The sequence below is a fragment of the Lepisma saccharinum genome, chromosome 20 (genome assembly GCF_977018435.1).
Source record: "Lepisma saccharinum chromosome 20, izLepSacc3.1, whole genome shotgun sequence".
Lineage (NCBI taxonomy): Eukaryota > Metazoa > Arthropoda > Insecta > Zygentoma > Lepismatidae > Lepisma > Lepisma saccharinum.
Genome location: NC_139248.1, coordinates 40,288,267 through 40,421,083, shown reverse-complemented (window position 1 = coordinate 40,421,083; position 132,817 = coordinate 40,288,267). Strand labels below are relative to the sequence as shown.

Here is a 132,817-nt window from a genome sequence, read left to right as displayed (position 1 = left end):
TGTTTGGCTTATATGCTGACACAGAGCTTGACGGTAGCATCATACATAGAATTGGCAATTTCAGAGTAACATTTATGGGGGATGATCTGATTGTTTATTCAGAATCTCGTCTCGGAGAAAAAGGTGGTTTTGTTAAGTATCCCGGAACACCTGGATTGTGGGAACTGATGACTAGGAAAAGGCCTGGCAGCTATACAGATCAAGATTATGATTATTACAAAGAAATATTAATAAAATCAGATGCTCTATACCAGAACAATGATCCCACACAAAAAAGAGTCAAGTCTAGCAGTGGGGCAAAATACAATAATTTAATCAAGCCCATATGGTCACAGATCAAGACTGGCAGTGGAATCAAACAATACAACACCCTGCCCAAAGAATTTGTGTGGGTTGATGATGTCAGGAAACTTGTAGACAGGTTATTGGTGATAGCTGGGGAGGAAAATGCTGGCAACAACAATTTTTACAATGAAAAGGTTGGAATTATGGACATGATAAGCACAAAATTGTCTAATTTTATAGTGAATGACCCTAAGGGGATTGGATATCTCATAAAAATTATTAATACTCTACCACCTAAATTTTGGAATATTTCTGAGGGTCGGGGCCTGGTTAATGACATTATAAACAAGTTGCCATTTGAACTACACATTCCAGGCTATCAGTATTGTGGTCCAGGCACAAAATTGGACCATAGATTAAACAGAGGGGATCCTGGTGTTAATCCTCTAGATGCTGCTTGTAGAGACCATGACATAGCATACAACACACATTCTGATCTTGACAAGAGACATGTTGCAGACAAGAAATTAGAAGAGGCTGCATTTGGTAGATTTGTAAGCAAAGATGCTTCTTTGAGTGAAAAAATAGCAGCATTGGGAACCACCATAGCTATGAGCACCAAACAAAAACTGGGGTGGGGGTTGTGAATATGTATATAATAAACCTACAATGAAGGCCAAGGGTGTTATGTATCAAATACCTTATGCAGGTCTTAAATCTCTTAAAACTATTGATAGTCTTTTAACCAAAAAGCAGCGCAAGAAAAAAAGCTCTTGTATTGCCAAGGGCCATGGTATGAAATTGTTGCTTAGTACCCCCCAATTAAAAAAATTACAGCAATCCAGGAAAAAATTGCATACAGGGGGTTTCATATTTACTATCCCTGCCATCTTAGCAGCACCTGGGGCTGTGGGGAGCTTGGCCGGGGGATCAGCTGCCATAGCAAAAACAGTAATAGATGCCAAGAAAAATAGGGCAGAATTAGATGAGCAGAGGCGCCATAACCTGGCCATGGAGAAAAAAGGCAAAGGTGTTAAGAGAGCCATGAATAAGTTTAAAAAAAACAAGAGCCGCTTACAAACCAAGATATTGAAGCTTTAATCAAGCCACTGGGCATCAAAAATTTTAGGGGTGTGTACATGTCTGATTCTTTACCAGAACAACCACTCAACAAAGAGTGTGGCATTGTTAATTTGGATGAGTACAAAAATCAGGGCACTCACTGGATTTGTTATCTTAAATATTTAAACGATGAGGCATTTGTGTTTGATTCATTTGGAGGTGTTCCACCTGAAAATTTAGTAAAATATCTAAAATCAACTAATCTTTATTACAATAAAGCCCGTGTTCAAAATTTCAAAGATGTTAATTGCGGACATTTGTGTTTATCTGTTCTCAGATATATGTCTCAAATAAATAAACCATCAATTGAAAATTTTCAAAAAGCCTTGTGGTATCTGAAACATCATGGGGGTATTCCATCTCACCAGCCAAAATTCAATATTGAAACTCAAATTGCATGATGACATAGTGTATCCCAAAACAATAGCTCTCAGAGCATTTTACGGCATGTACTTGATACCTAATATTACGCACCACAACAATACAATTGCAGTAGGGGATCAAAAAATTGTCATCACTCCAGGGCAGTATAATCTGTCCACTCTAAATGCTCAATTACCCAGAGGTATAGTGCTAAGTCAAAATTCTGTCACTCACAGAGTAGAGATTGTATCTGCTACAGAAACAGTGTATCTGGGTACTATAGGAGAGCTGTTAGGCTTTGAGAACAACACAAAACTTGAACCGGCCATAAAACACACTGCTATGAATATACCTAAATTCTTAGCCATAGAGACTCTGAATATTCACTGTAATGTGGCCGAGGGTATGATCACCAAATCAAATGGCATAGGCACTCACAAACAAACCGGCATCATTGCAACATTCAAACCTAATTCTGAATTTATGGAGCCCATCATCTACAATCCATCCCCAACATTATATTTTCCTGTGTGCCATAATAGAATAGATTACATTGAATTGATGGTCACTAATGAAAAAGAAGAATTAGTTGATTTTGCTGGAGCCACAACAACTGCTATCATAGAGATTAATATTTAAATAAAAATACATACAATGGAAAATATTGAGAGTTATGAGCTACAGTCATTCCCCCCAAACAGGAGGACATTTGCAAATTTAAATCAACCCAACACAGAAATTGAGGTTGATCTTGATGTAGGGGATGGATTTATACACCCTCACAGAGCAGATCTATACATCAAATTTGATGTTGTAAAGCTCGATGGAACAGATTATCCGGCAAATTCAAATATAAGATTGGTGGACAATTTTGTGCCGCATCTATTCTCTGAAATTGAGATCAGAAAGCATGGCGTTGTTATAAACAGAATAGATTATCCCGGCATTACCTCCACAGCTTTGGCCACACTAAAATTATCCAAAACCGAGGCTTCATACTACCAAATTGGTGGATTTGAGGCTGGTGATAAGATATTATCCAAGAGCCACACAGTGCTGTTCCCCATGCGCCTGTTGCCAGGATTCTTCTCAGATTACAAAGATATTATGTGGAAGGGTGGTTTAAGAATTACATTTAGAAGAGCTGCCAATGATAATAATGCTTTGATGAGGTACAGCACATTAAACCCTACAGGAGAAGCTCTGCCCAATACCCTACCTGATGAAGGCAAATGCATTATTCAGACTATGGAGCTAAGAATCCCGGTTGTTGAATATGAGGCCAGTTATGCTCTTAAATACAAAGCTGATATAATAAAAAATCCACAGGTTCCTTTACAATTTTATACATATCAATGTGTACAGAAGCCTGCCGCTGGTACTTATTATGAGTTTGATGCTACAAACTCATTCTCCAGCATACAATATGACATGCCGGATTTTGTGGTGGTACTGTTTCAGACTGGAAGACACAATAATCAGGAAAAAAATTCAAGTAGATTTGATAACTGCAACATCAAGAACATTTATCTTAAAAATGGCAGAAATGAGGTATTTCCTAGAGAAAATTATAATTTAGACATTTCCAAGGATGATTTCCTCAAATTATATGAGGCATTTTCGGCTTTCAAACGTGTTACTACAGGCAATACTGACATGTATTACACACCAGATGAATTCAAAGCACAGAGACCCATGTTTGTAATCAACACTTCAAAAAGAAAACAAGTTGTGGTGAATGACAGGACAAACATTAAAATTATCTGTGAATTCCATGAGGCATTACCTGAAGACACTATTTGTAGTGTTATTCTCATAGGTGAAAAATCATATGTTTATGATGTAAGAAATGAGAGAGTCACGGAGCAATTCTAGAAGAATTGCATTATTTTAATATTAAATATGCAAGTTGAGCCTGGTATCCAATTGAACTTAAACCAGAAGTAAATATGTATGGGTGTGTGTGTAGGTGGCTCTTATAAGCAGCTTGGTCTAGTTTTAAGTGTGGCCAAGAGGGGCATATTTTTGACAGGTTTATGGACAACAATCTCACAGAAGTGCCTTTTGTAAGTATAAACAAATCAATCTGAGGAGGGTCATACTTTCTGAGAAATTCCCGAGGGCATTTTTACAAAAATCTTGGATTAGGCAGGGTTCCACACTAGAGCAAAAAGCTCATATGGCCATGTTGAGCTTGTTTTAAGTGTAAGCAAAGCTGCTGGAGGGGGGTTCATACTTTCCGGTCCTGTCCCTATCATCAATACAACTACTTTTGTCAAAGTACGTATGGACTGCGTTCAGATTTAAGAGCATTCCTTAAACTCAGAACGTTACTAGGTAATTTGAAGGTCTTCGTACTTCTTAAGGAGGTAATCGACACACCAGTGAAGCGTATAAAGTATGAAATATGAATTGTAAAAAAACTGCTAATAGTCTCAATTCCCTCAAACCAGCATTACATGCTACTGTTCTGAAAATAGATTAGATACGACGACAATGCTTTCTGAAAATGTTGTCTGTATTAGGATAACGAAATTGAAGCACACTTAATTAAGTATTCATGAAGTAAGTTAATTTGTGCTTAGCAGGCAGCAACATTGGATGTTTATGGCCCACTGTTATTTTCGCCTTGTGGAGCCTCCCTCCTAAGTAGTGTAAAAGGCCCTACTATAAACCCGATAAATAAAGAGGTCTTCGACTGAATAGAAATATTTAAAACTAAGGCAAAATGTCTATAAAATTTTATTGTTACTGTGTAAAACCTACGATTTTTGTAAAGAAAAGCTTCCGAGAAAAGATGACCCCCTCAAATTGATGTGGCTAAACTTGAATCTGCTAAAATTGCTGTTTATAAATTTGTTAAAAATATGGCTTTTCTCAATATTGTTTTAACTACACTTAAAACTAGGCTAAGATGCTCTTAAGAGTTTTTTGATTATAGTGTGCTATTTTGTCTAATCCAAGATTTTTGTAAAAAAGCCTTCGGGAAATTCCCGTAAAAAGTATAATTCTTCTGGAATTTCCCGTAAAAACAAAATTCTCGGGAATTTCCCGTAAAAAATATAATCCCACGGGAATTTCCCGTAAAAACAAAATTCTCGGGAATTTCCCGTTTTTTTTTCTCAGACCGAGTTTAGCTACATCTATAAAAAGCTGGATCTAACTATAATAGTTAATATTGTGAGAATAGTTGAAGAGTACAGACGTGTTGTTCCAGTGCTCCTCATATTATAGCTCTGTTTGGTTTGATATACTGAGTTTTTCTTGTATGTACGCATTGCTTGCATGATAGAATTATTTTCCTGTAGTTTACGGTTATTACAAGCATAAGAAAACAGTTTTTTCTTTGTGACGTTTCAGGAGAACACACGCTCCTTTCATCAGACATTTATTTTCATTTTGACTAAAGATACAGTTATAACAATGGTTAGTAATTTTTAAACAAAAAGAATCCGTTATATAATGGATGTTGTCAATGTTACATTGTTGTAATATAGCAACTGATATACTGAATTTCTTATTATTTATATTAAACATATTTCTAATATATTGAACAAGAATCTTATATTTTATATAAAAGGGTTTGATATTTGATACTTATAGTTGTAATTAGTTTATATTTAGAGTTTTGGCTTGTCGCTGTTGCAATCTGTTTCTGTGTGTTATACAAGATCAATACACATTAGGTCATTGCCAGTGCTGACATGCAATTGTGGTAGGTCAGTGCTTCTGAAGATCAATATTTATTCTACCTTCGTGCACGTAAGCCATTGCCATTACAATTTGTCATAGTTTTATTAAGCATAGAATTTTGATTTAAACCCCAAGGTATCTGATATAATAAACCTAGGATAAAAATTAATAATATTAACATATTAAATATAACAATAATTATATAAAGTACACTGCTGAACCCAATTCATATTTTATATTAAATATAGAGTTTAATTTAAACCCCAAGAAATCTTTTAACTAATAACAAAAATGCCAAATCAAAAATATTGTGATCAATGCAATATGAATATTTCTAGCTCTAATTAGGCTAGGCACCAAAAGAATTGTAATCCAGACAAATATAGAACTCCCACAAAAATTTGCCCAAAATGTCATAGAAAATATAGTCTGGAATATGTCTTATATAAACATAAAAATAATTGTTCTGCACAGTTTTCTACATCTTCATCTGGTCTAAAAAGAAAACTTGAAACACCTATTAATTATAAACCAGCAAAGCAGCCACGCTATGCACCTATTCATAGTAGTTTTAATGGTCAACTAAGTGATTACCGTTTTATATCAGACCCAAAATGTGATATTAAGAATTTTTTGAAGAATATAAATTCTGATGTGCAGGATATTCTAAATAAACAAAATAGCTCTTATAAATTATCTTTCAAATTATTTACACAATATAAGAAACCGAATGGAACAAAATTTACACACCCCCACATAACAGAAACTGTAGCTGTTTATTCAAATAGAAATTTAAACAAAATAATACGCAGTTTGATAGAGCAATTAATTATTAAACAATCTGAATTTGCTGCAAAAGAATCCGGATGGAGTTTATGTGGAAGTCCACACAAGTTATATATTAATATTTCTAAATTTAACCCACTACAAGGTTCGACATATGTGCCATTACCTGCTAATATTAAAAACAAAAGAGCCGTGGTTAACATAGAAAATAATGATCAGAAATGTTTTTTGTGGTGTATTTTAGCTGCTTTGTATCCAGTTTTAAGGCATCCTGAGAGAATAACTTATTATAAACAATATGAACACAATTTTGATGATGCTATGGAGGGCTTAGAATATCCAATGTATGTTCAGAATATTGATAAATTTGAAAAAAAGGCCAGAGATATCAATGGTAAACCATTATCTATTAATGTATTTATTTGTTCCACTGGTGCTGGGAATTGTTTGATAGAACCTCTCAGAATTAGTACAGTTGATGATGATTTTGCTGTTCCGATTGATTTGCTTTTAATTGAGGGGGATGGCACATACCATTACACTTTGATACATAATCTTGAAGCTTTAGTAAGAAAACAAATAAATAAATCTAAAACAATATACAAGTTGTGCCGAAGATGTTTAACTGTATTTGATGGTAGAAAAATAATAAATGGTGTTCGTGAAAAAAATGCAGAAATTGCTAAAAACAAATTAGTTGAACATTTAAATTATTGTGGGAACTATAAACCTGTTCATATGGTGATGCCTAATCCAAGTGAAAATGCCAAATTTAAAAAATTTGAAGCTTTGTTGGAACACCCAGCATATATAGTTTATGATTTTGAATCAAACCTCAAACCCCTTGCATTCTGCAACCCAGATCCTGATGAATCTTCAATTACATCATACCAGTTACATGAACCTTCTAGTTTTTGTTATATAGTTATACGGGATGGTGTTGCTAGTGAACCACAATTATACATGGGACCAAATGCTATCAAAGAGTTTGCACATAGAATAGAAAATGAGTGCCATGATATAGCATCTAATATTTTATTAAAATCAAGGCCTATGATGTCTTTAACAGAAGAACAAATTGAAAATTTTAAAAATGCAAAAAAATGTCTGGTATGTAATTGTGAATTTTCAGATACAAATATCAAGGTGAAACACCATTCCCATACAAGTGGTAAATTTTTAATGGCTCTGTGTAATAACTGTAATATTAAGATCCAGAGACCAAAATTTGTCCCGATATTTTGCCATGGTGCATCTAATTATGATTTTCATCATCTGATCAGGTACGAGGGGTTTGACAAGCAGAATTTAAATATTTTAGCAGAAAATGATGAGAAATATATAGCTATTAGCAAAATAATTAAAGTTAATGGTGTTCCTATTCACTTAAGATTTCTTGATTCATACAGAATTTTGTCGGCTAGCTTGGCTACTCTGGCCAGTCAATTATCTGATGATCAATTTATAATTACTTGTGCCATGTTTCCAAATCAGGACTTGAAAGTAATTAGGCGAAAAGGTGTATATCCATATGATTATGTTACTGATTTTTCTAAATTTGATGAGTGTTCTCTGCCACCACAAAAAGCATTCTATAGTAAACTCAGGGCATCCGAAATCACTGATGAAGATTATCACCATGCTCAGTTGATGTGGACCAATTTAAAATGCCAGACATTTTGTGATTATCATATGGCATATTTAAAACTTGATGTAACTCTTTTAGCCGATATACTTCAGGCATTTAGAAAATCTTCAATAGAAAATTATAAGGTAGATCAAATTTATTTTTATAGTGCTCCAGGTCTAGCATGGTCTGCAATGTTTTTAAACACTAAAATGGAGTTAAATTTAATCCAAGAACAAGATATGTACTTGTTTATGGAGCAATGTATAAGAGGACGCATGGTGCAATGTTCTCAGAGATATGACAGAGCTAATAATAAATGTATTTCTGATTATGATCCAGAATTGCCATCAAATTATATACTTTATGTGGATGCTAACAATTTATATGGGTATGCTATGATGGATAAATTGCCATATGCAGGGCTTGAGTGGGTTGAAAATTTTAGTATTGAAAATCTTCAGGATTTTGATGACAGTTATTATGGCTTGTTCTTAGAGGTTGATCTGACAATTCCAGATAATTTACACAACAAGTTTTCTGATTTGCCCCCAATTTCTGAGGTTGAGTGTTCACCTAATTCTAAACAAAAAAAGCTAATGATGACTCTGGATCCAAAACAGGATTATGTAATATATTACAAAAACTTGCAGTTTCTGATGCGTCATGGTGTTAAAGTAACTAAGGTTGGCAAAGTTTTGAGGTTCAGGCACTCAAGATGGTTGAAACCATATATTGATACGAATACCGAGCTTCGAACATCTGCAGTAAGCCAATTTGATAAAACTTTGTTTAAATTAATGGTAAATTCAGTATATGGCAAAACAATAGAAAATGTTAGAAAGCATAGTGATGTTAAATTAGTTACCGACCCCAGCCGGAGCAAAAAATTAGTGGCAAAGCCGAATTTTAATTATAGAAGAATTTATGATGACAATATGGCACTTTTTAATATGAAAAAAACAAAAATTAATTTTGATAAACCTATTTATGTAGGGGCGGTGATATTAGAATTAGCCAAATTACATATGTTAAAACTTTATTATGATGTGTTGAAACCTTTTTATGGTGATTGTGTAAAACTAATGTACATGGACACAGATAGTTTTATTCTTGATATTCAAACAAAAGATGTTTATAAAAATATATCACATCCTGAATTAATTAAATATTTTGATACTAGTGAACATTCAAAAATTCAACCCCACAACAAAAAGGTGCCTGGCAAGTTAAAAGATGAGACATTTGGCGATGTTATTGTAGGATTTGCTGGGTTAAGAGCTAAAATGTATAGTTTTAAAACAAGTAGTGGTGCTGTTGCCAAAAAAGCTAAGGGAATTGGTAGAGATACTGTAGACAAAGAGCTTGAATCTGAAGATTATAAAAATTGTCTCAAGTCACAGAGGTTAATCAAAACATCAGAAAATAGAATTCAGAGTAAAGATCACTTGTTAACTAGCAATATTGTAAGAAAAGTAGCTCTAGACCCACATGACGATAAGAGATGTATTTTATCATGTGGCATACATACTTTACCGTGGGGTCATTGTGACTTGAGAAGTGGTAATCAATGCCCAATTACAGAGCATGATTTGAAATAAATAAAACATGCCGATGAATTTATTTGGGTTAAAAAAAAAAGCTATTATGGACCTGCCGACACCAGCACCTTCTCCTGATATAATATCTAAACTAAGTGGTTTGTTAATTATTCATCTGAATAGCATACTTACAGATGTTGATGATAAAACAGGTAAAACATTATACATATTTAACAATAACTTAAACCACTACCAATTACCTATAGGTGGTCAATTACAATTTATTACAACTCCCGAGGGTGATGTCAAAATTTCAGTAGGGCGAAATATTTATAGAATTAAGCACTCAAACATGATTTCTGGCACTGTATATACCGTCTCTGCCGGTGACTGCTTATATATTGAGGTCCCAGGATATTATGACAAGCTTATACCTTTTTTATAGAATTAAGAATTAGATATTTTATAATAAATAACCACTAAATCAAAAAATAAAAATGCCTAATGATATATTTGGCCATACAAGACATGAAGATCATAGTGATGAGATTCTGATGCTTGATGTCAGAGTTAAAAAATTAAGAAGTGATTTACAAGCTTTACAAACCACACTCAATGCTAGTCTTCAACTAGAAATTACAAATTTACAATCACAATGCATGGACCCTCTTCTTAAAAATGATTCAGAACTTAAATTATTGCTTCAAAAATATACTGATTTGGCAACATTGGATAATTTTAAAAATTTAGAGGAAGCTGTAGCAACGCTTCAAGCCAAATTAAAAACTCAAACTACCAACTCTGAACAATTGAAACAACAACTAGAAGAGCAGATTAGTAGTGTCCAGACACAACTCCAAACAATTGTCAAAAGCATAAAGTCACAAGAAGATTTTGATCTAGTAATTTCTACTCTAAAAGAACAAATTCAATCACTACAAATACCTAATCTGGACCCCTTAAAGAATGCCATAGCCGAGGTTAAAGAAAAAATTGAGACACTTGAAAATTTTATGAACAACTTACCATCTTCTGATGCTCTGAGTGCTATAACTCGCAGTGTTGCCAACATCAAGCTGCAACTTGAAACATATGAAGTTTTTGGAAAAATTCAGAGTACCATAACCCACCTTGAGAGTACCATAGCAGCAGTACAAAGTGATCTGACAAATGTACAAGAAACTCTAGAATCCCGCTTGCCTGGTATTGTAGACACTCTGTCAGTGTCCAGCAACAGATCACCAAACTTGAAAACCTCAACACCGAATCTGAACTATCTCATTTTCATCACTTGATCGATGATATCCAAACAAAACTTGAAATTTTACAACAATCGACACGTACTCAGGCAGACATAACTCTGCTCCAAGATGCTATGCGTAGTGTGGCTGACGCTTCTGAATTAAATGATGTGAAATTGGCACTTGAATCTTTGCAGAATACTGTATCAAATCTGCCTACATCTTAGGAACTTAAAAATATTAAGAGATCAGTTAATCGCATACTGAAATCAGAAGATATCAAGAATATCCAGACAGAAATCAAACAGCTTACTCAGACAGTGGCCACTCTACCAACCAATCAACATATTAATGAACTTTATGCTTTGTTTGAGGATATCAGAAAACAAGTCCATGATCTTACTGCCCAAAATTCTAAATTAGCTATTGTTGAAAATCTACAGCAAATTGTAGCCAACATCAAGCAACAACTAGGGACCATGGAATACAACCAAGCAAATGCTCTGTCTGTTTTTGCCACCCAGCTTCAAGAGATTGTCCAACAATACAAGAAACTTGCTGTGGACATAAGAATCAAACCAGGCCACGATGAGATGGTTAGAAATATCAACGAGCACCTTGAAACTGTAACAAGTAGATTGCTTACAGCAGAAAAAGAAATAACTGGCCTAATCGAGAATCCTAAGCATACAGTAATACTTGAATTAAACAGTATCCCTAACAAAGAATATGATTCACCATTTACAGCAGGTGGCAAACAGTATAAGCTGTCCCCTGCACAATTTTATTACCAGTTTTTTATTGGAGGCACACTTAGACCAATTAAGATCAAATATTGGTTACAACCACAAGCACACCACTACCCTACCTTATCAATAACAAATGCTGACAACAAACTAATGGTCACCAGTGTAGAGTTAGAGGAGTTTACAGATCCAAATACATTAGAAACATCTTATGTTGAAGATGATTGTTCTCTTGAATTTAAAATACAAATAGGAGACAAATTATATTTAGAAAATCCTGTAGTATCAGCTGCTGAACACCCTATAGTTGCAATATTCTTGTTTACATACTATGTCTAGACAAATTATTGTTGATAAATTACACAAACCAGCCAGACATAACTATAAGCGACTACCAGTAGTCACAAAAGGCATAGATGATTTATGGCAGTCTGACTTGGTGGAAATGGCACCACATGGGGGACAGTTGAAAAACTTACACAAGGTCAACAAAGGATACAAGTATATACTTACTGTTATAGATACATTTTCAAAATTTGCCTGGGCTATGTCGCTCAAATCTAAGACTGGAAAATGTGTTACAGAAGCTTTCAGGACAATTATTAATCAGAGTGGAAGATCACCACGATATCTACAAACAGATAATGGCAAAGAATTCTATAATTTGGTGTTCCAACAATTTATTAAAAGCCATTCAATAAAACATTACTCGAGTTACAGTGATCTCAAGGCCTCTATTGTAGAAAGATTCAACAGAACTCTAAAAAATCATATGTATAAACAATTTACCCTTCAAGGTAATTATAAATGGCTTACTATCCTACCAGAACTTCTAGATAAATATAATAATTCAGTTCACACCACAATCAACATGAAACCTACTGAGGTAACTTCATCTGATGAGCAGAAATTGATCAGTACTGTTTACTATCCTAGATACCAACCAACAACAAAAAAACCTAAATACAAAGTTGGTGATCAAGTAAGAATTAGTAAATATAAGCACTTATTGAAAAGAGGTTTTACAAGAAATTGGAGTACAGAATTATTTACAGTGGATCAAGTTAAACCTGGGGCTCGTAATACATATATAATAAAAGATCACCGAGGAGAAATTCTCAAAGGCAGGTTTTATGAAGAAGAACTCAACAAAACTAAACAGCCTGACACATATCTCATAGAAAAAATCATCCGCAGAAAAGGCAACAAGTTATTTGTCAAATGGCTAGGACTTCCAGAACACAGCTGGATCGATGCAGACAAAGTGATAATATGAGCACCTGGGATGTTATAAAAAGGCTGCCAGAACCTGAACAGCAGATTAAGAGAAATGGCAAGTTGCTGCCTGATAATATTAGATGTCTTATTGTTGGGCCATCAGCTTGTGGTAAAACTACACTAATGATTGATAATTTTTTATTGGCACCCAATTGGTTAGACTGGAAAAACAGGCACTTGTATGTCTTCTCTAAGAGCTTGGAACAATTAAAATATCAGCAGCTGATGAAGCTATATGATGGATTGGATATAGCCACTTTTGAACCAGATGTTAAGCCACTCCATGAATGTTTTGATAATTCTGTTGTTGTGTTTGATGACATTATACTGGATAATCAAAACAAGGTTAGAAATTTTTTTACACAGGGCCGACACAAAAACATTGATTGCTTCTACCTGGCACAGACATTTTCTAAAATACCAAAAAACTAATAAGAGACAACAGCAATTTTATATGTGTGTTTCATCAAGATCATACTAACCTCAAACACATACATGATCAATATGTAGGTGGTGACTTGAGCTACAATAATTTTTCCAAGTTTTGCAGTAGGTGCTGGAACCAGGATAGTTATGGGTTTGTCACAATTGATATGACAAGAAAACCTAATAGTGGTAAAAATAGAAATAAAATTAACAATTTTCTAGACATTGAAACATATATAAATAACCATGAAAAGACAATTATTGATGATCTTAAATTAAGAGACTATCTTGTAAAAAGATTTAAGGGATGGAAAGTAGAGAACCGAGGTATCTATGAACAACACAAGCGCACAGAACAACCGATTATTATTGATGCTATAAGTGAACTAGGTAAAAATATTAAAACTGTTACAGAGCAAAATCAAAATTTGATTACAGAGCTTGTACCTGTAGCTGCTAGGAACATATTAGATTATCCAATCACCCCCACTTTCTAGTATTCATACTCCTAGTCCTGTTGCTCCTCGAAGAATTGAAGCTACTCAGGATCCTATTGAATTGGGTCTTCTTGCTCAGAAATATTTAAGCACACCTAAAGACAACAAAGATGAGGTTTTTGGTTTATATGCCGACACAGAGGTTGATGGTAGCATCATACGTAGAATTGGCAATTTTAGGGTAACATTTATGGGAGATGATCTAATAGTATATTCAGAATCTCATCTTGGAGAAAGAGGTGGTTTTGTTAAGTATCCTGGAACACCTGGATTGTGGGAATTGATGACTAGGAAGAGACCTGGCAACTATACAGATCAAGATTATTAGCATTACAAAGAAATATTAATAAAATCAGATGCTCTATACCAGAACAATGATCCCACACAAAAAAGAGTCAAGTCTAGCAGTGGAGCAAAATACAACAACTTAATCAAGCCCATATTGTCACAGATCAAGACAGGTAGTGGGATCAAACAATACAACACCTTGCCTAAAGAATTTGTTTGGGTTGACGATGTCAGGAAACTTGTAGATAGATTGCTGGTGATAGCTGGTGAAGAAAATGCTGGTAACCACAATTTTTACAATGAAAAGGTTGGAATTATGGACATGATCAGCACCAAATTGTCTAATTTTATAGTGAATGACACTAAGGGCATTGGATATATTATAAAAATTATTAATACTCTACCACCTAAATTTTGGAATATCTCTGAGGGTCGGGGGCTGGTTAATGACATTATAAACAAGTTGCCATTTGAGCTACACATACCAGGCTATCAGTATTGTGGTCCAGGTACCAAACTAGACCATCGATTAAACAGAGGAGACCCTGGTGTTAATCCTCTAGATGCTGCTTGTAGAGACCATGACATAGCATACAACACACATACCCACCTTGACAAGCGACATGTGGCAGACAAAAATTAGAAGAAGCTGCTTTTGGTAGATTTGTAAGCAAAAATGCTTCTTCGGGTGAGAGAATAGCAGCATTGGGGACTACCATAGCTATGAACACCAAACAAAAATTGGGGTGGGGGTTGTAATAAATTAACTAAATTAGCTACAATTTAATTGTGATAGTTAATCCCAGAATATGTATATAATAAACCAAAAATGAAGGCCAAGGGTGTTATGTATCAGATACCTTATGCAGGTCTTAAATCTCTTAAAACTATTGATAGTCTTCTAACCAAAAAGCAGCGCAAGAAAAAAAGCTCTTGTCTTGCCAAAGGACATGGTATGAAATTGTTACTTAGTACTCCACAATTATAAAAATTACAGCAATCTAGAAAAAAATCACATATAGGTGGATTCATATTTAGTATCCCAGCTATTTTAGCAGCTCTCGGCGCAGTTGGCAGCTTGGCGGGGGGATCAGCTGCCATAGCAAAAACAGTAATAGATGCCAAGAAGAATAAGGCAGAATTAGATGAACAAAAGCGAGATAATCTGGCTATGGAAAAACAAGGCAAAGGTGTTAAGAAAGTTATGAATAAGTTAAAAAAAAACAAGAGCCGCTTACCAACCAAGATATTGAAGCTTTAATAAATCCACTAGGCATCAAAAATTTTAGAGGAGTATACATGACTGATTCTTTACCAGAACAACCACTCAAAAAAGAGTGTGGCATAGTTAATTTGGATAAGTACAAAAATCAGGGCACTCACTGGATTTGTTATCTTAAATATTTAAACAATGAGGCATTTGTGTTTGATTCATTTGGAGGTGTTCCACCTGAGAATTTAGTAAAATATCTAAAATCAACTAATCGTTATTATAATAATACCCGTATTCAAAATTTCAGAGATATTAATTGTGGACATCTATGTTTATCTATTCTTAGATATCTGTCTCAAATAAATAAACCATCAATTGAAAATTTTCAAAAAGCTTTGTGGTATCTAAAACATCATGGGAGTATTCCATCTCACCAGCCAAAATTCAAAATTGAAACTTAAACTACATGATGATATAGTATATCCCAAAACAATAGCTCTTAGAGCATTCTATGGCATGTACTTGATACCTAATATTACACACCACAAGAACACAAGCACAGTTGGTGACCAAAAAATTGTCATTACTCCAGGCCAGTATAATTTGTCTATTTTAAATGCTCAGTTACCTAGAGGTATATTGTTAACTCAAAATTCTGTTACTCACAGAGTAGAAATTGTATCTGCTACAGAAACAATAGATCTGGATACTATAGGAGAGCTATTAGGATTCGAAAACAACACAAAACTTGAACCAACCATTAAACACACTGCTATTAATATACCTAAATTCTTAGCCATAGAAACTTTGAATATTCACTATAATGTAGCCGAGGGTATGATCACCAAATCAAATAGCATAGGCACTCACAAACAAACTGGTATTATTGCAACATTCAAACCTAACTCTGAATTTATGGAACCGATCATCTACACTCCATCTAACTAACTAACTCTCTAGCCTTCTTAAACCCGAAGGTTCATGGCTGCAGCAACACAGGCCTTCCATCTGTTCCTATCTTGAGCAAGTTCTATATACTCTTTTCCATCCCTACCGATTTCCTTTAGGTCCATCTCAACGTTGTCCCTCCATCTTCGTCTTGGCCTTCCTACAGGTCTCTTACCATCTGGTTTCCCAACAAGAATCCTGTAAACTCCTCTTTCCTCTCCCATTCGTGCCACATGTCCTGCCCACCTAAGTCTTCTTGATTTAATTATTCTAATAATATCTGGACATGAATACAAATGATGTAGTTCTAAATTATGTAACCTTCTCCACTCACCTGTCTCCTCATCCCTTTTAGGTCCAAAGATTTTCCTAAGGATTTTATTTTCAAATACTCTCAATTTATGTTCCTCTTTCAATGTAAGGGACCAAGTTTCACACCCATATAATACTACAGGCAAAATTACTGTTTTGTATATTTTAACTTTTAGTTTCTTAGATATTAAACGAGAAGACAAAAGTTTATGAAGAGAGAAGTAACATGCATTTCCTGAATTAAGCCTACTTTTTATTTCCTCTTTAATATAATTTTCATTTGTTAATATTACTCCTAAGTATTTGAATTTGGAAACTGGTTCAAACGAGTTGTTATCAATAATTAGATTTTGATTATTACCTAACACTTGGTTTCGGCCTGTAAGCATATATTTAGTTTTCTCTTTGTTAACTTCCAAACCTATCTCTTTAGCAGTTTTGAAAAATATTTTAGCATTATTCTTAATTGTATTCACATCATCCCCCAGTAAGTCTACATCATCTGCATATGCTAACAACTGAGTCACACCATTTAATTTTAGTCCTTCTTTAGTTTATTTTACCTTCCTTACAGCATATTCTAAGGCAAAATTAAAGAGCAATGGAGATAATGCATCTCCTTGTTTTAACCCATCATTAATTGTAAATTTGTCAGACATATTATTACTCACACGAATTTTAATTTCTGTTTCACTGGTGCATATTTTTATCATACTAACAAGCTTCTTAGGTATTCCAAACTCTACTAATATATTATATAATTTATCTCTTTTGACCGAATCATATGCTTTTTTGAAATCAATGAATAGCTGATGGACATTTTGATTATATTCCCACTTTTTTTCAAGTGTCTGTCTGATGTGAAAAATTTGATCTGTAGTTGATCTGTTACGTTTAAATCCACATTGATAATCACCTATAATTTCATTAGCATATGGGGTTAGTCTTGTTAAAATAATGTTAGACAATATTTTGTATGTTGTTGAGAGTAGAGAAATTCCACGGTAATTATTGCAGTTCATTTTATCACCTTTTTTAAACACAGGAACAATTATGGATTCTTTCCACTGTTGAGGGATTTCTTCTTTATTCCATATTAGACAAATTAATTTATGAATTTGACATATTAATGAATTTCCACCATATTTAATTAACTCAGCTGGTATTAAATCAATGCCAGGTGCTTTGTTATTCTTTAGCCTTTTAATAGCATCTTTAACTTCCGTCAAGTTAGGTTCTGGAACTAAAGGTTCTGCTGTGTGGACTTCATTTACTTCTGATTTATCTCCTACATGGACATTTAAAAGGTCATTAAAGTAGTTCTTCCATCTATTTAGAATATCGCATGGGTCAGCTAGAAAATCACCGTCTTTATCTTTTATCAAGTTTACTTTAGGTTGCCACCCCTTTCTAAATTCATTTACACCTTTATATAAATCTTTGATATTTTACTTTTTGCTGTTTGTTTCAATTTCGTTAATTTTGCTTTTCAAGTAATCTCTTTTTTTACTTCTAAACGTGCGGTTAACTTCTCGCTTTATTCTATTATAATTGCTTAGATTTGTATCATCCGAGTTATTTAACCATCTAAGTCTAGCCTGATTTCTTATTTCTATTAGATTATGACATTCATTATCAAACCACGGCTTACTTTTTCTTGGTTTATGGTATCCTATACTTTCTTTAGCTGCTGATTCTATTGCATTACGTATGTGCTCCCAATTCTTATTTACGTCTGTTTCATTTATATTTTCATCATCATTTAAATCCTGCAAAACATCAAATCTATTTGACAGTTTAATTTGGTAATCTTTCTTAATTCTTTCATCAACAAACTTTCCTGTATCAAATTTTATAACTTTGAGATTTTGTTGCTTATGATTTATCACTGAGAGTCTTTCTTTTAATTTAGCAATTACTAAATAATGGTCACTGGCACAGTCAGCACCTCTATGTGTACGAACGTCAATTATACTAGTATGCCTTCTCTTATCAATGAGAATATGATCTATCTGATTATGAGTTTTACCATCTGGAGAAGACCAGGTATATTTATGGATATCTTTATGTTTAAAAGTGGTACTTTTCACAATTAAATTCTTTGAGGTTGCAAAAGTAATCAATCTTATACCATTATCATTACTTAATTCATGAAGACTTTCTTTACCAATCGTGGGTTTAAATGTCTCTTCTTTGCCAATCTGTGCATTACAGTCACCTAACAGAATTTTCATATCATACTGAGAAAATTTATCAAAGACCTGTTCTAACTCTGTATAAAAATCATCTTTAGTATTATCATCTTTATCTTCCGTTGGTGCATGTATGTTTATTAAAATAATTTTACACCACCTACCCTGTAAAACTGCATATGATATCCTATCATTAATAAATTCTACTGTTTTAAGAGCCGACATAATTCTATTATTTATGAAAAAGCCTGTTCCAAAATTATGATTTTCAGTACCACCATAGAAAAAAGTATAATTTTTAGTTTTACAATTCCCTTCTCCTGGCCACCTAACTTCCTGGACAGCTACTACATCTAATTTATACTTAACTATCTCATTCACTGTACACTGAAATGCCCCAGGCCGGTAAAGGCTCAGAACATTCCAGGTGCCTAATTTAATATCCTTATTCCTAATGAAGATCTTATCCTTAGTCCAGGGACCTCCCAAAGTAGTCCCCACCCGGAGATCCGAACGGGGGACTATTTTACCTCCGGAATATTTTACCTTGGGAACATCCATGGCCTTATATTTCTGTTTCTTGACATGTCTTTTTACAGTGCAGAGTTGTCAGCTCTACGCCTAACCCCCAATATGAATGGAGGAACTACTACACAAGACAAACACAAACACAAACATATTAGACAGCACAATTACTACAATTACTACACAAGACGAACACAAACACATCAGACAGCATAACTACTACACAAGACACACACAAACACACAACAACTATAACACAATATAAACATACACACACCACAACTACTACGCAATATAAACAAACAAACACAAACACAAACACAAACACACACACACACACACACACACACACATACACACACATCACCAACATTATATTTTCCTATGTACCATAATAGAATAGATTATATTGAGTTGATGATCACTAATGAAAAATAAGAATTAGTTGATTTTGCTGGAACCACAACAACTGCTATCATAGAAATTAATATTTAAATAAAAATACATACAAAAATAAATAAATAAATAAATAAAATGGAAAATATTGAGAGCTATGAATTACAATCATTCCCCACAAACCGGGGGACCTTTGCAAATTTAAATCAAGCCAACACAGAGATTGAGGTTGACCTTGATATAGGAGATGGATTTATACACCCTCACAGAGCAGACCTTTATATTAAATTTGATGTTGTAAAACTCGATGGTACAGATTATCCAGCTAACACAAATATAAGATTGGTAGACAATTTTGTGCCACATCTGTTCTCTGAAATTGAGATTAGAAAACATGGTGTTGTTATAAACAGAGTAGATTACCCTGGTATTACCTCTACCGTTTTGGCCACACTAAAATTATCCAAGACCGAGGCCTCATACTACAAAATAGGTGGATTTGAAGCTGGTGATAAAATAATATCTAAGAGTCACAAAGTATTATTTCCTATGCGCCTATTGCCAGGATTCTTCTCAGATTACAAAGATATTATGTGGAAGGGTGGTTTAAGAATTACATTTAGAAGAGCTGCCAATGATAATAATGCTTTGATGAGGTACAGTTCATTAAACTCTACAGGGGCAGCTCTGTGTAATACTCTACCTGATGAAGGCAAATGCCTTATTCAGACTATGGAGCTAAGAATTCCAGTAGTTGAATATGAAGCCAGTTATGCTCTTATATACAAAGCAGATATACTAAAAATCCACAGGTGCCTTAACAATTTTATACATATCAATGTGTGCAGAAGCCTGCCACTGGTAGCTATTATGAATTTGATGCTACAAACTCATTCTCCAGTATACGATATGACATGCCAGATTTTGTGGTGGTACTGTTTCAAACTGGAAAACACAATAATCAAGAAAAAAATTCAAGTAAATTTGATAACTGCAACATCAAGAACATATATCTTAAAAATGGCAGAAATGACGTGTTCCCTAGAGAAAGTTATAATTTAAACATGTCCAAGGATGATTTCCTCAAATTATATGAAGCATTTACAGCATTCAAAAGGGTTACAATTGGGAATACTGACATGTATTACTCACCAGATGAATTCAAAGCACAGAGACCCATGTTTGTCATCAACACCTCAAAAAGAAAACAAGTTGTGGTTAATGACAGGACAAACATTAAAATTATCTGTGAATTCCATGATACACTTCCTGATGACACCATATGTAGTGTTATTCTTATAGGTGAAAAATCATATGTTTATGATGTAAGAAATGAGAGAGTCACAGAGCAATTCTAGAAGAGTTTTGCATATTACATTGTGTTAGTATTAGATAAACAAGTTGTACCTGGTCTTGAATTAAAATAATTAGAATGTTACAAGTCAACATATTAATTCTCTGAACTTAAACCGGAAGTTGACCGGAAGTGGACCGGAAGTAGACCGGAAGTGGACCGGAAGTAAATATGAGTAGGTATAGGTGTGTGTGTGTGGGTAGGTGTGTGTGGGTGTGTGTGGGTAGGTGTGTGTGGGTGTGTGTGGGTGTAGTTCTTAAGAGCATCTTAGCCTAGTTTTAAGTGTAGTTAAAACAATATTGAGAAAAGCCATATTTTTAACAAATTTATAAACAGCAATTTTAGCAGATTCAAGTTTAGCCACATCAGTTTGAGGGGGTCATCTTTTCTCGGAAGCTTTTTTTTACAAAAATCGTAGGTTTTACACAGTAACAATAAAATTTTATAGACATTTTGCCTTAGTTTTAAATATTTCTATTCAGTCGAAGACCTCTTCATTTATCGGGTTTATAGTAGGGCCTTTTACACTACTCTCCTACACGAATGATACCTGCCTCATCAAAAAAGGTTGCCAAGCACAATAATCTGCTCTTTGTTGGCAGAGAAGTTAAGGTTTGTAACCAATATAATTCTAATCTGAACTCACTTTTCTGAACTTGTTTTAATAGAGAGGTCGTTGCAGTAATAAGCTCTTTAGTAGTCAATGCCCCTTGTCTTCTCTGGTTCACTGACTGACGTACATCAAACACAAATCTTTAGATTCATGCCATGATTATCTGTACTTTAGAAAAGCATGAATATCTACTGATCAATTATTCTTCTATTGTAGTGTACATAACTGTAATTGCAGTTTTCTTTTCTTCTTTCGTTACTTCTTTCAAAATTCCGTTGCTTGTTTCTTGATGATCACACATTGTCAATGAAGGTGCTGGTAAGAACTGTCTGTGGTCCTGCCCACTATAACTCACTCTGTGCTAAGGCTGAAGCACTGATACCTCTTGTAGCAAGATCTGCTGGATTTGATTTTCCCATGATGTGAGACCATTGTTCACGACGAAGACTCTCCTGCACTTCTTCCACTCGATTTGCCACAAATGTTTTCCGCCTGCTTGGTGTCGAAGATAACTAAGCAAGCATAATGCTGGAATCAGTCCAATCGAACTTGTAGGACAATGCATTGGAGATGACTACGACAATCGTAGCCTCCCCGATGGCAGAGTGGTAGCGACATCGCCTTGTAATCAAGGGGTCCCGGGTTCGATATCCAGTGGGGGCACACAGTGGTTCGGAATCGGATCCAACTTGAAAAGTATACCCAGTCCCGATTAGCCTTACTGTGCATAAAGTGGGCTCAAAATACCAACGCAATCAATCAATCTATCAAAGGAACAATCGTGTCAATAGTACTGCCGCTGATAGTTCTAGCCTTGGTAGAGACATTTGCTTAATTGGAGCCACCTTAGTATTTGCCCCTACAACAGTATAACCATCATTATAAACTGAGCGAAGGTACATTACATCACAGTATGCTTGTTGTGATGCATCACAGAAACCTACTAAGGTAACTGGGGGGGGGAATAACACCATGCTAAGCTTCTTCGATTTTTCCTGGCAATGTAAAAACTGGATAAGGCAATAGATGCATTTTTTCGCTAGCAATAAAAAAAATACCTTATCTTTATTTCAAATAGTAAATCGTGGGAGAGCTTTTTTGTAACAAGGTGCATTTTGGCGTTATTACCCACATATCTGGGTAATAACGCCATACTATAAAAGTTTCTTAATAAAATAGATAAATGGTATTACTTATTGTATACACACTTGAAGCATTATTCATTTTACTACTAGGTAGAATACAGTTCCCGGCTGTTTTGTGCCTAGAGAAGTGGGCAAATCATTCTACGAAAATTTCACACGTCATGCTTCCTTTTATTCTTTCACATAATTCATCCTCAAGTTCAGGAGACAAAGTACAACTTCTACCTAGTTTTGACGTTAACGTACCTTTAACAATATGATCTCTTAATGTCTTCTTGGTATATTAAATCTTTTTGCTCCACTGCAATAGCAAATAGCATTAGCAAACTTGGCGTTGTTACCCAAATTGAAGTTGGCGCTATTACCCCTAATACGCATGTTCCTCTTTCGGAATGCATTTTACTTCTTCTTCAAAACAAAGGAAATTCGTTAGTAGTATGTTTGGAAAACATAAGCACCCAGATTTAAAAATAATACAGAGTGCGAACTTCTAACGTGAACAACAAACTTCAGCACACTAAGAATTTACATTCTAAATTTTACATCAGCGCTTCACCACTAACAGCACACTGACAGTGGGAAGAATGGCGCGCAGTGTTCAAAAACCCAGCACGTTGTTTACTTGCTAGTAATGCACACACTGCATATGTCATCTAGCGAATTCACTTTAAAATATAGCAACCTGGCGTTATGTCCTCAATTGGCGTTATTCCCCCGAGTTACCTTAGTTGAAACCTAACAGCCTTTGGAGAAACAATAGCACACTTGATTTGTAACTGTTGCAATTCAGGAAGTGCACTACAAAAATGTTTCAACAGTTCACATATTTCCACAGATAACGCCTCATCCCAGCCCAGCATATCTTTCCACAATTCTTGAATTAGTATTTTTGCTTGCATGATGGTTGGGGATAAAAAACCAAGAAGGTCAAACAATTTGGCAATGTCAGATAACAATAGTCTCTTAGTCAATGTGTGACGCTTTGGTGGTAACGTCACAACAAAAGTGAACTGGTCAGCACCAGGATACCACCGAAAACCTTACGTTTGAACAAGTTCAATGGAATGGATATCTAAAACATTTCATCAATAGCTAATTGTAGTAGACAATTTGTTGCAAGATATGGGGCATTGGAAGCCCCAAACGTCACGGTGAGTAGCCTAGAGTCCCTTATTAATTCTTGAGGATTGTCTCGCCTCACTAATCGCTAAAATTCTGTATCTGATTTTACCTGTATATACATTTTTAAAATGTCAGCACACAAATGAATTTGATGCTTCCTGAACCTACGTAACAGCGGAAAGATATCACTTTGCAATTTTGGTCCAACTAGAAGTTTTTCGTTGAGACCATTTTAGAAAAGATCATTTTTAGTACATAGGTTTGTACATGTTTCTAGATGTCAAAACCAATGTTCAAAAAAATATATTGTCTTTAGTTCTCCTGGGGCAGCCATTTTTCCATCATGGCGTATGGCTTTTTTTGCTCATGCAGCAGTATACAGAAAACTTAATATCTCAGAAACCATTAAAGCTAGAGACCTGAAACAAAATTCATTTTGTACCTAATGAAATATACTTCCTATGATATTCAAGTATGTGTTGCTTAAAATTGCATCGTAAGTACGAAAATTATGGTGGAAAATGGGGTAATAATAGTTAAAAAATTCGATTTTAAGCCCAATTTTTTTTATGAAGGGGTTTAGTCTAAGGCTTGATTTTTTTTCATGTGTAGACCTACCTGCAGGTTGTCTCTAAATAAAATAACAGTGCTTAGAAATGCATCCCCTTTTTACAGCATGGGCTCAAATATGGCCGTTGATTGAATTTTGACAGTATTTGGGGTTAAATATCTGAGATGGGTCTCCTTTAAAAATTCTGAAATTTGGCACAAAGGAAGCCCTGCATGAACCTAACTGACAGTAAAAATCTCAACTTTTAGATTCAACTCGTTTTGGTCAATATGAGGTAACGTATGTCACCTAATTTCTGACGTTGCAAATTAAGGTTAAAATACATCCCATACTTAGAATAATGAAGTCTATTCTTTTTCTTTTTTAAATTTGGGTTAAATAAAGCGTCAGAAAATATAGTAACATAAGGTTTTCATACTTGACTTAGCAAAAAAAAATCAAGCCTTAGACTATTCCCCTTCATTAAAAAAAATGGGCTTAAAAATTGAATTTTTTAACTATTGTTACCCCATTTTCCACCATAATTTTCGTACTTACGATGCAATTTTAAGCAACACATACTTGAATATCATAGGAAGTATACTTCATTAGCTACAAAATGAATTTTGTTTCAGGTCTCTAGCTTTAATGGTTTCTGAGATATTAAGTTTTCTGTATACTGCTGCATGAGCAAAAAAGCCATACGCCATGTTGGAAAAATGGCTGCCCCAGGAAAACTAAAGACAATATATTTTTTTGAACATTCTTTTTTATATCTAGAAACATGTGCAAACCTATGTACTAAAAATGAAATTTTTCTATAATGGTCATGCAACCAAATATTTTAAATTGATTGATTTGACATGGAATGACCCTGGATTGATCACAGCATGGTGCGGTAAATAGAAACTATAACATGTTTTCTTTTTCACTTCACTTGGAGGAATAAGGTCTATATGTACCAAGCCTAAATATTCGTGCATGAATTCTGAATACTTTTGATGAAAGACAGGGGACTTCGCAAACTTCCGTTCCATTTGCTGTAATGTCACCATTGTTGTGTCACGAAAGAACCCTGAAGAAGGACAGTCTTTTTTAATGGAAGGTTCACACTGAAAATATTGTTTTTTTCTCACATGTGTCGTTGAAAGTGCTCTTCACATTGTATCTCTTATAATGTCAGATACATTTGCCTTGGGACCTTTTCTAACTCCCAGAACGGGCAAAGTACACTATCAAGACTACAGTCACGGACACTACCGGCTTGTAATGAATACATTGACTTTCAATGGAATTGTTACAAGCCGGCAGTGTCCGTGACTGTATAAGATACATGAAATGATGCCACTGACCTTACCTTGGGAAAGTTCACACTGCCACACAGAATCCAACCAAGATAAGTATGTAGTGTAGTTTGTGTCCCCTTTGACCTAACATGTTTGTCACTTTGAATAAGAAAATGAAAAAAATATCTGCTTCAAGTAAAATGTCCACTGGTCCCATCACATAAAGTTTGGATCTGCTATGTTCAGTCCTTGAATGTGTGACCACTTCCTGAAGTCTGGGAATGTTTCATGTGATTTTAGGAAATACAAATGCCCTTGTGGTGAATGTCTTCCTTCTGCTACTGGGTTGGAATTGTAGATCCACTACTGAGTAACACTTGCTTTACTACCTTGTCTGCTTCTCCAGCCACATGAGAAGAAACTTCTTGGTAGGAAGTTGATGTTTCACTCGAGTCATTCTGCTTATAATAGTGTAGCAACGTAATGTGCTTTTTGTTGAAAACACGGCACCCCCCTGACCCACATACGGTTGCTATATAACCACCTTGAAAATAGATATAACACAAACCTTTTTCTCTAACAAATCTCATCCTGTCCATCACTGAAAGGCTTTCCAAGTCTTTACACTTGTGTAGCACATGATGCAATTTACATTTTACACAGGTATCATCAAACACTGTATGATACACACCATTGAACTGGGAGCTATTGTGAGTCGACTGATTCAATTTGCGAGATGATTTCCTGAACAATTTATACATTTAGGAACAACAGTACAAAAGCCATCGTGTTCATATTATCTACGTCTTGGACATGCGACTTTGAATTTGTCGACGTCTTTTGTATGAGCGAAACGGTAACAATTCCTACATTGTACGTATTACTCCGTTTACTTAAGGTTGAATGTGAAATATGTTAATAAGTAATTTAACATGTGAGGGTAATCTTTCTGATTAAAACGTAACGCTGATCAATTAGGTATTCCCCATTCCCCATTGTCTTCTCTTTACTCATTGTTTCCATTTTGATTATTGGAATGTTTCTTTCAGCTTCTGCTTCATCTTGTATTTCTTCTTAACTAATATCTAATGATAGCTCATATACCAATCCCATTCTTTGCAATATATTTTTCGGAACCATTGCATTTACGTACTTATATTTCATCTGAAATTCCTTGTTGACGTCAAAATTATTTGCCTCTTTGTATGGTAAAGAATATACGTTTGCACGATTAGAACCTGATGCTTTTACATAATCAACTTTAATTTTTGCATCCTTTAAATGACTACCTAACGTAATGGCACTGAATCTACCAACTTTGTGTTCCACACCTTCCACCAGAACAATATATGGTCCTTCGTGCCCAGGATAGTGAAAGCCTTTTTTATTCACATTGTCTTTTGATTCCATAGTTCACTCTAAGGCATTTGCTTTAAATATTTTTGGCATATTTATGGATTCGTCTTTTCCATTAAATATTGCTCGACTTCGTTTCGTATTATGGGTTTTTGGTTGATTAGTAACCGATTCAACATCAATATTTTCACTACCTTTATTTGTAGACATATCCTTCCACAATTTCGGTCATTTCCATTTGCAGCAACTCTTCTCTATTTTGATGAATATGTTCTTGGGTAGACACATTTTCGACACTTTTACACAATTTGTCGAAATTGGTACCCACATAAAAAAAATCTATCTGGATGGCCGCTAACCATCACTTGAATTGAGTTTTATCTTCTTAAAGCACACGTTTTATTTACTTACGTTTTAATCAATTCAGTCTCTTATATTTAAGAAGAAACACTTATGTATTGAAAGCAATTCTCTGTTTCGAAATTAAAGCTTGATTTTGTCTGCAATATATATTACACAACTGTTTAATATTTTCACCATAGGTAACTTATTCATTCATTCATTCCTTTATTTGGAACCTAACAGCTTTTATGCCGTTTTTTGTCCATAACAATACACACACAATTGTTTTACAATAAAATTATCAGTCCATCCCCCCTATTTTACAGATATTAGATTTTTTTAAAGAACATTTTGCCTTTTACAATTGTATGTTACACTTCCTTAAAAATGATAACAAACTATAACCAATTCTCACATCTGGATTAACAACTAAATTTACAAATTTGTTGGAAACTGAACCTTTAGATTATTTAAATTCTTATACAAGATATTTCTCTCTCTATTATATTTTGAGCATTCCAGTATTATATGTTGCGCATCTGCACTTTCCCAGCCACATTCACATTTCTTATTGTTCGTTATTCCAATTTTGGATAAATGTTGCCTAGTACACAAATGGCCCGTTCTCAGTCTATTAATTAATACAATTACATTTCTTGCAGCACTTACATGATGAAACCATGGTTTTTGTGTTTTGAATTCAGCAAATGGTCTGTATGATTCTCCAACTGTTGTAAGTTCATTTCGACACCAATGAAACCCTTCATTCAGAATGTTCTTCTTTACTCTAGGGAGAAGATCCGTATAGTATAATGATAAGTTCGTAATATTTGGAAGGCGCACTGCTTTCTTTGCACATTCATCTACATGAGAATTACCTGTAATATTGCTATGAGCTTTAACCCAAGAAAACTCAATGGTTTTTCCAGATTTTTGTATTGTTTGAACTAATTGTATGCAATTTATAATATAAGGGGATAATTTGTAAAGACTCTTGTAAGAAGATTTAAGAGCCTGTAATACACTTTGTGAGTCAGTAAGTATTAAGAACTTTCGTAAATTTAATTTTTGGACATATCTTAAAGCTTGGTAAATTGCGTAAGATTCTGCTGTAAATATTGAACAGTCTTGTAGAAGCCGAAATAATAGGTCTGTTTTATGTTGTGGATCGTACACTGCACATCCAACTCCTGACTCACTTTTAGATCCATCTGTGTATATGAAATAAAAACTTGGCCATTGAGTAAAATATTCCGATATGTGCGAATAACGAGGGAAATAAATATTATCCAGCGACTGTTGAGGATAATCTAATGAAAAAACAGGCCGTGAACGCATCTGTAGAACATCCTGATATTCTTGACAAAACGAATTATACAATTCTATCCACATAGCAGATTTTCTGTTTGTTATTTTTCCTGTTTCATGTAAGTGTATCATATTTGTTAGCACATTGTTGAAAGGATGCTCACGATATGATTTCACTTTGAAGAGCATATTTGCTGCTAACATCTTCTGTCTACATGAAATGGAACATTCACCCGTTTCCATGTATACTACTACGTTTGGAGTGCTGTTCATAACGCCTAAACATCTTCTCAAGAATTTCCTCTGCATGACATCAATGGAATTCAATTTTCCTTCTGTCAAGTTACACATTGCCAATAGAGAATAATCTATCATAGGCCGAAAATAATTCTTGTAAAATAAAAGCATAACTCGAGGATGACATCCCCACTGAGTATTTGCTATTGCTTTGAACACTTTTTCTGATTTGAGTTGTATTGCTTTAATTTGGTCCTTCCAAGTTAGTTTTTCATCCAAGATGACACCTAAATATTTTACTCTGGATGTAATGGGAATTCTTGTTTTTCGAGACATTGAGTGAACTATTGGAGGTGTTCCCTTTTTACTAAAAATTGTAATATTAGATTTTTCCATTGAAATGGAGAGTTTTTTACTTTCAAGCCACTTTTGCACTTCCAATATTAGTTCCTCTAAAACAGGAAAATCAATATTAATTTGTGTCGTGGACATATAGATACAGATATCATCTGCATATTGAAGATAATTGACTGTTGGAATTAATTTCCTTTTCATCCCGATCATATATATGTTGAATAACAAAGGACTTAAAGGACTTCCTTGAGGTAACCCTTTGCAGGCTGAATACGGTCCTCTACTTTCACTGAAAAAGTGGAAATATACAGATCTTTTACTGAGTAACTTCCATAATAACAAAACATAGTTGTGAGGTATTTTTAGCTGTTGTATTGTTTGGATTAGGATATTAATATCTACATTATCATAAGCTGCGCTTACATCTAAGAATGCAGCTACATTGTAATACAATTCTGTTTCTTTTCAGTGAGTCGAAAATATACGAGGAAAGAGTGACTAATCCATCTTGGCATCCTAATCCCTTTCGAAATCCTATTTTTTTCGAACTGAAATATATTTTTTGGCTTTCTAAAAACCATTCTATTCCTTTTTGTATCAGTTTCTCAAATATCTTTCCTATAACTGACGTCAAATCTATAGGTCTATATGATTTACCTACTTGAGGGTCCTTGCCTGTTTTTAAAATTGGAATAATCAACTGTTTGGACCAATCTTCTGGTACTTTTCCATTATTTAAGAATTTATTAAAAATTGTGCACATCGCCGTTAACGCTACATCTGGAAGGTGATTAATCATAGAATAAGTAATTCCATCCATCCCTGGAGCAGATTCTTTACTGTTGCCGATGATTTCATAGATTTCCTCTTTTGAAATTGGAGTTGCAAAACCTTTCGCCGAACGTAGTTTTGATGTGTAACTACATGATTCATTTGGTGTTTCAATTACTCCGTCTGACACTGTAGGTATGAGTTTCTGAATAAATTCAGTCTTCCAATTTGATTTCAAAGGGACCACATTTGCTGTACGAGGATTTTTGAGCGACCTAAACTTATTCCACACGTATCCTATAATTTCATGCTTGGGTGTCAATTTTCACAAAATAATTTCCATGATTTTCTTTTTGCTTTTATGCATAATCTCCTTGATTTGGCCACAGAGCGTCTGAATGCTATCCAGTTCTCCGGATTTGGTTGACGTGAGTATATTCTTGCTAATTCGATTCTATGTAGTTTTGCTTCAGCACACTCTTCTGTCCACCAGTATATCTTTGGGAAATGTTGCTGACTACTTTTTATCAGCCTGGGACAGCTCAAGTCCATCGCAGCCGAAATGATTTTTACAAACTCCTCGTATGTAATATTATCAGGTTTTAATCCATCATCCTCTGAGAAATAAATATTTAAAAGTTTAGTATAATTAGACCAATTAGCTTTGAATACTTTCCATTTGCGAATAGTTAATATTCTTTCATTTGTTGCATGGCAATAAGCCAGATGAAAATAACATGGATAATGATCGCTTGTTCTCAAGTTCACATCGGCTTCCCATGTAAAGTCTGCACAATACTTTTCTGATATTAATGTTAAGTCTATAGATGACGGATTACTTCCATTTTTAGGCATATGAGTAGGTGAACCATCATTTATTATAGTTAACTGTTCCGCCTCCATCCATTCAACAACAGTTCGACCCAACTTATCTGCTGCCTGTCGACCCCACAATGGGTGGTGGCAATTGAAATCTCCAGTTATGATTAATGGAGTCTTGAATGAACTAATCATAGACCTTAAATGTTTCACTGCAATTTTTTTGCGATGTATAGGAAGATGGTATATAGATCGAGATAACAGTAAATATTTTATTCAAAATTTGCACTTGTATTCCCACCACTTCCACCCGATATTCTCGAAGAATCACTAAATTTGGATTAAATGATATGGGTTGGAATGCCAGACTTTCATGTACAAATATACCCAATGCTTTTCCGCCTTTTTGATTAATTACTGCGTGATAATTTTTTATTTCAATTGAAACTCTTCCATCCCCCCTTACTTCACACACACATATAATAAGAGGATGATGCTCTTCTATCAGTTTCATGAGTTCAAGTTTTCTTGAAGTAAACGAGCATAAATTCCATTGCACCAACTAAAACATATTTTGCATGTGATAACTTACTGATTATTATTTAATGTTGAGCATCTTCATATGATTCAAGCTCTTCAATAAGTTTCAATAACTGTGAAGTAATATTTCCACAATCGACTAGAATATTTTTAATTCTCTGAAGATTATCGCCCACAGTTATGTTCGACGTTAGTTTTGCCATAACTTGTAACAAACTAATCATTATTTGCTTTTGAGAGTCATATTGTGGGATGCTAGTTCTTAATTCTCGTTTTTCCGTTGTTGTCACTGACGTTGAACTGCTTTGGGAATTTAGTAATACATAATCTGGTCTTTCCTGTTCGTTTTGGGTTTGAGGATTGTCACACGACTTTAGATTTTGTATACCTTTATTTTTCATAACTTCTTTACTTTTAAATATCTTCCTAAGTCTTCGATCAGCATAACTATTGTTCATGTTGTAAAGATGAGGTTGAGAAGATTTCCACGAATGTAAGTTTCTTGATGTCCCTGATTCCTCATCTCTTAGAGTGGCCAGCACCCCATATCTGTTACCTGTTGTAATTGCTGAACTTGGAGCTTGTACAGTGTCTCTCAAAAGTTTTAGGACAACGACATTTTAAACTAGGCAACCCAATTTACACAAGGCGTTGGTGGGTTGCGTGTAGAGTTAGGCTCAATTTCAGGATTGCCACATGCACAATAGATATTTATAAAAGACGCGAAAGAAATATAAACAATTATTATTCTATAAAATTATTAAAATTATCACTATTATATCGCAAGTGACAAAATACTTTCTGAAAGAAGAAAAGTAGGTTTCCTAGTATTTCATCGCTAATGAGTCTACAGAAAGGAAAAAAGGTGAGAGAAAACGAAAGGTGACAAAGGAGAGGAGAAGGAGAAAGCGAAAGGAGAAGAAGAAAAGTAGAGGAGAGAAGAAAGAGAGGACAGACGAAGAGAGGAGATGTAGTGAGGAGAAATGAAAAATATTCTAGGAGAGATGAGGAAGATGGAGCAAAGAAGAGAGAAGAGGAGACGAGAAGAGGGGAGTGGAAAGTAAAGTAAAGGAGAGAAAAAGAGAAGAACGAAAAGAAGAGGAGAAGAGTGCAGTGGAGTCGGAAATCTAAGACAGGAGAGGAGATACGAGGAGTGGAGATGAGTGGGATGGAGATAAGATGCGAGAAAAGTAGGGAAGGCGATATGAGATAAAAGCAGAGCGAGCAGAAGGAGGGGAGAGGAGAAGGAGAAGAAAGAACAGAAGGGACTGTAGAGAAGAGGTAGTTTCAGAAAATATCGTCTCAGCGTCAAGAATTGATGTATTGGTCAAATTATCGACATGAAACATTTAATAACATTTTGAAATGTATTGGAGAATGTATTAGATCGGTTCGAAATGCCTTTTGGCTTAGTTCAGAGCAAGGTAAAATCTTCCATGTAAGATCTTTGATTTTACCTGCGATTATACCACTAAAAACATGAATGTAATTTAAATATTTATAAGAATTATCCAATTTTTGTTCACTTCTCGGTTCGTTGAAATGGAGATTTTGCAATTTAATATCTCCCCTCCCCCATCGTTAATTCCAAACTGAATCATTCCGTTTCACACGGTGTGGACAATGAACACAATGGGATAGGTCTAAAACTTACGAAAATTTTCTGCCACCGGAAGGGTTTGAACCTACGATCATCAGATTGACAGTCCTGAACGGTAAACACTAGCCTACAAGCTTTCGCTCCTGAAAGTAGGTAGAAGGAGCTGACCAATGTGAAATGTAGATGCAACTCTTTTCCTACATATAATGTGCAAAGAATACTTGTTTGTAACAAAGAAAACGAAGGTAGTACGACTCGGCGAAAATATTTAATGGAGAATTGCACATGATGAAAACTTTTCATTGGATATTTGCGGAGGTATCCTTGCATTGAACTCGAGTGGGAAAAGGGGTAAAATTAGTATGTCCTGAATTGCCACAAATATAAATAGTTATTTCATTAATATTTGTCAATGTGATGCTGATCACATCACCCCCACTCATGACCGGATCAAGAAAGTGTTGGGCGTTACCCCCACACTCCCTATATGCCTTCATGGCGTGGTGCTAAGCACAGGGGAGCACTTTACTTTTTACTTCTTTGAAGCAGTACACAATTATCGTTAGAGTATCATAATTCACGATCTTATACATGAAAATATCCCTTTGAATGTGTGTCAATTCATTTATTTGTTTATTTTTTATAAATTGCATATGCAGAACAATGTAGCCACTATACACTGCTATTACAAATAATGTTACCATGCTCTTGTTTATAACAAAAGGAGAATTAAAAATAGAACACATTGTATGGAGGATCGAACTTGGGACCGCAATCAATGCTTTCAAGAACTCTAACCAATACACTACTTTTTAATTATTCTGTCGCGTGAATATTGTAAATGTTATCCTGCAAGAAGAAGTTCAATTCTCTGATATAGCTCTGTACTTCTTGAATTACTCTATACACATGCATTTGAAATTTAACTTCGTTGTTAGTATATCTAAGCTTGTGAATATACTTTATTTGTAATTTTATAACGGTTACATGAACATCTACGAAATAGTTCCTTATAATAACCTCCGGTTGACCAATTTGCCAATATAAACAAATGGAATACAGATTGTCTTCGAGCTTACTTTGTTAAAAAGGAGCGGATACACGTATCACTATCCCAATACTTATTCAATAAGATATCTTGTTTGTCAGAAATTATGACTTACACTTTTGCATGTTGAGCTAGTGCCCACCTAGCCGCCTCAGATGAAATCTATCATTCTTCAGATTCTCTTTCAAATTCGTCTCGGGTTACTTGTAACTTGCTGTGTGCAGATACTGTGCATCGACGCACAGTGTTTTGCGATAAGAAGCGGCCTTGAATAGCGTGAGTGAGTCACTTTGAACGCGAGCAAGCTACGCTACCAAGCTTGTCTGTTTTTGAAAATCAAGTCATTTTTCTTTCACCGTTTCCGAACGCGATTGCTATTGTAGAAGTCTATATTCTCTCAAAAGAGCACGAAAGGAAATTTGACCAATATTCTCCCGTCGTTTAAAACCAAATATTATCTATTAAACGAAAAGTTCACGATTGTCAATAAACCTATCTGAGCATAAGGTGGATGTAAATAATAAATTTAATAGAAAGATTCTCCAAAATTTCTCTCCCACTGTCTACGTCAGGCCAGTACCCGGGGGGGGGGGGTGCATGGGAGCCATGCCACTCCCTCGAACCCTGAAAAAATATTTAAATGTGAACCTATCAATAACTACGAAAATAACATCGTCGATATTAGAAACGTGTAAAAATTTCAAATTTGTTCTTACATAAATGAATCTGTTTCTTGCTCAAAAGGCTTCAGACTGCAATATTGGGTATTTTTAGTTTTATAATCATTGATGAAAGGCTACCAGACGTCCGATTCAGCGATTTAGTCAGGACAGTGCGTTACTTTCAATCCCTGTCATGACTTTTTAGAACTGCAATCGTGATGCGAGAATGTCTATTTATTTTTGCTTTTTCTTAACTCACAATTAGACATGTTCTTTATTGTAATAATAATTCCTAGTACCCAACATTTAATTTATAAATATATAATATTATTTTCTAAACATAGAATTATCATGACTTTTCAATGACGTTCGCACTATTTGAACTATTTTGTAATATCTCTCTCTCTCTCTCTCTCTCTCTCCCTCTCTCTCATATATATATATATATATATATATATATATATATATATATATATATATATATATATATATACACACTTGGGTCTGGTCCCTCCTTCAAAGAAATCCTGCGTATGGGCCTGGTCTACGTCAATGATAGAAATGCAAGCAATATTTTTATTTATTTTTAACGCAATTAAAGGAATGTGGAAGAATTTAAAAGAAATAAGAAAGAGCAGAACGACTGTTACTCTACTTTAAAAATTGTTGTTCTTCGAGGAAGAAAATAAGAAGTATTTACTCCAGCACCTTAACACAGTGTCCCACGAGTCTCTCTTCACTAATACTGTCAAATGTGAAGTGTTTTATGAATAAAATGTTCCGCCTGTTTACGTCTAACGTTTGGTATTTCGCAAACGGTGTAATTATTTCGTGTTACCTTACGCAACAGCAACTACATTTCATAAGACTGTTCTGAACACGACACTTGCGTCAGTAAACAAACATTTCGTCTGTTGCAATATCGCAGGAAAAGAATATCGTCCTGCAATGTTCAAGCCTCTAGATATTTTCCATTAATAATGTCTAATCACAATAATAAGTTAGAAGAAATAACTCGCATTTTCGAAACTACCAATATTCTCGTTTTTCTTCATCACTTCGAAAATTATTTCTCGAAGATATCTGTTATACTACAAGAAAGCAATTCAAAATTAATTTAAAAGTTCAACTACATGTATACCCAACGACATTTACAATATTGGAGGGACAGAATACTTAAAAATCGTTGTTTCAATCGAAGGTAAGGGGGTGGTGTAGTGGATAGAGTTCTCGATTGGGCTGCTAAAGGTCCAGGTTCGATCCTCCATACTAGGTGCGGAGAGCATGGTAACATTATTAGTAATAGCAGTGTATAGTGGCTACATTGTTCTGCATATGGAATTTATAAAAAGATAAATGAATTGACACACATTCAAAGGGATATTTTCATGTATAAGATCGTGAATTATGATACTCTAACGATAATTGTGTACTGCTTCAAAGACATTGACAAATATTAATGAAATAACTATTTATATTTGTGGCAATTCAGGACATACTAATTTTACCCCTTTTCCCACTCGAGTTCAATGCAAGGATACCTCCGCAAATATCCAATGAAAAGTTTTCATCATGTGCAATTCTCCATTAAATGTTTTCACCGAGTCGAACTACCTTCGTTTTCTTTGTTACAAACAAGTATTCTTTGCACATTATATGTAGGAAAAAGAGTTGCATCTACATTTCACATTGGTCACCTCCTTCTACTTACTTTCAGGAGCGAAAGCTTGTAGGCTAGTGTCTACCGTTCAGGACTGTCAATCTGATGATCGTAGGTTCAAACCCTTCCGGTGGCAGAAAATTTTCGTAAGTTTTAGACCTATCCCATTGTGTTCATTGTCCACGCCGTGTGAAACGGAATGATTCAGTTTGGAATTAACGATGGGGGGAGGGGAGATATTAAATTGCAAAATCTCCATTTCAACGAACCGAGAAGTGGACAAAAATAGGATAATTCTTATAAATATTCAAATTACATTCATGTTTTCAGTAGTATAATCGCAGGTAAAATCAAAGATCTTGCATGGAAGATTTTACCTTGCTCTGAACTAAGCCAAAAGGCATTTCGAACCGATCTAATACATTCTCCAATACATTTCAAAATGTTATTGAATGTTTCATGTCGATAATTTTACCAATGCATCAATTCTTGACGCTGAGACGATATTTTCTGAAACTACTTCTTCTCTACAGTCCCTTCTGTTCTTCTCTTCTCCTTCTCCTTCTTCTCTCCCCTCCTTCTGCTCGCTCTGCTTTTATCTCATATCGCCTTCCCTACTTTTCTCGCATCTTATCTCCATCCCACTCATCTCCACTCCTCGTATCTCCTCTCCTGTCTTAGATTTCCGACTCCACTGCACTCTTCTCCTCTTCTTTTCGTTCTTCTCTTTTTCTCTCCTTTACTTTACTTTCCACTCCCCTCTTCTCGTCTCCTCTTCTCTCTTCTTTGCTCAATCTTCCTCATCTCTCCTAGAATATTTTTCATTTCTCCTCACTACATCTCCTCTCTTCGTCTGTCCTCTCTTTCTTCTCTCCTCTACTTTTCTTCTTCTCCTTTCGCTTTCTCCTTCTCTTCTCCTTTGTCACCTTTCGTTTTCTCTCACCTTTTTTCCTTTCTGTAGACTCATCAGCAATGAAATACTAGGAAACCTACTTTTCTTCTTTCAGAAAGTATTTTGTCACTTGCGATATAATAGTGATATTTTTAATAATTTTATAGAATAATAATTGTTTATATTTCTTTCGCGTCTTTTATAAATATCTATTGTGCATGTGGCAACCCTGAAATTGAGCCTAACTCTACACGCAACCCACCAACGCCTTGTGTAAATTGGGTTGCCTAGTTTAAAATGTAGTTGTCCTAAAACGTTTGAGAGACACTGTACAAAGAAAGACTCTGCTTTAGTTGTTTTTAACTCTGGGAAATCTTGTAGTATGTTTGCATAAGAATAATAGTCTCTTTCGGTCATAAATGAACTACTAGAACTAACTTTTCTCTTTGCTTCTTGATATGAACAGCCCTCATATGCTATCACCTTCTGAATTTCCCTTTCCTCTTCCCACTTACTGCACGACCTCTCAGTTGCAAGATGATTTCCTGAGCAATTTATGCATTTAGGTACTGAAGCATATATATCATCATGTTCATAATCACCGCACCTTGGACATCATAGGTAACTTAACCATCACACCAATATTTCAAATATCAACAAGTAACCGTAACTGAAATTTTAAGGTTAGTTAATATTGGAACAGTACAAATTTGCGTCATACTATGGCACAAGTATTTCTTTTTTCATTTAACATATTAAACACAACATTTCAAATTAAATTGGGGAGTAACATACAATTATATATTTGTTCATTTAATGCACTCACGAAGTACTATTATTATTATCCTAGAGTGGTAAAATCTAAAATGAGATATCTGTCTTTCGTGGGAGCCAAACAATCGAAATGCAGCAATCAATATATCTCGAAAGACTGATACCTCTTATAAAGTAGAGATACAAACATGAAATTTATAAAATGTATGCTACTACTTTTTCATTCAAAAGAATGTTTTAGATGTATCTTTTCTCTTTGGGGTTCGAATAAACGACGGAACAATTGAGGCGTTGCGGATACGAAGGGCGAACTCAACAAACGTGTATTTTGAGGGACATGCGTTTCAAGTTGTCAAGCACAGTGGGAACTCCAGAAAAACTTTGGAAATCACTCATGAAACATTCCGATCTACTGCTACCAAATTTTTGTGGATTTGCATTTCCCTCACAATGTACGTTTGTTGAGCTCGCCCTTCGTATCAGCAACGCCTCAATTCTATACCTGCACTGAGTCTTGAAGCTATCCTGGCGACGAATAATGAATAGGTTCTCTCGGGCTATGGGCCAGGGCAGTTCTGGAAAGGTTTCCAACCTTCTAGAGCTGCCGCCACTGTCATTTTCTACCCTGAAGATGAGAGTGACATTAACTCTCGAAAGCATGGACACCTTTCCAGAACTCACTTGGTTGATAGTCGGAGAGAATCTGTTTGCAATTGTGTGCCTGTTTCAGAAAACAGAACACATAAAAATATAAATACTTGTAGTTATAACTTGATGTGTAAAGAATTTCTTGTGACAGCATTGTGCTGATCACTTAAGGATATAATAAAAACGCGTTAACATTGCCTGTGCTTACAGGTGGAGTTGATACAACTGCCCTCATGTTCACCTTGTCTTCGGAACTGCTTTTTAATTTGTGTGTAGAGTCAGAGAAAGTAGTTTATGCAGCACGTGAACTACGATATCGTAACATATTAAAGCCTGTTGTCTATGCAACCCAAATATTAAAGTTATCGCTTAGGATTGCCTGGTGAACCTGACTTCTCGGGAACGATTGAGTATTGACAGCAGCGTGAGTCATACCAACAGGACCAGCTATAACAAACAACACCTGGGTGCCGTGAGACCTCCAGGAAAGTTTCAGGAATTGGTTTAATAACAACAACTACTCGTAAGGAAATTTTCTCTTTACTGATATTCAAGTCATTGTCGAGAAAGTTCACTAAAATGGTGGATTTCATCAAATCATCATCGCGCAACACACATGCTGTCAACCCAGAACTCCTTGAAAAATATTGAAGTTAAAGACAACTACTTGACAAATCATAAAACGAATTGATATTCATTAGTCCTAACTAAGAATGTTGTGTAAGGCATGGATCATCATGTCCTATCATTCAATTCATAACTTCATTAATCATCCTCATCGCCTTTGTTGACGCAAGTGCTAGAAAAGCAAAATAAAATAAGCAAAGTTAAGAAATTAATAAATGACATTTTTAGCGATTTCACGCAGCGACTGAGTTGCATGTAAAAAGAGTTGTTCTTTTAATTGAGATCCAAGGGCACCCCTCGTTCTGCTTCAACGTCATTTTCCCTCCACTTTGCCTGCCGCAATTAACCTGATGTTGATTAATGCAACATTAATTAAAATAACCAACCAACGAAACAATCCACAAAGTGCACCAAAGCGGGGCATATTATGAATAGGTAAACTATCTGACATTATGCTAATTTAGAATTTAGTAATAAAATGGGAATTCTGGGGGTCCAGTTAAGTGACTGCACATCCATTATGTAATCGCGATATCATCAAATTGTACTAAGCGTGTCTACACCTACGTAAAGTGCCAGTCCCCGTGATGGAATATGTAGCGCAATGCCATGGCTTTAAGATCGAATTTGATTTGTTATTGTTTTTATTAGTAATTACCTCAGTTTTCTTCCTCTGAAGTTAAATTATTCACGACGACGATTTATGATTACATTAAACACATGAATGAACATACACAATGAACCCATTTTGGTCGGAATTCGAATTCGGAACCTTATTCGGCAAGAAATACAAATATCCATAAGGCATGAGTGTTTCATTGGAGATGTTCCTCTACTTCCGTCATTTTATCACTAATATATTTCTTTAATATACAATAATAAATCACAACTACCTAAAAATAAATATTATATTGCATTTTCACATGCATATGTTCTTTTAATGTTAGAGTGTGAACTGGCACCTATTTATTTACGTGATTGTCCTTTTTGTTTCGTGTGTAGTTAAAGATAGGACAAATGCTTATGGAACGATTAGGGCTATGAGAATTCCGTCCGTGGCGAAGTGATTAGCACAGTGCGCTACCATGTCTGATGTCCTGGGTTCGAATCCCGTCTTGGGTGGGTATGTTCTTTGTGAGTGCTTCATAAATTTCATCATATCACTCATCCTCGTCGTCGCGATTAGCAAAAGGTGAAAGAAAGACGACGCTAAATTAGAAAATAAAATAAGTTATAAGAAGCATTCTTATTTCCGGACGTGTACTAGATTTTAGAGTTGCGTCTGGCCTCCGGAAGGAACGTGAAAAATGTGAGGGAAGTCTGAGATAACGTGGTTCCTTGGAGAAGTATGCTTAAATCAAAGAGTGTGCATGGTTGCTACTGGATCTTTGAAAACAATAATACAATCCCAGCTCAGAAATTACTTCCCGATTTTCTAGATCCGGAAAAGTCCGGATATACGTATGTATAAAAATGCTTACTTTGTGAAATGTTATCGATACTATAAGTGTTGGTAATTTGTTCGAAGTAACAAGTTTCATTCCGGAAATTACATAAACAATCCTTATTGTAGAAATAAGACACACAATTCTGGTTTTTCCCAATGTATAGTAGTCTTTTACATTTCAATAAACAAGAACTTTCAGATTTTGTTTACGAAATTGTGAACTATTTCCTTCCCGAATTCATGGATTGTCTTACCTTCCTGGCCCCGTCTCGACGGAAAACGTTCCGTCTTGCATACACAAGTTGATATCACATACGGCAGTGCTATTAATTAGCAGTTGAGAAATTTTGAACTCAATCGTTCACTTCAACTTTAATTTTTGAGCTGAAGATGTGTCATATTCTCGTTATATGCTAAGATGTCCTAGTAACTTATTAAATTAGGTTTGTACATTTTTAATAGCATATTTTGCAACACAATCACTAGGCTCTTTAACTGCACTGATGTTTGTAAAATAATATAAATTCACTAAATGACAGTGTTGAAAATTTCTGAATATATCTAGTAGAAAAAAAATCAAATTGCGTAGAAATTACACACACACAAAATGTTCATAAATGTTACAAACAACTACACGTCATCTATAACAAGAGACATCTGTCAAAAGGTACAATGTTCTTAAACTCATCAATAACTTCATTTACATCAATAGACTAAGCTTTTTCCTGTTCCACAAATAGCAAGAGCAGCAGCATCCAATCTATTCTGCTTCTGAGTTACTCTTAATTTAGTTTTAACTTGGGAAAGCTTGAAGAAAGAAGCTGTCTCTCACACGTGCAGCTTGCAACAGGTATATAAGAAAGGCGATGCAGTACAGAGTAGAATGCAGTAAATATCTTCTTTCTCCAATGACATCAAAATATCGAAAAACTATAGACACTCGTTTCATCAGCGATAATGCACACGTTTGTACCAAGTAATGACATTTTCAACTTCTTACAAACTGCCGCTTATTTTCTCTCTTATTGAAATATCTGTCTTTAAGTTTCTTTGATAAAGCAGCCTATTAGGGTGTGCCTAGGCACACCCGGCACACCCCGTAGCTACGCCTATGGCCGTTGGTGCTTGCTTGCTACAAGCAGGGGCCTTATCTCTGCTCATATGTAAATCTGTAAATCTCTTTTGTGACCTACGATGAACTTATGTTAAAGTTTCATTGACATGTGAAAGCGAAAATTTATAGATCCTTCTTCCTTACGATTTCTAAATAACCGAAGAGTGTGGTGAACGTGAAACTACTTATTGTTCGCAACAACGATATGTATTATACAAATTGTCTTCAATCAAAATTCCTATTACATCACGGGAAGTGATTTTTAAGACAATTCTACCACGTATGCAACGTCACCAATATTCAGATTGATTCCAAGCTTCTATTTGGGTTATATTGTGACGCATTTTTACCTCTTGCGACAATCACGACGATGAAGATGATGGGTAATGATACGAATGCAATGCTACATCTAAGCCTCAAGAGGTTTCGAACCTGGATGCTCTGGCTTTGTAGAGAGTTACGGTGATTTTGATTTTTATTTTCATTGGTATTTTAAGTCCACTTTGTGCTCAGTAAGGCTAATCGGAACTGCATTTACAGTTTAAAGTAGGATCCTAACCACTGTGTGACTCCACCGGGTATCGAACCCGGGATTATTTGATTATAAGGCGACTCCGCTACAACTGCGCCATCGGGAAGGCTAAGAGAGAGAGAGAAAGAGAGTTACAGTGACTACGCTAATGAAGAATGGAAAGTAGCAGAACGACTAACTATTATTTAGTCAATATTGAGATTGTTAATGAATATTATGAATGTCAGTTCAAAATGGAAAAAAAAGGAATTTCCAGAGTGCCGTTACAAATCGTTAATTTTTCTCTTTCCACACATTACTTTGCTACTAGATATTTGCATGCTAAGATGTAGAAAGTCTTACATTTTCATTGTGTGGAATTGAGATTTTTTCTGAGAATGGAGTAGTGGGAAAAGGATCATCTCACATATTTGGATTATACCCCCCCCCCACACACACACGCTTACAAAGAATATTGCTTCTGTTGTTCTTATAAGGAAATATAACATGTATGAATTGTGTTAAGAAAAATTGGATCCTATTCACATCCCTATGGAACTTGGAAGAAAGCCCACGTAGAGATTGGGAAGTTCTGTTCCGTCAAAATCGGGATATATATAGTAAATTAAAAAGCAAAGTGCTTCCTTGTGCTTTGCAGCAAGCCATGAAGGCGTATAGGGGGTTGTGGAGATAAGGCCCCAAGCTTTCTGAATCAGGCAGAAAGTGAGGATGGTGTGATCAGCACCACGCCCCTGACCGCCTTATTCCCCCTCAGAGTTTCTTCCAGGTACACACTTTATACGACGTTGAGTGGGCACCAGAGCCGCTTGAACAGGTTGACAAAATCCCGATTCTCCCCCGTCGGTGATCGAACCCAGATCTCTCGCATGATAATAAAACACCCTAACGACTGAGCTACTGCGGCACATATAGTAGTATAGTAGACTATGTCATTAAGGCAAGAATTATTTTAGCGTTTCGTTCAACGTTTTTAGGCGAATCATTTTCGAAGATATAACGTGTAGCTTTTGTCGGTTCTGCGACCTGGCTTGAGAAAAGGCGATTTTCTGACGAACAACATTCCACCTGACAAGTCACGTGACTTTCCTACATTTCCTGTGTCTGTTGGCTATTGCATGAAAGACGAGTTGCTCGTGAGACAGACAGAATCACCCGATCACCTAAAAGTACAATGTGTGTTGCCTACCCTTCCGGCATTATTTACTGCCATTAAAGTCTTGTGGGTAAGAACTTTTTTCCACCACTGTACGTTCTCACAAGAGTGAGCGAATCCTCTTGAATGTATGTTTTTCAAAGGTCATGTGAAGGCAAATCTACGCATGAGATATACTGTATATCTAGTGAAATTGATAAAACTAAATATATATATATATATATATATATATATATATATATATATATATATATATATATATATATATATATATATATTCCATGTGACTCCATGTAATCGCGTTCGTTGAATAACTAGGAAACATCTAGAATGTCTACGTTGGGGATTCATATTAACTAGAATCGACAAAGAGTGGCATCTCTCCTATACAAATAGAAGTGGAGTATTTTGTTTGAGAGCCGCGAAAGGGAAAACATCTTCCAGAAAGAAGACGATAGAAAAAACTAGAAATTTGTGGACTCTATTCTATGCTAAAGTAACGAGAAGTAAGCTTACCTACCTTACCATTTACTACAAAACCTGGAAGGGTTCAATGAATTCCATTAGTATCTCCCCGCAAACAGCCTCAGGGCATTACCTTCTCAATATGAAAGCCTCATGGCTTGCTTCGGTCACGTGACTAAACGTCATCAACTGGAGGCGAGATAGCCGCCATGTTCGATTTGCTTCTTCAGAATCAATGTTGGACCTTTTTAGTGAATATGGAATTGTAATGCAAATTTAGGAACTGTAATCGAGTTTACATGACGTGTAAATATGCTTAAATGTTGAAGAGGTATGGTGTAAGTGCTCAATTGCAGAGGAAATTATGATGCAAAAGGTGAGAGTATAGTTCACATTTCTTCAACATGTTCCTGAAAATGAGAAATGTTTAGGGCAATTCTATGTCATTCGGTCCCTACGAAAAGATACAAGTTAAGTAACAAAGGTTTTATACTCACAAATAAATAAGAGTAATAGTTCATGATGTAAACATTTCATGTGTACAGAATAGGCATCTAATATGCTCTTAAATGTGGTCATGTTTTATCTCTTGTCAACATTTTTTTTTTTTTTTTAGAAATATCAAATAATTTACCCTGAATTATTACAAACGTTGGTTAACGTTAAAATTATTGTTTATGACTGCAAATTAATTTGTTTCAAGATTTAGCCAACGTTTAAAATATTACGTTCGTGTCTACTAAAGCAATTTAGTGTAAATTTTATGTAAGCATTCGATAAAATTTTCATATTAATTAGCCTACACAAATTTTCAGTTTCAAAATGTTATTAATGGAAGAAAGCTATACAACGGAGCAAAGTTGATACATGTGTACATTTACATTCTTATTTTATCTCGCTTTATGCTTCTTTATGCTAATCGGAGGCTAATGGAAGATACGTTGTGCATTCAAATACAAGGGTAACAAGAACTTCGATGAAATATTCGTGTGTAATACTATCCAAGAATATATTACTTACGTTTCAAATACAAATGTTTTCACATACAAAGAATTTTGTTACCTAGCTATGTTAATATGAACTACAAATGTGTTAAATTTCATAAAACTGTTTCATATGAACTGCTTTTTATTTTTTGTCTTTGTGAAGCTTCAATTTTCGTAACTTTGATTATTAAATCAGTGATTTATATCATAATTTATTAACATTCTTCACGATGTTATTAACAGAATGTAAAAACAGTGTAAGGAAATATTCCAAATGTTTATATCCCAAGTGAACGCTAAGATCGAAATATTAGTCTGCATTTTTTCAATAAAACTCTTAAGTTATTGTTGCAGATCTTACTAACGACAATGAAAAGATTCAATTTGTTTATTATCTTTCGTTCAATACAGTCAATAGGATCGAAATTATAATATGACAAATGATTTAGGTTTAGTCTTTATTCACATAAATGTTACATTGCCTTTGTACCAATTGTTTCGCTTTTGCTGCAAGGATATAGAAATTAAGCTTTTGTATTGTGATTATATAGCTAAGCAGAATATCTGCATTATCTGCTTGATTAATTTTGGGTAAAGGTAAAGACAATTTAATTGATTAGGTAACTTGGAAAGATTACGGTCAACCCAACATGTTTTTATTTTATTTAATCAATTGATTTTACATACAAAAGTTAGTATAAAAGCGGTTATGAGTTTTACTGTAGCTGACAAATATTCCTGATAATATTTTTCAAAGATATACAATGTTCAAAGTTTTCCGACAGGAAGTTTCTAACGGTTTCATTGTGCTATGGTAGGAATTTTTGTGGTGGATTGAATGAAGATTTTGGTGCAAATATTCAATATTGTACATTTTTCTTCTATATTCGTCGGGAGGGTAAATGTTAAAATTTAACTTCATAAAAGAAATAAATATACCTTAATTATCTACGGTAAAATTACGACAAGGGGTTTTAGAGCGTTAAGACGATCGCCTCCAGATGACGACGTCTTGACTGAGCGCTGTGGCCTGAACCTCAAGATGGTCTTGCTCAGGGGCGATTGCAAATTATCCGCGCAAAGTGATTAACGTCAATTATATTTGTTCCTTAATAGTCAGTTCATGAAAAATCTGAACCAATGAAATGCGAAATTGCTGATGATCTTATTATTGACAATACAGCAGTTAACCAAGCTCCAACTTGACCTAATTACTTGCTTTGTTCTACTGCGATCACTCACCCTCGAATGGAAACCAATTTTAAGAAAGGTTTATGATGACAAATGATGGTTTGTATGGTGTAATGGTGTTTTGAAAGTTGATCATTCGTTACGTTGTAAAATTTATTATCCTTGACCGACATGAGAAATATAGTAGAATAGATATTCACATACTTCACACCAAATTATTGAACCACCAGTGGTTTATCTGTTTCTCATCGAAGTCTCGCAAAAGCTTCTTGTTGTTTGGAAACTAAACACAAGTACTGTTTACCCTGTTGATGTAACAAGTTACATCCCACGGCACATTCTAGCTCAGTAGACTTATTTCCAAATATCCATGAAGAAATTCGAATACACTTTCTTGTATAGACATGTTACGGAGGACAGTAAGTGAAATTGTAGACTTACAAACCTGTGGACATTCCTGACAAAACTAGAAATTTAATCCTAAGTTTTAACAAATCATGTGATACTTTCCAATATTCCTTCATTAACATTCACAAATTAAAAATCTTGACAAGGTTGTGTAATAATGCAAATATTTAAAATAGATTTGTTAAAATGCAGATATGAATTCGAGTAGTTATTAAATGAGGAAAGATATTCACATAAGAAAAGTAATCCCTATGCTTCATTAGTCTAGTGACTGAATGCTGCAAGGTATAAAATTGAGACTGATATGAAGATAGATAGAAATACATAGTAACGGAAATTAACACAAATGTTAAGAAGTGTGCCAAAGCATACATTAAATAATGAATAACGAAAAAGGACATGATCACGTTGTGCCTATTATTTGTAACCCCTATCATACGCTGGGTAGAGGGGAGGGCTGGAGCTCCAGCTCTCCAGAAATTTAGAAAAAATCAAAATTTTCAGATGATAGCAGTAACTTAAATGCAGGTATCTCTAGAAACTATTACAATATTTGTCTTTCAACAACTTTTAAAACGCAGTTAAGTAATGCTCCTTCGAAAAAATTACGACTGTTTGTAACGATAATACAGGTCATGAAACAATTCAAGATATAATTGTAAATTTAACTGTACATCAGTTTGATGCCCAGTTTCTTCATTGTTACAGAATCACATGCAATATAATTGCATATTGAAACATGAAAATAAACGACATATCTGCAAAACATAAGCATCATTAAAAAAGGTCAATGAAAACAAGTAAATCAAATTCCAACCAATACTGGCACAAATTTAAATTTAAATATATGACAATTTACATAAAATTCAAACCATTTACAGTGACCCTTTCTCAAGACACTCAAATGGCAACCTTACTTCCAGTTAGGACACTTTGGACTATATTTTGCAGATTAACAAGGCTCTGGCGTATGACCCATGGCCACCTCTATGGACTTCTGTTATGCATGGTCCACATGTGTCTGTCATGGTTCGTACATCTATTTCATCTTGTCACCATTCATTCTCATCTTCGCAATTAGCCAAAAGTAGCAGAAATGTGAAGTAAAATAAATCAATTCATCCATTAATTACATTTTATTAGTTTATATTCATTTAACAAAATACTTTAATTCAAATACAGTATTCATTATATTATTTCACATTTCTAAGTATAAATAAAAATTCTAAAGCAAGAATGAAGTGTGATCCTCCCGGATGGCGCAATGGTAACATCGTCGCCTTGTAATGAAGGGGTCCGGGGTTCTATACCCGATAGAAGCACATATTGGTTCGGACTCCTACTTTAAACTGTAGGTTCAGTCCCGATTATCCTTACTGCGCACGAAGTGGACTTAAAACACCAACTGAGTCAATCAAATGAAGAACGAAGTGGAAGTTCCCTCAAATATGACCACGATTTAAGGATATTGTGAGATGGAACTATCCATGAGAAAAAATAAATCCAAGCTACACAAAGGAGAAATATCTAAGGCGAATACAAGATGTCTGTTAATCTGTATATTTAGATTCCTTTGACATCAACGCTCAGTATAATTATAATCAATTGAACCATTTGTTGCAATTGTACTATGGTTAAACAGAGTGTCCAAAAAGTCACGCAACAAGGTGTTTACGACTGTATAACGGAATAGCGAAACGGAATGAGAAGACACTCTTTCTGCCAAGAGAATGCCCTGTATATTGGGAAAATTTAGAGAGACAATCATATGTAAGAACATGCATGTTTTAATAACAAATAAGCAAAGTATGTGTATTGATGCACAGAACTCACTGAGTCGATGTTTTCACAATATTACGAGGGACACTGGCAACACTGTTGCTGTCACGTGTCATTAACAGACGTGTTTCACCTCAGGCTCTAACACAAAGCACTTTTAACGACAAAGGAGAAAGTTGGTTATTCTCTAACATATGCAATAAATTACATACACCTTGCAACCCTGAAATGTGGGTATCCCTACAAATTAAAGCAAATGTTCGAAGTGTCCACCATTTTCTTGGATACATAAGTTGGATCGCTTGATCATGTTCTCAGATACCTTCCTGAGGGTTGCAGCACCGATATTATCAATTTCCTGTGTAATGTTTCGTTTAATCTAATCCAATGTTTTGGGTCTCGTTTGGTATACGTTCCCCTTTAAGTAACCCCACAGAAAAAATCTGCAGATGTTAAATCGGGCGAGCGACTGGGCCATAAATCCTTAAATATTAGACGATCACCAAAATATTCTCTCAGCATACGAAGAGATTCCTTAGATGTATGGCAAGTTGCTCCATTTTGTTGTAGCCAAGCATCACGTTCGTCTTCTTCCAGGAGAGCAACGAATTGCATTATGAGTACCCCGTACACAACTGTATCCACTGTTGTCTCAAAGAATAACGGTCCCAAAATACGACGTCGCGATATTCCACACCACACACCAATTTTCGGAGAGTGCAAGGGTAGTTCATGCAACGCACCCGTGTCGGGACATCCACCGCTTTCAATTCATGAACAACACGAACTCTATACGGGTAAAATTTCAATTTCCTTATAACCTTGTGAGCAGTTCACTTGCGTAAGTCCAATTCTGAGACGAGCTTCCGAACAGGCTTTGGTGGCGACGTCACTATTCTTTGTTCAACAGGCTGCAGAACATCAGCTCCTAACACAGAAGGGCGTCCTGAACGTTGCCTGTCATGTACTGACCCAGTTTGGCGAAACCTTTGCACAAGACGAAAAATTGACGACTTATCAGAGAGGGACTAGTCGGAAACTTGGCACTAAATGCTTCTCTTACGCCAGAATATGACGATGTTCGGATATATTCTTCAACAATAAACACTCTTTCCTGTGTAGAATATGGCATTTTGAAAACACACACACGACGTCAGCATAAGTAGACACAATCTGGAATACCGTTCGCGGCAAACAGCAATCACCTAAGGCACAGAAAACATAACAATTGATACACGTTCTTCTGTACCCACATTACAGGGTTGCAAGGTGTATGTAATTTATTGCATATGTTCGAGAATAACCAACTTTACCCTTTGTAGTTAAAAGTACCTTAGTGTGATAGCCTGAGGTGAAACACGTCTGTTAGTGACACGTGACAGTAACAGTGTTGCCAGTGTCCCTCGTAATATTGTGAAAACATTGATTTTTGGAACAGCCCATTTATTCCTTTTTGCAATGTTTTTGAAACTTCGTCAAAGTTCTTTTTCTGTCAAATTCAATAGATGGCCATCAAAGTTGTTCGTTGGTATTGTGAAATGTTGCAATAATTTACCTCAGTGAGTTCTGTGCATCAATACACACGATTTGCAAATAACAATTTCCGCCTTTGGCAAACACTTTGCTTATTTGTTATTAAAACATGCAGGTTCTTACATATGTTTGTCTCGTTAAATTTTCCCAATATACAGGGCATTCATTCTCTTGGCAGAAAGCGTTTCTTCTCATTCCGTTTCTCTATTCCATTATACGGTCGTCAACACCAGGTTGCGTGACTTTTCGGACACTCTGTAGAACATCAAATTTCGTTAATTATACTGTTAGAAATAAACGATTTGATGTACCTCGGAAGATAATGACGTAAATTTAAAATGTTGAAAAAAAAGAACAACCTGATGTTTTCAAATATACTAAATGAAATATTGTTTTGTTTGGGGAGCAATGAAAAGAACATAAAAGTTACAACGTGTCTCTGGAAACTACAAATATTCTCCCAGCGGCAAGACAATACATCTTTATAGCCACTTCAATACCTCACGGATGGAGTCTTCTCTGTACAATGTTGCTATGTTACCCTTTCGGCTCATGTTTATTGATGCAATAAACATGCGGTGTCGTTTCTACCTTACAAAAGCAACAAGGTAAGAAATATGCCCAAAGAGACGGTAGTTATCGCAAAGAAAGTACTTGCAACCAATATCCTTGCAAATAAGTAACACCGTAATCATTTATGTAGCCATTTCTGGTGGCGGAAACCGAGGTATAAGTGATTCATCTTATGACATTCACTGTCTCCCTTATCTTATAGTCCATAGTTTAGTAACACTGTTACCTATCCTATACGAAAGCATCAAAGCTCATCCTTCTGCCATGCAGAACATTTGCATGTCATTGTACGCGACCAGCGCGCGCAGCCGATTAGGATCTAATCTCTGCCGTGGCATTAGAAACGGCCATCAAACACATAATGGCTGTTTCTGCTCTCGTAATTGTTCATTGGAAGGGGACATCTCAAGCAGAACAATTAGCGATTCAGAAGCCTGGTGTAACTGCATTATCGACTTCTATAAACACTTTTAGGTTGTTTCTTAATCATGGTCAGACGCAGCTTTCATTGCCTTTCATGACTCTATTTGTTCGCTGTATAGAGCTTCGTGCATGGTGCGATGTCCAAGCTATTTATGCTTGCAGTTGTAGTTGTGAACACGTTGTTGTGTATGTGCACTCATTATGTAGAAGGTAACAAGGTAAGACGTATGATCACGGATGATCTTGTTATTTCTTGTAAAATTTATACACTATTGTGACAGTTATAACCAATAAATATTGCGATGTGATTAGGAACAAACTAAGAATTTGATTAGAGAGACGTGGTATACAAGTAACAATATATTTACTTTACTTACAGTAACTAAACTGTTTCTTGTATGTCACAGTTAATGATAAATCTTGTGATATCTAGTCGAGTTGACTCGCTTAAACATTCATAATCATATTCAACATGTTCAACCTGACATCATCATACAGTACCATTTTAGAATTGATCGATGTTCTTTATCTTACTTCACTTTTGTCTAATTTGAGGAGATGGGGACGAGTGATGATATGATGAAGTTGATGAATGGACACTCACAAACATCCATGCCCAGGCAGGGATTCAAATCCGGGAGCCCTGGCGTCGTACCCCGATGTGCTAACCACTCCACCACGGGAGCCGGCAGGCAATTTTAGAAGAACCAGTTGAATACGTATGATGGGACGCGGGAAACAGATAAAGGAAATCAATTCTGCACATAAAAGTGTATTCTAACTAGTAAAATTATGTAAGCATTCACCATTTACCTTTATATTATGTTCTAAGTCGATAGGTACATATTTGGTGCAACGGGTGTGCGTTATCATTGGAATAAGCAGTAACATAATTTCACATTTTCCTGAACCGCCGAACTAATAAGTACCATAAGTACCGGGCGTTAAACAACATTCCGAATGATAAAATAAGCAGTGTGTGAATTAACAGGGAGGAGCCGGGGATTACCCATATAAAAAATGTATCCCCGGTGGAAGAAGAAAATATTCATCCCTGCCAGGGATGTCTTTATCCCCACCACATATACGTAATATACCATTTCTTAACAATGGAACAAACACCACTGAAAAATCATTCGGGAAAACAGTTAACCTTTAACACAATTGAATCCTGCTTTGCGAATCAAGTTTTCTGTCCCTTGCCAAACAAAGTACAAAAGCCTACCGCCATGGCAAGAAGAGTTGATTTCGTCAGCCTTATTCGTTGGAGGTACGTGGATCACATTCTTCCGCCGCACGCCGTCATTGAGTTTAACGGGCAATAGATATTTGGTCACGTTTTCTCGGTGTTACTAGTACAGTCAACGGCAAAGGCAAAGGTAATGGTAGGCAAATTGTCCACAGCTATTTTCATCCCTTTTTTTGTTCTGCATCCTGTGTTGTTTTAAAGAATGAGACTACGTTGATTCGAAGCAGGCATTGTAATCTGCTTATTGAAGTCATTATTTCAATTCATTGTCACCGTATTGTGTACTTCAGACCGAATGAAAATGGTGGTGGACAATTCGTCTACTATTTCTTTCGCCGTTGGGCGTACAATAGCTCTTTTTTGTGTATGGGTTTAGTTTTCTTAGAATGCAAATATACTGGGGGGTTTCTAAATTACGTCTAAATGTTATCATAAGATTTAATGTCCTAAATACTTAGAAATTGCATGCAACAGTAGGGTTTACAAACTGGTAACATTCAAATTCGCATACCTTAAAAAAATTACCCCCCACCCTCATTCCCGGGAATGGAAATCACAAATACGACTGATTGGGGGCATCTTCCCATAGCGAAAAGCTTAATTCGGACACTGAAAATAAGTATTATACCGGTAAAGTGAAACAATATTACGTTAAAGGAATAATAATCTCTTTTGCCTGTTCACTAGAATACCAAACTGATGTAAACAAAAATAATGATTTCGAAAGATGCAATGATTGACCAAATTATTTATCCGCCGTGCATAGGATCTGTTTTCCGGAAATATGGCGGCGAGCGTGATTTATAGCAAATAATTGTGGTAGAAACTATTCAATGAATATAATCCATTCTAATTGACAACTAGGTTGCATGCTATACATTTGTTTTAAAAATGTAAAGTTATTTGAACCCCTTCCATTAGGAAAGTAGTTAATTAACATTCAATCTAAAAACATTCTTACTAGCTTATTGTATTTAACATATTGTACCGGGCGTTAAACAACATTCCGAATGATAAAATAAGCAGTGTGTGAATTAAGAGGGAGGAGCCGGGGCTATATAATGAATGAATCAATTATAGCTTCATATGTTCCGTCATTGATAAATTAATTAAGATGTAACAAAAAAGTTGACAAACGTGTTAAAAACATACGGAACTGAATCGGATTATCTGGCACCAGAATTAATGGTTTCTAAACAGGGAAGCAGAAACAGGACAAGATAACATCTTATGCTAAGAATACATTCCTTCGCGTAAATCTCCAAAACAACAGGAGAAAATTGATAAAATTTCAAGGATCATAACATAAGCATATTACATTTCAGTGCTTCATTAAACCTTTTTAGCTATTTTTGTAACGTGTCCGGGCAAGCAGTGTTTGTTGGACGCTGCATTGTTTTAAATGGATCTTACACTTCTAATGCAAGATTTTTATGTTTCATCGCTGTGGAAACAAGCTAGTAACATGGTATTTAACCTAATCATCATTGTTATGTCCATAATTCTTGAATTCTTCATCATCATCATCGTAATCGCAATTTTTTGCAGCATAGTATATGAAACATGTTAGGCCGGAAGGTAGTGTGAGGAAATTGTTTTATTTGCTCATATATTTTTCATTTTTTTATTATAGTGTTAATAATATTTTTATGATATCTTATTAAATACTTTATTTTTATTAAACATTTGTTAATACGTATGCAAGTAATATTACAACTTTTGTTTAGTATATGTTTACAAACTTCGAATAAAAATATTGCTGCAATAATTATCTGTATGATAGATACATTACGTACATACATGGATACATTACATACTTGATGCATAAACATTAAAAAACACTTGTTGTCTTTACATGTAGTAACTTATGCTGTTGTACACTTTTTACATAGGCGAGTTACTTCACTGTGTTCATTGCACACAGACAGGTTGCATTTACTGCAACCCTGTTTCTGTACGGCTTTTCCCATAAGAGCACAAATTATATCTCCTTTTTTTAGATGAACAAGCAGCATTAGAAGCATTTGAACTAAGTGTCTGCTTCGAAAACTGTTGCATGGACATAAGTGTGCTTTTATGAAATCCTTTTTTTATCTCCTCTGAATGTGAGGAAGAACAAGCTACATATATCTTGCAGGAAGAGGTGGCACGCATTATGCTTATTTGCATTCCATGTTGGATGAAGCTTCTTCCACATGACAAATGCTGCAACTCCAGCTACCTCTAAGCAATTCATGAAATATTCAAATGACCATCGGTTTGTTCTTCTTTGTTCCAACCAATGTTACACGATTCGTCAAAAGACTGTCCGTAAGTTCCTTATCTGTGAAATAATTATCATAAGTGATGTTTCGGTGTGATCTCTGATAAGGCTCAGTCAGGTTTTCCACCACCAGTCTCCTTAGACCTTGAGGTTATATGGATGGCCATCCCCCCTCAAGGCCAATGGGCCATCCCCCCAAATAATCCGTCATGCGTCCCCCCAAATCATGTCATAATCCTATAAAGTATTTAATTACGACAGCGTGTCTACTGAAAGGAACGTTTATAAAGCTTTATTGAACGCTAAACTTGATCTGCCCCTCCGCAAAAATAGTTTGGATGAATACGTAGTATTTTTTTGCTATTTGAATACCTGTTATATTGCCCATGTAAAACAGTGTTTGTGGGTGGAGCATTAGATTTTAAAGACCCAGAATTGTGGTATTTAACACAAATTGTTACACAACTTAAGATTGAAAATTCAATCTGGGCAAACCAAATAACTTGCTTCCGTTGTCGGTTAACCAAACACTGACTTGTTCATGTGACCGATTCAATTATTGTTTCACGAGACGTACTCGTATACAGATGCCTAGTTAGACGACACGAAAATATAATAATGAAAATAAGGTGTCTCCTTCAAAGAACTTACCCCCACTGCAGTGCACTGCTTGGCTTGATTATAATTATTTTAGTAATGCACAGCAACATTTACATGGATTTTACCTTAAGTGTAAATTTACTTGCTATAGTAAAATTAGACTGCGACAATATATTAGGAATGCGAATTTGACATAATATTTCTGTTTTATTGGCTGTTTTGGGGGTATAGACAACTGCTTCAATTTCAAGTTTCGTTACAAAATTGTATATTTGTAAATAATTGTTAATGTTGTTTCCGTGTTCAATTTCAAAAATCTCAGTTGCAAGAGTAAATACAAGAAACTTTTCTTCGAACAAAGAAAAAACTGTTGGACTTTTGCGTCTCTTCTGTTGTCGCCGCTCGCCGTGTGAGGTTTTGATTTCAAAGCATTTGTGACATCTATCCCGGCTCGTGCTGATATGCAAGTTTCAAACAATAGGTAAGAATATGCGAGACTTGATTTGAGTTCCATGACATCAGAATTTAGAAATAAACAGTCCTTTTTAACTGCTTTACTCTTAGTTGTAACGTGGTAGTGGAGAAGTGAAGTTCTATGGATCAACGATTTGATGTACCATGCCGAAACGCAAATGTGTTTTTTATAAGAATGGTTTCCCGACATTACGTATGGAAACTACTCCGAGGCAGAATGTCTTATCTGTCCACCAGGCATTTTCGTTTCAGTTGCTAATAAAGGTATTTCAGTGTTGTGTAAATACAATCCCATTATCTGTCTAACTCATTGGCATTCAGGAACCCGAATGTTCATCACTCCACCAGCACGAACTTTCCATTTGTTCCTATCTTGGTGAAGCACAATCCAATCTTCATTATCTTTATCAATCTCTTTCAAATCTACTCTAATATTATCTTATAATGAATGTTAGTGGACAATTTAATTATGTCCTTTTTTATATAAAAATGTTCTCTGGTAACCCTAACCGATTCTCTTTCTCTTCCTTTATCACCACAAATCGCGCTCATGTTGTTTTGTGCCACGCATGAATTGTAATAACTAATAATGTATTAGAGAGAAATTCAACCACTCACTACTGCAGAAGTTTGCTACGTCCCGCGAAGCAGTGCACTACACAAGTACACTTACCTTATAAGCTCAGCAGAGCATGCTGGATAATCCCAGGGATCGGGTTGAGATACTGCGTTCCTTCCCCTTGGATCCACAGGTGAAGTCCAATGACAACCCACGAGGTTGTCCTCCTGATGCAGGTATCCACAAGTACGAAATACACTTTCGAAATAAAGAAAAACCGCAATATATTCAACTTTACGTTTATTATAGACACGCACGTAAGTAGATAGTAAATATGCCTTTGAGCACAGCTTTGATTTCTTGACCAAACGACCGCAAAAAGTTGAAAAACTCACTTTCTCTCCCTGTTCCGGGCCTCATTTATTGCGCTAACGATGTTTCACGGGCGCAAAAAGGCAGTGATGAGTGAAAGATGAGCTCTCATCCTCTCATCCTTCTCATCCCTCTCATTCTTCTCATTCTCCTCTCATCCTCTTTTTATCCTCCTCTCATCCTCTCATCTTCCTCTCATCCTCTCATCTTCTTATTTTCTCATTTTCTTATTTTTTGAAAGATGAGTGTACCTTATCGTAATTTTCCAAGTCTGGGACCAAATGTTTATATATCGTGACCTTCGTAAACCTCTCCTCTCATCCTCTCATCCTCTCATCTTCTTATTTTTTGAAGGATGAGTGCACCTTATCGTAATTTTCCAAGTCTGGGACCAAATGTTTATATATCGTGATCTTCGTAAACCTCTCCTCTCATCCTCTCATCCTCTTATTCTCTCATCCTCTTATTCTCTCAATCTCTCATTCTCTCATTCTCTCATTCTCTCATCCTCTCATCCTCTCATCCTCTCTACTTTTAGAATATTGTCGTCAATATTAGAGATGAAGTTGGAGTGCTGGAATCAACGGGGCCAAATGTTTATATATCGTGATCTTCGTAAACCTCTCCTCTCATCCTCTCATCCTCTCTACCTTCAGAACATTGTCGTCAACATTAGAGATGAAGTTGGAGTGCTGGAATCAACGGGACCAAATGTTTATATATCGTGACCTTCGTAAACCTCTCATCCTCTCATCCTCTCATCCTCTCATCCTCTCTACCTTCAGAACATTGTCGTCAACATCAGAGATGAAGTTGGAGTGCTGGAATTAACGGGACCAAATGTTTATATATCGTGACCTTCGTAAACCTCTCTCTTGGGGGAACGATGTGGCATATACACACGCGCGTGCTCTCATCCTCTCAACCTCTCTACCTTCAGAACATTGTCGTCAACATCAGAGATGAAGTTGGAGTGCTGGAATCAACGGGACCAAATGTTTATATATCGTGACCTTCGTAAACCTCTCTCTCGGGGAGGGAACGATGTGGCATATACACACGCGCGTGCTCTCATCCTCTCATCCTCTTATCCTCTCATCCTCTCATTCTCTTATTCTCTCATCCTCTTATTCTCTCATCCTCTCATCTTTTGAAAAATAAGTGCACCTTATCATAATTTTCCAAGTCCGGGACCAAATGTTTATATATCGTGACCTTCGTAAACCTCTCTTTTGGGGGGAACGATGTGCCACACACACACACGTACGCGCGCGCGTATGCCTCTCATTATTTTCCGTATTGTGACGCAAAACAAACCTTTCATCCTCTCATCCTCTCATTTTCTTATTTTTTGAAAGATGAGTGCACCTTATCGTAATTTTCCAAGTCCAGGACCAAATGTTTATATATCGTAACCTTTGTAAACCTCTCTCTCGGGGGAACGATGTGCCACACACACACGCGCGCGCGCGTATGCCTCTCATTATTTTCTGTATTGTGACGCAAGCAAACTAACAAATAATAATTGTTGTTTTTTTAGGATCCCTGGCCCCTATAACCTCGCCAGCGGTGCGTGGTGCCCAACCAAAAAAGTAAAAGGTTTTCTAACGGCTGCGGTTATAGATTACCGCACCTCTATAGAGTTTCACGTGTTTGTTTTTTTTTCTCTCAAACTTCCATGAAACTCTACAGAGGACCTCCGTAATGCATGCAACATGTACTAACGACTCTAGTGTTATTTTGATGTTGTAATATTTTTGGATATAGAGTTTTATTGTGAGATATAGATAAAAATAATTATGTTTATTATTAATATTTTCTTGATGAAGATGGAGAATGTATGTGTGTGTGTTACAAATAAAGTTGCATGCTTTTTTTCTAGTGTGTGTGTATGTGTATATGTGTTTTGATGTTCGACAGCATCTGAAACGATAAAAAAAAAAAAGAAATTTTATTGTTAATTTTCACGTGTAAAAACAACAGCAAATTTTGTGCAAATTTTCTGATTGTCTCGTGCTATAGTGATGAAAAAGATATTGTAACTGATAACTAATGAAATTGACATTGTAACTGATCTGAACTAGTGAAATTCGTATTGTGCCATTCTAACTGATTGTGCTAGTACTAAAAATTTCTTATTGTGCAAGAAAATAGATGTTAAAAACCTGTTAAAACTGCTCTGTGACCCTCTCGTTCTTCACGTCGTAGGCGAAGAACTTCTCTGCAATCAGGATGACACTGCATAGGGTATCCTCGGGCAAGGCATCGTGGAACTCGCAGACGACCTTGATGTTGGTTCGATCGTTGACCACCACCTGCTTTCTTTTTGTGGTATTGATGACGGTCATGGGTCTCCGTGCTTTGAACTCGCTGGGCGTGTAGTACATGTCCACACTTCCCTCGGTCACGCGTTTGTAAGCCGAAAACGCTTCGTAAAGTTTGAGATAATCGTTTTTGGTCACGTCGAGGTTGTAATTCTCGCGCGGGAACACTTCGTTCCTGCCGTTCTTGTGATAAACGTTCTTGATCTTGCAGTCGTCGAATTTGCTGGAATCTTTTTCCTGATTCTTGTCCCTCCCGGTCTGAAAGAGCACTACGACGAAATCTGGCATGTCGAACTGTATGTTGTTGAACTGCGTCGTCACGTCGAATTCCATGTGACTTCCGGACGCCATCTTTTGCACGCACTGGTAACCGTGAAAGTGAATCGGCACCTGCGGACTTTTCAAGATCTCTGCTTTGTATTTGAGGGCGTAGTTCGTTTCGTATTCCACCACCGGCATTCTCAATTCCATGCTTCGGATGACGCACTTGGCTGCTTCGGGTAAAGTGTTGGGCAGTGGCGTGGTGCCGTCCGGACCCAAAGTAGCGTATCGCATCAGTGCGTTGTTGTCGTTGGCCGCTCTTCGAAACGTGACTCTCAGTCCTCCCTTCCACATGATCTCCTTGTAGTCCGAGAAGAATCCTGGAAGCAGACGCATGGGAAAGAGCACTGTGTGACTTCTCGTCGATATTTTGGTCCCGGCTTCGAATCCCCCGGCCTGGTAGTACGCTGCGTCCGTTTTGGATAATTTCAAAGTTCCCACTGCCGTCGACGTGATGCCTGGATAATCTATTCTGTCGATGACGGTGTTGTGTTTCCTCACCTCCACCTGCGAGAATAGGTGAGGCACGAAGTTGTCCACGAGTATCAAGTTTGCTGCTGCAGGAAACGCGTCTCCGCTTTCTTTCTTCACCACGTCGAATTGAAGGTAGAGGTCCGCTCTGTGAGGATGAATGAACCCGTCGCCTACGTCCACGTCGTATTCGATCTCCCTGTTCGCTTCGTTCAGATTGGCAAACGTGCGACGGTTGGGAGGGAAAGATTGCAATTCGTAACTTTCGATTTGCTCCATTTTACATGTATGGTTATTTATTATACGTTGATCTCCACGATGGCAGTAGTTGTTGCACCTGCGAAATCCACCACGTCTCCTTTCTCGTTCGTCACCACCAACTCTATGTCGTCTATGCGGTTGCGACATACTGGAAAATAGATCGGCGAAGAGGGCGTGTAGATGATCGGTTCCATGAATTCGGAACTTGGTTTGAAAGTGGCTATGATTCCCGTCTGCTTGTGACTTCCTAATCCGTCCGAGGATTTCGTGATCATACCTTCCGCCACGTTGCAGTGTACGTTCAGAGTCTCTATGGCCAAAAATTTAGGAATGTTTGTTGCCGTGTGCTTGATGCCAGCTTCGAGTTTTGTGTTGTTCTCGAAACCTAAAAGTTCTCCTATGGTGCCCAGGTCCACGGTCTCCGTCGCCGACAGGATTTCCACTCTGTGCGTGACCGAATTTTGAGAAAGGTACGTGCCTTTGGGTAACTGAGCTTGCAAAGTGGAAAGATTGTATTGTCCTGGCGTGACGACGATGTGTTCGCTTCCGACGCTAATTTTGTTGTTGTGCTGCGTAACATTAGGTATGAGGTACATGCTGTAGAATGCGCGCAGAGCCACGGATTTAGGATAGACGATGTCGTCGTGCAGCGTGAGTTTCAAGATTGAAGATTCGCTCGTGAGATGGAACACGCCCATCCTAGTGATGCTGTTTTAGGTTCCACAGTGCTTTCTGGAAATCCTCGATCGTAGGGTTATTTATTTTAGAGAGAAACGCGATCACGGAGAGGCAGAGATGACCGCAGTTCACGTCTCCGAAATCTTGAATGCGTTCGTCGTTGTAGTATATAGAGGTTTTGTTCGTCTTCAGATAATGAATTAAATTTGTAGGTGGAACACCTCCGAAAGAATCGAAAACAAATGCTTTATCATCATTTTTGTGGTAACATATCCAATGCGTGCCTGGATTTTCTTGACCGTCCAAGTTGACTACTCCACATTCTCTTCTTTTCACGCTTGAAGGTAACGAGTCGGACATAAAAATTCCTCTGAAGTGTTTGATTTGTAACTGTTCGATCAGAGATTCAATGTCTCGGTTGGTGAGTGCTTCTGTTTCTTTTTTTTAAACTTCTTCATCACGCCCTTTCCTCCTTTCTTCTCCATGGCCAGGTTGTGACGTTTCTGTTCTTCCAATTCCGCTTTGTTCTTCTTCGAGTCGATGACGGTTTTCGCGATGGCGGCACTTCCGCCAGCCAAACTTCCAACGGCCCCCAATGCTGCTAGGATGGCCGGGATGCTGAATATGAAACCTCCGATCTTTTGCTGTTTCCGCGAACGCTGCAACCGTCTCAATTAAGGTGTGCTGAGCAGTAATTTCATTCCATGTCCTTTCGACAAGCAAGAACGTTTCTTCTCGCGTTGTTTCTTGGTGAGTAACCCATCGAGGGCACCTAGATTTTTAAGATTGGAGTATGGTATCTGGTACACGACACCCTTGGGCTTCATGTTGATGCTCTATGTGTTATTTTCATGGTATGTTATTTATATATATATTCTGATATTTTTTCTTGTGTAGTTTTTTACGGTATGTTATTTATATATAAATATTCTGAGATTTTTTTTTCACGGCCCCCGCAGTCGTTACACAAATTCTATTACGTGCTTTGTTTTCTTGCCAAGAAGTTCCTTTGTCCCCTTGTACACGATTCGAGTTTTGTTCTCGATTAAAATAGATAGCTTCTCGTCGGATAACATGTTAGCCTATCGATCTGGTAAAAATAGACTGTATTGTGCGTTGAGCAACAGGCGTACCTTGGGACCATACTGAGTAGAAACGATTGAACCGGAAGTTATCGTGTAAGGTTTGTCGACTTCCAATTCCCGAATTTTTACATACTCGACTGACAAATTTAGCATTTGTTTTAATGCTTGGAGGTCACTCATTTTTTCAGTTGTCATATCGAAGAAGAGAAAATTTTCAGTGTGTGTGTGTTAGAGAAATTTAATTTTTTTTTTTCACGATGTGTGTTATTTATATATACCGAAGATTTTTTTAACAGAGGAAGAAAGTCCGTGCTTCGGAGAACGCGATGATGTGCGTGATGATTTCTTCAGTTTCCTGTTTGGACTTACGCCAATCATCAGTATACCGTCTTCTTCCCTGCCTCGCCTCGTGCAGTTCATCCAACCTCTCGTTCAATTTCTCCCCCGCGGCCGAAAGCAGAATGTTGAGATCACCACACCTCAGGCCGCTGATCTCCCGAAGATGGTCCTTGAGAACCATTTCACAAGGGATGCGAAATTCCGGCGTTGTTCTTGCTATGATTACAAGTTTCCCTACATCTCTGTTTACTACTTTTTTGAATATTTTAGATAGTAGTTCGTACGGCAAATCAGTTATGCAAGACATGTTGTTTTTTTCACTCTATGTTATTTATATACCCCACCCCAATTTTTGTTTCGTGTTCATGGCGATGGTGGTACCCAGTGCGGCGACCCGTTCACCCAGCGATGCGTCTCTGCTCACAAACCTTTCGAAAGCTGCGTGCTCTAACTTTCTGTCTGCTTCGTGACGTGCATCCAGATCCGTCTGCGTGGTGTTGTAAGCGATGTCGTGATCTTTGCATGCGGCGTCCAACGGATTCACACCCTTGTCTCCTCTCTCCAATCTTTTCTCGAGTTTGGTACCCGGTCCGCAGTACTGGTAGCCAGGTAGATGCATCTCGAAAGGTAACTTGTTGATGATGTCGTTCACAAGCCCCTTTCCTTCGGCCACGTTCCAAAATTTAGGAGGCAGCGTGTTGATGATTTTGATGAGGTAACCTATGCCCTTGTCGTCGTTCACGATGAAGTTGGAAAGTTTCGTGCTGATCATGTCCACGATGCCAACCTTCTCGTTGTAGAAATTACGGTTGCCTGCATTCTCTTCGCCGGCTATCACCAACAATCGGTCCACGAGCTTCCTCACGTCGTCCACCCAAACGAATTCTTTGGGTAACGTGTTGTAGCGTTAGACCCCGCTGCCTGTTTTGACCTGGTTCCAAATCGGTTTGATGAGATTCCTGTACTTCTCGCCGCTGCTCGATTTCACCCTATTCTGCGAGGCGTCGTTGTTCTGGTACAAGGCATCCGTCATGATCAGAATTTCCTTGTAACTCTGGTAATCTTCGTCGGTGTAATCTTTCGGCTGCTTTTTGGCGACGAGTTCCCACAGTCCCACCGTACCCGGATACCTGGTCCAACTATCCTTGTCGCCTAAATTGACTTTAATGTCGTTACCTTCGAAGGTCACCTTCGATTTCCCAATCTTCCACACCACACCGCCACCTTCGTTGGTTTCCATGCTGGGATACAATCCGAACACTTCATCCTTGTCGAATTTCCCCGTGCTCAGGTAGTCTCGTGCCAAAGGTCCCAACTCGATTTTATCCGAAGACGTGCTGCCTATGGCTCGACGTCCTGCCGGTGCATCCTTCAGTTCGAACGGCGTCGAAGGAATGCTTGAAATGGGCGTGGGTACGGCGTAACTTTTAGCTGCAAGCGGTACGAGTTCGTTGATCAAATTTTTATTTTGTTCCGTGACACTTTTAATTTCTTTACCTAGACCGCTGATGGCATCGATCACAGGTTGATCCTGACGTTTCTTCTCTTCGTAGAATCCACGATTCTCGGATTTCCAACCTTTGAAGCGTTTCGCGAGGTAATCGCGAAGCTTGAGATTTTCGTCTTCGATTTTTCGTTTCGTCATGACGTTTATTTATATACGTCGTTTCTCACAACGTTGCAACGTTTAGAAAGTCGTTGATTTTGTTTCTGTATTTTCCGTTGTTGGGTTTCCTCGTCATGTCGATCGTCGCGAATCCGAAATCGTCACCGTTCCAGCAAGTAGAGCAGCAGCGTTCCGAAAATTGATTGTAGTTCATGTCTCCGCCTACGTAGTCATCGTACGCGTGCTTGAGGTTGGTGTGATCTTGACGAAACAAACATATGAAATTAGCGTTGTCGCGTACTAACTGTTTTGGAATTTTGGAAAACGTTTGAGCTAGGTAAAAGCAATCCATTTCTTTGTGACGACCTTGCGTGAAAAAGTTGCGAATTTCATTTTGATTTTCCAGGATGGCGTCGTCGAACACAACGACTGAATTTTCACGACAATCGTCGAGTGGTTTTATTTCCGAGGCGAACGTTGCAATGTCCAGACCATCGTACAGTTTCAACAGTTGCTGGTATTTGGATTGCTCCAAACTTTTCGAGAACACGTACAGGTGCCTGTTCTTCCAATCTAACCAATTCGGTGCGAGGAGAAAATTGTCCACGAGCAGTGTCGTTTTTCCACACCCCGAAGGACCTACGATCAGACAGCGGATGCTGTCGGGAAGCAATTCGCCGTTCTTTTTTTTTCTCGTTTGACTTTCCGAATTAGGTAAACGTTTCACAACATTCCACGTACTCATAGAATCACTTCGTTTGAATCGATCCAACTTGTTTCCGGAAGTCCCAGCCATTTCACCAAAAGTTTGTTGCCTCTCTTGCGCAAAACTTTTTCAATAAGGTAGGTGTCGGGGTATTTCGTTTTAGAGAGTTCCTCTTCGTAGAAGCGCCCCAATAAAATTTCACCGCCACTGTCTTTTATTATATACGTGTGACGGTTCCCGGGTAGAACTCGAACCACGGTAAAAAGTTCAGTGCTCCAGTTTCGTGTGAAACCCCTGTCGAACGTTCGCTTCAATTTACTGACCCTCACCTGTTCTCCAATTTTGTATTTAGCTTTTTTTGTCGTGGGCGTGTACTTTGGACAGTAAACGCTAGAAATTAAACGTTGCTCGTCAGACTTGTTAACGTCAGCTGGCTTCATGCCTATCGTTCCGTGCCGTGTGTGATTATAGTCGTTAACAAGTTCCGGAAGAATAGTGACCCACTTGTAGCTTCCCTGAAGCGTGAAGCGTGACCACATGCGTGATTTCAGAGTGCGATTGAATCTTTCCACGATGCTGGCCTTGACGTCACTGAAGGTCGAATAATGTCGAACGTCATGTTTTTGAATAAACTTTTGGAATACGGCATTGTAAAATTCCTTCCCTTTATCCGTGTGCAGAAACCGAGGTCGTCTACCGCCGCTTTCGCAAAAAATTGTCTTGAATGCTTCCGTGACGCACGTCCCCGTTTTCGCCTTCAAAGGTAGAGCCCATGCGAATTTCGAAAATGTGTCTATGACGGTAAGGAGGTACTTGTTGCCCTTGTTCAATTTATGTACATTTTTTAACTTGCCGCTACTCATCTCCACGAGGTCACTTTCCCAGAGGTCGTCGATTCCCTTGGTTACCACAGCCAAACGTTTGTAGTTGCGGCGTGCAGGTTTATGCAATTCTTGGACGATGGCCTGCCTAGACATTTTTATTATTTTTAGAGATTACGTTTGAAGAGAAGCACCAGCGTGATGGGATTCAAAGAGGGTGGCACTTCGCTCGTGTTTTGAATGATCAGCTTATCGCCGGCACTCACGTCGAAAACAGTAAGATCTTCGTCTTCGTGTATTTCATATATGTTGCGCGTTTCGTTCCAACGTGCCAGAGGAATGTTTCCTGCTTTCTGGACACCACGATTCGATCTACACGCTTGGTGTTGCCGAAAATGTCGTTAGGCATTTTTAGTTAACGGTTATTTATAATGGGATAGACGATTCGTAATTCTACGAAGAGAGGAACGAGTTTGTCGTAATCTCCGAGGAGTTCCACGTAAAGATAATCTCCTGCAGAAACATCGTACGCAATATTAGAAAGCATCTTGTCGTGCTTGATTCGAAAAATATTCTTGCCGGTAGAAATTTTGATTTCGCCTGCGTTTTCCGGATTCACGGTGATTTGAAGTTTCCCGTCGATCGGAATTTCGTAGAAATGTAAATTGTTATTAAAAACATAAAACATCTTGCCCACATCGTCATTCAGTTTCGTCCAAATGCTGTTGAGATGAACGATCAGTAAACCATTGAGTTTAGATAACACGAAAGGTAAGAGGTTATTGGAATTTGGTTGTGTAGTGTCCATGATGCCTTGTTTACGGAAACCAAAAAGATTCATTGTCCCTGTTATTTAAATTAAATTTCTACATGAGCTGTCTTTTGTCATTCTTCAAAAACAGACGGAGGAAAAGAGGAGCCCTCAGGCGATGAAATTCAAAAGGCTCGAGAACATGTAATTATCTGATTACATCACGATGAAGAAGAAAAAAAGTAAGAGTTGAATTTAATGAGCCTCGTGTTTAGAGCGAGCCTTAACAACATAATAACGAGTTTCAACTTTTCATCGCCTGAGGGCCCCTCTTTTCCTCCGTCTGTTTTTGAAGAGGAAAAGACACAGCGGACTTCATGGCTATGGGGTTACAGTTAACACACGTCACATTTATCGCTTCCATTGCAGTGGCCCCACTCTCTCGTGTGGATTTTACAATCGAGAACACGTAACTTGTTGTCTGTTGCATCCAATGCTACTTTGGTTACGCGCGTCGTGTACAAATCATGCAATTTACTTGCAATGCGATGATCGGCGCTGAGTTGCCTTTTACTATGAAAAAGGCATTCCTTGTAGTCTTGCATGCTAAATTTGCTGGTACTTATTTTTCCCACACCCTTCGCTTTCTTGATCTCTTTTTCTTCTGCAATCTTTACACAGTACATTTTGGCACGAAGCCCCGCAAATTCGCTGATGTACTTCCCGCCAACTTCATCTTTGAATTTTCCTATGGTCATTTTGTTTTCTGCCGAATGCAAGTGATGGCCTGATGGTAAGTTGCTAAAATCAAACAGATGCTTCATCCTAGTCAGATCACGTTCGAGGTTTGGTGTGTTTTGGATTAGAAAAATAAAGCTATCCGTGTCAATATAACATATTTGGATGTTATCTCCATAAAAAGGTTGAAACTGATCGTAGTACGATTGGTACATGTGCAATTTTGATAGTTCAAGGACGGTGGCACCTATGGCAATCGGCTTGTTGAGCATCACTTGCTTCTTGTTCCTCTCAACGAATACTAGATTCTCATCGAAAATAGTGAAGTTTTTGAAGTAGGGGGACGCGACGATCTTCCCAAATTTCTTTTCCTCCGTGACCAACGTTGCGTCGATGTAATTACGCACGTTCTCCATCGTCTTGCCGTAGATGGCGTTATTGAACAGTTTGTACAGATCCTTGTCTGCAGGCGATGTCGATTGCGCTCTGCGGCGCGTGTTCTCGGCTATGAAGGGTTCCAGCCACTTGCTCTGTCGGAACTTTAATCCTCTATGAACTTTCTTCAACTGCAAGCCGTGACTTATGTAAAATTGGAGGAGTCGGTAGTGCAGAATATAATTCTGCTTGTTCTCCATGTTTAGTATGAGTTTTGGCTCCGATGATTCTCCAGGTGGCTTCTCTTTGGTGGGGGCCAGGGCCAATCCGTGATGTTTCTCGTGAAGCCTTTCGGGATAATCGAGATCGACTTCCAAGAAACAGCCCCATTCATTATCTTCGCTCCAGTTGAGAAAATCTTCGCAGGAGAGTTCCTCTTCGGTCATCCACGCGTAGTCGCTGATGGGAAGACACTGGGACATGGAGTGGCCGTACAGGTTGTTGACATCCCAGTAGACAATATAGGAGTCGGGCTTCGATGCATCGTAACCAGGCGTATGAGGATTGTTTGCCTGAGCATGGTGTCGGGGGCATTGGACGATGCCACCGCGTATCGCACTCTCCATGAAGGCATACTGTTCCTTCTCTGCGATGAGTCCCAGTTCCACGTTGGTATATTTCATCATCGATTCCCAAGTCAACCCCGGCGTCGTGAAGAAATACGCAGGATCCAACTTGTATATCGCGATGCATCTCTTACGAAACGATTCGAAAATGTCCATGAGGAGAGTCACGTCCAATTTCAGATAGAGATCGTGATAATCGCGAAAAGTTTGGCAATTAAATGCCGTCCATACACTACGAGCGTGTTCGTAGTCCTCTTCGGAACAGACGTCCTCCGTGAGATGAGAATAAAATGCCTCCCGGGGTGGAAGTTCCGTCTCGTCAAATTTGTCGAAATCGTTGACGTACTCGTAGGGGTAGACACCCTTGCGACGCAACAGATTCAAATTCTCATCTCTCCCCGAAAAACACATTTGCTTGGTGGCCACAAGATCTTCGTCGCCAAGTTGAGATGCAAGGGTGGCCAGGCTGGAGGACAGGAAATTGTAAGAGTCCAGGATTCGCACTTCCACGCTTCGCCCTTCTTGGAGAGGGATCCACACTCTCACCGCGATGTACTTCTCGCTCGTTCTCGGAATAATGCTGATTCGAGAAGTTATGTTGTAGAGCTCTTTAACGAAGAGATGCGTATCGTACTTCTCCGTGTAGTGCAGAAACACGGCAACAAAATGCGACTCCTTAATCTTGAGATTGCACGAATTACAGATGGTGCTTAGGAATAATCCATTCTGGTGGTCATGGTGGACGACCTTGTAATTTTCGGCGGTGAAAGCCTGGTTACACTCCGCGCATCTTGTCGCCGCGTCATGTCCCCGTTGTTGTTCCGTCGTGAGAGCAGGTGGAGAAACGTAAGAGCCTTTCAGGCTGGGTGCAAGTTCTCTCGCGCATTCCGCTATCTTCTTAACAAAATGTTTTGCCGCATCGGGTCCGCAATACAAGATGACATCATTCAATTTTTCTCCGTAGATGGAGAAACTGCAAGGCTTGTGGTGAAAAATTTGGATCGTGCTTGAGGTAGAGGGATCAGGGTTGCAAGACGTCATGGGAACTTGGAAGCTTTCAAAGTCGGCATAAAGGACAGCGGGATGGTGGAGAAGAGCCTGGTGTTTCTGAAATTTCATCTTGGTTCCGGGTTCCGGCATGACATCTTCGGGTTCTGCATTCACGGAGCCAAAACACTTGTGCTGTTCTTTCATCTTCTTTCCCTCGCGAAAAATTCTCAAGCATCGATCGCAAATTTCGATCTTATCGTGATCCTTGCTGATCTGTCTTCCTACTAATCGTGAGAAATTCCGTATCAAACTATAACAGCCATCTACAAGCAAGAGTCGAATTACATTATTCTGGCTTCTAGCAGGTCTTAACACACGAATGTTGTCCCAATCGTCAACCCCAAACACAGAAATATCGATATCTTCTCCTTTTTCCTCTCTATAGTTTTTTTTCAAATTGATTGATCTTATTCAGGGGCACAGGATAGGAAATTCCTCTCATCATATTCTCGTATCTCCCCTCGTATCCTCTGTAATTGGACAGACGTTGGGGGTTATTATTAGCTGGATGTAATGCGGCGATGACAGACCATAGGAAACTCTTCGCATCATTACTTTGTATGTTCAACACTGCAGTTTGCTTTTTTTTAATGTCTCGTGCAACATTTTTTTGTTTTTGTTTTTTTTGAGCGCTGCGTAATGGTTTGAAATTGCAGACTCGAAGTTCTAACATGTGGCTGCGACCGCAAAGACTCCATCCACTTCCTCTACCTTCAAACTCTTCTTGTTTTTGTGTCAGGTGATCAAATAGCCGTGTCACTATCTCGTCAAGATCCTCGTTATTGTCATCGTGTAAGCCTTCACACCCTACGTAAAAGCTAAAAGTGCTTGACTCGGACGAGACAACTTTCTCATACAGCAGGGTCAAGACGAGATGAATTTTAATTGCAACATTGACGAGGCAATCACGTAATTTATCGACTACCTGAGATTTCACATTGTTGAGGAAGATGCTCGAGTCACACTTTTCATTGCTTCCAGATTTATACGTCATGATGCGTGCGCTTTTATTCAAAGCACCGCCTTCATGCGCATGAAGGCGAGATTTTTTTGCCGGCGGGACTACGTCATCATGATCCGGTAGACGACATTTTTTCAAATGCCTAGCAATATTAGCTTTAGAAATCAACTTCCCACAGTTGCGACATGCCACTTTCCCGCAAAAACCGGAGGGACCTGGTTGCGGTTCCATTTTTTCTCTCTGTTATTTATATATATATATATATACAGAGAATTTTTTTGGGGGGGGGGGGTTGTAGTGGTGGTAGTGGAAAGCGCACTGAAACAGAAGAAAAAAAATTGAAAAAAATGCTAGACATTTTTTCCTTCCACAAATATATTAGACGCGAACAGTATGTATGTATGTATGTATGTGTGCACTGTTGTAGGAGGTTAAAAATATACGACATGTAAGTGTGTGTCAATTTTTATGACTCCTCTGAATATGTGTGTGTCAGACGCAAAACAAAAAATATTAATATATCATGAAAAAATAAAAACTTACCTTTCAAGAGAGATAGAGAGAGAGAGAGACTTCAAAATAAAAACTTGTAGCTCACTAAAACTTCCACGATGATATATATGTATACTGCCAGATAAACAATTAAGAATACTGAACTGCCACGATTGACGTTCACCTTTCAAGAGAGATAGAGAGACTTCAAAATAAAACTTGTAGCTCACTAAAACTTCCACAATGATATATATGTATACTGCCAGACAAACAAATTAAAAAAATACTGAACTGCCGCAATTGACGTTCACTATGATAATGACGTACAAAAAAACTGGTAGGTTATATAGGAACTCCTCTCCTTTTTCTCCTTCTCTCCTTCCTACTCCACGCGACTCTCTTTGGTGAAAACACAATAAGCGCTATAGTCAATGTCCTAGCAAATAAAAACCCTTGTTGACTGATTTACTCATGTTATATTTTTTTTCAACAAAAGATTTTTGTGATGCGCACAATATCCTGTGGGGAACAAATAACAATAAACAGGACGTTGATAGTTCCACCCATGTATGTATTGTCGATCATTTCCCCCCCTCGGCCTCTATTCCACGCCCCGTCAGGGTGTGGTGTGTGAAACGGACGATTCCCAGTATAAAACTCAAAAAGCGGAAGATGCTGCTGTGTTTGCTTCCGCCGCATCCGCCTCTGATTCTATTGTTATCGGGGATGTGATGGATTCTTCATTCAGAACCGTGGGAAAGCTGAAATAAAATAGAATCTCTTCGGGTGAAAGAGGATGCAAGATGAATGGGTTTGGGGAGGGGTTGCTGTGGATAGTTTGGTCCGTGATGAAAATGTTACATTGAGCGACGAAACACAATTTCTCCACAGGGACAGGAAAAATTCTACCTAGCGTCGCTATCCACGCAAACATTAGAAATTGCCTGAATGCCTTGGGGGCTTGGCATAGGATTATCGATTTTCGTTTTTAGAGAATAATCTATGTAAGATTCTAGCATCGAGAATAAACAACATTGATTGAATTTTTGACAACATTCGCAGTACAAATCTAAACTCGTGATGATTTCGCCGTTACCACGCACCCCTGGCGAGGTTATATAGGGGCCAGGGATCCTAAAAAACAACAATTATTATTTGTTTGCTTGCGTCACAATACGGAAAATAATGAGAGGCATACGCGCGCATGTGTGTGTGTGTGTGTGTGTGTGTGTGTGTGTGTGTGTGTGTGTGTGTGTGTGTGTGTGTGTGTGTGTGTGTGTGTGGTACATCGTTGCCTCCCCCGAGAGAGAGGTTTACGAAGGTCACGATATATAAACATTTGGGTCCCGGACTTGGAAAATTACAATAAGGTGCACTCATCTTTCAAAAGATGAGAGGATGAGAGGATGAAAAAATAAGAAAATAAGAGGATGAGAAGATGAGAGGAGAGGTTTACGAAGATCACAATATATAAACATTTGGTCCCGAACTTGGAAAATTACGATAAGGCGCACTCATCCTTCAAAAGATGAGAGGATGAGAGGATGAGAGGAGAGGTTTACGAAGGTCACGATATATAAACATTTGGTCCCGGACTTGGAAAATTACGATAAGGTGCACTCATCCTTCAAAAGATGAGAGGATGAGAGGATGAGAGGATGAGAGGAGAGGTTTACGAAGATCACGATATATAAACATTTGGCCCCGTTGATTCCAGCACTCCAACTTCATCTCTAATATTGACGACAATATTCTAAAAGTAGAGAGGATGAGAGGATGAGAGGATGAGAGAATGAGAGAATGAGAGAATGAGAGATTGAGAGAATAAGAGGATGAGAGAATAAGAGGATGAGAGGATGAGAGGAGAGGTTTACGAAGATCACGATATATAAACATTTGGTCCCAGACTTGGAAAATTACGATAAGGTGCACTCATCCTTCAAAAAATAAGAAGATGAGAGGATGAGAGGATGAGAGGAGAGGTTTACGAAGGTCACGATATATAAACATTTGGTCCCAGACTTGGAAAATTACGATAAGGTACACTCATCTTTCAAAAAATAAGAAAATGAGAAAATAAGAAGATGAGAGGATGAGAGGAAGATGAGAGGATGAGAGGAGGATAAAAAGAGGATGAGAGGAGAATGAGAAGAATGAGAGGGATGAGAAGGATGAGAGGATGAGAGCTCATCTTTCACTCATCACTGCCTTTTTGCGCCCGTGAAACATCGTTAGCGCAATAAATGAGGCCCGGAACAGGGAGAGAAAGTGAGTTTTTCAACTTTTTGCGGTCGTTTGGTCAAGAAATCAAAGCTGTGCTCAAAGGCATATTTACTATCTACTCACGTATATCATGTAAGACTAAAAATTACAATTCAAATACTTTTGAACGGTACACCACGAGATGCGAAAGCCTATCTTTTCCGTAACGCGAAGCACCTCTTGCTACTTCAAATCTCTCACCGCGACGACTAACCGTTTTTCTGGAAGGCCAAAACACCTCCTCAGTTACACAGTGTTACCAGACACAATAACCTTTTAATACTAGGAAGTTCGATAAAAGCCAACAGTAATATTGGAAATGTACAGTAATCTGGCACAGTGAATTTAGATATGTGGTGGCAACAATGCAATGAAAAGCATGTGATCTTCTCACACCACAAGAGTTTAAATAAATCAACAATGGCTTTCAAAATATAAGAGAAACGAACGGCGTTTGCCAGAAACATGAAACAACAAATAGATATAAGGAATTTAACTCAGAAATTATTAACTCCGGCTTCAATTCACTGATCAAAATGAAACTTATAACACTCCTTAGAACATTTAAAAGCAAATGAAACGATTAATGTTGAAACTATGTAAATTGCTTAAATTTGCCGCTATTCATACTTGTAGATATGTGTATAATTTTGATTATAAAGGCGGTCATATTAGAAAATTGGTTGAAGGCATTAATATATTTATGAATATATATATGAATCATCAACTGTATAATACTAATAATAATAATATAAAACCACGAAGTAATGGCAATCTCGGGGTCATTACAAGTTCCTAAGACCACAAAAAATCAGCCACAAAATTACTGCCAACTGATACATTGTTTAATTTATGTTATGTGGTAATTCTTCCTTTCTTACCAATAGTATATACAATTCTAAACACGTTACTGTTTGATTCTATGTCCATTTGATTGAGTCTGTTCATTGATTCCTCTACGTATATGTGGTTCAATTTTGAACTTTTTGGTACATGATCAGCACAATTATTGCCTTTCTCGTGACGTATGATCGACAAGGAGTGCTAGGGCGTGGATGGAGGGTGGGGGAAGAGTGTAGAGTGCTTAAGGTACTACCAAAACGTGCAAGAAAAAGAGAGAAAGAGAGAGAGAGAAAAGAATGTGCATTTTTGGCCATTGCGTTGCTACAGATCAACTACAGATCAAATTTTTCACATCAGACAGACACTTGAAAAAAAGTGGGAATATAATCAAAATGTCCATCAGCTATTCATTGATTTCAAAAAAGCATATGATTCGGTCAAAAGAGATAAATTATATAATATATTAGTAGAGTTTGGAATACCTAAGAAGCTTGTTAGTATGATAAAAATATGCACCAGTGAAACAGAAAGTAAAATTCGTGTGGGTAATAATATGACTGACAAATTTATAATTCATGATGGGTTAAAACAAGGAGATGCATTATCTCCATTGCTCTTTAATTTTGCCTTAGAATATGCTGTAAGGAAGGTAAAAGAAACTAAAGAAGGACTAAAATTAAATGGTGTGACTCAGTTGTTAGCATATGCAGATGATGTAGACTTACTGGGGGATGATATAAATACGATTAAGAATAATGCTAAAATATTTTTCAAAACTGCTAAAGACATAGGTTTGGAAGTTAACAAAGAGAAAACTAAATATATGCTTACAGGCCGAAACCAAGTGTTAGGTAATAATCAAAATCTAATTATTGATAACAACTCGTTTGAGCCAGTTTCCAAATTCAAATACTTAGGAGTAATATTAACAAATGAAAATGATATTAAAGAGGAAATAAAAAGTAGGCTTAATTCAGGAAATGCATGTTACTTCTCTCTTCATAAACTTTTGTCCCCTCGTTTAATATCTAAGAAACTAAAAGTTAAAATATACAAAACAGTAATTTTGCCTGTAGTATTATATGGGTGTGAAACTTTGTCTCTTACATTGAAAGAAGAACTTAAATTGAGAGTATTTGTAAATAAGATCCTTAGGAAAATATTTGGACCTAAAAGGGATGAGGAGACAGGTGAGTGGAGAAGGTTACATAATTTAGAACTACATAATTTGTATTCATGTCCAGACATTATTAGAATAATTAAATCAAGAAGGCTTAGGTGGGCAGGCCATGTGGCACGAATGGGAGAGGAAAGAGGAGTTTACAAGGTTCTTGTTGGGAAACCTGATGGTAAGAGACCTGTAGGAAGGCCAAGACGAAGATGGAGCGACAACGTTGAGATGGACCTAAAGGAAATCGGTAGGGATGGAAAAGAGTATATAGATCTTGCTCAAGATAGGGACAGATGGAAGGCCTGTGTTGCTGCAGCCATGAACCTTCGGGTTTAAGAAGGCTAGAGAGTTAGTTAGTTAGTTAGTTGCTACTTGTACGTACGATCTGCTCCAATAAATAAGTACCAATTTTAAAACTTTACTGCCGGTATGCTTTCCTGCATTTTAATTTACTACCGGTATGCCATACCTGCCCAATTCTATCACTGCCTTTATTGGATTTTTATATCACACAGAGGTATTTGCTTTGTTCCGTGACGGAAAAATTCAATCACTAACATACTCTCATACTCTGCGTATATTTCTCCCTCCAAGCCCCTAAAAACTTTTTCAAAGTTATCTCGCCACCGTTACCTCCACAGTCAAAAGTGCAAATTTCTGATCTGTGTTGTCTTGCTCACTTTCTTATCATTTCGGTACTTTGTGGCATTCATGCCTTGCGAACTTACCGTATGTTTCAGCGCTCAAATTTACACCATTGAACAAAATTGGTAAACATCTCCAGTTTTGGAGATTAGAAACCAGATTTCTCAACATTTTTAAGGAACAATCGTACATATAATCTAATATATAAAAATGTATGTATGTATGTGTGTAGGGGCCTCCCGATGGCGCAGTGGTAGCGTCGTTGCCTTGTAATCAAGGGGTTCCGGGTTCGATACCCGGTGGAGGCACAAGTGGTTCGGATCCCACTTTAAACTGTAGGTCCAGTCCCGATTAGCCTTTCTGTGCATAAAGTGGACTTAAAGCAACAAATCAATCAATCAATGTATGTGTGTATGTTTGTACCGGCATTACTCTCGAGCACCTGGAGCGATTTCAACCAAACTTGGGACGCGCATCACTTGCAATCTGGAAAGAAATACTGTGGGGGTAAGACACCACTGGCACCCCTACGGGTGCGGGTGGGAGGGGGTAACATGCAAAAATAATCGAAAACGACCGATATTAGTATGGAATCAATAGTTTTCGGGGTCGCTAAGATTAATAGTGATACTCTCAATGCCGTTCAACTCAAAGTGGATCACCCATCGGGATGGGGGGTGAGAGGGGTGAAGAATAAAATGTCAAAAATGACCTAGATTAGTGTTGAATCCATAGTTTTCGGAGTCTCTAAGCTAATTGGTGACATTCACGACAACCAAACTTGGTACACATATGACTTACAATCTGGAAATAAATAATGTGCGAGCAAGACACCACCGGCACTCCTAGGGGCGGGGATGGGAAGGGGGTGATATGTAAAAATATTCGAAAACAACCGATATTAGAGTGGAATCCACAGTTGTCGGGGCCGCTAAGATGAATAGTGACACTCCCAATGTCTTTCAACTCCAAGATACCCCTGGCACCCTAGGGGTGGGAGTGGGAAAGGGGTGACATATCAAAATAATCGAAAACGACCGATATTAGTGTGGAATCAATAGTTTTCAGGGTCGTTAAAATGAATAGTGACACTCCCAATGCCGTTCAACTCCAAGAAACCCCTGGCACCCCTAGGGGTGGGGGTGGGAAAGGGGTGACATGTTAAAGGACCGATATTAGTGTGGAATACATAGTTTTCTGAGACGCTATGATGAATAGTGGCACTCCCAATGCCGTTAAACTCCAAGACACCCCTGGCACCCTGGGTGTGGGGGTGGGAAGGTGTGACATGTAAAACGACGGATATTATTGTGGAATACATAGTTTTCGGGGTCGGTAAGATTAATTGTGACACTCTCAATGCCGTTCAACTCCAAGACACCTCTAGCACCCCTAGGGGTGGGGGTGGGAAAGGGGTGACATGCAAAACGACCGATATTAGTGTGGAATCCATAGTTGTCGGGGTCGCTAAGGTGAATAGTGACAGTCCCAATGGCGTTCATTTATTTATTTTTGCTCCTGGAGGTGGAACTAAAAATGTTGTTCATAATGAAGTCTTGACTTAAATTTATATTATAGTGAATTTGTAAAAGTTTAAACTTTATAATTTGTATACTGTACTTATACTTTTAAATACCAGTAAAAAAAATTAGTTACATTTTACGCTATTGTTAGAAGTCATTAAGCTCCCGGGCAACCCCGGGTAATCAGCTGGTATTTAATAAAAATGGCATTTTGGGAGGAGAAGGGCTCAACTTAGAAACAAGTCACCAATATTGTGTGCACAACAACTGCAGCAAATTTAGAGTTCTGAAGCTAGGTACCCAAAAAACATGTTTAAAGTTCAAAGTAGCTCTGAAACCCTACAACTGCATAGTCTTGTTTTCATGTTGAACAATGCACTCAAAATGCTGACAAATGCATTGTAAAATTACAAACTATAAGTGTAATATACTTTAAAAGTAACGTTTCAACCCTCTAACAGGATCTTCATCAGACAAAGATTCACACTAAATATCATGATTTTTTTTACTAATTTTAGGTAGCAAAATAACATTAATATATTCTCACTTGCAATCGTGTTCTGTTGTTAGGCAAAACATGAAACAATCTTCTTTTTTCAGTTGTCAGCAAAACTTAAATATATGTACATTGTACAGGGTGTCCATAAAGTCTCTTTACAACTTCAAGCTTTTATTTCAAACACGTATGAAGAGATAATTAAATGAAATTTGGCACATAGTAGCAGTGTATATTGAAGTTTTTTTCATAACTTAATAAACCTCAATATGGGCACCATTGGTTACACGAAGGACATAAGGCGAAAATCGATTTCGCGCCATGTCTGCTCTAGCATAGCCTCATCAATGGGGTCAATGGCATCAGTGATCCTTTGCTTGAGGTCAGTAATGTTCCGTACTTTTGTTCGATACACAGTGTCTTTAACGTAGCCCCATAGAAAAAAACGTTATGTCTGGTGAACGAGGTGGCCAGGGAATAGGGTAATCCCATCGAATCCACCTACCGGGAAATTTTTGGTCCAGGAAGTCACGAACATTTAATCCCCAATGTGGTGGTGCACCATCCTGTTGGTAAAGGACGGTTGGTTGAAGGTCAGCCAGTTTTGGTGTCACATATTCAGTCAAAAGGTCAAGGTAAACATTTGCAGTAATTGTTTGCTCCGCAAAGAAAAATGGACCTATGATTCGATTGAACATCAGTCCACACCACACATTAACCTTTGGACTGTCTCGTTTGAGGTCCATTGTCGCATGGGGGTTTTCTGAGCTCCAGATTCTCGCATTGTACGTGTTCAGTTTACCGGAAACATGAAATGTTGCCTCATCAGTAAAACACTCGGTTGAGGAACATTGCATCCTCCGATATTCGATGAAGCATGTCCACTGCAAACGTTTTGCGTTTCGGTTTATCATTGTGCTCGATGGCATGCAACAGTTGCACTTTATACGCATACAATCGCAGGTTGTGGTATAGGACCTTGTGCACTGTTGATCGTGCTAGCTGTAACTGTCTGGCAGCAGTGCGAATGGATTTCTTTGGAGAATTGACAAAGCCATGTCTTACACGTTCGATGTCTTCCTCTGAAACTCGTTTTCTTCCACTTCTTGCTTTATCCAAAATTGTACTGGTGGTTGTTTTCCATACCTAGTCCTGAAGTTTCGCTGAGTCTGAGTGTCAGATTTTGTTTCAATGAACCACGCCACACATTGTGCCTTTCCTTGTGGAGTAGCCATTTTTCTTTCGAGGACCTCTCTTTTTTCACAATGTTACCTGAAATACACAAATTGACTATTAGTACAAACTTTAATAGTAAACGAGTACAATAAAAAAATCACTCAAATATCTCATAATTTGCATTTGTAGTGAATTTTTGAAGTTGTAAAGGGATTTTATGGACACCCTGTACTTTCTCCCGGAGGCCATCTCAAGCAATTGCTATTGTAATTACATTTATAATGTGTTATTTTTGTATTGTCACATTTAATAAAACATAAAACTGTTAAATCGTTTAACTACTAAAGCCTGCGTGTTCAAACTGTGAGCTGTCCGTTTCTCTTGGTGCATATCAAGTAATCTTTATCTTCAATTGTCGTTCGCAGGGTTTGCGTGATAGAGTTAGGTACTCAATGAAATGTGGTAAGTAATATTTTATTTCTATTGTAAAGTTTATACGTAGGTCAAGATGACCTATTAGTTTTTTGACTCTCCTACATATAAAACATTGTAATGCACACTCTACAAATGCTACTTTCAATGAATTGAAGACACAAGAATACTTTTCATCTGTCAGAAGTAAACAAAATGGTATTTTCCTTGTCCGAATACGTTAAATAGTCTATTGTCGAACTCACTGAAGAAGTTCCTAGATACAAATCCCTGCCTTGGTATGGACATCCTTTGTGAGCGTCCCTTCATCAGTTTCATCCAATCATCACGTACCCTCATCGTCGCGATTAGTCAAATGTGACAGAAAAGAGACGCTAAATAACAAATATACAAAATAGAATCAAGATAATATGTTTGGAGGAAATACAGACCAAGTGCTTCCTCTGTTCAGATTTTAAATGTAAACCCAATTTTTATCTCAACACACGTAAATGATTTGATATTGCTTAGTACATATTGTTAATGCTGTGAAACTGTCAACACTTGAAGTTAGTCCAATCAATTAATGATTTTCTTATTATTTTGATGTGCAAGCACAACCATGTCTACTTCAAATTTAGGCCTAGGCCGAGTAGGCAAGGTATAATTGTTGCAAACTACTCGATAATGTGATATTGCACGCTTATTTTTCTCTTATTTTCGAATATTTTTACTTTTTACTGTAAAGTTTTACTTGATATCGACTTGGATGTGTCAGCTATGTCATGCTGTTTATCAAGTTCTAATGTAACTTCTCGCTTAAGTTTGAAAGAATGATCTGCTGACACCATTTCTAAGTTCTAAGTTTATTAAGGGGGAATAAATGTGTTATATGAAGACAACGTATATGGTGAAGGGTGAGGGTATCCGGTTACGATTATGCAGTAATTAAAATTAATAATTGGAAAACGAAACAAATACTTAGTTTTAACACAGGCAAGGGAAAAAAATATATTTCTATTCATGAAATATAAACTGCATTTAGATGTAGAAATGATTGCATGCGTGTTTATCATACTGATGACAACACCTTCAGAGAATATATCTTTACACTGACCTAGGAACGCCGTAATATTGAATTCGGATCAGGTGAATCAAGCATGATTAGACCTGAAATAATACAAATAGGGTAAGTTCCTCTAAGAGCAGGCGGCTTTATTTTGATTGTTGGCAACATTGCAGGACGCTGCCATTTAGTCATTAGAAGGCTCAACAAGTTGACTGTGTACACGTCGTACCTGGTGGATATTGCGGTGTTTGCCGTAAAGTTATCGATAAGTTTCTGTTTTTTTCCTGTTCACTGTAATATTGAACTCTCACATTTTAAGGATTATGATCTATAATGGTATTAATTTGTTTTAAGTATGGTAATAAGTGTAAGCATACACCACAACGTCGAACATCAGACATATGTGAGAACGACCACCCTGCATGCTGCTGATCCTGGCTGATGAATTCTGAACCTTGTCTTGTTCCTTTAAAAGTACGCAGTGCATGGAGCAGTAAGAAAATCAGAAGTTCCCACATCTTCACCGTACAAAAACTAGCTTCTGACTTCAACTTCCAGGACATTGCAAAAACGGAACGACCCAGTGAGAACTAATCCAGTTCCTCCAAGGAAAATTATGGGGCCCCCCAATGATGCAACTCCACCAACGTCAGCACAAGAAAGTTTATTCTGCCTGGGTGTGATGGACGGTGTGTGAAACCCATAGCTGAAGACTGTGTTCAGTTCGTAGGTTGTGTTCAATGGTGGCAGGAAGCATGCTCCTTTTATGATGGCATGGGTATATTTCAATGTGACACCTGTCATTGCGTACTCTTGAATGTCCTCTAAGAGTGCGCAATTTCATTTTTTCGTAAATGTTTAAAAATAATACAAGTATATTATTACCTGTACCTTTCTTCATATGTATTCAAACGTCAATGTATCAGTATTGTGTTTTAGTGCAAATTACTTGTCATTATAATTATTTATTTTGCTTCTGTGAAGTTACAAAGTTAAGTGCGTACTCTTAGAAGATTTCTCCCATAAGCATTGCTACATCTTCCAACAAGGCGATTACTATTGTTTGTGTGCCATTGAAATTACGTGTATGATGCTCACTGGGTTGTACTCACCTCGAAAGAGAAATTCGCCGGCCCCGTGCCAGAGTGGTTAGCACATCGCGCTATTACGTCAGGGTTCCCGGGTTCGAATCCTGGCCTGGGCATGGATGTTTGTGAGTGTCTATTCATCAATTTCATCATATAATCACTCATCCTCATCTTCGCAAATTAGCCAAAAGTGGCATAAGAAGCGAAGTAAAATAAACCAAATCAAATCAAATCGAAAAATCGAAAGACAAATTCATGTATATAATCTGCAGTGACGAAACAATGAGTATACGAGAGCTGATTTTTCTCATTTTTTTACCATTCCTCTGCAAAAAAGAAAACTATATATATCTTACACAAGATATACTTTTCAGTCCTACAGGAAGTATATTAAAAGTGATTGATTACCCTACTAGAGAGTAGTTTCACTCACTTCTACCTACAATTATTTCCCTAAAATCTTTACTGCTATTTTGTTAAGGATGATTAGCATTTTAAAATGGTAGTAGATAAATTTTAATCAGCAATAGTGTGAAAAGGTATAAACTTAATCACCATCATTACAATGTCAAGTTTTCACGAATTTTATAAAACTTTCTTTCAAACTAGCTGTTCCTTATCTAAAAAACGAGGATTGACAAATAACGATGTTTTTTGCATAATATAACTTTTCAGTGTGAAAAGTACACATATTTCGAAGCAATTTTGTGGAGAAAACTGACCCTTCTGCACTGTACACTGTGTGACCCAAAGATGATGGGGGAATTTAAAAATTTTAAACATTTGTATTGCCCTATCCCCGTCAAAGAGAAGACCAATCTTTTGTTTGAAAATTACTGTTAAATCCTGAAACACATAAATTTCAAAGCAACTTTGATTTCTTGCATCTTTAAAATTATGGAAACATTCTTTAAAACTGTGAATATACAATGCTGTGCTCTCTCTACAGCATGATTTGGTGAGTACAGTTTTTTCATATGACGAGGTGTTTTATCAACATCAATTTCTTTCCGAATTTCTTATCTCTTGCGATTGCGTGCCAGTTGCCACGGTGCTTATTATCGTTCATTTTGCCACGGTGTTATTTATCGGGTAAATCTCTCTGCAGGCACGGAGCAAGTTGCCACGGTCTAGTGAGTGACGTCAGTAGGCAGGGGGTTGGGTAACTACGGTATAGAAGAATTTCCCCCTGATGCTTAATTATCACTCTTAGTGTTTCCATGGTTGCATAAGCATTGTTATGAAGTTCACAACAACTAACATTGAAACGTCTTCTCCGAAGGTGAAAAGCAATCGTAGAAAGAGATCAACAGTGCGTCACTTGCGTGTCAGTTTGCGAGATAAGGAAGCGACTAGAAAACTGCAAAAAGAGAGCACGATAAGAGATCCTTACCAGTGTCTCCTATCTTCAAAGAAGAAATGATTGCTCCAATTAACCAAGGTCTGGATCTAGTAACCTCTATTCCATTATGTCTTCAGAAGAAAGGGTGTTTAAATTGTGTTAGAAGGAAACTAACTAACTCTCTAGCCTTCTTAAACCCGAAGGCTCATGGCTGCAGCAACACATGCCTTCCTTATGTCCCTATCCTGAGCAAGATCTATATACTCTTTTCCATCCCTACCGATTTCCTTTAGGTCCATCTCAACGTTGTCCCTCCATCTTCGTCTTGGCCTTCCTACAGGTCTCTTACCATCAGGTTTCCCAACAAGAATCCTGTAAACTCATCTTTCCTCACCCATTCGTGCCACATGGCCTTCCCACCTAAGCCTTCTTGATTTAATTATTCTAATAATATCTGGACATGAATACAAATTATGTAGTTCTAAATTATGTAACCTTCTCCACTCACCTGTCTCCTCATCCAAAGATTTTCCTAAGGATCTTATTTACAAATACTCTCAATTTATGTTCTTCTTTCAATGTAAGAGACCAAGTTTCACACCCATATAATACTACAGGCAAAATTACTGTTTTGTATATTTTAACTTTTAGTTTCTTAGATATTAAACGAGGAGACAAAAGTTTATGAAGAGAGAAGTAACATGCATTTCCTGAATTAAGCCTACTTTTTATTTCCTCTTTAATATAATTTTCATTTGTTAGTTTTACTCCTAAGTATTTGAATTTGGAAACGGGTTGAAACGAGTTGTTATCAATAATTAGATTTTGATTATTACCTAACACTTGGTTTCGGCCTGTAAGCATATATTTAGTTATATCTTTGTTAACTTCCAAACCTATCTCTTTAGCAGTTTTGAAAAATATTTTAGCATTATTCTTGATTGTATTTATATCATCCCCTAATAAGTCTACATCATCTGTATATGCAAACAACTGAGTCACACCATTTAATTTTAGTCCTTCTTTAGTTTCTCGTACCTTCCTAACAGCATATTCTAAGGCAAAATTAAAGAGCAATGGAGATAATGCATCTCCTTGTTTTAACCCATCATGAATTGTAAATTTGTCAGACACATTAGTACCCACACGAATTTTACTTTCTGTTTCACTGGTACATACTTTTATCATACTAACAAGCTTCTTAGGTATTCAAAACTCGACTAATATATTATATCATTTATCTCTTTTGACTGAATCATATCCTTTTTTGAAATCAATGAATAGCTGATGGACATTTTGATTATATTCCCACTTTTTTTCAAGTGTCTGTCTAATGTGAAAAATTTGATCTGTAGTTGATCTGTTACGTTTAAATCACCATCTATAATCACCTATATTTTCATTAACATATGGGGTTAGTCTTGTTAAAATAATATTAGATAATATTTTATATGTTGTTGAGAGTAGAGAAATTCCACGGTAATTAGCAGTTCATTTTATTACCTTCTTTAAACACAGGAACAATTATGGATTATTTACAGTGTTGAGGGATTTCTTCTTTATTCCATATTAAACAAATTAATTTAAGAATTTGACATATTAACGAATTTCCACCATATTTAATTAACTCAGCTGGTATTAAATCAATGCCAGGTGCTTTGTTATTCTTTAGCCTTTTAATAGCATCTTTAACTTCAGTCAAGTTAGGTTCTGGAACTAAAGGTTCTGCTGTGTGGACTTCATTTAATTCTGATTTATTACCTACATGGACATTTAAGAGGTCATTAAAGTAGTTCTTCCATCTACAACCTTGGTGACAATGAATTTCTACCAGAAAGGAATAAGTGATTAAATGCACAGAGACATAGGCGGTGGAATCGGTGACCCCCTGAAGTGACATGTGTGTAAGAGGAGGCGTGTGAGCAGGCAAGAATCGTGATCCCAGCAAGTTGCACCCAAGGTCACGTAAAGAACGAGAACGGGGAACTATACGCGTGACATTGAACTTCGACCAGGCACCAGACCCATACGGAAAATTCCAGATAGCGGCGCATTCAACGGAAGCATGACGTCACGGACACGATAAGGGAGTCCGCCGTATATAAGCGCGTGCTGTGCACCGAGGAACCGCAGTGCATCATCACCATGGCCAGGGGCAAACCTATTGACAACACCGTGAGGCGAAGAGTGGTGGAGTTGCAACGGGATTGACTCAGTGAACGGGAAATAGGGCGCCAACTGAACTTACCCAAGTCAACCGTCCACTGCATCATCAAACACCACCAAAATACGGGTACTACAGAGCCAGGTAAGGCCCCCGGTCGAAAACGCCTGCTGAGAGTGCGTGACCAACGGATATTTAGGCGCTATATCCAGACCAACAATCATGTTTCTGTGGCCGAATTACGACTGTGGACTCGAGAACGCTTTCACATTGAAGTGTCAACCAGAACCATTCGCCGTTACCTACAGCAATGCGGTTACCCAGTGTACAAGGCGAAACGTAAACCCTTCCTTTCCATGTTGAACAAAGGCAATCGACTACGGTGGGCACGAATGTACCGGGGATGGACATTTCGGCAGTGGAACAGGGTTTTGTGGACGGACGAATCCATTTTCAATGTTGTGTACGGGAAAATACGGAAAACAGTCATTTGTCGGAAGGAGGAACAGAATGAAGCAAAATGTTATGCACGTCGGGTACAGAAACCTGCGTCAGTGATGGTATGGGGATGCATGACGGCATCTGGGGTTGGCCCACTACACGTCCGTGAGGGCATTGAGAATGCGCACGCCCATACACACATACTGGAGCGGCATCTTCCCACAGTGCGAAGGCACCTGTTCCACAGGCGGCGTCTCATCTTTCAACACGACAATGCCAGGCCTCATACAGCGCGGCTGACAAGAGAATGGTTGACTCGACATTACTTGCGAACTCTGCCATGGCCACCATCGAGTCCCGACCTCTCGCAAATTGAGAATGTGTGGCGTGTTCTTAAGCGACGTGTGCAACAGAGGGGACCCACGACAGTGGCTGCCCTTATCGCCTGCCTGCAGGAGGAATGGTTGATTGATTGATTGATTTAGTTTATTTTACTTCGCGTTTCGTGCCTCTTGGCTAATTTGCGAAGATGGGGATGAGTGATGAAATGATGAAATGGATGAAAATGGACAATCACAAACAACCATACCCGACCGGGATTCGAACCCGGGACCCTTGGCGTCGGCAGGAGGAATGGCACCGCATCGATGTGGAATACCATGAACGTCTCGTCTGCAGCATGCCCCGACGCATTGCCACAGTTATTCGCCGACGGGGCGGCGTCACACCATGGTAAACAGGATCCCCTCTAACAGTGGTCGAACTTCAATGTCACGTGTAGATGGACGAAAATGTTTTATTTTGTGTGGACACCATACATTGCTGCGTTGCAGCGGAAATTTATGTTTTCCTTTGTTCCATGTAGCCTGCTGAATAAAATATGTTCAGCATATGCATGTGTTCTCCTTCTTTCACAACACACTCCTATATTTGTGACTGGTCGAACTTCATTGTCACTATGGTTGTATTTAGAATATCGCTTGGGTCAGCCAAAAAATCACCGTCTTTATCTTTTATTAGGTTTTCTTTCTAAATTCATTTACACCTTTATATAAATCTCTGATATTTTTGTTTTTGCTGTTTGTTTCAATTTCGTTAATTTTGCTTTTCAAGTAATCTCTTTTTTTTTTACTTCTAAATGTACGGTTAACTTCTCGCTTTATTCTATTATAATTGCTTAGATTTATATTATCAGAGTTATTTAACCACCTAAGTCTAGCCTGATTTCTTATTTCTATTAGATTATGACATTCATTATCAAACCATGGCTTACTTTTTCTTGATTTATGGTATCCTATACTTTTTTTTAGCTGCTGATTCTATTGCATTACGTATGTGCTCCCAATTCTTATTTACGTCTGTTTCATTCATATTATCATCATCATTTAAATCCTGCAAAACATCAAATCTATTTGACAGTTTAATTTTTATAATCTCTCTTAATTCTTTCATCAGCAAATTTTCCTGTATTAAATTTTAGAACTGATATATTTTGTTGCTATTGATTTATCACTGAGAGTCTTTCTCTTAATTTAGCAATTTCTAAATAATGGTCACTGGCTCAGTCAGCACATCTGTGTGTACGAAAGTCAATTATACTAGTAACCTTCTCTTATCAATGAGAATATGATCTATCTGATTATGAGTTTTACCATCTGGAGAAGACCAGGTATATTTACGGATATCTTTATGTTTAAAAGTGGTACTTTTCACAATTAAATTCTTTGAGGTTGCAAAAGTAATCAATCTTATACCATTATCATTACTTAATTCATGAAGACTTTCTTTACCAATCGTGGGTTTAAATGTATCTTCTTTGCCAATCTGTGCATTACAGTCACCTAACAGAATTTTCATATCATACTGAGAAAATTTATCAAAGACCTTTTCTAACTCTGCATAAAAATCATATTTAGTATTATTATCTTTATCTTCCGTTGGTGCATGTATGTTTATTAAAATAATTTTACACCACCTACCCTCTACAACTGCATATGATATCCTATCATTAATAAATTCTACTGTTTTAAGAGCCGAGATAATTCTCTTATTGATGAAAAAGCCTGTTCCAAAATTATGATTTTCAGTACCACCATAGAAAAAAGTAAAATTTTTAGTTTTACAATTCCCTTCTCCTGGCCACCTAACTTCCTGGACAGCTACTACATCTAATTTATACTTAACTATCTCATTAACTGTACACTGAAATGCCTCAGGCCGGTAAAGGCTCAGAACGTTCCAGGTGCCTAATTTAATATCCTTATTCCTAATGTAGATCTTATCCTTAGTCCAGGGACCTCCCAAAGTAGTCCCCACCCGGAGATCCGAACGGGGGACTATTTTAGCTCCGGAATATTTTACCTTGGGAACATCCATGGCCTCATATTGCTGTTTCTTGACATGTCTTTTTACAGTGCAGAGTTGTCAGCTCTACGCCTAACCCCCAATATGAATGGAGGACTGCTGGGAGGATCACATTGTAGTCCACCAACCATACCCCACTTCTACCGATTGTGGGACACTCATAGAGCCATGATAGGACAGCTAAATCCCAACAGAGCAAAATGTTGACCATTTCACTCTGTTGGTTGAAAATTAAACTTGTAAATACTGGTACATTTAATATCAGTGTGGGTTGAAAATTTCATATTTACTTCCCTTTTTATTAATGAAACCTACGAAACATTCATGTTATAATTATATCTGCATTATAATATATGTAACGAGTTTGAGTTGGTGTTTTAAGTCCACTTTATGCACAGTAAGGCTAATCGGGACTGGACCTACGGTTTAAAGTGGGATCCGAACCACTGTGCCATGTGCCTCCACCGGGTATCGAACCCGGGACCCCTTGACTACAAGGTGACGCCATCGGGGAGGCCCCAATATATGTAACGACTTTCTGGGAACACAGCACATATGATTTTGTACCTGCTGCTCTACCCGTCAATTTTTCAGCACTATATCAAGGAAAGCCCTCGGCATATATCTTGAACTTGTAGCAATCAATTAATTACGTGCGACGTTCTCCGATTCCCAGGTTTCTGGCTGTAATTATCATTTCAACCAGAGCATCTGGCGGAAGTTTCAAAATATAGGCCTCGCCGAAAAATACCTTCAGAACGAAAATGCATGCCGTCATGTTTGGATATGTAGTGTACTAGCATTAGTACCCAGAAGCCGTATTGATGAAGGTTGCTCCTCGTCATGGAGGACTGCCCATCTGGGCAGAAAATCAGAGCGTTCAACGATTATTTCATAGAACAATGGCTGGATAATCCAAACATTCCAACGGAAAATTGGAATTGCAATGACCAAAGCACCGAACAAACAACCCAGTGGAGGGTTGGCATAACAAGTTGGACCGCATCATATCCAGAGTACACCACACGTCTTACAGCTTGTAAGTGTACTAAAAGCGGATGCCTCTTCTAGTTTTCACGCTTTTAGGAGAAAAGACTTCAATTGCATTCCGCAGAATTGTAGAAAATCAACCTACATCCATCTTGACGAACGGTTGCAATGTATCCTTGAAAAGTTGGAAAATGGCGGAGATCTTAAAAAATGTCTCAGAACCTTGAGTTTTGTACAAAAGTAGGAATAATGAGAATGGCTTTATTTGGATTGTACATAGTTGATTGACGACATACGGACGTATGAAAATTCTACATGTACGACGTGCTGCTTGGTCGGAAAACAAAACGACAAGGTTCTTCGCAGAACCGCCTTGGAGTATGGAGCTAATGTTGTGTGCTTAAAAAAATCACTTCGTTTTTCCATTCTCGGTCTAACAGGTGACGTCACTCACTCGACCGTGGCAACTTGCTCCGCACCAGCAGAGAGAATAATCCGATTGACAAGACCGCGGAAAAATGAACGATAATAAGCAGCATGGCAAGTTACACATCTCTTGCAACAGTTATAGCTTTATCTGAGCTAAAAACTGGTTCAGCAAATATGTATGGACTTTATTCACAGCATGCATATTAGTCACCCATTCCTAGCGTGGATACAAAATATGCGTTCTATCTCACCATTAGTGAAGTGATCTTTTGAGATATTTCCGCTCTATGTCAGGCTTCATTTTTAAGAGAAAGTATTCTATTTTCACCTAAGTTCTCAGAGATAAAAATATAGCAATGTATTACATGTTCACACTTCATTTCAATGTGCTTCTTACGCATTATAATGAAAGCGATTCATTAAAATTGTTCGGATTATCTTTGCTGAGTACTCACAAATGTCCAGATACATATATATCTGATAATATTAGTACAATGTAGAGCATTTCAAAATATCTTCAAATGCTTTTATCAATCGATAAAGAATGCAAAACAATATCAGTTATCGTTCTAATGTACTTGAGAAAAAATGCAGCTCCTCAAGTCTAATTTTCTTGTAGATATCTTGGTCATAACATCTGTAATTTGCCCCAACCCTCCTAAGCTACACCATACGTTATAACTCCTTTTGTGTGAAAAACTTAGAATTAAAGTAGAAGTGGGAATTTCATATTCTAATCTCCGAATAAGTTTTTAGACTCAAGTTTCAAAATATTACAAGAATTTGGAGCGCATAGGAAATACTATATTCGTCTACCATCTTAAAATGATTAACTGATTTCAATCAAATGAGGTGAAAAACTAAATATGCTGACCAAGGCAGTAATTTATTTTATTATAAAACATAAACTAAACGTAACGTTTCAACCTTCTAGCTAGGTTTTCTTCAGAATCTGTACCAAGTACAAGTGTAACAAGATACAAAAACAGGACGATTATATACACAAACATACTCCCCTCCGGACTATAGACGGTGTTAAAGGTGGAGCTACTGCGGAGCATGCGCACTCGTCTGGTCCCCATCGAACATCCGGTTACGCTTACGATGCTATGGACGTTAATATGAAAGGGCAAAGTGGAGATTCTTTTACAAGGAAATAGGGAGTCAGCTGTGTAGCATATCGTTGCACAGTTCCATCGGGAACAAATTTATTGAGTCAAGTATCACCATAGATCACTTCGTAGGTTTCCGAAGGACGTAGAGAGACGAAGCCTGTGGATACAAGCAGAACGAAAAGAGGACTGGTACCCGGAAAGGATTTTTACGACTTGCATGTTGATCGTTTATCTGTGTATTGTGTTGTGGTGAAAAGCACGCCTCTTAGTGAAGTTTCAAACCGAAGCGACACGCCACAGCAGTGGTTCGTATCGAAGTGACAAGCGACACAGGCCCATTTAGTCTATAAATAAGCATTTACCGCTCATGGGACATCAAGTCTCAGGCGGCACAATACACGCCATTGGGAATCTGAGCGACACGTGCCGCTTGTCGTGTCGCTTCGGTTCGAAAAAATTCATTGATCACTTTTAAGTGGCACGGAGATTACACACCGAAGCGACAAGCAACAGCCCCTTCACTCTAAAGGAAACAATTCACCTTGCATACGATACAACAGACCGAGGCGACACGATGCATGGTACTGAGCAAACAACAGTTCATTGGTTCGAAAGGAAGCTTTCAGACTGCAGCAATGCGTGTCTCTTGGAAAACAACATTCAAAAATAAACAACACCTTCCGAATTAAAGAGCGACGACAAACAGCAGCTGTCGCTTGTCGCTCGGAATGTTTTAATAATCTGCTCTGCAGTTGATCATCCGACGGATTCTAGACGTCCACCCCTTCATAGTAGAACTTTAACAAATACCTTTCTTGACTATCGTCGCACAACTGATGAAAACAAGCGCTCATTTCTTACTTCGTATGCAGATGAATCTGCACTGGCAACAACGGGGACTGGCCTAAACCGGAAGTTCCGGGGGGACCGGGCAAGACCTCGCCAATGTTTATGTTTATCTTTTTAACACAGTTCTATTAGAAAATTGTTTTGGAACATTCAAGCAGGTGGCTTACCCTTGTCAACTGTACTTTCACCTAAAAGGCTAAACATATTTACTTCCATACAGAATGTGTTTGGACTCTTTATCTCACGCTCTTTTTCCTTCATTTTTCTTCCTTCTTCTCTCCTCTTTCTCTCTTGTCCTTTCCACTCTTTCTAACATCTTCTTCCATTCTTTGTTTAACTTCAGTCCCCCATTCCAGTTCATTGTGTCTTCTTCACATTTCTCCTCTATTTCCTTGGCAACCTTCCATTTTCTCACTAGTATTATCTTCTCCCTTCCTATCTGCTTAGCCTCATCCTACTCTATGTCATGTCCTGTTTCTCTCGTGTGTTGAAATATCGCATTTCTCTCTCTCTTAAGTCGTACATCATCCCTATGTTGTTTTAACTGTCTTTCAGCCTCTTTTTCGTTTCTCCTATGTACACACTCTCACATTCTTTACATTTCACTTCTTAGATAATCCCTTCTACTTCCTCTTCTCTGTTATCCTATTTCTTGTTTGCATTTTTCGCTATTCTTAAGATGCTTCTCCCTCCCTTACTGTAAGTTTTAATGCCCGCTTTCCTAAGCACTTTGCATATACTTTCTGTGGTCTTCCCCATACTCCTTATTCCAAACCTCCTCTCATTTTCTTTATCTTCCTCTTTTTCTTTCCCTTCCAATTCTCCCCTGCCACTTTTCTTCTGTTTATGTCCAGTAAATCCTGCTTCTCATAGCCATTCTTTTCCAGCTGCTTCCATAGGCTATTTATTTTGCCTTCTTTTTCACATTCTTTGGTGCATATTTTCTTGATTCTGTCCTCCATATTCTTTATAAAATTTATTTTTATCACCTTACTTACATCACTTCTTTTGTGGCAGAATAACCCTGCTGCACACTTCTTCTGATGCCAAGCGGTTTCAATTTCTTGTCCTCTCTTCCTTTTCAACAATATATATAGGTAGCTTAACTTGTATTCTTCTTCTATTTCGAGTTCCAATTATATCACTCTTTCTTCATCTTCTATTTCTTTGCAAAAATGTAGAGCTGTCTCTTTGTTCACTTCCATATGCCAAAACAATCGTCCACATATCTGCAAAACAGGATTATTTTGTCACCTCCTTTTTCTATCACTTTCTTTTCCCATTCATTCATAACAAATTCAATTATTTTAAGGTCTCCAAACACACACACACATCAACTACTCACCTATACACACAAAAATTTATCTTGAAATGCCTCTAGCGATTTCGTTCAAATGCAATTGTAGACTGTTACCTATTGTCAATAAACCCTAATATCAACTACACTACAGTACACTACACAGTATATTTTAAAAATTGTCTTAACATGTGTGAACCCAGTAAATGCCCTCAAATTACTGTAAACTTAGTTCATTGCGTGGAAAATTATATTCTAAACAATATTTGTATAAAATTGTAGAACACTAACTACAGAGCGTAATAATAAATTTTTCTTCGCTACTTTCGAACCCGTCGTCCGATTTCGCTAAAGTGCAATAATGCTCCTCATCTTCAAAGTATCTAACTGTAGAGTTAACGACATGCAAAAAACTCTCCATATACTACATATTTTTCATTATTGTGTTCACAAAACCAGTTATGGCCTAACACTCACTCCTCCTAAATCATGCACTATATTATAAAGATTTCAATCTCGAGAAGTATAGCAATTAAAGCCGTCATATGATTTTGCCTTGAATATTCGTGGACATGAAAGTATTGAATGAGTTTTGGTTTTTAGTCCACTTTATGCACAATGTGGCTAATTGGACCTACAGTTTAAAGTGGGATCTGAACCATTTGTGCCTTGATTACGTTACCACTACACCATCGCGGAAGCCCCACATAAAAGTATTAAACATTTGAGTAACACCAATGCATACCTTTGCAGCCAACGTTTTTATGCAAAAAAATTGAAAAAAATTGAGATGGAATTACCATTTTTGCGTAGGATTAAAAGACGCACATGTCTCAGTTTACATACATAAACATCATACTGAAATACACTAAATTGTTCTTCTATGGCATATTAATGTTACCGTACTACCTTATTAGTTCCTTATTGCCACATACAGAGAGTTTGTGGATCGTTAAGATGCACAACCTGCATATCATGCCAAGCACCCATGTTGCAAGACAGTGTTGCAAACCAACTACTATATTGTTTTAGTTAAACAATGGCATATTCCATTAACTACAGATATAACTATCGTATGAGATCATCTTCATCTTGCGTACATAGCTTTCGCTTCGTTGGAATGAAGGTTGACATTTCCGTGAAAGTTCCCTTCAAAAATACTTATCATACGAGGCATCTTAACTATAATTCTCAGGAGAGGTGGCAATACGCATCGTTTTAAGGAATGGCCAAATTTTAGGATATGTTGCAATTTACAGAAATTTTAACGTGAAACACAACTAAATCGGAATTGGGTTGAAAATATAACCATACGTGTACACAAAAATACATTGTAAGTGTACACATGGTTAAGTTGAAACAAAGGTTACACATAACTTTGTCATAGGAAACAACGACTTAAATAAATTAGCACCTATTCAGTCAGTATAGATGTGTGACAGATTATGTTCATGTGTATAAGACAATGTGGACATTTAAGGCTATGGTAATGCAGTGCTAAATGGAACACATGCACTGGCATTATATATAGGAAAACTTGGCTTTATTCGTGTCATTATATTGTTGTCATTGTGAAAGGTACATAAACACCGTTTTTCTATGAGCATATTCAACATTATTCTTAATGTAGCACGAGCAACCATTGTCCCTTTGAGAATAATCTATTGTGTTAATCAAATAGCTCAAATATAAAAAGTGATATGCTGTTTCATTCCTTTCAGCGTGTGGAACAAGAGCTAAACTCAATGTCGTAGGACAGGTGGAAACGAAGTCCCACAAGCACCCGTGGCTGGCGGCCATTCGTCTTTACGATCAAATTGAGTGTGGCGGATCCCTTATCAACGACAGATATGTCCTTACAGCAGCCCATTGTGTTGATGAGTAAGGCAGTCATTAAGATTACATTGTAATAAAACTATATTAATGGATTCGAAGATGTGACATCAATTTTTTGTGTTCAAGGTAGTTTGATGAGAATTTCAGAGAATGTCCTATTTTGGCATATTTAGTGTTGTATGCTTTCCTAATATAAGCTATAATACTATCTACACGTTTTCAAATAAGTTCCAAATGTAATTTGATCGATTGATATTGGCAGCCACAATTAATTATGGTCCATAAGTCTAATTCTCTAAAGCATACAATAATATGACTCTTAGTTCTTCCTCATTCCATATTGAATAATCACATTGTGAATTAATTTTATTATTGTATTAATATACAATGCACAATGTATATTGTAACTAAGGTATTCATTTAAAATTATGAGTTTGCCTTTAAATCTTATATTTACATTGTGTACATGAGGCTCGAATGTCCGTAAAATGTCTCCACAAACTTTGAATATTCTAGTGGAATTAAATTGAACAAATTATATTACTTGATTTCTAGAACGCCAAAGTATAAGCTAAGTGTAAAGCATCAACCAGACATATGGGTCTTTCCTTTCTGCCAATTATTTAATCAATATTCACCCTTCATATTTAAACGTCGCTATTGGCCTACAGAGATGGAAAGAGAACACACTAGTCTCACAGTATTTCCAGTATCTAGAAATAAGAACACAGAAACCATTGAATTTATATTAGCTATTATGGTAAATAAATAAATAAATAAATAAGTAAATAAATTTTAAAATCCATTAAAGGATATTATTAACGGAAAGTAGTAACTAGATATATTTATTTATTTATTTATATATATAAATAAATAAATATATCTAGTTACTACTTTCCGTTAATAATATCCTTTAATGGATTTTAAAATTTATTTACTTATTTATTTATTTATTTACCAGAGAATTCCAAATACAGCTTTGGCCCTTTTACAATGGAATGTAATAACAATGGAAAAAATAAAAAATAAGAATGGAAGTAACAATAAAGAATAATAAAAAAAAGGTAAAAAAGGTAAAGTGTTCCCCTGTGCATAACACCACGCCATGAAGGCGTATAGGGGGTGTGGGGGTAACGCCCCACACTTTCTTGATCAGGTCGTGAGTGGGGGTGATGTGATCAGCATCACGCCCCTGACCGCCTTTACCCCCCAGGGTTTCCCCCAGGTACCCATGTTATTCGACGCTGGGTGGGCGTAGGGGCCGCTTCCACCGTTAGAAAAGTTCCCGGATTTGAACAGGCCGGGGATCGAACCCGGGACCTTGAGCATGGTAGTCAGACGCGTTACCGACTGAGCCACCGCGGCCACTCAATAATAACATAAACTAAAATACATACATATGAGATAAAGTGGATTACATCTTGTTACACAGTAGCTTTCTAAAACGTGACTGTTTTTCAAAAATATGAACTTGGTTTGGTAGAGTGTTGTATTGGCCGGGTAGTCTGTGGAAGAGAGAACGCTGTATTAGGCTTAATCTTGGTTTCTGATATGTGAAAAGTTGAGTGAAAGTGAATTTCTTGTGTGGCATTTACAGGAAAGCTGAATATGGGCGTATGAGTGGGGTTATACTATCTTCTCTTTCAAGTAACCAATATAATAACCATGTAGCAATGTTGGTATCTCAGAGGCCGGCTTCAAATAGAGAATTATGTCTGATCAGCACATCACTGTTTCTTATATATTTATTTATTTATTTATTTTTAAGTTACACAGCAGCATGGAGCTGTTCATAGTGGAAGAAATGGTACTTCACAAGTCTATACAGAAGAAATTAATTTGTGTGGGTACATAATAGGCAACTTCTATTTTTGCACCTTGCATTTTCTACCCTACATGAGAAAGATACCATCGCTGTGCTAATTGTTTTGCTTCCAGGACGCCTATAGATGGCATGGACGTGTTGCTTGGCGTCCACTATGCCACTCACTTGGACAAGGACGTCCAAATTAAGAAGATCTCGAAAGTAGTCATCCACCCCAACTACACGGATCACAGAACGCACTTCAGCAGTGACATTGCCCTCGTTATGCTCGAGAAGGAAGCTGGTCTTGCGTGGAATATCAACCCCATATGCTTACCAAGCATATCCATAGGAGAGAAGGGGGAAAGAGGTATGGCCATATACAAGTATATTAGCAAGTCATTATTTTTGGTATTTTTCTATAACAATCGTTCAATTATGTAAAACATTAACACCATTTTCGTATAATTAATGGATAGCTTATCGCATGAAAATTACTATTCAGATTAAGGAAGAAATTTTAATAGACAGGAAAGTTTTCCTTAAAAAACATACATTTTTGTACAAGAAGTGCTTGTGTGTATATATATATAGCATATTCACGCACGCACAGAAGGTGACAGGGGTTCTTGGTCAACTCCTAATGCTTGATTAATTGATTGATTTGGTTTATTTTACTTCGCTTTTGTGCCACTTTTGGCTAATTGCGAAGATGGGGATGAGCGATGATATGATGAAATTGATGAATGGAAACTTACAAACATCCATGCCCAGGCCGGGATTCAAACCCGGGAACCCTGTCGTCGTAGCGCGATGTGCTAACCACTCCGCCACGGGTGCCGGCACTTCCTAATGCATCCTTAAAAATTCCTTTGATAAGTCTCGCAGAATTCTTCCACAAGTCAGCCAAAAATTGCCCCGATTGCGATTCTTCAACTCACAAAGCTTGTGTGCTTGTTTACATTTGAACATAACTGGAAGGTTGCAGTAGCAATCGTAACGGCGCTCACAAGTAAAGCAAATGTACACCGACTTGTGGAAGAACTCTGAGAAATTTACAGAGCGATAATAATAGTGGTTTAATAACAGCAATTTGGTAATTTTGAGAAATTGTTTTGTAATTGTATGAGAAGTTGTGATGAGAGCGAATCAGCTGATATTAACAATAAATAGCCTTGCATTGTATTTAATCTTTTAGAGTTTATCATATTGAACCGACATTCATTTTGAATTGTTTGTTTTGATGATTTGAATAACACAAATATCGGCACAATGAAATAAAAACCTGTTCTAATGTAATAACGAATACTGAAAGACTTTAATGTTAAAGTTTTATCTTGATAAACCTATAGTATCTATAAAAACGCAATGTGAAATTACCGTACAACAAATAATGTAACATTGTCCAGATAGGCAATTGAAGCTCCACTTAAGTCACCCCCAATAAATTAGTGTGCACGCGCCTATGCACACAGACAATTCCTCTTTCTCTGCATCTTGGATTAATGGCAACACTGAGCATGAATGAACAGCATGATAATTGATTTTACCATTTGAGCTAGACATAATGTCCATTTAAAGAGAAATTGTTACATTTATTCTTACATTTTCATTATACAAGCGATAATTCGTACAGACATAATATATAACATTATGATCCACATAAATGACAATGTACTTGGCAATGTAGGGTACTGCATACGTTATTTCATTGAAGGTATGCACGCCCATGGAGACATAGCGTACAGCATTGGATGGACGCGAGAGCCCGACGCGGGCAGCTTCCGGCCTGTTCTGGGGTATGGGAGGGCAAGGACCATGTCGAGGGACGAGTGTGTTGAAGACACCAAGTACTCCCTCAAGGAAGTCGAGGAGGACAACTTCTGCGCCATGAATGATGGAGTCGAAACGTGCACTGTAAGTTCCTGGAATCAAATTCATTTTAGCTCAGACGGTTGGTGGAGTTTTGAAATTTTTAAATCAAATATTTCGCAAGAGAATTTCATGCAATACCAATAACTCCTTATTTCAAATGCATTAAAAATACAACCTTTCTTGTACGTGATACTGTATATTGTGTAACTTGTACCACCAAAATTTACAGATAGTATAATTGTAATATTGCGAGTACAATTGTAAATATTATACAAAATGAATTATTTCTTGTGTGATTTATTTTACAAGGGTCAAACAAAGTTGGCCAAGACTTTTATTTCTATATAAAAAAAGGAAAGTCCTCCAAGCAACAAACTAGGCCAGTTTCTCAGAGTATTTCCGCTAATTGTACAGGCAGTGCCGCAATCGTTGTAGCATTTAATTGAATCCTTCGGCGTAGAAAGAAGTTGACTGCTGACATAGCCACTGCAGGACATCTTCTGTCACTGTCTTCATTTTCCTACCTCTCAGAAGGATTTTAAACGCATGTTATACTAAAATAAATCCAGAGTGTAAGGGCATGAGGCAAAACCTAACAGTGCATTTCGACGAGGGTTACTGCTGACAAATTAACTATGTGTGGCGGGGCATTGTCGTGGTGAAGAATGACATTTTCAGAGAACATGTCTGATCCTTTTCGCGAATGGCATTAAGTAAGCACGCACTTTTCATTAATATTGCAATAATACTGAGCATTAATTCTGACCCTTTCCCCAAAGACATCCAAATTAATAACACCTTGCATATCACAATCTCACGAACTTTTCAAGACGGTTCATACGTCATAAACTATCGTCCTCGCAAGACTGGTGACACTATTCGTACACACTTGCCCGTGACACCATTTATTCTCGATACTGTGATAGCAAGTTTCTCAAAGTTCATGTCATTCTTCAAAATGAATTGAATTAAATACTACTGCTACAGACACACTATTTGCTGCCATTTTTGCTAACATTATTGCGCATGCGCGGACTACGTACATCGGGCGATCACGCAATACTCACGAATTATGATGAATACAGTCACCCACAGTTATACCGTTCTCCAGGTAATCATCACTTTTTTATGCCCAAATGTATAGGTCAACGTTAAACGACTCTTGTATCAAACTGAAAATATTCCTGCACATAAAACCAGATTATGTGTTTTAGTTTAAAAAGAAAAAGGAAAAAGTTCTTGATTTATGTTAATGGAAGTCTGAATATTGAACCACATGTAGGTTGTGAGTGTCTTCTCAGTAGTCTAGTGACTCATCGAATCGTTTTTTCGCTCCGAAAGTATAGGTTCGAGACCCAGTCGAATATATGTGTTTAACTTCCATAGTAAAACTTCCCTTTAATTTGTTTCAAATTTCAACAAATTTCAGTCAATGGTTCCTGAGATAAAGAATTTTGTGTAATTTGAATTTATTGAAAATAATGTGGTATAGTTTTAAAAATATAATATTTTATAAATCATGTTTCCTTTCCACTTTCTTCAATATTAGAATATCGTATGAAATTCTAGGGACGAAAGAGCTCAATATTGAGGTATGAGAACAGATAACAAAATTAAAAGTAATTGTCGTACCGAATGTTGGGTTGCCATAGTAATGTCTGCAGGTTTACCGAGTAATGAATTCAAACTCCACGTTCTCATGATGTAGATTTTATTGTGAAAAATTAGAGGATCAAGAATCAGAACTGTTGCCTCTTTGATCGTGCCTAAAACCACTGTTACATGTTTTAGAAGACTCCTTTGGATGGTTCATAGCAACAAAATCGCTCTCTCAAGTAAGTACAACATTATGTACGAAGAAACAACTAACTAACTAACTCCCTAGGTTCATGGCTGCAGCAAAACGGCCTTCCATCTGTCCCTAGCCTGAGCAAGATCTATATACTCTTTTTCATCCCTACTAATTTCCTTTTGGTCCACCTCAACATTATCCCTCCACCTTCGTCTTGGTGTTCCTACAGGTCTCTTACCATCAGGTTTACCAACAAGAATCCTGTGAACTCCTCTTTCCTCTCCCATTCGTGCCACATGGCCTGCCCACCCAAGGCTTTTTGATTTAATCATTCTAATAATATCTGGACATGAATACAAATGATGTGCTTCTAAATTATGTAACCTTCTCCACTCAGCTGTGTCCTCATCCCTTTTAGGCCCAAATATTTTCCTAAGGATCTTATTTTCAAATACTCTTAATGTATGTTCCTCTTTCAATATAAGGGACCAAGTTTCTTATCCATATAATATTACAGGCAAGATTACTGTTTCATATATTTTAGCTTTTAGTTTCTTAGATATTAAAATAGAAGACAAAAGTTTGTGAAGAGAAAAGTAACATGCATTTCCTGAATTAACCCTGCTTTTTATTTCCTCTTTAATGTCATTTTCATTTGTTAGTATTACTCCAAAGTACTTGAATTTCGAAACTGGTTCAAACGAGTTGTTATCAATAATTAGATTTTGATTATTACCTAACACTTGGTTACGAAGAAACAACACGTCTTAAAATTTATATTTTGTTTATTCCAGTTCAATTTATTTTGAAAATTATGAAAAATATAATGAAGTGATGGAAATCATGAAACTTGCCATGCATTTGTATTCGTCTTTTTCCTTTCTTAAATATGTCTCCTACTGGCGTCAGGAAACACCATAGGTCATTAGTAGCGTTCGTCAGGTACAGATATGAAGAGTGTCGGTTCTTCTAGGATTGGTGTTGTCTTGTGTAAGTTGGCTGAAGATCTTGCGTTGCTAGATATACAGGTTTGGCCTGAACCTATAGTTTTCAAGTGGCGTTCGGATGACTGCATTGGACTCCATTGGAGATCGAAAGAGGGACTCTTGGTAACAAGGCTTCAGCGATATCTAGCGAGAAGAGAAAATCCATAAATAAACACTTCACCTGTTTTTGTCAAATGAAAAAGAATACGAATATGCTTTAACAGGTAGCTTTCTCACTGCAACCCGCAACGTTTACTGACCTTGAGTTTCATGTTCCATGCAATTAATTTAATATTATGATATTATTTCTTCTTTTTCTTCATCCTCTGGCTCTTTCCCGTTTACCATTCCTTCTAGTCCGTCTTTTAGCAGGCAGTAGCTTGTTAACCAGTTCCTCAACCAATGCATTTCTTATTTCTTGATCACTTCCGAGGTAGCTTATATTCGACTAACCCTTTCTAAGGCATTTTTAATTATTACTTTGTCTGTCCATTTCACATGTCCTGGATTCTGTAGCGTACAACAATACGCTCCAAGAAAAACACTCCATCACTTTCTTCCTTTATTGTTTGTCGAAAAGACCAAAAAAACAGGTCTTCTTCTATTAAAGGCATATTATATTGTTTCCATTCTCGCTCTGATTTCCCTTCCTTTGTTCACATTTATTTTAATCTCTAATTGCTCCCAGTGGAGATTTAAGTCTTATGTCATACTATCCACCATCGTTTAGTTTTTTGCCTATTATTCTTCCTCCTAATAATAAAACTAACTTACTGTTGGAACATTCTTTACTAATTCTTCTAAGTGAATGTTGAATAATATAGGTGATAGGTAGCATCCTTGGCGTGCTCTTCTCCCAATTTCACTTACCCCTGTCATTTCTCCCATTACTCTCACTGTAGCTTGTTGATTCATATACAGGTTGCTTAAGTGTGTCATTTCTTCCTAATGTATACACCAATTCATTTTAGTATTTCTGTAAGTTTCTCCCAATTCCTCTATCTAATTATTTTTTCCAGATCTTCAAATACTATAAATACAGGGTCGTGCAATATATATATATATATCTACCACTTTCAAAGGTTGGTATTAACTACGGCCCCGTAGTGGGGATGAAACCCAGCATGCTACGTAGAAGCACGAGAGATGCCTTTTCTGTAGCAATGGAGTGTGCCTGCTTTTGAGGTAGAAGCGTATTCTAAAAGTAATGAATGGTGCATTGTACGGTAGCTGCACGGCACACAATGACTGCCTGCGATATCTCTCTCTGGGGGTACCTCAGAGCCAAGTTTGTGAACACGTATCCATAAATTAGAGACTCTGAGGATAAGAATTAAGGAAGAAGTCGAGCCAATTCCATCCCCAATGCTGGTGTCTTTAATGGATACTTTTGTTCGTCGACTCCGTGAGTGTACAACACGGAATGGTGGTTATTTACCTGATGTGATTTTCAAAAAAATAAGACGAAGTGAACAGTTTGTTTTACGCATTATGTTATCTATCAATTACTATATTAGCTGTATTGTGTTACTATAGGAAATATATTGAAATTGTAGATTTATATTGCCGGATCCCTATACTTCCTTTACATTCTCAAGGCATATTTCGGGAATTGCTCACAATAATCCAATTGCATCCCGTATACCTTTCCTTTATTGAAGGCAAAGTGTTCCTGGACTATTAACCTTAACGTATAATACCTATTTAGTACTCTAAGGAGAATTTGCTTAGCGTAATATCGGGACTTTGTCATTTTCTATTATCAACATTGTTTTTAATTTCTTATTTGCAAATACCATATTGTTTGACTCGCAAAACATCAAATCATACATTATATTTTTCTAGGTCCTCAGTTTCTTACATACCTGATCATCCAATATTATTTTGCCTTTGACAATTTATCTTCTCAAAATCAGCCTTTAATTGATTATGTTTTGTTTTAGTTGTTGATCTTATTTATTTATATCCTTCCATTTTCTTCTTTCCTACATATTCTAGAACACATTTGCTGTAACCTGCTGTTTTTTTAAAGTACTGACTGACTGACTGATTTAGTTTATTTTACTTCGCGTTTTGTGCCTCTTGGCTAATTTGCGAAGATGGGGATGAGTGATGAAATGATGAAATTGATGAATGGACATTTACAAACAACCAAGCCCGAGCGGAATTCGAACCCGGGACCCTTGGCGTCTCAGCACGATGGGCAAACCACTCGGTCACAGGGTCCGGCTTTTTAAGTATTCTTCGTTTCTCTTTGAGCTATTGTTTGTTCTTCTGCTTTATGTAGAAAGCTTTTTATACCGTCTCAAACCTTATTGCTGTTTTCAGTCTGACTTTTAATTTAATGACTTTGTCCCTAACGTTTTCCAAATTTCATTGTTTTTTCCCTATTCTTGACGTTTCTACATATTCCATAAAAACTTGCAGCTGTAAGATCTTGCGAAGTTTCATGTTCACAAATTTGAGACTTCTTTCTCTTTTATTGCCAACCTGTGGTGAATCATAAAATATATTTTAATAGACTACCAAATTGTAACAAAATAATGAGCATAATTCTTGTGCGTTTGCTTTGTAAATATAGTGTTAGTAGAATTGGAATGAGATAAGAGCTGACAATATACCCTTTAATTGACATTAATGGTTTTTTTATTCATTATCGAGGGGTGACGCTATTGTTAATTAATCTAGCGCCACGTGTCGTGGTTGGAGGAGGAAATGAGTCACCGATGACTCATGCACACGTGTGAGTTTGAAATTAATGGTTTTCCATTAGTGCACAAAAGACACTATTATGTATTCCGTTTTTACCCTAACCTAACACTATTGTTGTATTTTATTAATGCGTTTCTGCCGGATATGAGTCACAGATGATTTATACTGACGTTGGAGTTTGGAATTAATGGTTTTTGCCATTAAGGTACAAAAGACACTATTATGGAGTTCGTTTTCGGACTATTCTAACACTATTGTTGTATTTTATTAATGCGTTTCTGCCGGATATGAGTCATGGGTGCTTTATGCACACGTGGGAACTTGGAATTAATGGTTTTTCCATTAAGGTACAAAATACACTTTTGGCCTATTCTAAGGCGTCACGTCCGGCCATTTTGGCGTCGGTGGTGAGTCATATTTGGTATAATTAAGGATCCAGATTTACCCGAATTCAACCGGTGTCGACGCGTTCGATCGGAGGTAGAAGATATTATAACACATGTTCGCTTTAAAGGCGAAGAAATTGAACGATGTATCCTATATGCAAACGAAGTATGCGGGCAGAAGATATGTTATTAATATTAACCTGTTACGGAAGAACCTGTTATGTGGTTGCATTCATCGGCACCCCCAAACCGCGCGCGTTCATGGACATGTGAGGGGGAAGAAAGGTTCTCTATTGTTACGGCCCCCATCGCTTGGTCTTCTTCCGAAGTTGAATGGAAGTCAAGTGTCGCCAAATTTTTACACACGAGTATTGATTTTCTTTGAGGTTCCAATTTTATTTGGCAGAAGTAATCTACGCGATGTTTTCTCCCGCCTTTTGTAACATTGCAAAGACTATTTAACCAAATCCGTAAGGAATTTGGCTGAACTAGGAACATTCAGTTCCAGTATCTACAGGTTAAAGTGGATGCGATCCACTATTTGCTCTTATTTCTGGGTTGCGAACCACGGCCCATTTGATTATTGGGTTATAATCATCAGGATTCATGTAAAATTGACCAGATGTTTTTACTGTTAGAGACAATATTTCGCATTTTTTGTGTATTTTTACTCTAATATCACAATTTCTTCTATTCAGGCAACATTTTTTATTAAATTGGGGACTCACAAAGACATTTTTCAACTTTTAACTTGTTATTTTAAAAGTTTATTTCCATTTTTTACTCTAATATCACAATTTCATCTATTCTGGCAGGAATGTTTATTCCAGTTTAGACTTGCAAAGATAATTTTTTCAACTTCTTTTATTAATTTTTCTATTTATTGCCTTTTGTATCTTATATTTTTTAATTCTTAACTTTGAGTTTTGTTCTTTATTTAAAAAATTTCTCTATCACAAAGGAAGAAGTACTTTTAAGTAAAACTGTACCCACAAACTTTATTATTACTATTAGTATTATTAGTATTATTATTATTGTTGTTGTTTTTGTTTTGATGTAGTTGTTGAATCTTGTTGTTGTTGTTAGGGTTTATTGACTTCCACTACGCTATTTTTGGTTTCGTTCGTAGGAAAGTTTGTTTATTTTAGAGTTTCCTCGGTATTTTCTTACTGTTAGGGTAGGTAAAGTTTCCTAAATATATGAGCAGGGTTCCATATATTCTTGTTCTTGCATGTTTTTCATATGATGTGATCACCACAACTCTCCAAGTGCTTTTACTGCATGTTTCCATTTTTATTGAGGCTTGGTGGGTCCTAGAGCCACTTTATGCATGAGCTGAAAATTTCGATCTCAGATAACCGTCAACCTTCTGTCAGAGTATTTTCGAGTATATTTTAGACTTAGATGTTCCCCATCTCTTTTTTTACCGTACGAGATGTAAAGATAAAATGTTCCGCATGTACGTAACAAGCATTAGTTTTATTTTGAAACGAAAAATGAACAAGTCAAAAGTACATTTTGCTATAAACATAGAAACTATATTTCATGTTCCCCCGGAATGTGAATGTCGGAAGGATACGTATTTTGTAGACAAAATGCATTTTAAGCGCCGAATAGAGTCAACAGAGAAAATATTGGCACCTATACTGACTACATCGCATAGGTCAGCCATTTTGTGTTTGCTGTTCAAGCAAGAGAACATAAAATAAACGCTCACGTTGGAACAAAGTTCATTTTACAATGGATTTTCGCTTTGGTCACCCGTTTGCTATGATTGTGTGCGGCCCTTCTCAGAGCGGGAAGACTACATTTGTGGATAAGTTACTATTTTATAAAAATGAAATGTTTACTCGAGTACCGAAATCGATACTCTGGGCGTATGGCGCTGTTAGACCAAATCTTAAATTGTGTCAAGACACCAATATTCAGTTTGTTGAAGGAATACCCGATATTGCTAATATGGATATTGAATCTCCAGGATTAATTATTATTGACGATCTGATGAACGAGAGTGGAAAAGATTCTTCAGTAGCAGACATTTTTACCAAGTATTCTCACCACAAGAACATGAGTGTTATATTTATTGTACAAAATTTATTTCATAAAGGTGCAAAGATGCGGGATATAAGCTTGAACGCGCATTACATTGTGTATTTCAAGAACCCTCGAGATAAGCAACAAATACATTATTTGGCACGACAATTCAAACCTGACGAAAGTAGAAGTGTTTTGCAAGCATTCGAAGATGCAACAGAGAAACCTCATAGCTATTTAATGTTCGATATGACACAACAGAGTCCCGAAATATTAAGAATGAGGGCGCATATATTTCCAGACGAACAATTAACTATATATGCGGCAGGAAAGCACGCAAACAAGTCATTTCTGGTGCGTACTTCAGAATGACCTCACAACTGAACCAACACGCTCCAGCGCTCAAAGTTTTGTGCAAATCCAACCCTCAGCTGCGTAAACTATTGTTGCACCGTGCGTCCCCCGATCTAGTACGCGTTCTCGGTCAATGTGCTGCCAATACAATAAAAGGGAATGTTCCACTTTCAAAAGTACAAAAGTCTAAGCTCCAAAAATTTAAAGTCACTCTACGAAAGCTAGCTGCAAAGAGCACTTCGCTTAAAAAGAAGAAAAAGTTGCTTATACAAAAAGGAGCTGGATTTCTACCTTTTCTTATTGGCCCTATTATCGCAGTCTTAGGAAGTGCCTTGTTTAACAAATGAGTGTAAAAAAATGATACTGGTACCTGAAGAAGCAGGAGCCGCAATGCAAGCTTCTGCCGCTCGTTCACAAATGCACGAATCGCGGTTAGATTCTGATATTCATGCTATATTGGCAAGGCAAGATTATAGTGAACCCGAAAAATGGAAATTATACCAACAGGCTCTTCGAAGATACTTACAACATACGAATCCCAGTCAGATATATTTACCCGTGATATAAGAACAAGAAATACGTGTAGATACAGAGCGAAAAGAACCTCCACAAACTGCCACACTCAAAGAAGAAATTATTGCTTCGGTGCCTAAAACACTCCAGAAAAAGACAGAATTGTTATTGAAAAGATTGCTTGCTTCTCGGAACATAAGCTGGGATTCTCAAGGAACAGTCACTATGCATGGGAAATTATATCAAAATTCCAATATAGTCGATTTGATTAACGAAGTTGTACGCCCACGTAAAAAAAGCAGGGAACCAATAGGAAAAGATCAGTTCGAACGCATTCTTCACTCTTTAAACATCCCTCGCGAATATATTGTTACACACACGCCTCCAGCCCCTTTAAGAAAAAGGAAACCTGAATTGATTTGGGAAGACTTGTAATATGGATCTGAAAACTTTGTACTATACTCATAAACTTCCTACTTCTTTTTCTAATAGTGAAAAATTATCTAAGGCTTCAACACAATCTAGAACTCAAATTCAGAACTGGTTGTCAGAACAGGATGCGTATACCTTACATGTTCCTGCTCGTAAAATTTTCCCTCGTAAACGTTACGAAGCTACGGCTCCTCTTGAACTTGTTCAAATGGATTTAGCTGACATGCAAAATATCGCTCGATTTAACGACAGTTTTAGATACATTCTTTGTGCAATTGATGTGTTTTCAAGACAAGCGTACTGTCTCCCAGTAAAAAACAAATCAGGCGAGGTTATGGCAAAGGCTATCAAAAAGATTATAAATATGTTGGAATATCCTCCCGTGTATTGTCAGACAGACAAAGGCAGAGAGTTTTACAACGCTCATGTGAAGAAAGTGTTTCACAAGTATAATGTGCAACATTACAGTGTTAATTCTGAAATGAAAGCAGCCGTGGTCGAAAGATTTATACGTAGTATGAAATCAAAATTGTATAAGCATTTCACTGCAAATAATACCTACAAATATATTGATATTCTAGCTAAAATTGTTAAATCCTACAATCATTCTTACCATAGATCCATAAAAATGGCGCCTGCAGAAGTAAATTTTGATAATGCTTTGCAAGTGTGGTCTCGCTTGCGCGTTAAACCAAAAGAAAATATCAAATTTAAATTTAATATTGGTAATTATGTAAGAATAAGTAAAAACAAGCTCAAATTCGAAAAAGGTTATTTGCCTAATTGGACACAGGAAATTTTTGTCGTTGACAAACAAATAAGTACTGATCCCCCCACGTATAGAATCAAAGATTGGAACGGAGAAATTATAGAAGGGATATTTTACGAACCTGAATTACAGAAAATTAACTTGGATCCAAATAGACCTTTTATTATTGAAAAAATATTGAAGCGAAAAGGAAATAAGGCGTTTGTACATTGGCCCAGAGCCATGAGATCATGGGTATGTATTTCTGATATTACTCAAGTTTAGGTTAGTTGACACTATGGCACAAGACGATTTCTATCTTACTTTACCCTCCAATGCAAGTTTAGACTTGTTTCCAGACAACACAATTGCTCACTTTCGTACAAAGTTGAGTGAGTCAATCGAATTGGATCAAAAGTGGGTCGTTGCTGTAGCTGAAGTACATATGACATGTAGTTTCTATAATATAGCTGGAGATAACAATATTATTATATATGAATATAAACCTAAAAACAGAGACGAAGTGTTTTACAGTGAAAGTGTGGTCCGAGAAGGATTTTATTCCAATATTTCTTTGTTGCTTTCGAATATTCCTCCTCCAAAACGAAAAGTGCTTGCTCAACATGTAACTTTAGGATACGATGCACATAAACACACAATTTACGTGCAAACAACTTTGGAACATGATGAAAGCATGAAAGTACATTTGTCGCCTTCCTTGGTTCCAGTGTTTGGTTATTCGTTATCTGTTCCAGAGAAAAAGGAACTTATACATTCTGATATGGGATCAGGGATAGTACGAACCTGTTCCACGTATCCATGCAACATGGATTTTCATATTCCATACGAGATTCACATTTGCTCAAATATTGTGAAATCTCAACCAAATATCGGCCCCGTGATAAGATCATTCAGCACTGTAGACTATGAATATGGAGCAAAGAAAAGTTATATTTTCGAACCACGACAATACATAAAAGTTGAAAAACAATATATTGAAACAATTGAAATACTATTAAAATCAGAGCACGGCACCCCTCTCCCATTTCAGTTTGGAGCGTCGAGCGTAACATTACATTTTAAAAAAGCGGAACAATGATCGCTGAAGGCAGTGACAATGAATATTACGTCACTTTGGTTTCAAATGCGTCCAAGAAACTTTTCAGAAACAATACACCTTATCATTTTAGTACCAAACTTGCATATCCAATCAACTTAAATTCTGGAGAATGGGTTGTAGGGCTCTCTGAAGTCCACTTTACTAATAGTCTTTACAATGTTATGAAAGGGGAAAATGAGATTGCATGGACAGTTCAAAACTCACAGCCAGGTCAGGCAAATAGGCAGAGTGGAAAAACGGTGGTGCCCCCTGGATATTATCCCACTGTAGACTCTGTGTTACAAGTTTTGAATGAAAATCACATAGGAGAAGGGCTTTTTCGTTTCAGGTGCAATTACTCCGCAAACTCTGTCGAAGGAAACTACGATTCTCAATTATCCACACTCAAATTTTCGCCCATCTTAGCATTACAGTTGGGCTTTGAACCGGATAGAAATATTGTGAAGCAATCACAAGCTTCGAAACAACCAAATTTAAGTATTGGCGTTCCACAACAAATTATGGTGTACAGCGACATAGTAAGTCACCAGACAGTAGGAGATACTAAAGCTCCACTTTTCAGAATGTTTACAATACCTTCTGTTCCGTATGGACGTTCACAAAGCATTATTTTCAATCCTGTTCATTATTTATCAGCATCAAAGCATTATTTCGACACCATTGAAATCATTTTAAGGGACAATGCTGGTCGTAAACCTTCATTTGCATTTGGGGAGTTGACCGTTAAACTTCATTTTAAGAGAAAATGAAATACGACAGAGGCGAACTGTACCGCAATTACTATCTCGAGCAGGCCGGTTCGGGACTCCCATATTACTCAGGTCTACCCTTTCAAAGGGGACACGGGTTAGGATCTATCTTCAAGGGGTTGTTCCGTCTGGCTATTCCATTACTCAAACAAGGCGCTAAAACTTTAGGAAAACAAGCACTGACAACTGGGATGCAAGTAGTGGGGGATGTGCTGGAAAATAAGACGGTAAAGCATTCGAATAGAACTCGGTTAGGCGAAGCAGGAGAAACATTGAGAGGCAAGGCAGAATAAAAAGTTTCTCAACTTCTCTCTGGTAGCGGAAAAAGAAAACGGAAGGGTGCAACTATAAAATTTGGCATCCCTCTAGTACCTTCTCAGTTCAAAAAGAGAAGGCGTAGGGGAAACAGAGATATTTTCGATAGCTAACCACCATGTCGTTCTTACATCCTGGCTCCTGTGATTGTACAAACTCGGAACTTGATTTGTTTACAATTCCACTCACTCAGACAAGTATAGAGAATTCAGCATTAGTTGAATATCGCCCACTTTCAACGCTAACTTCAGATTCTCCAGTCGAATTTTCAGTAGTTGGGGGCGGCGATGAATATTTGGACCCTTCGCACGTTTATTTGTATGTGAGATGTAAAATTACTAAACCGGATGGAGCAAATTTGGCTCCAGATAACTTGGTTTCCCCCGTGAACAATTTTCTACATTCACTCTTTTCTCAAGTTGACGTAATGTTGAACGACAAATTGATTTCATCCTCCTCTGGATCATATGCCTACCGTGCTTACATTGAAACTTTATTGAATTACTCGAACGAAGCTAAAAAATCTCACCTCACCTCTCTCTCTGGTATCGCGATACTCCTGGAAAACTAGAAAATCTAACAGAAAACAAAGGAATTGAGAAACGCATGTCTTTTGCAACAGGTAGCCGTAGTTTCGAAATGTATGGTCGGCTTCATACAGATATTACCTCTCAGCCCCGCCTTCTAATGAACAAAGTGTCTATGCGAGTTAAATTGCACAGAACAAGCGATGCGTTTGCTTTAATAACTAGTGGGAATTCAGAATATCGAGTTCAGTTACAAGATGTCTCCTTATTTGTTCGCCGTGTGACAATTAGCCATCATGTAGGCTTAGCTCACAGTGAAGCCCTTGAAAAAGCAACACCAAAGTACCCTATAACACGAGTAGAAGTAAAATCAATCACACTGCCTCAAAATATCACTTCCTACAATCTGGATAACATCTTTTTAGGTACAGTACCTAAACGTATCATAGTAGGATTCGTATTGAATAGCTCTTTCAATGGTAGATTTGACTCTAACCCTTTCAACTTTCAGCATTTCAATCTTAGTTCGCTTCAGTTTCAAATTGGTAATAAGTCTATCCCAAGTCAGCCTCTGGCACTCAATTTTAGTGAAAAAAATATCGTTCAAGCATATTACACATTATTCTCTGGTACTTCTCTTTATTTTTCTGATAGTGGGAACGGTATATCGCGTGAGGACTACGATAATGGATTTGCCCTGTATGCCTTTATTCTTTCACCAACCATGGAAATTGATTCCACCTGGGACTTAATTCGCGACAGTAGTGTGACATTAAAGGTCTCTTTTGCTTCGGCACTTCCCTCCTCAGTCACTTGTGTTATTTATGGAGAATTTGATTCTCTGGTACAAATTGACAAGAACCGCGCCATATATACTGATTATAGCAAATAAGCCTTCAGTTGAGTGACTGTCGGCCTCAAAGTAGGATCACAATATGAGAGCCGTTATTGATTTTATAGGATTTCGGAATAATCATGGAAAATATATTCCGAAAGAAATAGCTGTTGTGGATCCAGATTCTAATTGTTTGCAATCATGGGTATTTAAACCTCCGTGCGCATGGGATGATCTCGATATCAGAATACAAAATGAAAATTTATGGGAAACTCAAAATGTGCACGGTCTCTCTTGGCAAGCTGGAGAAGTGAATTTTACCAATATGTCCACTATTTTATCCTGCTGTACCGAAAATGCCGCAGGCATTTATTCCTTTGGCGCAGAAAAGTGCCATTTCCTTTCTACCTTACTTCAACGCACTGTGATTAACTTGGAGCAGCTTGGATGCCCTAAATCAGCTCTACTAAGTTTCCCTGCCTATACCTGCTGTGAGAAGAACCACCGCCTGAGAAAAATAGCTTGTGCTCTGAGAAACGCGCACCTGTACGGTCAGTTTCTACACCACTACAGTTTCATTCAGCACGTTGTACCTGCATGTGCCTCAACCCAAGATAAGAACAACTCGTCATCAAACTACAAAGAAGGCAGCATCTCGTCGTCAGACGAGAACTTATATTCATTGAATTCGGCTGCAAAATGGATACCATAAGCATTGCCATGACAGTACATCAAGACAGTGTTCTATCTGAAAGCTTCGTTGGAGTGTTTGCAGACAATACGTTACCGAAAAATATCAACCTTCCAGCTTCCCTGATTATCAATACAGACAGAGATTCGGGGCCTGGAATACATTGGACTGCCCTGTACATTGATTCGAATTGCCACGGAACATATTTTGACAGTTTTGGTGAAAACCCCAGTGCTTCTGTGACAGCGTTTTTGAAACGCAGGTGCCTTTGTTGGTGTATAAACAGAACAGTTATTCAGAATCCGTTGTCCAGGGTGTGCGGATTGTACTGTATTATGTTCCTCTATTATGCCAGCAGAAATCTAACTATGGAATACTTTCTATCTTTCTTTGGGAAAGATTTGAAAAAGAATGACCGCATAGTGAGAAAAAAATTTACAAATGCATTTTCTTGACTTTATCAACAGTGTGGATGCTGTGAGAGCCTAATCAGGGCACAGAGCTTTGTAGTAGCTGGAGGTTCATTAGCCTCAGAGTACTTGGGTAAAATGTGAACATGGATAGCAGAATTTTGAGTGAACAGTAAAAAACAATCAGCCTGAATATCGCACTTGTGAAGAAATTATATTAGAGATAAAAAAAAAGCGTTAGTATAACGCTACTTTGTAGTAGAATGATATGTAACAATTGAAAAAGCTTGATGTAATACATACTTTGTAGTAGACTAGTTTGTGAAAATAAAAATTTCGTGTGTAGAAACCATTTGTTTCATTTATAAAGAGTGGTATTAAGTTACTAAAAAAAAAAGGGTACTTGAAAAGTAAATAATCCACCCCAGTATTAAAAATAAACCTAAACTTCAACTAAAGTTGAAGAAACACAGTTTGTGTGTCTAAATTGCCATGCGAACTCTTGCTTGAATCGTTCAAATAGCGTTTTCTGAGTAAAAATACACAAAAAATGCGAAATATTGTCTCTAGCAGTAAAAACATCTGGTCAATTTTACATGAATCCTGATGTTTATAACCCAATAATCAAATGGGCCGTGGTTCGCAACCCAGAAATAAGAGCAAATAGTGGATCGCATCCACTTTAACCTGTAGATACTGGAACTGAATGTTCCTAGTTCAGCCAAATTCCTTACGGATTTGGTTAAATAGTCTTTGCAATGTTACAAAAGGCGGGAGAAAACATCGCGTAGATTACTTCTGCCAAATAAAATTGGAACCTCAAAGAAAATCAATACTCGTGTGTAAAAATTTGGCGACACTTGACTTCCATTCAACTTCGGAAGAAGACCAAGCGATGGGGGCCGTAACAATAGAGAACCTTTCTTCCCCCTCACATGTCCATGAACGCGCGCGGTTTGGGGGTGCCGATGAATGCAACCACATAACAGGTTCTTCCGTAACAGGTTAATATTAATAACATATCTTCTGCCCGCATACTTCGTTTGCATATAGGATACATCGTTCAATTTCTTCGCCTTTAAAGCGAACATGTGTTATAATATCTTCTACCTCCGATCGAACGCGTCGACACCGGTTGAATTCGGGTAAATCTGGACCCTTAATTATACCAAATATGACTCACCACCGACGCCAAAATGGCCGGACGTGACGCCTTAGAATAGGCCAAAAGTGTATTTTGTACCTTAATGGAAAAACCATTAATTCCAAGTTCCCACGTGTGCATAAAGCACCCATGACTCATATCTGGCAGAAACTCATTAATAAAATACAACAATAGTGTTAGAATAGTCCGAAAACGAACTCCATAATAGTGTCTTTTGTACCTCAATGGCAAAAACCATTAATTCCAAACTCCAACGTCAGTATAAATCATCTGTGACTCATATCCGGCAGAAACGCATTAATAAAATACAACAATAGTGTTAGGTTAGGGTAAAAACGGAATACATAATAGTGTCTTTTGTGCACTAATGGAAAACCATTAATTTCAAACTCACACGTGTGCATGAGTCATCGGTGACTCATCTCCTCCTCCACCCACGACACGTGGCGCTAGATTAATTAACAATAGCGTCACCCCTCGATAATGAATAAAAAACCCATTAATGTCATTTAAAGGGTCTATTGTCAGCTCTTATCTCATTCCAATTCTACTAGTGTTGCGGCTCCGGACTGTTGTGGTCCTTCACCGCTGAGGTTTTGATAAAAAACAACACTCGCGTAATGATTACACGTGGATATATTGTATAGAAATATAAGTGAACTGGAAACTACGTATGATAATGCAGAGCGTTATGAACAACGAACTTATGCAAAGCAATCTGTCTCTGTTTTTTCCTCGACGACGTTCTATTATCTTTAGTAATTCTTAACGCCAAGAGATGGCGCTGGTTGGTTTTTTACATACTGTTTTGCGATTGACGGAACATGTCGCTCACCTTGAAGGCACTGCCTTCAACCTAATTACGTCACACTAGTTACACTACACTGGAAGGGGGCACACCCTCCCGACTGCTCTCTTCGTCTGGCCGTGGATTGTTTTTATGGACACCGCCCGAACAAGTCCATCACCTCCAGGATGCAGCTCGATGATTCTTCCTAACTTCCAGCTCAAGGGGGGAAGGTTATCTTCTTTGAGTAAGAGCAGGTCTCCAACGCATAGATTAGTGTTTTTTTCGTTTCAATTTGGATCGCTGTTGAAGATTTGTGAGATATTCACGTGACCACCGGTTCCAAAAATGTTGATATAACTGTTGCATATGCTGCCACCTGGATAGTCTATTCACTGGAATTAAGTTCAAATCAGGTTCGGAAATGGTAGTGAGTACCTCACCAACTAGAAAATGACCAGGGGTTAAAGGGTTCGGGTCATTAGATAAAAAAGTCAAGGGTCTAGAATTTAAGCAAGCTTCGATAAGTGTTAGATATGTGTAAGTCTCTTCGTAAGTGAATGAGGGGTTTCCAATTATCCTTTTCAAATGATACTTCAGCGACTTCACAGCAGCTTCCAAGAGGCCTCCCATACTAGTTAACCTTGTGGGTATGAAATGCCATTCAATGTTGTCAGAAGCGAGGAAATTCTGAACCTTTTCTTGATGAACTTGTGACATGAATAATGCTTGTAAATCTCGTAATTCACGTTATGCACCTACAAAGTTTATTGCATTATCAGAAAAAAATTTAGCACATATTCCTCGTCGAGAGATGAATCGTTTCAATGTTCCAATAAATGCATCTGTGCTTAAGTTGCTGACTAGTTTCATATGCACAGCCTTTGTAGCCAGGGAGACAAAAATTGCGGTGTAAGCTTTTTCTAGTCTGCTGCTACGACGATTGTTGGTTTTGATGTAAATTGGACCCCAAAAATCTATACCGCTATGTACAAATGGTCTACTTGGTGTCACTCTTTCTCTTGGAAGTTCTCCCATCAGCTGTTAAAATGTCTTCGGTTTGTTTTTGAAGCAAACAATGCACTGATGTACAATTTTTCTGGTTAAGTTACGTCCACTGAGGGACCAATACGATTGTCTTAGTGACGTCAGCAGAAGTTGAGGTCCAGCGTGGAGTAGTCTTCTTCGGTGCTCATTTTTAGCAATCAAAGTAGTCAATCTGGAGTTTGCAGGTAGAATAATTTGATATTTCTGGTCATATGTATTTTCAGATGCTGCAAGTCTTCCGCCCACCCTAATTACTTGATTTTTGTCGAGAAATGCATTTAAATTAAGTAGTCTGCTTGACTTGGTTAGTTCTGCTTTACTTTTGAGAACTTTCAACTCTGGTTGAAATTATTATTCTTGCGTAAGTTTTATTAAGCATGTAATAAAGCTGATTTGCAGTCCAGTTGTTGTCAATGGTCCAAACTGTCGTTCATGCTGTAACTTTCTTGAGTTATGAGCGAATCTCATACAATATAGTGTTACTCTCTGTAATCTTTCTAATGTGGAGTATCGTTCAAGTAACTCAAATGACTTGGTAGTTGTTAAGGCGACTGTCGTTTTCCTTTGTTCAGGTAAATCTTGAGGTTCAACTTACTCATTGTGATCAATAAGTTCATTTGTTAGCCATGATGGTCCATGCCACCAAGATTTAGCATTTGGCATTTATGATGGTAACAAACCTCTTGAAATATGTTCTGCTGGATTGTCTGGAGTTCGTACGTGTCTCCATTTATAACTGCTTGTCAGTTTCTGTATTTCAGCCAGTCTGTTGGCCACGGAAGTTTTCCATTGTTATGAAGGCGCTTTAAGCCAAGCTAGCACAATAGTAGAGTCTGACCATAGAATAATCATCATTCCTGTCCATTTTAGAGCTTTTCTGACCTTGTGTGTAAGTCTGGCAAGAAGTAATGCTCCACAGAGTTCCAAACGTGGTAAAGTTACCTTTTCAAGAGGGGCAACGCGAGATTTCGAGCAAAGTAAAGTAGACGTTATGTGTCCATTTGAATCCTTGCATTTAATGTAAATACATGCTCCATAACCAAGCTCAGATGCGTCGCTGAATCCGTGCATCTCTACTTCTGATGTTGGTTCGGTCATTGTCCATCTGGGAACATGAAGTTTCTCTAGCTGTGGTAGTTCCTTGCGAAAGTGATCCCATTCTGAATGCAGTGATGATGGTAATGTTTCATCCCAATCTAGTTTCAGTCTCCACAGATGTTGAAGAAATACCTTCGCTTTGAGTATGACTTATCCTATTATTCCTTATGGATCGAAGATTCAGGCAACGGTGGATAAAATACATCGTTTGGAAATTCTTTCAGTTCGATTTGTATCTTTTATTGTGAAGTAAAATTCATCTGTGGTTGGATTCCATAATAATCCTAAACTCCTTATAGTTTGTTGTGCTTCGTCAATGTGGTCTTGTTTTGTTTCTTGATGTTCTACTGGAATGTGAGATAATAATGTTGGGTCATTAGCACACCATTTTCTCAATTGAAATCCTCCACGTTTTAATAATTCGATGAGGCTGTTCTGCAATTCTAATATTTCTTCCTTTGTATTGGAACCTGTTAGAATAACATCAACGTAAATATCTCTGAGGACGACTTCTGCAGCCTTTGGGAAGTCCTGTTTTTCATCTAATGCAAGTTGTTCAAGTCATCTCGTAGCAACAAATACCGCTGAAGCTGTCCCATACGTCACTGTTGAGAACTGAAATGTTTTGAGAGGTTTCTGTGGGTCATCACGCCAAAGAATATTCTGGAGACAAGTATCTTCTGAATGAACTTGTTGTCACAGTCAGATTTATCGTCGACCTGCCTCATTATTATTATTATTCTAATCCTTAGCAGTGAAAAATGTGTTTAATCAAGGTGTTGAGTGTTTTAATTTGTATGTATATATATTTGAACTGCCAAGCCAACGGAAGAAAGGGAGAAAGGGAGTCTGACGGGCGAGCACCAGAAAGGTCACGTTTTGCGTCTGAAACTTAGTAAATTCGACCTTAACGATAGCCATTCAAGTATCTCGGGTTCCAGCAGCCGGACTGAAGTGAAACTTTTACCAGCGCAGCAACATGTATGCAAAGACGGATGTGTGGAGATTCGTCGCAATCAAGCAAGAATTACGGATGCCAGATCGAATTGGTTATAATCGATCAGTATATGGACACAGATTGCAGTTGAGCTGTCGGCGCCAGCCTGACCGCCACATCCACGCGCTCCGAACGTTGAGACTAGCATTGTGCCGACTCGTCGTGTGTTGTCACCTTTTTGGTGTGAGGACGAGCGGAAGTGCGATATCCTACTGTAGTCGTCCGAGCGAGTTTGTGAGAAGTGGCTGTAAGCGAGATTTCGTCCTCCTTGTGGAGTGAAACGCGCATAAGGATGGTCGGTTGACTGTAGAAGAGAGGAGGGGAGCCCTCCCCGATGCCAGAAGAGACACCACGACGAATGCCTACATCATGCTGAAAACCCGAGCTACGCCGCCTGATGCCTACCAGCCGCCACAGAGAGGGAGAGAGTTGTCGAAGGCTGCCATATCGACGTCCCGACGCTTGAGATCGTCCGACGGTGATGGAGGAGACGCCGACGACCCATGAACGACCGCCCACCGCCCAGGTGCGACGTCCGAATCACGCCTGACCACGGAGATGCTCACCGACCCCGAGAGGAAGAGACGCCGAGGCCCTTGACGTTCCCCGAGCGACGCCGACGACCCTTCGTCACTCTCGTCGTCGCGATCGAGGAAGAATAGGAAAACCTTTCGTGTGCATACAGTGATTTCAATCGCCCGCGAAGACACTAGGATGCGCCGTGGAACCAGAGAGATGGTAACGTATTCATCTGTATGAATGTCAACACGTACCGGCTCGATTGATATTTAGAGAATGCCCTAGAAATTCGTCGATGTTTTGAAAACACCACACAACTCGAAACTTCGTATCAGACTCCCATTGCGCTTAATATTTGTATTTAATCGTCTCAGGTCAATTTTACTCATTTCTTGTGATTTTTAATGTTCTTAAGTTCATTGTTGTTTGTGCCCCTTTTGTATTGATTGAAGTGCGTAGTGCTAGAGTAAAGCGCCGCCCGCGTAATTGTTTAATCTATTTGAGGTTTGTTCAGTTTAATATGTGTCAGCCATGTATCGCTGCTAGCTACGTCAGGTCGCGTATGTGATTATTGTTAGAGTATTTACCTGGTAATATTAATTGCTCGTCACGGCGAAGTGTTGAAGTCCCGCCTGCTAGAGAGTATATGTTTGCGTCACTCAACGGAGGTTATTGTTATGTTTAGGACCACGTGAGGTCAAGTAAAAGGAAAAACGTCCGCCCACGTGAAAGTAATTGCTGTTGAGACGCTTTGTTTATTCTGGACAAATAATGTATTGTCACCGCACCGACCTATTTTTAAAGGTAAACATAAGTAAGGGCTGGCTAGTAATTTGAAGTAGCACTGGAGCAAATTCACAAATGACCTGATTAAACAAATGTCAATGTAAAAGTAAAGCAAATGCAATAATTAGGGCTCGTCGTCAAAAACGTGTGCATTTTATGTATTATTTTTGTTGATTCGGTCCGTAGGCTGGATCTGTGAGTGAATGTGTGAATGCAAGATGGGGGACCTGTACTGAATTGATTTTTTTTCTTATGAATAGAATATACTTTTTATTTTTTATGTTAATTTGGGCAATATCATTTCATACGTTTGTCGCTACCCGTGATTTTCAGGTATGCAGCTAGCCGCTTCCCGGCTACAGGTAAAAGTCTGGTAATTGAAAGTATATGTGTTTTTTTGATATGGCTAATCGCTATGCACTGTTGGTCACCGTCCCTATACACGAACTCAACCTGGACCGTTAAGCACTTTCACTTGTCCGAGGGAGATTTTGCCGCCTCTATCTAGGTAGTGGTAGTTTTTGTTTTTCCGGGCAAGGAAGGGCGTTTACATTGTTTTTGTCTATACGTTTTCTGAATGTCACAAGTATTGACGTATTTGTGTTGTCTAAATCGTGTGACAATAGCGAATATGTCATCTTGTATTGTAGGTCTCACCATTAGAATATCGTTGAGTGATAATCCACTGGAAATTTTGCATGGTGCATCAAATACAACACGGTGTTTCGATGTTGAGCTTGTTCCTTTGGTTACGCAATGATGAGGCAAGAAACATTCTGAAATGTGACATTCATCTTCCTCAATACGTTGCATGTGTTTCAAACTTTCACATTCGTTCATGAAATTGACATAAGCTTACTTCAATTCTGGATTCTTGACGAGCCTCTTCTCCATTAAATGAAATCTTCTTGTTGCTATTTCCTTCGAATCACCTAACGTACTTATGCTGTCCTTTACTGGAAATCTAACAATAAATATTCCAGTTTCATCTATCTTGAAATTAGTCTTAAAATGTTCTTCACAAGCAATCTCTTCTGCGGATAAGCTAGGCTTAGCGTTGCATTCTTCAAGTGACCAGAATCTTTGCAGTTGATTCTCGATTCCTTCTTGTATGCTAAGACAACATACGTTTGGTGATGCATGATGTGACGTAATATCATATTTACTTCCCACGATCCATCCGAAAGTGCGAGACGTATTTGACCTATGCAAAGCAGATCAAATAATATTCCCGCTCCAATCAGTAAGTCTAATCTTTGAGGTGTATTGAATTGTAGATCTGCCAAATGAATGTTCTGTGGAATATTGCAATTGTGGGTATTAATCGAAAGTGCTGGCAGTTCTTGTGTGATTTCAGGCAGAACGACAATTTCAATGTGGCAGAATAAGCATTGAATCTTGATTTGACAGTGGCTTGAACACTGTGACACGCCTTTGATTCTGATGCGCCTATTCCATTTATGTGAGACACCCTGTTGGTCCTTTTCAATTTCTACATTTGCGCCATTCTCGAACTGGTAAAGTTTGATTGCTATGCCGAATCGAGAAGCGCTCGATAACTGTGATATGATCCTTGTGCATTGCTAACATAAACAACTGCTGTACACAACATTACATTTGTTTGTTTCTGAGTATTCTGTGTTACACATGTAACAAATTCTGTATCTCTCCGCCCTGCACTTGGAGTGACGTAGTTTTCTGATTGAGAATACGATGATGATGATGCACTGCGTGATGATTACTGCTGAGAAAAATGCAGTAGGGAATTGTGCCTTGAATTGCAAATCTTACAGTTACTTGAAGGGCAAGTGTTAGATCTGTGTCCAGCTTTCAAACAATTGAGGCAAAGTAAAAGACGCTTTACTATATTTATTCGCTCTGGTACTGATTTTGCTTTTACTGAAGTGCACTGATAAATGAAGTGTGCAAGATTACAAAATCTGCACTTTGGTTCAGTGTATGAAAGATGAACGTTTGTTTTGAACGTATTCTTACTTTCCAATTCACTCTTCTGATAATAAGTGCCTTTGTTGCGAAACAGAGGTTTATTTTGTGTGGGCCGATTATTATCTACGGCATCTAAAACGTGACACCTTTGTTGCAGACTCTGAATGAGTTCTGACATCGACGGAAGTTCAGTACCTGGAATTGTTTCTTCCCATTCTTTATCAGTAACGCTATCTAATTTATTTGTGATTAATTGCAACAGAAGAGCGTCCCAATTTTCTGTCGGTTGACCAAGCGATTTTAAAGCATGTAAATGTTTCACTATGCTGTCTAGAAGTCGCTTCAAAGCGGCAGCCGATTCTCTTTCTACAGGGTGTAAGTCAAACAATGCCTTTACGTGTTTGTTTACAATGTACCTTTTGTTTTCAAACCGCTCCTTTAAAAGTGACCACGCCGTTTCGTAATTCTGTGCCGAGATCTCGAGCGCTTGAATGACTTCAAGTGCTTCCCCTCGCAGCGAAAAACGCAAATAGTGAAATTTCTGAATAGCTTGCAATGATGAATTGTTATGAATTAGTGCTTGAAACGTGTAAAAAAAAAGACAACCATTCATCATAATGCCCATGAAATAACGGTACATTTATCACTTGCAATTTCACTGAAATGTTGTCCTGTGTATCTTTCGGCACTTCATTGTGAATTTTAGACGTTGCGTGCGACTGGAGTACAGTTTGTGCGCGCGCCGCTAACCCAAAATATGCATTTTCGAAGTGTTCCCTTTCTTGACCTTCCTGTTCCTGTAATGACTCATCTTGCAAAAGTTCAATTTCCGACTGAATGTTTTCGAAGTCATTCCACGATTCAACAAATTTCTCATGACGTAATGTTAATTGTGCTATTCCATGCTCTTCTGTGAGGCTATCAATGTATGCTCTGAAACGCGTAACTCTAGCCTTTACTTATCCCGGCATAAAGATAAGCTCTTTCAGTCTCTCTGCATTCATTGTTGCTAACTAGAAATTCAAACTGTTCACCGATGCACTGAACTGTTCGTTGCAGTATTGAAAGTTCACTTACACTTCACTGAACACTAACACAGAGTAACACAAAGTGTGTGAGGATGTAATTGAATAGGAAAGTGAGGAAACTTGCATGCACTCACTAACTACCTTGTTGTTGCTGCTGCGATGCGACGGTTGACGTCCATGGCGGGCTCAATCTCGTTGCATACGGCCCGGAGGACCAATATGTTGCGGCTCCGGACTGTTGTGGTTTTTCACCGCTGAGGTTATGATAAAAAACAACACTCACGTAATGATTACACGTGGATATATTGTATAGAAATATAAGTGAACTCGAAACTACATATAATAATGCAAAGCGTTATGAACAACAATCTGTCTCCGTTTTTTTTTCTCGACGACGTTCTACTATTTTTAATAATTCTTTACGCCAAGAGATGGCGCTGGTTGGCTTTTTACATACTGTTTTGCGATTGACGGAACATATAGTCTGCATAGAATCTTGAAATATTCAAATTTGCAAATGTGGAAATATATCGTTTCTCAGAACTTTACAAATTATGTATATTTTCGTATTATTCACCTCAATATAATATATACAGCATGACCCCAAAGAAAACAACGGGTCCCAACTTTCGATGGGCTTCATGACTTATTTTTTTTGTCGGAATTAAATGCAACTTCAGTTATAACTAGTTTATTGTGTTTAGAACATCAAATTAAAACATGAAAGTCTTTATAGCCTTTTCTTCTTCATTCTAGACCATGTGTTCGAGGTGACCTCCATTTAGCTCCGTGCATTTCTTGAGGCGCAGCACCACAAATTTGGCCAAGACGTCCTTACAATCAGACCGAGGAATGGCTCTTATCTCCTCCCTGATGGTTTCCTTGAGTTCAGTGATGGTCCTCGGTTTCCCTGCGTACACTCGGTCCTTGAGATAACCCCAAAGGAAATAAATGTTCAGGGCTAAGGTTTGGGCTATGGTGCAAACTCAAAAGCTGGAAAACGGCCTCCAAAGTTCTCTTTCAGCCAATCTCGGCACAATAGTTTCATACTAATCTGTCAAAGTCACGCGAATAATTCTATTTAATAACTTCCATAAGAGCACATGGAAATAGACTCTTATTCAGGTTGTTCAAAATAATTGAACACAGAAACCAGCTGATTGTACGGCAGTGGTAGAACGTTTTGAATTTGTCCCAGATTTATATTGTATGTATAAAGTGCGAATTAGGCAAAATAAATGTGTGAGAAGAAGCATAATAAGAGAAAGTACCGGCTTTTCCAAAAGTGCGTCCTACATTTGACTTTACTATAACTTTCAACGAACAGAGATATTTCAGTTAAATAAAGTTTGTATTTCACAGCAGTCTTTAAAGTTTTATCTGACAATACTGCATGTCTGTCGTCCTTATCGCCACACCTCTAAGTGAACACAATTCACATCGATGTATTCCTACCATCTCTTCCTGGAACCCAGAATGGCTTTCTGGCGATGCTAATCCTAAATGTCCTGCGATGACTGCAGATATCTTTGCTTGGCGGTCATCCAGATCTCTTGGCTTTTCCGCGTACATATCCGTCTTGACATATCCCCACAGCCAAAGGCTACACGGAGTTAGGTCTCACGACCTTGCGGGCCATGATGTGGCTTCTTTGTAGCCAATCCACCTGCATCCGATATCTTGATCCAGGAAGTTTCTGACTTCAAGAGCGAAATGGGGAGAGGCTGTGTCTTGCTGGAAGGGCACGTTATCCTTGATACGAAGTGCAGCCAGCTGGTGAAGGAAGGGACGTCTGCAGCATGTTGAGTTAGGTCGTGCCCGTTACGGTATTTTTCTCAAAGATTAGGTAATCGACACAGAGCACCACACATGCCACTTTTTAATGCTTTTTCCGTCCGGCGCCTTTTTGTGATACATGCTGCTGAACCTTCGACGCACGAGAACGCAAGATTTCAGCTCTCCATACCACAGAACACTGCTCCTTTTCCTAAATCGACGCGATCTTGGAATGACCTACTCGCTTGCAGTCAAGTGATCCTCTCAACGTGCAGTGTTGCAAGTTAAACTTTAAAAGCTGCTGTGCAGTGAAAACTTTATTTCAAAAATACTCTTTTCGTTACGAATTTATAGTGAATTTAAATTTTGGATGGACTTTTGGAAAATCCTCTATTATATATATATATATATATATATATATATATATATATATATATATATATATATATATATATATATATTCCAGATTTCGTTCATATTAAAGGTGTGATCAGCAGCAAGCACATTACTCCCTTCTCACAGGTACGCATTAATTATTGGCTGAGTGGGCACTGCAACTGCTACATGAAGGGACATTAATGGAAAAGAATTCCGAACTATATTCTTCCTCTCCTGAAAACAAACAGAAATTTCCCGTGTGGTAGTCAAACGCATTTTCAACTGTACCACGCACTGAGTATCCTTTATTCTAATCCATATCATATGCAATTGTAAAATGTTGATGATTATATAATAATATTTGTTTTCAAATTTATTTGATTAGGTTGAAAGTGGAGGTACTTTAACAGTGAAAGTTCTACAATCTCCAGTGACAATGGAACAAATAGGTAGGTTGATATACGGTAACTTACATATCTTTCAACTCAATAGCATATAAAGTGTTTCCTACACAAACTCGATTGGCTCGAATTTATTGATCGTGCACAATGAACAGGGTAATTACATCAAATGAACCTACTAAACACTTCATTCTCTGGAGATTACATTCTAACCCATTTATGTAATTATACCGTTTCCACTCTCTAAATGAAATTTGGTGTATTCTTATAACCTGTTGCTGTTCTTTTTTATATTAGCAACAAACACTAAATCTATAAACATTGTGATAAATACAATACACAAATCAAATCAACTTGTGACTCTGCGTGTATTCTACTATATATCCCATAATAATATTAAAATTAGAACAGAATTACTGACAATGAAATGCCCTTCTTCTAATAAAATAATTTGTTCATTACAAACAAATTGGGAATATTATGAAGAATGAGATTCACAAATTACGTACTGTGTATGACGCCTAAAAGTTGTCGAATTGCCAGTTCATTGGGTTGAAATATCGGACTCGTCGTTTGAATACGCATGCACAAATGTGTGTTTCGTATCAAAGCGTTACACTTACCATTCGATTGACACACATATTTTGGGACAAACTCATGTTATAGATGATGCCTTGCGTTCAGAGCCTTGCATTGAACAATTTTAAGGCGATTTTGATATTATTTAAGGTTGAGAATATGATTTGAATTTAGATGTTACAATGAAACTAATGTTTTACAAAAAGGCTTGTGTTAGATTAATGAATTACAATCAAGGTGTTAAATTTAGTTTTATTGAATTATATAAAGTTCTTGATTAGTCTGTGCTAAAACTATTGCTTGGTTGTTAAATTTTATATTCTTGTGTTATTATTATTATTATTATTATTATTATTATTAACTATAAGTATATGAATTTATATTTCACATTAGATCTCGCACGTTACAAAAAAAATATATAGAAATTTGTAAAACAGTTCCACTTAACACAGCCTTTTTTAGTATTTTTTGTTGGATGGTACATTGTACTCGACATTCCATAGACAAGCTTTAATATTAATATATTTTAATATGAATACAGGTAAGTACAACTATTAATTAACACAATCACTCTGTTTTTCGAGGGTGTGCACAATAACCCTATAATTTTGAAATCATTACTTGTATGAGAATTCTAGATACAATTCAAGTAGTACAACTTCATGTAATAAGATTAGAAATTGCAGAGCAGAAATCAATGGTACTTTTTAAAAAAAACAATTTGAACACTATCCAGGAGGGTATATTATCAATGCTTTGTATTCTTGGACGGAGAAAACTTATCAGTATAATTTTGCTATGCCCTTCACCTTTTACAAATTTACTGTATTTCTTTCTAATTCTCTATTGTAATTATGTACATTGAAACAAAATTCCATTAACAATGATATAGCTATGTAATTGTTCGTACATGTACCTAGGTATGAACTGTAGGGTTGTATGATATTGTATCTGTGGACTCTTATGAAGTACGTTGCATAATTATTTGTTACATAATTTCACATCGTATTTCACTGTTGATATACAAAAGTTCTCGGACACAATCATAATTTATACGCTAATTTATTTCTGTTGTAACAGTTCAACAAGTGTATGTGCAAGAAAATAGAAAGTTCCTAGATAAATTTACTTAAACTTTTGTGTCTACATTCTAATAAAAGTTCTCAGTCTTCAGAAATTATAATATTATTGGAAATATGGTGTTAGTTCAAGGCCAGTAATATTTGTGTTCACAAATGAGTCACAGTTTTTGTAATATTTTGATAACAATTTGTGTTGTGGAAATAATTTGCAACATTTATCCTACTTTTAGACTGTATGTTACTATTTTCTTTAAATGATCATATTGAATTTATACGACTGAGTACTAAGAGTAGTAGTTAGTGATCATATATATTACTTCAAGCATATAAATTGCATCAATTAATCTATTGTAGTGCGAAATTTTCTTGTTAACTAAATAAAAATATTTTCCTTTCAATTTCATTCTTTGATACCAGGTATTGTGTCTCAAGCTGTTGGCTGTGCAGATCCTCAGTACCCAGGAATTTATGTGAACATTTCGCACTACTTGGACTGGATAGATGAAAACACCCAGGATGCACGCTATTGTAGATTCTAGTAAATGAAGCCCCTTAAGGAAACTTTGGTCTTGTACTTCTCAAATTAACTTGAGGAAGAAGTATTCACAGAATTTTCTTTACTCAGAGTGAAAGAAAGTTCTTGCACACTAAAATTAAACAGAAATAGATCCTAAATATTAAAATAGAAAAAACAGTATTTATTATTAACTTCTAGACATGTAATTTTAGGTTGAAAGTAGTGTATTCACTTTATTTAAACATACATAAATATGATTATTACATTTTTAATAATTTATTTGTGAATAATTTACACTGGATATCAAATTCAAACAAAATATATTTACCTAAGGTATGTGATTCGTGTTATTCATAATCTATGGAATGAAATAGAGAAGAACACTCAACATTCAGATATAGAAATTTGAAATTCGCGACGTAGTAGAAATATGATTTTTTTTTATACAGTTAACACCTCTTTAGTACACATATTGAGTATTTTATTTATATATATTTCATTTTATATATTTTTGATGAAATAATATTTACACTATTCTAAAAGCGCTCATTGATAAACTAGACAATATGAAATGCAATTTAATATTATTTTTATGGTATTTACGGAACGAGATGGTAATATATATATGTTGTATAAAAATTAATATATTTTGAAATAAGGCTGCAAAATAAAATGTTACATTTAACGTTAAGACTCAAATAGTTATGTTCAAACATATTTTAAAATTTATATAAAAGTGGAAGTTCAAGGGACAATTTAAACATTGTAGCAGTAAGATAATAAACTATGACAAAATTAATTGCCAAAATTTAGTAAAATTTAATACCAAAAATAATTCACATTGTAGCTTTTACATTAACAATCTTTACTGAATATTGTAAAGCGACATGCCATGCAGTTTGGTTCTCCACAGTAACAATTTTATGTTCCAGGTTATGAAATAAACACTGTATCAAAGTCATATATTTTCGGTAAGAATCGTAAATAAAATTACATGCTTTTAAAGATGAAATGTGATTTTTATTATGTTGCTGTAATGCCAGATGTAAATATATGTTCATACGTAACATGTAGAACAATTAATATTGCTCAAGTTTATATTATTCAACTTGTTAAATGGTTAATAAATTATATTTTTCTAATTTGTTTCTTTAATGTATGACACTTTTACTATTTTTTTAACTATTTATATCACGTTTTTGATCATTCTAAATTCTAACAGATCTTAAAAAATATTTCTAATTCATTATACTAGTTAAGGGTATTTAGTTAACTTACGGCAAGATCAAGTAACTTGATAATTTCTTTTTCCGAATTATATTTTACGACTACTTTTGTAAATGGAAAATGCTGGACGCACATATTACTCAATATAGTGAACCTGGGGTATCGAAGGCGATGTCTATGTGAGCAAGTACCCTCCAAATCGTCAATAATTTTGTTATTTTGATGTTGTTTGAGCGCAAACATAATTTTTTGATGATATACCCTGATGGAAAGGGAAAAGGAACTAAGTCCGTTTCGTATCGAAATTTCATCCTTTGTTCATCTCATTATGTCCTAATGAACAACCTCTATTTCAGAAAATATTAGCTACAATTTCATGTTTTCTAGTTGTGGGCGTTGATATGGGTGTCTCTTTCTGCATACACACACACACAAACACACTTCTTACTTTGCCTCTAATTATGTGCCACCATTCTCAATTTACCTAATACAGTACGGTGTTGCGACAAAGTAATTGCCCCCTTTGAGGACGAAGTATGTGGCGACAAGGCAATTACCGTTTTCATTAAGTCTCGTAGTAGTGTACAGCCTGAACGGTGCATGCTACGTCGAAAAATCAAGCACATTTCCTACAACTTTCCCCTCGTTTCAGTTTTTACTATCTTCAATGAAATCGGAGTTGCCTTAAGGTATCGAATTTTTGAACAACCTCTCGTATTTACAGATTGTCAAAAAGCTAACTATTTTTATTTAGTGGGCTTCGTTTGACACTATTTTTTATTTCACAGTTGTGTTCTGGAACATCCCACCCATAAGGTTTGCCTAAACATGATCACATAGCTGAAAAGGTTATTTTTAGACTTTTCGCCACCATATTGGCCACCATATCAAATATAATGTAATAAAGTGGGTCTTTTTAATTTGTTATCATAATACAGTTATGAACTGCAAATTATGTGAATATAAGATGCCATGAATGGTAAATAACTGCAATGAAGTAACAGGTTTCAGGACAGACAAACGAGGGCTTAATAACTTGGTGTCTGGGGCGTTTCAGGTTCAGGAATCAATGTAGTATCCGCACCGAAAAGGACACGTTGTCCGCCAGAAGTGAAGTATTTTCCGGCAATGCGACCGCACTGTAATGTATTTCTGCTCTCACTTTTCAGTGGATCATATACATCTCTCTCATAGTGTGGTCCATTTATCCCATATCATACTGACATATTCTTATCTTTTTTAAAAAAGTGTTGCTGTTCCTCTCACATTTACATTATTTATCGTTAGTATAAGTCACCAAAATACTACGTTATTGCCACAAGTAACATTTTAGGGATTGTTATATAGGGCTCAATTTCTCTCGCACATACCCTTAAATATTTGTACATACATACATATACATATATGGAGAGAGAGAGAGAGAGAGAGAGAAAGAGTAATCGACATATAAAAAAGATCGAGTTTTGAATTGAAAGTAATTAACTTATTTCAACTATCCAGTTATAAGTTGTACCATTCAGGAAATGAACTAAATCTTTGTTAAACGTGAGATAATAAAGTTTTATGATGACGATTTAAACTTCACAAACATCAAAATTTCAGTGTTTTGCTTCTCTACACGTAATATTTATGCCATACAGCTACTGTACCTTATTAATTTGCATATCTATTCATGGCCTTTCTATTAATTTTCGATACCAAGGTATTAAACCCATACTACGATACATAAATTGTTTTTGCATCACAAAACTTAGTTTCATATCACTATTGTCCTACCTCAATTGAAAAGTGAAGATATTATCGCAAGAGAATGTCAAAGTTAATTTCTGACACTTCATTCATTCACGACTAAAAATATAATTCTAATGTTTCCATGGTATGAATTCGTAATTGTTGTTTCCATACAAATACTTTCAAGGGCAATTTAATATTTTCATAGTTGTACTATTGTTACTGTTCACTTTCAAAAATAGAAACTTGAGTGCTATATTTGACACTTCAATCATGTAACTTTCCATTCCGAAAAAAATCAAGAAGACTTTACAGAAATAAAATGAACATAACGCCATACATATATTGGTGTAATTCCTTTTGATCACCGAGTCGTCCATTTGGCTTGGAATCATGATTTCGCTGAAGGCAGCGCCAGTTGACAGTTCTGGCATGTGTCAGAAAGCTAGACGCCGTATGTGTGAATTGGAGCCAGTTGAGCAAACGCCATATATTTTGGACTTAAATACGATGAGTATTACTACTAAGTGATGGAAAGGGGTGGCAAAGGAAAGTAAACTTGATAAAAGATGAAAACGGTGAAACTTTGGCCGATCCAAGTCATACTTTAAATAGATGTAAGAACAGCTTTAATGACCTTTTAAATGTTCATATAGGAGATAAATCAGAAATAAATGAAGTACAAAGAGCAGAACCTTTAGTCCCAGAAACTAACTTCACTGAAATTAAAGATGCTATTAAAAGGCTAAGTCCTCCTCCGTAGTCGAGCGGGTTAAGGCGTTCACTCGTCTTGAGATCGTTCGCTGCGGGACGGCGTAGGTTCGAATCCGGCTCTGGTCGGAATTTATTCGGCCTACGTATAGGGCCGGTGGAAACCCACCATCGTGAGGAAATTGGGGAGCTCCGAGTGAGTGAGCGTAATCCGGTCGAGACGACCTACTATAACGGCTGGGAATACGTCGGGCTGACCCCCCGACTATTCCAATACTGGTTGAAGATCTCCACGCTTAGAGGTGACGAGAGAAAGTGTGGGAGGGAGACCGGCAGTCGGTAGGTATGCCCAGGCCCTTCATGGGCTGTTGCGCAAAGTATTATTATTATTAAAAGGCTAAAGAATAATTGATTCTATACCACCTGAGTTGATTAAATATGGTGGGAATTTCTTAATATCTCACATTTCATAAATTAATTTATTTAATATTGAATAAGGAGGAAATTCTTCAACATTAGAAATATACTATTATTGTTCCTGTGGTTTAAAGAAATATTTAAAACGAGCTGCAAGAAATGCAGTGAAAATTTCTCTCCTATCAACATCATGTAAAATATTATCTAACATTATTTTAACAAGACTAACCTCATATGCTAATAAATTTATAGGTGATTATCAATAAGGATTTTAACATAGCACGTAGGAGATAAATCAACTAAAGATCAAATTTTTCACATCAGACAGACACCTGAGAAAGAAATGGAAATACAATCAATAGGTTCATCAGGCACTCATTGATTTTATAAAGCATATGATTTGGTTAAAAAATATAAATTATGTGACATATTAGTCGAGACTGGAATACCTAATAAGCTTGATAATGTGTTAAAAATATGCAATAATGAAAGTAAAATTCGCGTGGATGTTAATATATCTGACAAATTTACAATTCATGATGCGTTAAAATAGGGAGATGCATTATCTTCATTGCACTGTAATTTTGCCATAGAATATGCTCTTAGGAAGGTGAAAGAAAGTAATGAAATACTAAAATTAAATGTTCTGACTCAGTTAAGCGTGGGTGATCCATCCAAGGTTTGAATTTTTCCGGTATTCTTCCCGCATAAAGTAGCTCCGGGGCTCACCCAGCCTCAAATGAACGTGTTCCTGGCAACAACCCTGGGTGGTAAAGGCGGTCGGAGCGTAGTGTTGATCACATCACCTCAAAAATGTCCGACTTCGAGAATTAACCTCCACATCCCCTAAAGTGCCTTCATAGCACGGTGTTATATGAACAGGGAACTTTACCTTTACCTTATGTAAACTCTCAGCTACATAAATAGCAAGCAGAACGAATTGGTTACATGCTCTGCTCTCAGTGCTCTCAGCATTCGGTAAAACTTTTCATCCATGTGCAGCACGCAAATCATGCAATAGTAATTCAAAGCATTGTCAGAATTTTCCATTCAGGCTTATGCACATAAATAAATGTTTTCCTGCTTTATGTATCGTACACCACTTCATAGAAGAAAGTAAGTACAATCTTCTTAACTGTTGCACGGCGGAGAACACACAATCGAAGATAATGTGCCTATTTGGAAAATAGCTTTTAGATTCGATACAGTGCGGCAATGTTTTATAGAAGCGTAGAAAATCTACTTTATGCTAATCTGTAGCTGCGTGTGAATATCCACGAACACGAAGCTAACAGCATAATCGTTCCATTATTTTTCTTTTACATTGGTATTGCTTTTGTTTCATTTTACGTATAACTTATCACTTGGCTAATCGCAACGATGAAAATTAATTGTGAGTAGATGGAATATATGAAGAGATGATCACAAATCCCTGTGTATAGGACAAAAAACATAAACCCTACAGATTGTTGACCACATGCCAGCCCACAAGAATGAAGTTCCTAGGATATATTACCTGGGAGAAATATTGCTCTTTGTAAATTTCCCGAAAACCCACCGTTTACTTCTCCATCATCTAATTCATTCGCCTGCTCGGTAGCCGAGGGCGTTGAGTGGTTGACTTTCGATTTCGCCTCCGAACTTCTCGGGTTCATCTCCCAGCGTGGGCACAGGTGTTTTCTGTTAAGGTAAGTGTCCATTCATCAATTTAAAGTAATCTTAACTCATTCTGTTCGTCGCGACTAGCCAAAGGTGAGAGGAAAGCGACGCTAAATAACAAAAACACAAATACAAATTTATCCTCATCGTTACGATCAACTTGGAGAATCTGAAAAGTAACGTAAAAATATTAAAGGGAAATTCCAGGATATTCAGGAAAAAGTCATATCAGAATATGCCCGGACAAGAACTTTCCTTAGAATTAGACATTTAAAATAAATGCAAATTAGTTAGCTTGCCGGCTGCCGGTTTTTCTATCAATGACAGATCTTCTCATTGTTTGACAAGAAGATTGAAAGGATGTGCAAGGACAAAACGTTTGTCCTGTAAGTCGTACATTACATTTTCAGCACAATTTCTAAAAAAAACGCACATAAAGTAAAGTAACAGAGCGCAAGTGTTACCCAAGAGATGTTCAAAGTATTATTTTCGCGGGCGATGACTTTAATAAGACTAATAAGACCTTAGAACAAGTAGAACAGTTTGAATATTTAGGAACCATACTAACTGCGGACGGGAAAATGGACTCTGAAATTAATCACAGAATTCAGAAAGCAAATAATCTGTACTATAATATTAGTAACACCATTATTGGTAAAAAGGAGATTAGTAAAGAAACAAAAATGAAAATATATAAAACAGTCTATCTCCCCACGCTATTAGATGGATCAGAAAGCTGGATAATGCAAACTAAATTGGAGAGCAGACTTACTGCTACTGAAATGAAATTCTTAAGAAAAACTGTAGGAAAGACAAGGAGAGATATGATACGAAACACAACAATAATAAGAGAATGCCTGAATCAGGAACCACTGATTGAAATCATTGAGAAGAGGGAATTAGGCTGGTTGGGACATCTTATTAGGATGGAGGAAGAGCGTAAACCGAAACAAATATTTGAGGCTCGACCAGAAGGAAAGAGAGGAAGGGGACGACCCAGGTTGAACTGGAACCAGTACATTTATGGACTGGCACAGAAGAGAGGGAAGACACCGGACGAAGTGAAAAGACTGGCACAGGATAGAACTTCTTTCAAGAAGTGGCTGAAAGGACCCGACGCCTAAGTGGGCATAAGGGAGAAGAAGAAGAAGAAGAAGAAGAGTTACCATTGTGTAATTTTTTTTTTAAGTTGCGCACGTGATGATGGGGAAGGCGAGTGTGGCAGTAAGTCCGAAGTTTAGAGGAACAAATTGAATCA

At 37.3% G+C, this 132,817-nt stretch overlaps 1 protein-coding gene across 1 annotated transcript; it reads left to right on the top strand.

Annotated features, from left to right (window-relative positions):
* The first annotated feature begins 50,772 nt into the window (after window positions 1-50,772).
* On the top strand, window positions 50,773-126,826 carry LOC146003242 (tryptase-like). Its single transcript, XM_083141417.1, has 7 exons — window positions 50,773-51,009; window positions 78,455-78,491; window positions 93,310-93,469; window positions 95,363-95,598; window positions 96,946-97,145; window positions 123,621-123,684; window positions 125,715-126,826. The coding sequence occupies exons 1-7, from the start codon at window positions 50,929-50,931 to the stop codon at window positions 125,834-125,836; spliced, it is 900 nt and encodes a 299-aa protein (XP_082997543.1). The 5' UTR covers window positions 50,773-50,928; the 3' UTR covers window positions 125,837-126,826.
* The last annotated feature ends 5,991 nt before the right edge of the window (window positions 126,827-132,817 follow it).

Excerpts from the sequence above, each read along its gene's own strand:
- LOC146003242 (XM_083141417.1), top strand. The coding sequence starts at position 50,929 with ATGTCCAAGCTATTTATGCTTGCAGTTGTAGTTGTGAACACGTTGTTG. Across the intron at positions 78,492-93,309 it reads TAGGTACTCAATGAAATGTG|CGTGTGGAACAAGAGCTAAA; the intron begins GTAAGTAATATT and ends CATTCCTTTCAG. Across the intron at positions 97,146-123,620 it reads ATGGAGTCGAAACGTGCACT|GTTGAAAGTGGAGGTACTTT; the intron begins GTAAGTTCCTGG and ends TTATTTGATTAG.